This window comes from Mytilus californianus, unplaced genomic scaffold (assembly GCF_021869535.1).
Source record: "Mytilus californianus isolate M0D057914Y unplaced genomic scaffold, xbMytCali1.0.p SCAF_5, whole genome shotgun sequence".
NCBI classification, from domain to species: Eukaryota; Metazoa; Mollusca; class Bivalvia; order Mytilida; family Mytilidae; genus Mytilus; species Mytilus californianus.
Genome location: NW_026262701.1, coordinates 37,432,312 through 37,542,129, shown reverse-complemented (window position 1 = coordinate 37,542,129; position 109,818 = coordinate 37,432,312). Strand labels below are relative to the sequence as shown.

The 109,818-nt window shown below is 32.0% G+C and overlaps 2 protein-coding genes and 1 long non-coding RNA gene across 3 annotated transcripts; 2 read left to right on the top strand and 1 right to left on the bottom strand.

Annotated features, from left to right (window-relative positions):
- Window positions 1-16,837: 16,837 nt before the first annotated feature.
- LOC127701860 (uncharacterized) lies at window positions 16,838-19,554 on the top strand. Its single transcript, XR_007982232.1, has 2 exons — window positions 16,838-16,909; window positions 18,313-19,554. It is a non-coding gene; the product is annotated as an uncharacterized LOC127701860 (long non-coding RNA).
- Window positions 19,555-47,821: 28,267 nt separating this feature from the next.
- On the bottom strand, window positions 47,822-95,252 carry LOC127701832 (transcription factor 25-like). Its single transcript, XM_052205800.1, has 16 exons — window positions 95,028-95,252; window positions 88,436-88,725; window positions 87,369-87,434; window positions 86,791-86,879; window positions 86,162-86,292; window positions 82,234-82,333; window positions 77,269-77,362; window positions 67,836-67,928; window positions 65,593-65,698; window positions 64,388-64,495; window positions 63,837-63,955; window positions 63,263-63,421; window positions 61,978-62,068; window positions 59,750-59,829; window positions 58,572-58,647; window positions 47,822-50,319 (listed from the first exon to the last, which is right to left on the bottom strand). Exons 1-16 carry the CDS (start codon window positions 95,154-95,156, stop codon window positions 50,113-50,115), a joined length of 1,938 nt encoding a protein of 645 aa, XP_052061760.1. The 5' UTR covers window positions 95,157-95,252; the 3' UTR covers window positions 47,822-50,112.
- A 169-nt stretch (window positions 95,253-95,421) lies between these two features.
- LOC127701842 (uncharacterized) lies at window positions 95,422-109,584 on the top strand. Its single transcript, XM_052205815.1, has 5 exons — window positions 95,422-95,602; window positions 100,368-100,407; window positions 101,008-101,190; window positions 106,034-106,143; window positions 108,846-109,584. The coding sequence occupies exons 1-5, from the start codon at window positions 95,454-95,456 to the stop codon at window positions 109,540-109,542; spliced, it is 1,179 nt and encodes a 392-aa protein (XP_052061775.1). The 5' UTR covers window positions 95,422-95,453; the 3' UTR covers window positions 109,543-109,584.
- The last annotated feature ends 234 nt before the right edge of the window (window positions 109,585-109,818 follow it).

The window sequence follows — 109,818 nt, the reverse complement described above, 5'->3', positions numbered from 1 at the left end:
TATATATAGCTAGATGTCAGCACACAGTTTTCAACAACATAAAAATTTCGCACTGAGTCTAGAAAAAGGTTGTTAACAGAATTTATCTATGATATGTAATTAACACTAAAAGTTACAAAATGACATAACACCAATTTTCTGAACAAAATATGTACATTAATTCAATACTTACCAATACCGTATCAAAGTGCTAAAAGCTAGTTCTATTGATAAGGAAATCATACTCTTAATACTCTAATATCGACTGCTGTACGTTAAAGTAGATGTCATATAGAATATAATTAACAGTGCAGAAAAATATTGTCTGAGAATATGCCCATTGAAAAATTGATGTAGTGATTTGAAATGAACGAAGGAAATAAGTGAAATATTTAAGTTGTGCTTCAATCAGGATATAATTGAATCATCATCATCCATCCCTTCCCGTCTTTTTTCATTTGACTGGTAACAATTTTTTTTTCATATTTCCTTTTCCATATCGTAACCTTTGAAGTACATGTTTGATGGATTGTTTTAGGCTGATACATTTTCACATATATATACTGACCGACTTTAGAAACGCAACACTAGATCATTCTTTTTAAATTTTTGAATGGATGTGGCACTGTCAAAAGCAATGACTGCCTGTAACAAGCGCCAAAATGATTGTCAGAAAGATCAACCAATTCTGTTCCACATGTTTTGGGTTCTGTTTTACACCTTCTGAATATGCGTTTGTTCCACCCATTACAATGGGTTTTGGCAATTATGCGGTGGAAACTTCAGGGCTTTAAATGTTTTTCTTCAGTCGATTCTTTGGCAGTTCAGTTTATGGGAAACGTTTATGGCATGAATCTGTGCGCAATGGCATTCGGCAATTTGATAAGCAGTTGACGTTGCGGCAGTAAACATAGCAAATGACGTTGCGTAATCAAATTCTATTGACGTTGCATTGTCACTACATGTTAATCTGGTCATTGATGGTCAGTAACACATTCTGTCCTCCTGTATCGTTGTCGGAAGGACAGTAAGACGAGTTTATGAAGTCAAACTCTATGGTTGCAGCACGTTCACGTTTTCCTGTTTGCAGTATTCTTATGGGCTGATTCAGTTTTTTATTCCTCAGTCTTGGCAATATGGAGATGCAACATTTTTTAACTGATTTAAGTGTGGCCAAGGATTGAAAGAACTGTTTCACGAAGCAAATCAAACTGAAAATTTTTTTTATGGGTTCCAAATTTCGCTTTAAGAAATTCGTGCGACTTCAAAAATCCGGTATGTTCAATAACCACAGGTAAGTCAGATGTTGATTTTTTCTTAAGAGAAAGAAGTATGGTAAGCATTAATAGTAGTTGTATGAGAATCAAACATGATTTGATAACAAAAAATCAACAAAATGAGTGTTGCGTTTTTAGAAGTCAGTCAGTATATTTCGATTTCCTTGGGACAATATGATATTAACTTTGTCTCGTTTCAGCAAACTCCGAAGAGTCCTTTGAGGTATGGCTTTTTGAAGTGAAACAAACCCATATTCAAGCAATAAATTTCCCTTTTTTATTTTATGGCCTTCTGCACTTTAAAACAACACATGTAACGGCTTAACTTAATTAATTATTCATTAAAATAGGAGCATCTCTAAAATCAAAATAATCATATTTATGAAATCATAACTGCTGACATCATTCTGAGATCCAATTACTACATCTATCAATCTTAACCAACAAGAAGAGTTAAAACAAAAAAAATTGATATTCGTTCGTTTTTTGAACAATATATTACCAATAAAACTAAATTAGTATCAGCTCCTTTGATATATCTATATATCTGGGATGAATGTTTTTAATATTTTTTTACGTACATGCAAACATAGTTAAGGCTTTCCAACTCGGGATATGCACGGGGTGTGTCTTTAGGCGATATTGTTTTCAACGAGAGGATATCCGTTACCTATACATTTTGGCATTAATGGTCTCATACTGGAAGGAGTTGGATTACAGTCTCCTGACTTGTGAATAGCACGTAAAGAATATAACCGGGGACCGTGGTGTAGCACCACAGCATTAGAACAAACTGTAAAAACTAGACCAAAGGTGACATATTCATCAGAATGGTGTGTGTGTATTTCGCTGCAATTTCATTTAAGGTTATAGAGTTTACATCGAAAAATCCATTTTCTGCATCCTTTTCAGTCTATCTTTATAACTATGACCCTGTCTGCGGACTCTGTGAACTTATTATGAATAGGGGTTGGCCACTCATGATTTATTTAAGTTTGATTTCATTCCCGTGTAAGTTTCTAGAGTTATAGTCCCTACGTAGTTTTAGTTACTACGACATCAGAAGTCAAAATAAATATGCATCGTCTTGTCATTATAACAGTATGTGACCATACATTTAAGTTAGGCTGAAGTTTAAATGTAAAGTATTTGATTTAGCATATATATTCAATATTATAATTTCAATATACTAATTTATTAATTAAACTTCATCCCGGGCCATTATAATCTCATTGTGGAAAGTGAACCATAGTTGTTAACATCCTCGTCCTTTGGACTCTGGTAGATATGTCTCATTGGCAATCATACCACATCTCCTCAATTTTGCTCCCACGCAACGCGGTGCGGGGTCCATAAAAATACCGGGGGTCATTCCGTGTGCCTGTCCATCTGTCCAGTGTTGTAACAAATTTATAACTAAGGTTTATATCAGCAATACTTCAGACATGTTCGAAAGCCAGCGATGATTAACTATTTTTAAAAGAATTATGCCCTTGGAAATACACATATAGAAAATTGCATTGTAAGCGCTCTAAAGCCGACAGTTCTTGAAGTATTTTTATGAAATTTATATCAAAGGTTTGTATCAGCAATGTTTCGGACGAGTGCCATAAATCAGCGCAGATCAATTTTTTCAAAGGTTATGTCTCTTGGAAATAAAAAAAAAATATGAACAGTTGCATTGTAAGCGCTCTCAATGGTACATTTTTTATCAGATATTTATCAAATTTATATCAAAGGTTTATATCAGCATTGTATTGGACAATGTCGAAAATCAGTGTGCCGATCAAATATTTTTACAGTGGATTATGTCCCTTTGAAATGTATAGTCTATGGAAAGTTGCATTGTTAACACTTTCGCGCCTTTATTTCTTGTCAGCTATATATGTAAAATTTATATCGAAGGTTTATGGTAGCAATGCCTTGGAAGAGTTCAATAAATAGTGCCGATAAACTTCTTTTACCGGAGTCACTATATCCTCTGGAAATAGAAATTATATAGTCTATAATGCATTGTAAAGCAATCTCGTACTTACATTTTTTGTAGGATATTTATGAAAAAGTTTAAAAGAACAAATTGAATACATTATTACTATACCCCACTCTTACATTACATTCATCCCATATGTGCGTCCGTCTTTTCTTCCAACAAATACTTATTTTTTCCTTATTGGCTACAGAACATAATGAAAATATATTTGGTCAGCAGCATGACAGCGATCATGCGATGAGTTCTATTTTGTGGGCACATTTTGAATTTGTCCGACACATACCTAATGTCCCCCGATATTTTTATGTTTTCAATATGTCGAAAAGACACCTACATCCTGTTTACGAAACTTCGAATTACGAGTGGGATATGCTTAGCACACCAATTTGTGGATTTTATATAAGATAAGATAATATTCATTTCAGACTCAAAAGGTTCATAATATACCTACACGAAATACAAAATATTCTGTTTATACCTTGGACAGTTAAAATATGTCCTTTGGCGATGGACATTTGAACAGTGGTCTTTTATCATATCTACATAGATAGTCTAATTGTGGATTAAAGTTATGAAAAGAAGGTGATAAATAATTCCCCAGAGAAACAAAGTCATTACAAAAGTCGATAGTCATGTGATCTGACGTTCTTTCGTTATAAAGGATACACGTCATAATCGGTGTCTATTGGTTACGTCGCTCTGTCTTTAGAAGAACGTCGGGATATGATAGATTACAAAGAAAGAGGCATTTAATTAAGTAAGTCTAATCTTATACATGATTCAAGTTCTTGTTTACCTTATATTATGTCCGTACGACAGTTAACAATTTAAAGTGGCATGAAGTTTACAGAATTTGCCATTTCAATTGAAAAATCAAACATTCAATTTCTTTTTTTTTTTTTAATATTTTAGCTCGAGAGTCAAAATTCAAAAGTTAAAGATCCCCTTGCGATTGTTAAAATTTTGATTTATTGCCTCAACGTTCAAAAAACTTAAAATGTTAAAATGATTATATGTATTTACTTTTGATATTCAAGTTAAGTAAAAATATATAAAAAGTGAAAATAGGATTAATATTCTAATATCATATATATGCAATTAAATATTTTTTTCAAAAGTAGAAAATCTAAAACTATTTTGAGCTACTTGACCACTTGTATTTCTTAATCTTAGATTATCTCAGATAAACTAGGATTTTCTCAGATAATCCCGGTTTATCTCAAATAAATTAAGATTTTCTAAGCTTAATTAAAATTTGAGAAAATCCTATTTTATCTCAGAAAATGAAAGTAAATTCATTATCTGGAGAAAATCCCGGTTTATTTCAGAAAATTAAGAAAATCTGGGTTTTTCTGTACGGATTATCTCAAACATGCATTAAGCAGAAAAAATCCCTGTTTATCTGAAAATTTTGAGAAAAACTGGGATTAGCTGAAAATTTCCGAGATAATCCCGGTCTATCTGAGCTTAATGCAATATAGTGAGATAATCCTAGTTTATCTGAGAAAATCCTATTTATTTGAGATAATCTAAGATTATCTATAAAAGTGGGTTCATGCGTGCCATAGTATGTTCGATATTATAATTTGTTTATGTGTTTAAATAATGCATTAACACTGGTAATGTACTGGTTAAATCTTTCAGTGCACTTCTTATTTGTAAATGTCTTCTTTTTTTTATGACACACAATACAGTACCGACTCTTTTTATTGGATTGTTTGATATGTTCTGTTTCTGAACATGCATGAAATATTTTCCACTATACGTTAGTCATACGACATTCATACATGTTTGTGTTTTGGACCTCAAACGGTAAAAAAATCAAAATTTGAAAACTGAACTTTTGAATGGTTGATTATTAAATTGAAATTGCTAAATCAAACCTGTTATAAATTGTTAAAAGTAACACCGACCAAATCAGTATGTCGTGCATGAGTTAACATCTTGCTTTTTCAATTCTACCAATTAATTTTTTTTTTAGATATGTTTTTTTTTCAAATATTTTTTAAAGCTTAGTATTGAAATACTATTTCGCTATTAGCAATCAATTTGGTCCAAATTTGTCATAATAATCTCAAAAACATCGTTTATGTATTGATGTCTTGCAAGTCATTAATTCAACCAGGTATTGTGTATTGGGGTTTTGTTTTGAATGGAACTTTTGAAGTTCTGAATTATGTTTGATAAGTATAAATTTATTCAAATTTGATAAATTGTATACATTCGTTCAGCAAACATTTTGGCAAGGTATACTTTTGGCCAAATATGGCCTAGAATTTCAACTTTATCATAAAATATCAGAAAGTCCATAATTTGGTCCTTCAATAGATCTTAAGTCTTGAAGCGTTTTAAATATAGACAAAAGCATTCCTAGCAAAATTGGCATGTAAAACATGATCTTAAAATGAATAAATAAACATGACCGAAATTATCAACAGACTTCTTATAAGAGTCGCTTCCCTTTATTGACGATTGTTACCAATGTTTGCGATTTTTACTAAACCTTGAAAGATTGAAAGAAACTGTACATAGCTAAAACTATAATCAAGGCAAAATCTATAAATTAGTTTACAATAGCCGAAATCAGTTGAAAAGGGTTTAATTCGTCGTTTGATTTTTGAATAAAATGGTGAAGGGTTTTAGTAATTCTGGTAGCTAAATCACTGACTTAATAATTTGCGAGTCATACATGGATTACGTTCATTGAAAACTAAATCGTCACCACAGATACGGATATAGCGAACGAGTTTGTAAATATATATACCGTAAGAAGGGGTTACATGAACATAAACGTCCAAAAACGGAAAAATATTTTGGAACGAAAAATCGTCCCTTTTGTCGTAAATTTTTTTAAGAGCTTTCCATGTGAAATGGTAATATCCAAATTTAGAAACGAATAAGCATTGCTCTTTATATTAAAACTATCTAGACATTCCCTTGGGGGAATTTCCGTAGTATAACTAGAGAATACTTGATTATTTAAAGCACAAATGTGATATCAAGGTAACAGTAAGTGTTATTTTGTTTTCTTCTATAAAATGTAATTAAGACGGCTCTTTACTGAGTTTGGCCACAACCTGTGAATCATAGCAATACATGAACAAGTCTGTTATCAAAGGGACACATTAAGTGTTCATAACGCCTCCCAATATGTCGGTAAACTTATATATAGTTTAGTTTAAACGTTTCGTACTCGCTGTTAGGGGGAAATAAACGGCTTTGATAATTTCATTAGAGTTCTAGTAGGCTTTTCTGGCAAGTTTACCTTTTCCATTACAGAAGGAGTCTTGCAGCAAATAAATTTGCAACCAGATTTTTTTAAGGACCATTTGATTAGATTAGAAAACTTCTTGTGTTTTTAAGATTTGTGGAAGAGTAGAGTAAAGAGACGAATGGCAACATATACATATACAGCATATGCAATCAATACAAGAAGCACATATCAATAAATACAAAACACATGAAATATAAAAAGCAAAGAAACATATACACATAAAACAGTTAAAATCACACAGCCAATAAAAACATAATATATCAATAAAGACAAATCACATGCAATATAAAGAGCAGTTCTACATGTTTACATAAAACAGTTAAAATCACACAGCCAATAAAAACATAATATATCAATAAAGACAAATCACATGCAATATAAAGAGCAGTTCTACATGTTTACATAAAACAGTTAAAATCACACAGCCAATAAAAACATAATATATCAATAAAGACAAATCACATGCAATATAAAGAGCAGTTCTACATGTTCACATAAAACACAAAGAAGCAACAACAAATAAGATATCAATATAAACAAAGCACATGCAAACATAAACAACTACTAGGAGCATAATCAGATGAATGTAAGCAAATAAAGCATAGTTTAGGCATAAACAAAATAATACAGATTATTAGTTATAGCTAAAGACAGCAAACTATTATATATCAAGCTTAAAAAAAAAAAAAAAGATAAACTAAGCTTAACGTACAGCAGGCTTAAAAGTTTGGTTCTGGGGTAGCAAGGGATGCCACTTTTTGCATGATAAAGGAAAATCTAAAAATGCGCTTCGAACGCTTATGTGTTTATTTCATTCACCTTGGCGTTTTTTTTGCGTTTTCGGTTTATGAAATATCAAAGGCGAGAACGCAAAATGGCCGCATCCAGCGACCATAGAAACGCTCTCGTTCATATGCATAATATTCATAGGTACATGAACTTCTAATTCAGAGCATGACAGACGTTCGTCAAACAAAGAGCGATAGCCGGTGTCTAACCAAAGAAAAAGATGTTGCACCAGGAGACACTGCATTGAGAGCAAATTCAACACTTAACACTTACAAAGACCTCAGGAAGAAGACAAGACAGCTACAGGTCTCAAAGACTATTGATCGTCTTAAGAAACAATGGGGAAGACCAAACTGTCGTCTACTAACATCCAGCAAAGAAATGCGACAAGAACTAAACGTACTTAAAGAACAGTATACGACAGTGTGTGAACAAGAATCTGCCTTGCGGAGTCAGATTGCCCTCTTAACAGCCGAGATAGTCTTAGTGGACACTAATGAATACCACCGGATACCGATTAATATGCGAAAAGTCTCCGTAGATCCAATATCTATTCGTAAAATTTCTAAAATAAAACAACAAATTTCTTTTGAAAGACCAGGATTTATTACGAGACAGCTATCAAACAATCCACAAAATAATAGTCGATTTGACAAAAAGAAAAAGTTTCCACCTATTGACTCCGTTCTGAACCAAGCCGTTCCCAGGCAGCACAGGAAGGGAAAATGTCCCTCAGGAAAGAAAAGTAGATATACACTAAATGTCTGTAAAACACAGACAGGAACTACTGAACTTGTTCATGAAAATAATTCCATTATAACTGATGTCCATAGTCTTCACTACTGTCCATATTGTTCGTTTTTCTGCAATCCAGCCCATGTTCTCTATCCCGGTGTGTTGATGTCCCCGTCCAATGCTTATTTGACGGAATTCAGACTACCAAGATTCAGTGTTAAAGCAATGAAACCAAGTTTATCAAAGGCTGCTGTTGTCAAATAAATATTTATTGAAAATTTTTCTATTGAAATTTCATGTATATTTGTATTTGAAAATTGTTCTATTGGATTTCTTATACTTTTGTATTTGAAAATTGTTCTATTGAATTTCTTATATTTGAAAGTTGATCTTTTGAATTTCTTGTATTGGAAAATTGACGCATTGAATTTCTTATATTTGAATATTTTTAAGGATACTGGTATTTGGGTATTAACGTCAATGAGACAGCTAACCACAAATACACTGACACACACTCACACTATAGTTAAGAAAAGTCTGCTAGAAAGGTCAACACTCGGTAAATGGCAAAACAGAAGAAAAACTCGAATACTTATCTTTTTTAAAACATAGTTTGTGTTCTGTAAAGGACAAGCTAATAATAATAGTTCGTCTGCATTTGGAAAGGCTCAGTGATGATAACTGTTCGTCTGCTTGTTGGAAAAGCTATGATAATGGTTAGTCCGCATGTTGGAAAAGCTAATTATTATGGTTTTTCTGCATGTGGAAAAAGCTATGCTAATGGTTTGTCTTCATGAGAGAAAAGCTAATGATAATGATTTGTCTGCACATGGGAAAAAAATTAATGATAAAGGTTTGTCTGCATGTTGGAAACGCTTATGATAATGGTTCGTCTGCATATGGGAAAAGCAAACGAAAATGGTTTGCCTGAATGCAGGAAAATCTAACGACAATGGTTTGTCTGCATGTAGGAAAAGCTTATGATAATAGTTTATCTGCATGTGGGAAAAGCTTATGGTAATGGTTTGTCTGCATGTGGGAAAAGCTTATGCTAATAGTTTATCTGCATGTGGGAAAAGCTTATAATTAAGGTTTGTCTGCGTGTGGGAAAAGCTGATGATTAAGGTTTGTCTGAATATTGGAAAAGCTAATGATAAAGGTTTGTTTACATGTAAGAAAGGCTTATGACAATGGTTTGTCTGCATGTGGGAAAAGCTCATGATAATGGTTTGTCTGCATGTTTGAAAGCTAATGATAATTGTTTGTATTTGTAGGCAAAAGTTTCTGATAAAGGTCCGTCTTTATAGGGAAAAGCTCACGAGAATGGTCTGTCTTGGTGAGAAAAATGGGGGGGGGGGGGGGGGGGGTTATGGTATGCTGTCTATATGCTGGACAAACCATAATATGGGAGGTGGCTGGTGCACATTCTATCCTATCAGGTTGGTGATATTTTCTTTTGTAGTCAACTTTACAAATTCAACTACCAGAACTTATTGTTACCCTAATAAAGAAAAGATCATAGATGAATACCTTTCAATAAAGAACGAATTAAAGCTGCTACTGAACAACACAAGTTTCCCACTAACCTATATAAATTTCGTTTCGTATATAAATGTTCAACTACACATGTTTCGGTTCTTGTGACTCTTGTGACTTTTACTCTCGGTAACAACTCGTTAAACATTCCAATAAAGCTTATGTTAATTTTATATAAAAGGATAACAGGAATTACCAAAAGCATTGAACATTAAAGACAGACAACACCAACCAACAACACCCGACGCATACGTATTGTAAAAAAAGACGCGCAAGAACAAGCAAAAAAACATCGATCAACACATTGTCCAAGTAGCCTCATTTTGCACAAAATGTGGTGTACCAAACCAGATTTTGTGAGGACAAATCTCACCCTTTGCCCAGTTGTCTTAACTGTTTCTAGAGTGTGAACACCTCTTTGGGAGACTTGGATAAGCTATGCTCCAATGAAAGTGAGTTTTTTTCTCCGTTGACAGTCAGTCATAATGTCTCTACTCTGTATACTACATTTGTACACAACCATACAATTATAACGAACAGAAATTTTCTTAATTTACAAATATTCCTTCGATAAATCTGAGTGCATATTGTTAGAAATAAGCGATTTCGCGCTTCATACAAATTGTGCTTCGGTCAACGGTTTTACACACAATAAAATCATTAAAAGAAGCATTCAGTTCTTAGATAAATTACAACAGCTATGACATCACGTGCTATCCGTGAGCATGTTAAAATAATGTATTGAGAAACAAACCAAGAGTTTGATATAACTATTTATATCATGGTTGAAGCTAAATATGTAATTATAAGAATTGAATGTTTCCTATTATAATTTTAAAGGGTTGTAAAAGGTTGATCGTGTGTAAATTTTAATATGAAGCGCTTCTGCGCTTTATACAAAAAGTGCTTCTGACAACGCTTTTACACCCCAATAAAATTTTAAAAGAAGCATTCAATTCTTTAATGAGTTTTGTGTATGCTAAATTCCAAATGTATTACGTTGCGTCATAGATAACAAATAGCCACATGTCATATGTTATCAGAAAACTAAAACCTTGCATAAACAAAAAAACATGTATTGACACGCGATTCTAGCACTTTCGTTTCGTCTATTTGTCAGTGTTTTGAAGTATCAAATGTCAGAATCAATTTAATGAAATTAACAATATTAGGCCACGTCTTTTGTTGTTTTTTTTAATTGAAGAAGACAGTAAAGTGAAATATAACGTTAATGTAAAAGCTGCACTATTAAAAGAAATCAAACCAATTTCAAGAAGTAAAAACATTTTTTGGGGGATTTCGAGTATATCTGAAAAATATTATTGAAAAAACATATGTCGCTCTTTTACGTTTATATTACAGACAATCTGAAATGTAAACGAAATCGATATTTTGTTTTTTACTACATGTAATGCATATCCTTATTGTTTCATCAACATAAATTACAAACGACGAAAGTAGGAGACAGAAGGGACTATTTTTTTTTTTTTTCAAAATTGATCCAACTGCCAATGAACATGTTAACCATTTCTATGTTTGCTGTCCTGTTTTGTTGTACTGCACTCACTACTGGTACCCTAGCCAAGGACTGCATTGGTGACCAATGTCCGGATATTATATCTGTTGGTCTAATGAATGGAGTGAAAGCCACGTTGAAAGCTGACCTAGATGTTTCAAAACTTAATAACGTTTTGTTTAAGTATATACAAAAAGAAGTGAAAAAAGCTGTCAAGTCGGAAGTTAACAAATTACAAGGTAACATGTAATCATTTATAATTTTCTAAATGTCTTTATACCTTCACTAAACATTCTCGTAGACTCTCAATGATCAAATGAATTTCTAAGATAGTTCAGAGGTCTGAGACCTTTTCTCAAAAATAACTCTACTACTTCTCTATTTTATAAATGAAAAGTTAAGACGTCAAGGGGTTATTTCCCGTTAACCAGAAAAATCTTAGCTGAAAAAAATTAAATCTTCTATCGCCCATCTAAAATTGCATTTTAGTATGTTTCAGTATGTCTGTTTTATGGCAAGTCGTTTTTATATTTATTCCATTTTCGAGATATCTTATGAAGTTAAGTAAGATATCTTATACCTTTGATAAGATACCTTTTAAAACAGTTTAGTACGTCTAATATATCTTATAAAGTTAAGTAATACGATAAGATATATTATATCTTTTATCTTATTTAGTTTATTTTATATATTATATCTATTTATATAAAAATAAGAAGATGTGGTATGATTGCCAATGAGAAATTCTCCACCTGAGACCAAATGACGTAGAAGTTAACAACTATATGTTACCATACGGCTTGAAACAATGAACAAAAACCGTACCGCATAGTAAGCTAAAAAGGCACCGAAATGACAAAGGAAAAACAATTCAAACGAGAAAACTGATGGCCTGAAATATGTTCAAAATAAAAAAAACTAGAATCAAATATAATATATAGCTACAAACGAATACCACTGAATTACAGGCTCCGGAGTTGGGACGGGAACATACAGAATGTGGTGGGGTTAAACATGTTTGCTGGCGCCAAACACTACCCCTAACCTGGGACAGTGGTGTGGCTTTAGTTTATTAGAAATCTTATATCTAATATCTTTTTTTGGGTTTATTAGATATCTAATTTGGTTTAAAATGTATCTTGTTTATTTTATTAAGACCTTAACTTTGTTGTGTTTGTTGAATGTATCAACGATTTGTTTAGACTCGGTTCGAATTAGCATTTTTCATATGACCCTATGGTATGCATGCTTGTCCATGATAGAAGTCATCATGTTATTTTCTGTTAGATTACATTTATGGATATGTTCTGTTGTTGCTGTTGGGTTATGTGTAGCATTATTGTATTCCCGGCATCTCTTATTCATATACAAAATGTTTAGATTTCTACGAGCAACACTCATACATATATTATTATTTAGATAGATTTAGATACATTAATGTGGTTGTGTGTATCAAAAGAGATAATCGTATTTTATCTCTCCCTTTTTATTTGTTCTGATTTGACCTAAGTTTTCAACATTTTAATTTTTATTTTCATTTTACTTTTTGGCTTTTAAGAAAGGTCAATATACCAAAATTTGGATGAATATTCGAAGAGTAGCCGTGTGTCTACTGTTAAAAACTGCATCGTGACCTTTAAATGGCTTCAGTGACCTTTAAATGGCTACAGTGATATTTTAAATCAAAGTACTGAAGTACTGAACATCGGATGACCACAAGTTCTTGAGGATGGTCAAAAGCACTTGTCTCAGAAAAAAAACAACATATCTCTTTACCTGAAACTGAGGTTAATGTACATAGATATATTTTTTCTGAGACAAGTTCGTGCGTGGATGATGAATAAATGACAGGAAATTCAACTTCACCGTATTACTATTATATTGTAGTGATACAAATCAGTATATGGCAAGCCGTTTTTATATTTATTCAATTTCAAGATATCTTATAAAGAAAATAAGATATCTTATAAAGTATATAAGATATCTTCTAATGTTTATAAGATATCTTTTTTAATTTGAATCTAATAAGATATCTTATTTATTTTATAAGATATCTTATTAACTTTTAAAGATATCTTGTATTGTTTATAAGATATCTTATATCTTTTTAAAGATATCTTTTAAACAAATACTTTATGAGATATCTTGTATAGCTTATAAGATATCTTTAAAAGTATATAAGATATCTTATTTACTTTATAAGATATCTTATTAACTATATAAGATATCTTATTAGTTATACAAGATATCTTATATGATTGATTTATCAGATATCTTATTTAGTTAATAAGATATCTTATTTAGTTTATTAGATATCTTATTAAGATATCTTATTTAAAATAGCATTATTAAATAAATTCAACAATGAACGCTCCCTCTTGAACTACGAGGCAGTAAATAGATCATGTGATTGCACTTTCAAAATGGCAGTTGAGAAGAGTCGGTCATTAATAAATATTCGAGATGTTAATATCCAGAAAGCATATGGGTGTAATAATACTATTAGAAATGACAAACTGCGACCTGAATTAATTCTTGGCCTTGAGATTAATCGCGTTACAGACACGTTAGCTGTTTCAAAAAGTGTATATTAACTTTTGCAATCAGAATAAAAACGACTTGTTGGCGTCCTAAAGTATGGTTCTTGAGCTCTCTTGTATAGTTTATGTTTGATGTGTTTGAGCTTTTGATGTTGCCATTTGATTAGGGACTTTCCAATTCGAATTTTCCTCGGAATTCGGTATTTTTGTGATTTGGTTTTTTTTCAAGCTATTTGAAATATGTCATATTATCTAAAAAAAAAAACCCAGTTACTGTATATAAAATCTGTTGACTTTGATGCAAGTGATAATCAAGGAAAGATCGTGATGAAAAACACCATCAAAATATAATAACCGTAGGCTTACAAAACGTTTTTTGTCATATTTGGACAGAATAAAAGAAAGGTATGGTTAAAAGTATATAAAGTATGTTCATAAAAAATGTAGATCAAATATGACCATGCCAGCACAAGTGACTTCTTTAAAGAATTTGAAACATCCCCTAGTTTTTGTATCATGTCAGTTTGTGAACTAAGTCTCATTCCTGTTACTATTTCTGGCTGCCGAATTCTGAAAGGAAGAACATTTTGAATTTATCAAAGAAACCCCCCCCCCCCAAAAAATAAACAACTGGAATTTCATAAAATATTTTAATTCTTGATAATAATTTCGTAAATTCTTATTTCTAGATAAACAGAAAACAGATTGAAATGAGATTGGCAATACATTTTAAGTGAGACTTATATAGATATATTTCATTTTAAATAAAATATCTTTTACAGTAATTAAGATATCTTATATATTAAATAAGATATCTCATTCATTAAATAAGATATCTTTATTATTAAATAAGATATCTCATTTATTAGATAAGATATCTTAATTATTAAATAAGATATCTTATATATTAAATAAGATAGCTTATATATTAAATAAGATATCTTATATATTAAATAAGATATCTCATTTATTAAATAAGATATCTCAATTATTAAATAAGATATCTTAATTATTAAATAAGATATCTAATATATTAAATAAGATATCTTATATATATAATAAGATATCTCATTTATTAAATAAGATATCTCAATTATTAAATAAGATATCTCAATTATTAAATAAGATATCTTAATTATTAAATAAGATATCTTAATTATTAAATAAGATATCTTATATATTAAATAAGATATCTTATATATTAAATAAGATATCTTATATATTAAATAAGATATCTTATATATTAAATAAGATATCTTATATATTAAATAAGATATCTTATTTAACAAATAAGATATCTAATATATCAAATAAGATATCTTATATATTAAATAAGATATCTGATAAACTAAATAAAATATCTTATATATATTTCATATATCAAATAAGAATCTACAAAACAATAAACAATTATAATTAACTCTTTTTGATATTAAAATTTTCTTTACTGGTAGTAAACTGTTACTTTCATATCATTGCAATTTTTCCTGCTTGAAGCACATTAAACAAATTTCATTCATATTGATAGGGAGCAAGGAATTGCTTTTTTTTCTTTCGTTTATCGTGAAATGATCATTTACAACCTCCGTGGAAATGCACATACCCCCCCCCCCCCCCCTTTTTAGTAATTAAATGTTTGCCAATAAAATTTAAGGCTTAATTGATAACAAAAATGGAGAAAACAAGTATTGAAATAAAGCTAAAGTGCACAGTAATTATTTTGACATAATGCTGATGATCAGGTATCATCAGTTGTAATCAAATCAAATAGACCGTTGTTAACCAATTAGAAATTTTGGTTATTATATGGGTGCATGCGAATTAAAATGAAAGATAATTTTCTATTTTTATTGTGAAATTAAATATTAATTTTACATAACGGTGGCGAAACAGAAGTCATTTTTCATGATATATTATTGTCAAGTGAGTGGTGAAGGACACTTATTTTTTTATTCTACTCCATTGGAGGTGTGCCTACACTGGCAGAATCTATAATACAAATACAGATACAAATTAGCAATCTCGATCTGAATTGCTATTGATTTTATGATTGGTCAATCTTTTTTCCAACATAAAGGGATACTTTATTTCAAGTCTTAAAAAGAAAGGAAGATATCTTATATAATTAATAAGATATCTTATTTAGTTTTAAAGATATCTTATTAAGTTTATAAGATATCTTTATAAGAAACTATATAAAAGATATCTTATATAGTTTATAAGATATCTTATAAACTAAATAAGATATCTTTTAAACTAAATAAGATATCTTATTAACTATATAAGATATCTTATATGTTAAATAAGATATCTTTATAACCAGTTTAATAAGATATCTTATTTAATTATCAAGATATCTCAATTCATTTATAAGATATCTGATTTGATTATAAAGATATCTGATTTAACTTAATAAGATATCTTGAAAGTGAATAAATATAAAAACGGCTTGCCATATCAGTATACACTGATTTGTTGTTATATATTATATTAAAATAACAGTTGCATATATATATGATTTGCATCCATTTGTATATCATTCTATTCTACTATTCTAATAATAGTGCAATGCAAGTGCATGGTGGACACTTTTCTGTAAAAATTCGATTTTTCTAAGATTGGATACGAGTAGGCATTCATATTTTCCCGCAAAAACAATTAAAGAGTTACCGGTCCTTGCCGGTATTGTCGCAAAACGTTCTTTGAGATATTCTTCCGCATGCTTTAACACAATTTTTCGGTACGTGTGCATTGATATTATCAATGATTTTTTACTTATATATATATATATATCTAACTACAAAACATTTTCATATTATTAATTTATGTTGTAAAACAAAAATATATTTATCAGTATTTATTGAAGAGAAGTATTTATATTAAACGATAAGGAATGTTATTTTGCACTCGTTTATGTGCGCATATTTATCATGTTTATAGATCGGTTACAAACCCAAAACTAATTTACATAATGGAAATCTAGGCGATAGCAATACATCGAAATGACCTCAAGGTCATCGCGATGTAAAAAGTATGAAAAAAGAACCAGGATAAGAATAATTTAACAATTAATTACATGTATCTGATTATACATATAAAATAACATACAAGAGAGTAAAGACCTTTATGTATAGCTAAAAACTAGCTGCTATCCGGGCTATTATGATTTGACGTTGATAAACTTTTCGCTTTTGTTGTGTATAAAGGGCAGTACATTCACAAGATGGGGACGGAGTTCATGTGATGGTACAAAGTCGTCATTGGTTTATACAGGTACTAACATGTAGACGTATATTATTTTTTTATTTCTATTTTTTATTTTGAGAGAGAGAGAGGAGGGAGATGAAAGGAGAAAAGATGTTTGATTGGATTGAATATGGTAGGCCGACACACTGAGTCGGATTTTAACACGATAGCACACAAGTTATATCTCACAGGATGACCAACATGTGACCTTATCGGTCGTCCCTCTGTCTATATCACTCTGCTCGGCTCTTAATGAAATTGCTTATCATATACTTGTATAAAATATTACTAAAATTTTACAGTTCAATAACATTTAAAATATTAAAAGGCTATGAAAGGATTACTAGGTTTATTGATCAGATTCCTCAGCGGGCTGATAAAGGAACCTTTATTGACTGCTTCCGGAATGTTATCATATGCCTTTCCGTTAATTTCCGTGACGTTTATCACATGCAACGTCGTGCATTTCCGGAAATTTGTTCGAAAACGACAACACAGTGCGGAAAACCGCAAGTGATTTAAGACTTTTCACAAAATTGTTGAGGAGCAAATTTCAAACTAAGAACATGATAATTGTTGTGACAAGATAAATAAAATGCTTGTAATATCAATAAAAACAATTAAAGTTAAGAAATTTGTATTTGGTTGTCTGTAAATTATTATATAAAAATTCATGGAAAGAAAAAATTTTAATTAATAGTTCTTGTCTGTATTTCTTCTGTTAAAGTATATGATAAAAAGATAATTACATGTCATTTATCATATCAGACCCTTTATTGGCCCTCGTTCATGATATCAGCCCTCGAGCCTGCGGCTCTTGGGCTGATATCATGACCTAGGGCCGATAAAGGGTTGATTGGTGTAAGTGAACTGAAAATGGTTGATTGGTGTAATTAGTTGACTGGTGATTTTTAGGACCACACATCTATAGTATAATACTTTTTTCTTTTTATCGGTACGCATAGACAATACATGTACTTCTAGCGGCACATTTCGGAGTATTCTTTTCGTATATTTTTAATGCGTAACTTTGTTAATGATGTTGATTTGTTATATTTAAAATAAGAATATTTATTTTCATAATTTACGTTTTTTTTCCCCAATCAATCATGTATAATACATCAAAGTTAGAGAGAAATAAAGACAGATCCATGATCTTGATTAACAAGTACAATTATTTTTCATTTTATAAGTATGGGAAGAAATAAATAATATTAAGCTGTTTGAAAAATATATTCAAAAACACTAATTTCAAATCATGTACTTCAGATTTTAAGTTTTCTTTATATATTGAAATAAGACAAAAAGAAAACCCATTATGTGGTGTCTAGGGTAAAGCATGTCAAAAGATGACAGAATACTAAAATCCTAAAGACAATAGAAACACGAGAAGACAAAATCTAATATGTATTAATGAGAATTTATTTTAGGATTTATGGCTGGCCCTACTAGTGCCGCAAGAGGAAGTGGGTCTAATTATCTATGTTTGTCCAGTAATCCTCAAACGAAATCTTTCCCTGCAGACTGGAATCAACGTCCTGGACATCTTTATGGAATTGGTTGGGAATTAACAGAGTAGTAACATCCAGTGTTTTTAATAACTAGGTGTGTCACAATTCCTATATGTTAAAACAATCTGAATTGTAACTTCCTTGCTAATGGATTAGTATTGATTGATTGGCTGCATTACGGAGGTACGATAATTTGTCCAAAAGCAATTCAAAAGAAAATTTTAAACAACGATCTGATTTATGCTGAAAATAAAAAACGAAAAATAACGAAGCGGACTGCAACCAACAACATAATTAGATGAGGTTTAACATCTGTGTAAGCGCTCAACCCTTCCCTTACCTAGACCCTGTTTTCCCAGACAAAACTTTCCGTCAATTCACATTCTTTGGATTTAGTGTAAATACTCTTTAAAATGTCTGAGAAATACTTGGCCTTGTGCAAAGCCAAGCTATACATTTCATACAACACATGTTTTACCCGGGGATCGTCATATGATATGGAAGTATTGTTTTTCCTGATGACAATTTGTATATATCTATATGTATATTTTGGTTTCGTTGTATTGATGGGTTGCCGTCTCATTGATGTATATACCTCACAAATTTTTTTTGTATTAAATTAATCAAATATTAGAACTTTTGTTCACGTTTCAGATGCATGAAATTTATAAAGTGTTGTTTTCCTTTATTCAGGTATTGACAGAAGCAGAAGCTCAAACCACGTGGATGACAAAGATGTCCCATGTGCTGTGTGTCTGACAAAAGGTAAAACAGCATTGATGATTCCTGGTAGAACGTCCTGCTATGCAGGTTGGACCCATGAATACACAGGGTTTCTCGCAACTGTGAGAACCCAAAATGGCTTTGCATCAACAGAATATGTCTGCGCAGATGCCGATCCGGAATTTTACGGATCAACAAACTATAATCAGGGCATCATCAGTTTTGTAGAAGTAAAATGTGGAAGCATTCCGTGTTCTAAGTATGGAAACAGAACCAAACTGAGCTGTGTTGTGTGCAGTAAATAGTAATGTAATTGTATGGACAATGTTAATGTTTTTTTTTTAATGTTTCCTCTAGTATTTGCTTATCAGTATATTTGCTTCTAAATATGAAAAAAACTGTCTGTTATGTAATGAAATAAATAATTATCTAGTTGAAGGATTATTTGCTTAAATTATATTATTATCCTGATAAACAAAATAAGTGAAGTTAACATAAATAAGACGGCAACCCAAAGTCGAAGATAATCTCGGGACACCTAGAGGGTAACCCATAGTCTTCAATAAAATACCAGTTTCTACAATATTCCAAGTTCTTAATAGTCCCGAGTCTAAACAGTGCAAGCAGTTTGATAAATGATTGTTGGTTGATTAGCGTCCAGTGGCAAATATTTCATATAAAAATAAGGAGATGTGGTATGATTGCCAAATGAGACAATTATCCACCAAAGTTAAAATGAAGTGAGTGTAAGCAATTATAGGCAACCGCACGACCTTCAACAATGAGATAAAAACCCATACCGTATAGTCGGCTATAAAAGGCCCCGTCATGAAAAATATGAAACAATTCAATTGAGAAAACTAACGGCCTAATTTATAACAAAATAATTTACGATAAACAAATATAACAGACATCAACCAACGACAACCACTGAACTACAGGCTCCTGACTTGGGACAGGCACATATAGAATGTGGCGGGGTTAAACATGTTTGTGAGCGCTCAACCCTCCCCCTAACCTGGGACAGTGGTGTAACAGCACAACATAAGTACAAACTATAAAAATTAGTTGAAGAATGCTTAACTCATCAGATCTATACAAAGAAAAACATCAAACAAAAAACACAGACAGGACGTGGCAGGGTATATATCTATCCGTCATCCCTAACAACAAAAAACATACAGATCTGAGAGTACTCGCAGTTACTGACAGCTAGTTCAAAGCCAATAACGACTAATAAAAAAATCATGTATCTAAGACATTATCAATCAGTACACCTCTAACATCCAATGGATTCAGTGTAAAGATGTCATTAACATGCGGAGAAAAACATGACCTTGTGCAATGCCAAAATATAGGTATCGACAGATTGTAGTACCGTGAAAGTACATATGTGTAATATTTAGTATGGTTTTAATTTACTGATTAAAAAATCAATATTCATACCAATAAAAACAATATTCAAAGATTTAATTACAGTGTTGAATAGGTAACCTTTTAGAATAAGTTTATTTAAAGGATTGATAAGTTCACCCGGATCGTATCTAAATTTCCGGGCTCGGTTTACAACATCGCAGCAAAAAATATGATGTGCTATTCTGTTTGACATAAGTTTTCTACAGCCAAACATGCAGACCAAATATTCGTATCTATGAAAGAATGCAGTAAAAGTTTTAAGTAATTTGTGGTAACGAAATCCCTGACTTAATAATTTACTAGTAATACATAGATTACGCTCATTAAAATCCAAAACGTCACTACATACACGAGCATAGCGAACGAGTTGGGTTATATAAACACCGTAAGACGGTGCCAAAGGAACATCACCGTCCAAAAAGGGAAAATTAACAATAGAGAAAGAAAAATCATCCTTTTGTCGTAATTTTTTGTGTAGAGTTTCTGATGTAATACTGAAATATCTAAATCTAGGAAAGGAAATTATTGCTGTTAATATTTTATTTATTTAGAGTAAATTCCTTTGGGTAAATTTCAGCAGTACATTTAGAGAATTCTTGATTATTTAACGAAAAAATATCATCAAGATAACGGTAAGTGTTGTTGAATTTATCAATTAAATGGAATTTAGACGGTTCTTTACTAGTTTGGCCATAAACTGTGATTCATAACACTATAGGAATAAGTCTGCTATTAAAGGGGCACAATTTTGTGCCCATAGAAATACCTACAATCTGTCCATAAACGTAGTTGCCGAAACGTACATAAATGTAGTCAAGGAGAAAATTTAAGGCTTTAATCATCTCATCACACTTCCAGTGAGTATATCTAGCATATTTACCTTTCTCATTGGAGAGAAAGGCTTTATATGAGTTGCATGCATGTTTAGGACAATTGATAAATTAACAGACGGGGAATTTTAAAGTTAAAATCTGAATACACTCTCCCCAAATGACATTTTGAGGCAGTTTGATGGAAAGTACGCATATCATTTGATCGGAACGTCAAAAATTTATCATGCGTTCAATGGCCATTGAAAGCTTTTAGTATTGAAATCTAATAAAATGACAAGATCTGTTTCTTGATGGTCAGAGAGAAAGGACCCCAACCCACACGCGCACCATGCCTTGGTGTTCAATATGAGCTATTATAATCCATTTTCTCCTGTCATATATGATCCGTTGTCCGGAACCGTTGTAAAAGCATTCAATTTGTAAGAATCCGGCAACTTAGAAGAATTTCAAAACATGGCCGAAAAAAACTCGCCGACCTAACCATGTTATTTTGAAGATACCCTCATCCTGAGTTAGAAATGGTAGGTCTTTCGGTCTTCCGTTTCTGCTTTTGTAAAGACTTTATGTCGACCTCTAGATATATTTTTGGTTGCTTTTGTAAAGAAGACTTTATGTCGACCACTAGATGTCTTTTTGGTTGCTTTTGTAAAGAAGACTTTATGTTGACCACTAGATGTCTTTTTGGTTTCTTTTGTAAAGAAGACTTTATGTTGACCACTAGATGTCTTTTTGGTTGCTTTTGTAAAGAAGACTGTATGTTGACTTCTATATGTCTTTTTGGTTGCTTTTGTAAAGAAGATTGTAAGTTAACCACTAGATGTCTTTTTGTTTGCTTTTGTACAGAAGACTGTATGTTTACTTCTATATGTCTTTTTGGTTGCTTTTGTAAAGAAGATTGTAAGTTGACCACTAGATGTCTTTTGGTTGCTTTTGTAAAGAAGACTTTATGTTGACCACTAGATGTCTTTTTGGTTGCTTTTGTAAAGAAGACTGTATGCTGACCACTAGATGTCTTTTTGGTTGCTTTTGTAAAGAAGATTGTAAGTTGACCACTAGATGTCTTTTTGGTTTCTTTTGTACAGAAGACTGTAAGTTGACCACTAGATGTCTTTTTGGTTGCTTTTGTAAAGAAGACTTTATGTTGACCACTAGATGTCTTTTTGGGTGTTATTGTAAAGCAGCGGGACTGTATGTTGACATCTAGTTGTGTTTTTGTAGTTTGTGTTAAGAAGGGGGCTTTATGTTGACATCTAGTTGTGATTTTGTAGTTTGTGTTAAGAAGGGGGCTGTATGTTGACATCTAGTTGTGTTTTTGTAGTTTGTGTTAATAAGGGGGCTGTATGTTGACCGCTAGATGTCTCTTTGTTGTTTGTGTCTCTCGTACGATTGCTCTTTTATTGACGTATACCCTTTATCTCCTTTTTGTTCATATGAAATACATTTTAAAAATTACAATCCTATTAACGACAATAAATATAGTCCTTTCTCTCAAAAATGGATGTGGGCATTACATAAAGTAGGTCTTGCATGACATACAAATCTCTTCACAATTTAGAATCATATTTCTAATGCATGTTGTATAGTTAAATTCTACAAGTACAATCACCATCAACCCTTCACTCCCGCACCGCAAATAAAAATAAATAAATAAATATCGATGCAACCAAACTTAATCAAGAAAATCAAAATGTCAGTAGTATATTTAATGTTTATTATAAATTAACAAAACAAATAATAACAAGAACACGGCTTCAAAATACAGGTACATGTATAAATGTAGTTTTATAATATAACTGTCTTCCTTCCGTGACGTTTCTACAAGGCACTGAATATGGTTCCGAAGTCCTCGCACCACGGTACTATGGTTTACTTCTTGAAGGCACTGAATATGGTTCCGAAGGCCTCGCACCACGGTACTATGCAGCAATTTACACACGTAGAATAGATTCTTTGACAAAGTCCACAATTAATTTCAAAAATCTTCATGCAGGGTGAAATGATCCAGATATGATAGAAAGCAATGATAGCAAATTCACAGCCCCACTCAGCCGCAATGCAGACACCATAGAATATTGTCAGCAAGTTGTACGCCAGTAGCTTCCAACAATCGAAACATTTAGCAGATAGTTTCCATACACAGTCAATGCTGTGCACTCCATCGGGTTCTCCAAATACATCGTTGAAATGTAAAGTCTAAAAAGAAGAAATACATTAAGAATAGAGTAGTATAGCAGTCACTCTAAGTACCCGACTATGTTTATTTCCATATTTTTACATTAAATTCAATAACACCGTCCTAAAACTAAAATATGGATTCGTTATTTCGTCTTCGGTTGCACTTATCATATTTACTCGACAGTTAGTTGTTAAAATATTTTAAACTTTAAAAGGCACTTTAATGAGGTCGATGCCACTGCTGGTGGACGTTTCGTCCCCGAGGGTATCACCAGCCCAGTAGTCAGCACTTCGGTGATGACATGAATATCAATTATATGGTCATTTTTATAAATTTCCTGTTTTCAAAACTTTTGATTTTTTCGAAAAACTAAGGATTTTCTTATTCCGGGAATAGATTACCTTAGCCGTATTTGGCACAACTTTTTAGAATTTTGGGTCCTCAATGCTCTTCAACTTTGTACTTGTTTGGCTTTATAACTATTTTGATCTGAGCGTCACTGATGAGTCTTATGTAGACGAAACGCACGTCTGGCGTATTAAATTATAATCCTGGTACCTTTGATAACCAATTAATGACCTTTAGGAAATCTCGGAGTAAAGTTGATTAAGGATAGTAAACACTGATAGTGGTCGGGCTAATCTAACTTGAATTTATTTTACGCAAGGGCCAATTTCCCATAAATTTATTTTCCGCAAGGGTCAATTTAATTACATTGAATTTATTTAACAATAGTGCCATATAAAAAAGACTATTGAATTGTCCTCATAAGCAAAGTATAGCACTAAATTACATTTTTGTGTATCGTGAATTAAATGTAGAATATTTTAAAATCTTCTATTAATTATATAGACTATTTGATATTCAAATTTCACCATGTTTAGTGACCATTCGGAATTAGACCCCATCAGTGAAACAAATTCAAGGGAAATATGTCATACGTCCTTGTTACGGGCAACAGTGTGTGTTAATTATTTGGCATGTGTCTGTCATGATTATTTCCCATTTATAAGAGGTACGCGCATTTGCTTTTGAAGTTCATGACAGAAGTGCCAATAGTTGAGAACAAAATTTCAAAAAGATTTGAAAACTTGGTATCATTTTGGCGATGAATTGAAATTTTATTAATTTTTTTATATGAAAATAAATAAATAATTGTTTTAAATAATAAAGAAAGAAAGAAAAATGTACATACCCCTAAATGTGAATTGATACCGTTGGGATCTCTCTGAACCAAATCTATATCTAATAAATAAAATAAATATTTATTTTATTATAGTGTCACATATTGATTGACAAATATTTACATATCACAGTATTCAACAAAACAATCAATACCCAGTCATAAATTTGACTTATGAGACACTTAACACATGCTATGTACATATCAATATAGTTTCAAAGTTAAATTCATAAAATTATCATCAAAAGAATTTAAACATTTTTATGCATTTAAAAGCATATACATTTTGAGCAAAAAAAAATAAAAATCTGAAAGGAATGTTGTTTAAAAAGTTTAAAAATAAATAAAAAAGAATAAAAAAAAAAAATATATTTTAACATATATAAACAATTTGCATATTTAATATTATCCTAAAATTAATCCCAGTGACTTTAAAATCATAAAATAGACTCTTACTGATAGTGTGTTATTAGTAACAATTAAGAAAATAATTTTCGTCTCATAAAACTCTTGTGTAAACATTTGCTTAGACATTTTTGAATATCGGAACATTTCATTATTTCAACAAGCTTAACATCATCATTTAACATTGAGAATCACTACCGATTGTCTTCATCCTGTCAACTTGTGTGCCTTTTATGGTATTATTGAATTAACAGCATTTATCAAAGTTTATATACCCAGCCTTTTTAATATTTTGCTGACAAGTCAAGGCATGTCAAAAATGACCACTGGTCAATTAATTAGATGGTTTTGGTTTGTATTTATTTTCACTTGTTATTTCATGTCGTTAATTAAGGGGTCCTTTATCGTTAACTTTGTTCTTTTTCAGAAACCAAGACAACGTTTAATGCTAATTACATTTTTATAATTACAAAGTATGATAGTGTCATAACTGTATGAAAATATATCATGATGTCCATAGTGTCAACTTCCCCCTTTTTGAAAATACATTTTTCTTGAAAAAAATCTCTTTGGCTTATCTTGGTCCAATTTCCACTAAATATCCGAAACGTTATGGTGACAAAAAAGATCCAATATTCGCGATAACAAATAACAAGTCCAGGAGTAGGATTAAAAATATGATTATCATTTTTTTTCAGAGAATAAAGCTAAACTTATCTCGGAGAAGTCAAGTCTTCGCGTTTGTCGGTTTAATAGTGTTATCATAGGAAGCGTATTAGGGACAAGGTAAAAGTAAAATTACCATTAACTTTTTTTTCAAAGTTAAAATTATGAAATTTAAAATCTGAAAACTTCGACTTTTAAAATCTTGAAATTGTGCCTTTTTTAACTAGAAATTTCCAGATTGTAAATTTGAAAATTCCGAGTTAAAGTAAATATATCGAGATATGATAAGTTTAAATTTAAATTCAATTAACTGTTTTTTTACAGTCTATAAAAAGGCAAAATAGTTGTTTTTCTTCGATAAAAATGGTGTACTTTGTTATCAAGGGCATCCGATACAGTTTCACGTTATAATGTCATTTTCATAATAATTATAATATGCGACTTGCAAAAAAATGACACCCAATAAAACATAGGTCACCGTGTTAGTTTTCGAGAAAATTGGGGATTTTTGCACTTTTGGAAAAAAGTTAACCTAAGTTATAATTCTTTTTTTGAAGCCGTGATAAGTGAAAATAAGGACAAAACGAATAAACATTTGAATAATTAGTTTATTATTCAAGCCAAGCTTGAAATCACGAATAAGATGCTCAAAGTACGAAACACTTTGAAAGACAAAATCGTGGGGTTCTTAAAATGTAATTTTTCTACATAAACTGCATTTTTTTTTCATGCTTGCTCAAAATAGCAAATAATATATATGTCACCGAGCTTTTCGGCGTACTACAATCTACATTTCTGATCTGTTCTAGAATTAGTATTGAGATTTTTTAAAGAGCAACACGAGAAGTAAATGTGTTTATACGTTAACCAGTAGCTATACAAATGAACAAAGATCATTCAAACAAGATTTATAAATTATTTTCATACATTCTGATACCGTTTTATTATTATTTTCTTCTTCACAATAATAAATGCATTATACTTATATTTATATTAAGGGGAGGAAATGAAATCCCAATTTCTTTGAACTGTACATTATCATTCTTTTTAGAAGGCCTTAAGAATATTTCACAGCTTTATTATAGGCTTGAGGTAGATCTAAGAAAACTAGTCGAACCTCGCCATAGTTTCATGTTACAAGTAAGAATTGTATCAGGTATAGTTATTGCGGCGTTTTGTATTTGCGCCAATCTGCACTTCATTTGCGCCAATTTAATTTTTCATTCGCGCCAATTTGTTTTTTCATTTGCGCCAGTTTATTTTTTACGAAAGCCTATTAGGATCACAAAAAAAATATTTTTATCTCGTATTAACGAGAAAACTATCGCGTAATTACGCGATCATTATCGCGTAATTACGAGATAATCATTGTTTGATCTCGTAATTACGAGATAATTATCGCGTAATTACGAGATAAGATTTTTATATCGTAATTACGAGATGATCATAGTTTTATCTCGTAATAACGAGATAATTATCTCGTTATTACGAGATAATTATCGCGTAATTACGAGAAAACTATCGCGTAATTACGAGATAAGAAGTGTTTTATCTCGTAATTACGCGATAATTATCTCGTTAGTACGAGATAAAAAATGATTATCTCGTAATTACGCGATAGTTTTCTCGTAATTACGAGATATTTATCTCGTAATTACGAGATAAGTAAATTTTTTTTTGTGACCCTAATAGGCTTTCGTAATTTTTTCATTTACGCCGATAAACAGGTAAACACAAATAATGAGACATATATAAGTTGTACTGAATGTATATAATAACAAAAATCAGTACCGCTCCCGTCTGCCATCAGCCACCTGCTCACCACGGGGGGTAGGAGTGAGATTTCGAGCAGGATAAGTTTATGGTAAACGTTTCTAAAACTATATACATTACACGTAAAATAGCACTTTTTAAATAAGATATTATTATATAAGTAACAGTTTGACGTCAAAATATAAAAGTAAGAAGATGGGGTATGATTGCCAATGAGACACTCTCCACCAGAGACCAAATGACATAGAAATTAACAACTATAGGTCACTGAACGGCCTTCAACAATGAGCAAATCCCATACCGCATAGTCAGCTATAAAAGGCCCCGAAATGGCAAATGTAAAACAATTCAAAACTAACGGCCTGATTTATGTACAAAGTATAATGAATGAAAAACAAATATGATATATAGCAACAAACGACAACCACTGAATTACAGGCTCCGATACTTGGGATAGGTACATACAGAATGTGGCGGGGTTAAGCACATTTACATATTCACAATTCTGAATATTTGTATGCAACACTTCTGATGAACTGCGACATTGTAATATCTTCTGTACAATACATCCGATCCGTTTCACTAAAAAGTTATTTTTTTTCTTTTTCAAGTTTTCTTACGGCTGCTGACATGTCGATTGCTCTGAATTTTACATCCATAAAAATGTAAATGTTCGTGTGATGTGAGTTAAACTGTGCATTTTAGTGCGAGTGAATCGATTAAGGGCCGTTGTTTGTTCTTTTACAGTCTCAAATGTATCAGATCTTACCTGCTCGAATTGAATTGGCGCAAATGAAAACTTTGTTTTGGCGCAAATGAAAAAAATTATATTTTCAAAATTAGCGCAAATGTCATACGCCCAGTAATTGCGGACTCTTCAACTTGTTTATGGCTTAATTCAAAAATTCGCTGCAATTTAGACCTAGACATGCCGGTGCTGTGTACACATTCGTGTATTGTTTAAGCCCATATGTTGACCTTTAGATGTTTTTTAATTGTTTTGGTTGGTGGGCTACTGTTTCATTGACATTCCCCCAAAACTTCCTTTTATTCATATTTAATCTTCTTCGAGAATTTCACATATATTCATAAAACCAAACTGTTATTCGGTTTAATATTTACAGATGAATACAACTTTACAATGATTTTTATTTTTCATAATTTTTGATTTAGCAAATATGATTGAATTGATATCTGAATGACGGGACGTTTTTTTCCGAATCGAGTTTTTACTACCAAAAAATTGTCTTTGTCGTATTTTCTGAAGATCTCACCAATTTTGTTTACCTTTTTATCAATAACGTGTTTCACGCGATTGCCTTAACATTTTTGGTTAAGAATAATATCAAGTTCAACGAATGACAAATGGCTGTTTAAAATAGCTTCGACAGCCTCGTCTTGATTGGCAAAATCATCCAAAACTTTAAATAGAGAGACATCAGGTACGAAAAAGTCATCAAATGTTCTCATTTTTGCTTTAAAATCTGCAAAATCTGTAATAGTGCAATATTACAACTGCATGATATCATATAATTGAAGAAGTTCATCTTCAATTTCAATAAAACCTCTTTCGATGCATATTTGGAATTTTCAGATGGAATGTACAAACATTCCAACAATAACTCTTTATCATCTTGTAATCCTGTCTATTGTTGAAAATTGTATATTTTGTCCTTTCGGTGTCGTTTGGTTGTTTTTGATCGGCAGATTGTATATTTTGTCATTTTGGTGACTTTTGGCTGTTTTTGTTCGGCAAATTGTATATTTTGTCCTTTAGATGTCTTGTGATTGCTTTTTTTGGGGGGGAAGATTGCATATTTTTTCCTTTAAATGTCTTTTGGTTGTTTTTATCGGGAAGATTGTAAATTATTCCTTTAATTGTCTGTTGGTTGTATTTGCAGGGAATCTTGTATACTTGTATATTTTTCATTTAGATGTCTGTTGGTTGTTTTTGCCGGGAAGATTGTATATTTGTCCTTTATGTGTCTTTTGGTTGTTTTTGTCAGGAAGAATTTTTTTCGGGGAAGATGTGTATTTTGTCCTCTAGATGTCTTTTGGTTGTTTTTGTCAGGAAGATTGTATATTTGTTTTTTAGGTGTCTTTTGGTTGCTTTTGTCAGAAATATTGTATATTTTGTCCTTAAGATGTCTTTTAGTTGTTTTTTTTTCCTCAGAAAGACTGTATTGTCTCTACGTGTCTTTTTGTTGTTGGTGTCTTTCCATTCCTGTCTCATTGACGTATACCCTACATCTCCTTTTTATTCATATGAAATATATTTTTGAAATGCACAATCCTATAAGAGAACATACACGTCATTTCTCTCTAAAATGGATGTGAGCAGAACATGAAATAGGTACTGACTGCATGACATACATGTCTCTTCGCAAGTTAAAACTTATTTCTAAGACACCTTGTAAAGCTAAAAACTACAAGTACAATAACCATCAACCCTTTACTCTCGCACCCCCAGATAAAAAGAAAGAAATAAAAATCGATGCTACCAAATTAAATCAAGAAATCAAAATTCCTGCAGTATCTTTAATGTTTATTATAAATTAACAAAACAAAAAATAACAAGAACATGGTTTACAAATACAGGTACATGTAAATGTAGTTTTAAAAGATAAATGTCCTCTTTCTGTGACGTTTTTCAAATGTGTATATCTACACATGTATTGTAGTTGTTATGGGGAAACTTTATGTGCATAAGTACAATTTAATAAACTGTTTTCGATAAATAAAGTTTTCTCTTGAAGTAATAGAAAATTCTGCATGAAGCTACTCACACCACAAAGAAAGACAAATCGCAAAGTTTTGCAGGATTACTTCTTGGAGGCACTGAATATGGTTCCGAAGGCCTCGCACCACGGTACTATGGTTTACTTCTTGAAGGCACTGAATATGGTTCCGAAGGCCTCGCACCACGGTACTATGGTTTACTTCTTGAAGGCACTGAATATGGTTCCGAAGGCCTCGCACCACGGTACTATGCAGCAATTTACACATGTAGAATAGATTCTTTGACAAAGTCCACAATTAATTTCAAAAATCTTCATGCAGGGTGAAATGATCCAGATATGATAGAAAGCAATGATAGCAAACTCACAGCCCCACTCAGCCGCAATGCAGACACCATAGAATATTGTCAGCAAGTTGTACGCCAGAAGCTTCCAACAATCAAAACATTTAGCAGATAGTTTCCATACACAGTCAATGCTGTGCACTCCATCGGGTTCTCCAAATACATCGTTGAAATGTAAAGTCTAAAAAAAGAAGAAATATATTAAGAATAGCGTATTATAGCAGTCAGTCTGAGTATCCGACAATGTTCATTTCCATATTTTACATTCACTGTGCACTGTGAACGGCATATTAGCTCAAAGTGGTGGTCAAAACATCTCGAACTCTTAATGGCACTTAAATGAAGGAAATCTCGAAGAAAAGTCTGTGGTTAAAGTGTTTTTTAGACATCAATAACTTAATCAAAACTTCATGGAATTTTATAAAATTTGTACAAAAGGTTGTTTATGACCAAAAGACAGTATCAAGAGCAAAATTTTGAAAATATTTATTTTCATTTTTCCGTATTTTACTGATAAATGGACTTAGTTTTTTTTTACAATTAATAATTAACAAGGGGATACAGTCTGGGATTAGAGTTTGTTAAACATCAATTACTTTGTCAAACCTTCATAGAATTTTATGAAACTTTGGCAGAAGCTTTTTAATGATTAATAGTATGTCTGAAGCAAACTTTTGGAAATATTTTTTTTTCATTTTCAGCATTTCTCTGATAGATGGACTTAGTTTTTTACAGTTAACATGTACAGATAGTCTGGGGTTAAATTTGTTCGACATCATAAATTTGTAAACCTTCATGGATTGTTATGAAACTTAGACAGAAGCTAATCTACAAGACCAAGAAATAGCATCTAAAGAAACCTTTGAATATCAGTTATTTTAATTTGAAAATAATTAAATGAGTGTTTAAAATAATAAAGAAAGAAAGTTAGAAAGAATAAACATACATACCCCTAAATGTGAATTGATTCCGTTTGGATCTCGTTCAACCAAATCTATTTCACTACCGATTGTCTTCATCCTGTAAACTTGTGTGCCTTTTCTGGTGTTATTGGATTAACAGCATTTATTAAAGTTTATATACCCAGCCTTTTTAATATTTTGCTGACAAGTCAAAACAAGCCAAAGTTGACCAATGGTCAATAAATTAGATGTTTTGGTTTGTAGTTATTTTCACTTGTTACATCATGTCGTTAATTAAGGTTTCCATAATGAGGTCCTTTATCGAGTGTTTTTTTTTCAGAAACCAAGACAACTTTTAAAGCTAATTGAATTTGTGTTATTACAAAGTATGATAGTATTATAAGTGTATGAAAATATATCCTGGTGTCAATGTCCCCCTTTTTGTTAATACATTTTTCTTGAAAAAAACTCTTTGGCTTATCTTGGTCCAAATTTTATGAAATTTCCACTAAATTCCCGAAATTTTATAGCATCAAAAAATATTCACAATTCGATAACAAGATAAAAAAATAACAAGTCCAGGAGAATTATAAGAAATACCATTTTTGGGAGAATAAAGGTAAACTTATCTCGGAGAAGTCTCCGCGTTTGTCTGTTTAATAGTGTTATTTACAAAGCGTATTAAATAAAATTACCAAATGCATTTTTTTTTTCAAAATCAGAATTTTGAAATTTTTTGATTTTTTTTATCTCGGCATTTCGACTTTTTAAATCTTGAAATATCCAGATGGTAAAATTCAAAATTTCGGTTAAGAGTATAAATTTCGAGATATTAAAAGTTTGAATTTCGAGTTAAAGTCGAAATTTTTAAATTTTAAATATGAAAAAAGGGTCATTGATGATTTATTAATTACCATGGCCCTATAGCATGCTTCTGTTTAATAGCTGTGTATCATATATTTAAATTGATTATTTTCGCAAGAGTAGATTTTGGAGAGAAAACCCGAACGAGTGTTGATTCTATCAGCAATTAATTAAAACCATTTATTCTAGCGGTAGTGAGTCGGGTCTGAATCAGATATGGATACTAAAAATGCATCTGTAAGTTTAGTACATGCTTTTCCTGGTACAGTAGTATAAAACATTTATGTTTCATAAAAAGAACGGACGATGAATACATACATTTGTACAAATTTCTTATTTTAGAAAGGGAAACATCATACTTTGTAGATAAAAAAAAAATTCTGATACTAACAAAAGCATCTCTGAAACCTAGAGAGAGGATTAATAGTAATTTTTTGTCCCAATTGAAATTTACTTCATTCTTTGAAATTGACAACATACATGTATTTGGTGTGTTTGGTGGATATTTTTCAACAGACATTTGACATTCGTTTAGGGACCAACTATACTCTATTCTCGCCAAGTTGTTTATCTAAAATTGAGAATGGAAATGAGGAATGTGTCAAAGAGACAACAACCCGGCCATAGAGCAGACAACAGCCGAAGGCCATATAAGACGGACTCCATTCGGGGCTAGCATTATCTTTTAACTTCACGTCCAGCTTTGACAGTCTATACGGTACATTTTCTCTTCGGAAACACCACTCCTTTTGCTTTCTATATATTAACTTTGAGTTTCCATAAATTATAATAGTTTTCAAACGCTTTCAGTGCATATTTTAGTTTTTGTTGTGATTTTGCAAAGATAACAGTATCGTATGCATATAGCAATAAAATATATACCTAGATTCTCAAACTTAAAGAACTAAGAGTGTCAAGTCCGATTTCCCAATTTTCAGACAGATATTTATCTGAATCGTTTAAAAAATAGCGAAAAGAAACTGAGGCAACTCTCTATTTGTCTTACGCTAATATTACATTTGAAAAATTCAGAGTATCTATACCCATCTTTTACTTAAATTTTAATAATGCTATAATAATGAAAAAAATAACCTTAAACATTTTCTCTTGAATATTACTTTTAATCAATTTCTGCCAAATCTCAGCCTTCCAAATGAATCAAGTGCTATATTAAAGTCTATAAATGTGCAGGATATTTATTTTTATCGATATACAATTAAACAATACGAAATGAAAATTGTATCCTGTGTAGAACATTCAGTGCGGGAACCTACTTGTGTCCCAGATATAAGACTCATTTCATCTAAAAAATATTTAATCTTGTGTTTTAGATTGGAGTAAACACTTTATTTAGGCATGTTTGTTCATATGTTGTACACTGTCCCAAGTTATTGGGAGGGTTTTGCGCCAGCAAAACATGTATAACCCCGCCACATTCTGTATGTGCCTGTCCAAAGTTAGGAGCCTATAATTCAGTGGTAGTCGTAAATTCTACGTCATTTGGTCTCTGGTGGATAGCTACAACTCATTGGTAATCATACAACATCTTCTTATTTTTATATGACAATAAAGAATGCCCGATAAATGTCGGGTCCTTCCGATCACCTTTATTTTTTGTAAATAACTTTTATAATTCCTGATTTCCAAGACTCAGGACTATCTCCACTATCAATATTTAGATTTAAAAATTATGATAGTATGGTAAAAATGTGTATAAAGTTGTTTTCATGTATTCATTTACAATAGTATTATCTATGGAAGGTGCTTTTGCATTTTTCAAATTTCATCCTTTGTTGTTTTAGAATTAAGGAGATCAATATCATTTTGAGAATAAATTCCTGAAAAATCATCTACACTCGCTTCTTCGTCATTGTTATTTAAGTCCTTGAAATATTCCTAAAGGCGATCAGGTGTAATATTATTTTTTTCAGAAGTTTGAAACTTTGAGAACGACAACTTTTATTCTCCAAAATTTTATTGCATCAGTTTAAGAAACATTTCGAAGTTGTGTCTCGAATTTCTTCAAATGTTTATTATAACAATATTCACCCCAATATTCATATTATTCACTCCAAGTTAGGGGAGAGTTGGCGACTTCAAACATGTTTAACCTAGCCACATTCTTTATGTGCCTGTCCCAAGTCAGGATCATGTAGTTCAGTGGTTGTCGTTGGTTCGTGTCTGTCATATTTGTTTTTCGTAAATTTTTTCGTTATAGATTACGCCTAAAGTTTTCTCAATTGAATTATTTCATATTTTTCATGTCGGACCTTTTATAGCCGACTATACGGTATGGGTTTTTCTCATTGTTGAAGGCTTTATAGGTGCCTATAATTGCTTACATCCTCTTCATTTGAACTTTAGTGGATAGTTGACCTTTGGCAATCATACCCCATCTCCTTATTTTTATATTATAAAACATTTTCATTTCTTTTTTCATATTCTCGACCAGATCTCGTGAGTATCTGTTTGTTTACAGACGACTTTCGAAAACTATAATTTTTACGATTGATATTAAACTGTTTTCCATTTTCCTGACAACTTTTTGTATACCACGAATTTTTCCAAATCGAGTTTTTGCTACCAAAAATCGTCTGTCGTATTTCTGTCGATGCTAGACACCCGAATTTAACAGGATAAAACGTCAATTCCAGGTAAACTATAAACGGCGAAAGGGCATTGAACTTTGTTGCATTGCAAAAACTGACCTAAGAACATTTTGGTCGACTGTAAGGCCTGCGGGTAGAACACGATGCACAGTTGAAAATGATGTGATTTTAAAACGTTTCGAAAACATTCTTGGCGAAAATCCATCCGATCTTTGTAACAAAGTATTGAACTAGATACATAATGAACATTTTGAAAATCTAGGCATTATATATCTTAGACTCTGAAATAACTGAAAATTAAATTTTGAAATCGATAACAAAATTGAAATAAGGCAAAAGTGCAGGTAATGACAAAACTATCAGCGAAATGTTTTCTGCAAGTCCAATATTTGAGAAACTATACTTTTGAAAGTGGAACTTTTTCTGGTACCTGGACAGATGGTATTGTTATTGCTGTTCCTAAGAGTGGAGATGTGATCGATCCAAATATCTATCGACCCTTCGTTTTAGTGGGTATCTTATTCAAACTGTTCGCGTCTATCCTGACGACTTGATTGCTTGTATGTTCCTAAGACGAAGATAAACTAATCGACAATTAATTTGGTTTTCGTCCCGGACATTCAACTATTGATGCTTTTTTTGTTCTTTATGGTATAATTGTACATATTCTTCAATAAAATATGAAACTATACTGCACTTTCGTTGACTTTCAAAAACCGTTCAAAAAATTAAACTGAAGGATTTTGATATATGAAATACTTCGAAATGGAGTCAGCAGTAATTTGTTGCCATTATCAAAGTATGATTTGGTTGACTTCTATCTGATGCATTGACAACGTGTTAGTAGTAAAACAAAGTGAACCTTTATCTCCGTTATTATTCAACAAGGATCAAGAGCTATCTCGTCACTCTTAAACTGTTTGAATAATATCTACATTACTACACATCAACAGTGTCTTCTTTAGGACAGTATGGTTGGATCGGTACTGAACTATTCTTCAGAACTATGGATTTTTACCGCGCCAAAGACATAAAGATTATTTATAACCGTTTTGTAGGTTTGTTTTACAAGTAGGTAGGCGTGCTCCTATTAGATTTCTTTGAAGTGAGCTTGGTTATTTACCTATGCATGTTTTAAGAAAACAGTTATATATTAAAATATTAGTTAGGTATTGTTATATATAAATCAGCTTTTGTATATAATGTATATAAAATTTGAATTGACGATGCAAATTAAGGTAAAATGAACTGGCCATCTTATGTTTGTGATTTTTTATTTAGTCTTTGAATGAACTGTATTTGGATATACCAGAATACTCGTTTGATGTTTTTAAGACACACATTAAAGACCAATATCTGCAAATATGGTTGTGAGAAATGAAGCGTATATAGAAATGTAAAGTTTTATTTTTTGTCTTGAGAATTATTTAAGCACATTAACAATGTTCACATTCTTTCAAAACTACGAAATGGTTCATTAAAACTAGTTTGTCGTTTCTCTGATATACCAAGATAACTGCGTTTATGTGTGTGGTTATAGATATTTCATATCTTTTGGATAGTTTTGCGGTGTTTCGTAAATTATACCATAGCTTTTGTTGAAACCCCCCGCAATAACCTCACGAGACGAAGTCGAGTGAGGTTGCCGAGGGGTTTCAACAAAAAACTATGGTATAATTTACGAAATGCCGCAAAACTATCCAAAAAATATGGAATATCTGTTTTAACCTATCGCATCTTTTGCTGTTTAAAATTGTATATTTCATATATTTTTTTTGGTTTACTTTAAAAAATAGTTTTGATAAAATCAGTTAAATAACCCTTTTCGGCAATACGCATAAAGGTCCGCCTACTTTTTAAAATAAGCACGGGCTTCTGAAACAGCGGAAAAATCAGTAAGACGAGCTGTTTCGACAGCGATGGATGCACATGTGCATTGGTGACGGATAACGTTACAGACGAACAAATGTTAAAGGAATTAGATGTTCTGGATATGGACGCAAGAGACCCCATATTAAAAGTTGAACTGCAAAGGGTTAGTTTTTTTTATTTTATCAAAATGTTAGAATGTTTCAATTTTTTAATATTCATTTATAATTCTGAGGAAATTAATTTCACAAGAAACTTTTTGAGAGTTTGGATGAATCATTCCACATTTTAATTTGTACTGAAGCTCAAATAGTACATTAATTAAAAGGGATTTCAAAAGTTCATGATTAAAATCACATGTTAATTGACTAGCAATAATTTACACAAAAAGTAAGCTTCATTTAGAAAAACCAGACGCTATCTAATTTTAACATTTCAACGTTATTGTTATTACTTGAGCAACCTCGTTAAAGTCTAGATGTCAGCTATGTATAACAAATCGGGTGCGGGTCCAGGATTCTGAAAGGTGGATCTAGCAAGCCAATATTTGGAGTAATACAATGAAAAAGTCTATGCATTTACCAAATATGAAGCTCCTTAAAATGGGCTTGCTCCCTGCCCTCCCCACAAAAAGCTGCCTCGGCAAATTCAAACCTATACATGTAGCTGTACAGTGAAGCCTATGGAATACAATCCAAGTATAAATCTCAATAACCAAAAATCAACTTATATTTTCCAGCATAATATATACACATTTATATACTTTTTAAACTTTATTTGTTTATTTGTTCGAGGAGCGATTTTTTTCATTTAAAAATATAGGACAACAGAGTTGGTGTACGTGGGTTCGATTCCCACCCTAGGCATTTATTTATATCGGCTGGTGCAAAGCGGGCAGTTTAGCTTAGTGGCCCCGCACTGACTCTGTTGTTCAAATGTCAAAAAATTCAGGCAGCCAGGTCTTGCTATCTCTCTTTTTCTCGAAGACCCTATACAACAAAACCATGGTATAATTGTGAAAATTATACCATAGATATGTATGGTATAATTTTCGGTTATTGAGATTTATACTCGGGTTGCATTCCCATAGGTTCCATTGCACAGCTATAACATGCAATGTGTTGAGAACAAATTCCATTTTGTATTAGTATGTCCAGCATATAGTTCAATTAGAAATATTTTTTGGTCGCGTTTTTATTGTTTTTGACGGATACATTAACATTATCTTGTTTTTTAATATAAAAAAGATGTGGTATGATTGCCAATGAGACAACTCTCCACAAGAGACCAAATGACACAGAAATAAACAACTATAGGTCACCGAAAGCCTTCAACAATGAGCAAAGCCCATACCGCACAGTCAGCTATAAAAGGCCCCGAAATGACAATGTAAAACAATTCAAACGAGAAAACTAACGGCCTAATTGATGTACAGAAAATGAACGAAAAACAAATATGTAACACATAAACAAACGACAACCACTGAATTACAGGCTCCTGACTTGGGACAGGCACATACATACAGAATGTGGCGGGGTTAAACATGTTAGCGGGTTCCCAATCCTCCCCCTAACCTGGGACAGTGGTGTAACAGTACAACATAAGAACGAACTATAAAAATCAGTTGAACGAGGCTTAACTCATCAGATGGATAAAAATACAAATACTACAAATACAAGTGGACATGGCCGGGTACTTGTACATCCAAACATCAAAAAGACACTAAGTACATATCTGAGAGCACTCGCAGTTACTGACAGCTAGTCACTAACAACTAATAAAAAAATCATGCATCTAAGACTAAATTATCAATCCGTACACATCCAACATCCAATGGATTTAGTGTAAAGACGTCATAAACAGTCAGAGAAAAACATGACCTTGTGCAACGCCAAGATACAGGTATCGACAGATTGTAGATCCATGAATGTGTATATGTATATAACAATAATATTTAGTTTGCTTTTAATTTACTGATAATAAAATCAATATTAGTACCAATAAAAACAATATTTAATGATATAATTACAGTGTTGAGATGGTAACCTTTTAGAAGTTTATTTAAAGGATTGATAAGTTTACCAGGATCGTTTCTAAATTTCCGGGCACGGTAAACAACATTGCCGTAAAAATGAGGATGTGCAATCCCGTTTGAAATAAGTTTTCTACAGGTACAACCATACGCCAAAACCAAATCTTTATATCTGTGGAAGAATTTAGTAAAGGTTTTAAGTAATTTGTGGTAACGAAATTCCTGGCTTAATAATTTACCAGTAATACATAGATTACGTTTGTTAAAATAAAAAAACGTCACAACAGACACGGGCATAGCGAACGAGTTGTGAAATATAAACACCGTAAGATGGTGCCAAAGGAACATCACCATCCAAAAAGGGGAAATTAACAATAGGGGACGAAAAATCGTTCCTTTTGTCATAAATTTTTGTGTGGAGTTTCCCGTGTAAAACCGAAATATCTAAATCTAGGAAAGGACAGTTGTTACCGTTTTAATTTGACTTATTTAAAGTAAGTTCCTTTGGGTAAATTTCGGCAGTATATTGAGAAAATTCTTGATTATTTAACGAAAAAATATCATCAAGATAACGGTAAGTGTTGTTGAATTCATCAATTAAATGCAATTTAGACGGGTCTTTACTGAGTTTGGTCATAAACTGTGATTCATAACAGTACAAAAACAAGTCTGCTATTAAAGGGGCGCAATTAGTGCCCATAGGAATACCTTCAACCTGTTGATAAACTTTGCTGCCGAAACGTACATAAATATTATCACGGAGAAAATTAACAGCTTCAATCATCTCGAGCATCACACCTCCAGTAAGTATATCTAGCATATTTACCTTTCTCTTTGGGAGAAGAAGGCTTTAAATGAGTTGCAGCACATATATTTGCATTCAGATTTACCAAACGACCATTTAATTAAATAGTCAAATTTTTGTTTGATGAGATTGTGTGGAAGTGTAGTGTAAAGAGTAGAAAAGTCAAAACTGTCAACAGAATCAAAAGGACCATCAAAAGCACGTAATTTATCTAAAGAATTTTTTACACTCCAAAAATAGTTAATTCCACTATTTTCATATCTTTTATAACAATAGTTTATGATAAGCTCTTTGATAGTAGTTAAGCAACTTGTTAAAAGCACTGAAAGATTAGTTGTAGAACACTTACTAGAGGCCGAGATGAAACGATATTTTACTGTTTTTTTTGTGTAGTTAAGGTAACCAATACATAGTAAGGACCTTCAAATGTTCAAAAGAAGCCTTAAGCTGTGGTGTGGTTATGATATGTTTGTTAACTATATGACTCTCTGTGGGGCGCATGGACTTGAATGTAGATGAATTTAAAATTTCATTCTTAAGAACGTCCGTGTAGTATTTACGGCATACCACCACCACATTGTTGGCTGCTTTGTCGGCCGGTACAAACACAAACCGCTTTGAAAGTTCTTGAAGTTTATTTCTTATTCTGGAAATAGGCGTATTATGTACTCTATTATTTACTTCTAAATTATTTTCAAAATGTGATATTCTATTACCTACCACATTCATACATTTATTTAAATAAGAATCAAGAGATTTTTTATCAGATTTTTCCCGTTTACACCAATTTTTACAAAATGAGGAAAGAGCATCTTGGTGACCTGACGACACTGTTTCCAATCTATTTTAGATGGAGGACGATATTTTGGTCCTTTTTCAAAAAGGTTTTTAAACTCTCTGTCCTGGACGATATTGAGGTCCCCCGTAATAACATGGCCATATCTAAACTTCGACGATTCACAGTTTCAAGTTAAAGGAGTATTATTTTCTACATTGACGTCTGATGTTACCGGCGTATAATTAAATATTAAACTTCTGCTGGGTTTTTTGTATGTGTATGAAATAATAGGTGGTTCTGTGTTATCAAAATAGGGAGGTGTGAAGTTTTGAACGGTAGAGTCATTAAATATACTAGATAAGTTGATAAAATCAATACCTCTGCTAATATATTTAATTTTTAGAAAATGACGTTTATGATCTTCAGGTTTGTCGATACGCGGGATCGAACAGCCTATTGTGGCAAAAAGCTGTAATTATACGCGAATATTCATACAGCGGGCTGAAGAAAGAGATGGTGTCACACTCCTTGAAAATATCATGTAATTTACTAATTGGTATTTGACCCAGTTTACATAATAATTGATGTCTACCACTGACCATTGTTTTTAAATATAGATAGATTACCAAGTGTATAATTTATACGATGTTTAGTTCGTTTATTTCGATTGATACGTTTGCCATGAGACCTATTATTTCGTTGTCTTTTATCCATAATATTAAAGCTAGTTCTAGATCGCTTACAATTAAGCTCTGTAACTATTTGAAGAATGCATGGAAAGCTAGGTCTGATAATATTGGTTAGTTATATTATATCATTTTTGTATTGGTCTCCATCAGTTTTTTGTCACATTGTGTAGATATTATGTATTGCTATAGCATGTCATGTATGCTCTTGCAAATAAATATTTATCCATTCAATAACGTGTTTCACATAATGTCAAGGTCACCGAATGCCAACTGGCTGCTTAAAATAGCTTCGACAAACTCGTCTTGTTTAGCAGTATATCAAAATCATCCAAAACTTCAAATATAGAGACATTATGTATGACAAAGTCATATAATGATTTTTTTTTTTTGCATTAATATCAACTTATAGTGCTATTTTACAACTGACATCGTGTAATTGAGGAAGTTCATCTTCAATTTCAGTAAAACCTCTTTCTAATCTTTCGATGCATATTTGGATTTCAGGTGGAATGTACACACATCCCAACAATAACTCTTTATCATCTTGTTATCCTGTCTATTGTTGGAGATCGTATATTTTGTCCTTTGATTTTTATTGGTTGTTTTTGTCAGGAAGATTGTATATTTTGTCCTTTCTTTTGGTTGTTTTTTCAGAAAGACTGTATTGTCTCTACGTGTCTTTTTGTTGTTGGTGTCTTTCCATTCCTGTCTCATTGACGTATACCTTACATCTCCTTTTAATTCACATGAAATATATTTTTGAAATGTACAATCCTATAAGAGAACATACACGTCATTTCTCTCTAAAATGGATGTGAGCAGAACATGAAATAGGTACTGCATGACATGCATGTCTCTTCGCAAGTTAAAACCTATTTCTAAGACACCTTGTAAAGCTAAAAACTACAAGACTTAGTACAATAACCATCAACCCTTTACTCTCGCACCCTAGATAAACCGAAAAAATAAAAATCGATCCTACATCCTACCAAATTAAATCAAGAAATCAAAATTCCTGTAGTATCTTTAATGTTTATTATAAATTAACAAAACAAAAAATAACAAGAACATGGTTTACAAATACAGGTACATGTAAATGTAGTTTTAAAAGATAAATGTCCTCTTTCTGTGACGGTTTTTAAATGTGTATATCTACACATGTATTGTAGTTCTTATGGGGAAACTTTATGTGCAAAAGTACAATTTAATAAACTGTTTTCGATAAATAAAGTTTTCTCTTGAAGTTATAGAAAATTCTGCATGGAACTACTCACACCACAAAGAAAAACAAATCGCAAAGTTTTGCAGGTTTACTTCTTGAAGGCACTGAATATGGTTCCAAAGGCCTCGCACCATGGTACTATGCAGCAATTAACACAGGTAGAATATATTCTTTGACAAAGTCCACAATTAATTTCAAAAATCTTCATGCAGGGTGAAATGATCCAGATATGATAGAAAGCAATGATAGCAAATTCACAGCCCCACTCAGCCGCAATGCAGACACCATAGAATATTGTCAGCAAGTTGTACGCCAGAAGCTTCCAACAATCGAAACATTTAGCAGATAGTTTCCACACACAGTCAAGACTGTGCACTCCATCGGGTTCTCCAAATACATCGTCGAAATGTAAAGTCTAAAAAAGAAGAAATATATTAAAAATAGAGTATTAAAGCATTCAGTCTACTTATCCGACTATGTCTATTTCCATATTTTCGCTCTCAACCCAATAACACCGTCCTAAAATAATCGATTCGTTATTTCGTCCACTTTTTCACTATGACCTAGCTATTTTATCAACAGTGAGTTGTGTAAATATCTCAAACTTTAAATGGCACTTTAATGAATTATAATGAATTCTGGAAAAAGCTAAATAAAGATATTCAACACTGGTGGTCGGCCTAGAATTTATTTTACACAAGGGACAATTTCCTTTGAATTTGTTTTACACTATATGGTCATTTAAAAAAAACCTGTCGAATTGCCAACATCTGCAAAGTATAACACTAAATAACATTTTTTCTTTATGAATTGAATTTAGAATATTATAAAATCTTCTAGTAAGTTATATAAACTATTTGATATTCAAATCTGCCAGATTTCGTCAACTTTCCGACTTTTACCCCATCAGTGAAACAAATTCAAAGGTAATTGGTCATACCTGTTTTGTGACGGACAACCTTCTGTGTTAATTGTTTTGCTTGTGTCTTTTTTGTCATGATTATTTCCCATGTATAAGAGGTACGCGCTTTTGCTTTTGAAATGCACGATAAAACATTTCAACGCTAACACATGTTTAATCTCCGTAAGGTTCGAAAAGTTGGGAAAAGTTTTTAAAGTTTTTAATATATGGTATAATTTTCAAGTTTTGCGATAAATTATAAGAAAAAAATAAAAAAAACCATACATACCCCTAAATGTGAGTTGATTCCATTTGGATCTCTTTCAACCAAATCTATTTCACTACCGATAGTTTTCATCCTGTAAACTTGTGTGCCTTTTCTGGTGTTGTTGGATTAACAGCATTTATTAAAGTTTATATACCCAGCCTTTTTAATTTCTTGCTGACAAGTCAAGGCATGTCAAAGTTGACCACTGGTCAATTAATATGATGTTTTGATATGTATTTATTTTCACTTATTATTTTATGCCGTTAATTAGAGTTTCCTTAATGAGGTCTTTTATCGTGTGTTTTTTTAAACCAAGACAACATTTAAAATAACCAAGACAATTTTAATTAAATTTGTATGATTACACAGTATGATAATGTCATAACTGTATGAAAATGTGTCATGAAGTCCAAAGCGACATCCTATTTAAACATTATTATTTCTTGAAAGAATTCTCTTTGGCTTCTTTTGTCAAAATTCAATGAAATTTCCGCTAAATTCCTGAAATGAACTCGTTACTAGTTGATTAAAGAGTTCATCAGAGCTCATGTTTTCTCTGTTAATGTGTACATATATGCCAACTTTAAATATAATTTACTTACTTACTTACATTATATTTTGTTGAGAGAGAATATAGAGCTGTAAACTTTGACTTCTTGTAAAGATAGATTTGTCTTGGAGAGGTCCCCGCGTCTGTCTGTTTAATTTTTAAATTCAAAATCTAAAATCTTCGACTTCAACTCGAAATTTTGACTTCTTAAACTCGAAAATTCCAGATTGTTTAAGTAAAAATTTCGGGTAAAAGTAAAAATTTCAAGATATGAAAGGTTTTTTTTTAATTTCGAGCTAGAGTCGCAATTTATACGATATCAAATGACAAAATTTTGACTGAGAATAAGAATTTAAATTATTATTTGATTTATACCAGAGACATATATAGATGTCGCTGTTTATACTTTGTTCTTAGTATGCTTTCGTTTAGATGTTCAAATTTGTTATTTTCACAAGAGATTTGTTTTTTGTTTTGTTTTTTTTTGGGGGGGGGGCCGGGGGGGGGGGGGGGACGAACGAATTTTTTATGCTACCAGCAATTACTTAAAATGTCAACGCTCATCCTGGTGCAGTTGTATAAAAAAAAAATACCTCTAAAACAAAACCTTTAGGCAACTATCCTCGTCCTCAACTTAACGGCAGACTGAAAGATCCATGGCTATATAAAAAGAACAAATACATACACATTTCATATTTTACAAAGGGATACATCATACTTTGTAAATTATAAAAACAATAAAATGCTTCGCTGAGCGCAGCTGGATACGACCGCAAAGGTCCAACCCTGAACAGTTGGGGCGAAAATGGACACAATATTCGCGCTTGATACAGGTCTGAATTTGGATAGTAATTAAATATTTGACACATAATAGGTTTCTGACACCAAGTAACTGTAGTCAAAGAACTTAGAATTGGTTATATGATTTGAATTTATATTCAATTTTTTGCTTTTGTGAAATAGTTATTGTCTAGAAGTTACAAAAATGCTTATTTTTGGCCCCTAATTCCTTAACTGTTGGTACCATAACCCCCAAAATCAATAACAACCTTCCTTTTGTGGTATATAACCTTATGGTAAAATTTCAAAGAGATCCATTCACTTAAACTAAAGTTATAGTGCGAAAACCAATGTGTCTTCGGACGACGCCAACGTCATACCAATATACGACCGCAAAAAATTTAAGAAAACAATAGATTGTTAGATATTTATTATAAGTTCCAGGCCGAACCAGAGACATATCAGTGTAAATTAAATCAATGATTTTTCTTCTTTAATTTTTGCACTGAATATTCAATTTTCTATCTTTATACCAATACTTAACACGGCTGTGCTTGTCTTACCTTTTTTTGGTTGAATTTATCAACTCTGACAAAATCCTCTATTTTACTATCAGTACTAAGAAACAAGAGATAATAAAACCCCATACGACCAAAATTAAAGCAAAACCCAGACAAAGAATCAGATCTTTACATTGCTTAATTTAAAATGGTTTCAAAAATTTATAACAGTAAATCTAAATACAACAATATCCGTATTTCCATGCCACCCACTTCCAAGTGTATAGAGAGAACCACAAAAGAGAATGTCTGATAAACTACCTAACCTGAAGATAATGCAATGCAAGGCATCATCTCGCAATCAGTTGGATATTCATTCAATAATTCTATCAATTGAAACAAGTCGGGAGGATTTCAACCAAGAAGTTTGCTCTGCAGTAGTTACTCATTTTCCCATAGTTCTACCTGATGAGCTTGACATTTGACCTTACTATATAATATAGGGTTTATCTTCCTATCATAAAGAAGCCTTACACCAACTAAGTTCAAAGTTCAATGACTATATGATGTTTAAAGCAAGCTCTATAGTTAGATATAAGAAGATGTGGTATGAGTGCCAATGAGACAACTCTCCATCCAAGTCAAAATTTATAAAAGTAAACCATTACAGGTCAAAGTACGGTCTTCAACACAGAGCCTTGGCTCACACCGAACAGTAAGCTATAAAGGGTCCCAAAAATTACAAGTGTAAAACCATTTAAACGGGAAAACCAACGGTCTAATCTATATAAAAAACGAGAGACGATAAACACTTATGAAAAACATCAACAAACGACAACTACTGAACATTAGATTCCTGACTTAGGACAGGTGCAAACAAATGCAGCGGGTTTAAACGTTTTAATGGTACCAAACCTTCACCCTTTTTCTGAAACAATAGTGTAACATCACAAAATAGAAAGACACACTATAAAATATCAACTGAAATAGCTTAACTCAATCAAAGGACATATTAACACCAGTGAACATACACTGAACAAATAAATTTGACCTATGATACAATGTAAATACAAAATAAATAAACTAAGGGAAGAATAATAAAAGTAACATGTTATATCGTTATGAAATGTTAAACAATTTAAGAAAAACAATATGCTCGAACAAAAATATCAGCCATTTGCAATACTTTAAACACAGGTAAATGAAAATAATTTTGTTGTTAGGTATACGTGTACAGTTCCAATAGAGAAAGGAAATATTTTTTCAAAATAAATAATTTTGATGTTCATAGTACAAAGTGGAAATTTATAGTAATACCATACACTTATCAAAGCTGGTGTATAGAACAGATATAACCCTCAATAACATTAAATAACAAACAAGCATTACAATTAGTATCAACAGGTCAAATAAACAAGAAAGTACGATTTGAGAGTACTCGCAGTTACTGACAGGTAGTTAAAAGCCAAAACAATTAATAATAAAAAATCATGCAACAGAGACTTAAATCAACTAAAACACATCCCAGGGATTTAGTATTTTAACGTCATGGACAGTCAAAAAAGACATGACTTGTGCAATGCCAAAAATAAATGTATCGACAGACAGTAGGATACCGGTAGTAAGAGTTTAACCTCTTTATAGATCAAAATGAACGTCGGTGTGTCTTTATACATCCCGTTTGAAAAGAATACAAATTTAGTTATGTTTTAATTTGCTGATGACAAAATCGATATTAGTGCCAATGTAAACTATATTCAAAAATCTAATTACAACATTGGTAAGATAACCTTTACTAATAAGTTTAAATGTTCGATGAGTTTACACGGATCACATAGCGTTTCCGCGCTATAGTGCCTGTAATCTTTTCAATACTACTTTTAGATGACATGGCTTTTTATTAGGTTCATCATGTGCTTGTTTAAAACCATTGCATATTGTGTGTCCATACCCAACATCATTTAATTCATATATAATGTTTGAGCTAGTCTGTTTCGAATCTAATATTTTTGCAAAATTATATGACCTTTATTAAGAGCATTCAACTCTTATTTCCTTGTACTGAGATTGTTCATATATACGGTCCAATTGGTTCATCTACTGTATCAATACTGAGGTTATGAGTTTGAATCCTGCAAGTGTCATGTGCATTCAGCACCAATCTTAATTGACTAGGATTGTCAGTTTTACTGCTTAAGGTCAGTGGTTCTCTCTGGGTACTCTTGCTTCCTCCATCAATTAAAACTGACCACCATGATATAGGCAATAGTACTGAAAGTGATATTAAACACCACCAATCAATCAATCAATCATATATTTCCCTCATCCTCATAAATTTCAAGTATTCAATTTCCTATGTAGCTCCACTTGTCATTTTCCAAACAGTAAATAAAACATACAACTCTTGTTATGTAACCTTTATTCAATGTAAATAAATACTATTCGTATCTGAGGAACATTAATCTAATGTAAATAAAACTCCCTGTAACAATTACCAACTATAGTATAACAGTAAAATGCTTAGTATGTATACTGGGTAAATAAAGTTCAGCAACATATATTTCCATTAAAAAAACTTTAAATTAAAAAAGTTTTTGTTTGAATAAAATCGCACCTTATGGTTTATTTTCTTTGATACTATCATTTATTTTATTGTTATGTTTATAAATATAATTTATTTTTTAAATATAAAATATAATAAATTGCTTCGCCGAGCACAGCTGGATATGACCGCAGAGGTCCAACCCTGAACAGTTGGGGCAAAAATGGACACAATATTCGCACTTGATACAGGTCTGAATTTGGATTGTAATTAAATATTCAGTGGCGGATCCAGAAATTTTTATAAGAGGGGGCCCACTGACTGCCTAAGATGGGGCCCGCTCCAGTCACGCTTCAGTGATTCCCTATATAATCAACCATAATTTTTCCTGCAAAAGGGGGGGCCCAGGCCCCCTGGCCCCCATCCCCCCCCTAAATCTGCCTCTGATATTTGACACATAATAGGTTTCTGACACAGAATAACTGTAGTCAAAGAACTTAGAATTGGTTATATGATTTGAATTTATATTTAATTTTTTGCTTTTGTGCAATACAACGACGTGATACCAATATACGACCACAAATTTTTTTGCAGTCGTATAAAAATTAAAAATATTTGTTGTTTAACTTTTTTTAACTCAGTACATTAGTTAATTACAGATGTAAAAGCTATCATGGCAAAACTCCTGTATGTCAAAAGTTTATTTTCAGATCTTCCTCTTTTAGTTTAAAGGTTTAAAAACTTAACATTGGTATCAATGGTATGAATAATATAGCGTTTATTATCTTAATTTGTTAATATTAATGAATCTCAAATAATCAACAGATTTTTGTTGTTCTTCTTAGAGCCATAACTTTTAGATTATCATTCAATATTTTAGAAATGATATGTTAAATTTTGAAAGTTAAATATGAAAACTCATGTTTAAATATGTGAAATAAAACTCGGAGCAAATAGTGAAAAATTTGTGGAAAAAAGGAAATATTTCAAATTAAGGTTACCCTAACCTACACTGAGGCAGTATGACATGCAGAAACAGTTTTTTTCTTGATTACTAAGCCACTAAAAGAAAAAAAAACATACCTGTACTTAAAATTTTGTTTTGATTTGTCAAAACACTTTCATTGATTAATCTTCATCAATAGATATCACCACTATTTGTGGAATATTATAATCCTCTCATGCATGCATTAATAATTTTTATGCTTTAAATATAGATAATTAGTTAAGAATTAACTTACTGGTCCCCAAAAAATGTCATTTCATTCATAAATTGAAGAAAACTCCATTAGAAAAATAAATGAGTCTTCCACTTCTTCAGAGGAAGACCTATATATCCTGCTTTCTCCAAATAATATTAGAAGAAATTGTTTGGTATGGACAACCCTAATATCACTCTGATCAAAAATAAAATAGCAGGTGTAGATATTCTGGTCAGTAGAAGAATCTGTACAAGGTTGGTTGAAATATATCAAGTCGTTTCCCAAAATTGATATTGATCTGCATTATTTTTATCAATGACATTACAATTGTGTACTGAATATATTCTAAATACTTAATGTCAAGTAGTAATTCATCAGAGAAAACCTCCATATTAAAAATCTTTATTTTAAATATGATAAAAGGGCAGAACGCTTAAATCGTAAATGTCAAACCTATCTTATTGAATATTTTTAAGATCAATGAGTTAAAACATGAAATAAATGAGAAGACTTAACTTGCTTTAATTTCCTCTTTCTCTGTTAGCTTTGATTAACCCATTAAAACATAAGAGATATAAAACAATTATTTATTTTATATTACATGGTTTCTTCTATTTTCATGATTTTAAAAATTTCATTACAAAACACACTTTTTAGTTCTTGGGGTAAAATCTAAAAAATGATTTGAGTATACTTGGTATAAATCAGATCAACAAATATTGAAGTTAGTTTAGTTGCTTACATGATACAATTTTTTTTTTACATGACACTGAACCATCATGAATCTTGTGTGTATGTCCTAAATTTGTTACAGAACAAACAGCAGTGTTAACTTTTGCGACTTTACATCTTACAAATACAAAAGTGTAAATTCTTTAATTTCAAAATAGTATCCATTGCAGTAGTTGCTGTTATATCATTATTACACAGAAGAAACAATAAGAATCTTTCAGTCCCATTCTTCATCCTGAGCATCATCCCCTTCCTCGTCATTATTTTGATTATCCCCTTCATTCTGAGGATTTTCAAATGGATGTTCTACAGGTCTGATGTTATTGAGTAAGTCTCTCATTGCACCCATTAATACCACCATACCTTGTCGGAGATTTTGTGCCCCACCCTCTGCCCCCTGAGGCTGTGGTGCTGGTGCAGGCTCCTACAAAATATCAAACATATGTTTTCAGCCAGGTTCACATGATGATTAAATACAGACAAGTTGATTCAGCTTTAGTTAAAATACAATTGAGAGTATTATATTCTGCTGAATATTGTATGCAATTGTATTTAATACACTGACACTTATTAAATCTATTCTGAAGTATAGTCATCCATATAAGAGGGTGGTAAAGGGTTATTTTCATGCAACGTAATCGCTGTTTTTTATTTCACATTCTACATGTTTTTACTTTTTTATTTGACGTTCAGTCCTGCAAGACAGGTGCCTCGTTCAAGGTGTTCTGCTTATTTAATTTTACATGCTTATTTTGCGTGCTCAGTATTTTTCAAATAAATTCAATCACTTAGCAGGGATCGTCAAGAAAAAAATGGAAATTTTGTTTTTTGATAAAGCGGAAAGGCCTTTGATGTTCTTCCCTATCGATTTTGGAGCTTTCGTGTCTGCGGGATATTTGCATTTTAAAAGTTAAGAAGATCATTATATACTTTTTTAAAAGTTGCAAACCATTTATATCATAAATGTGTATACAAAATTGGATATAATATCAAGTAAAACAGAGAGTTTATATAAACTGGAAGACAGAATCAGTCACAAAAGGTTCACATCAAAGTCTTTATTTTTTCATGCAATGTTCATGACAGAAATTATTTCACCTTCAACGTGAAATTATATCTTATTTCAGGTTTATTCTGTGCAAGCACCCTCCTTTACCATCATCATATATAGAAAGTTCTTTTCCTAAATTCATTTTTATAGTATGTTTTTTTTCATTGCATTACTCGAGATTAAAAGAGGGCAGATCAGGATATCAGAACTAGTTTAACCCCACCACATGTGTATACATGTACCTGTCTCAAGTCATGTACCAACTCAGTGGTTGGATTTAGTTATAACTGTTTTTTTTTCATCATTTTGGGAATTTGGTGTTGATGCCAGATCTATACAAAACTTGAAAAGTCACCAAGACATAAAATCCATCTGAGGCTGATTCAGGTGGGGGCGTGGCGGGCGTGCGCCCCCCTAAAATTTGCCAAGCATGGGTCCTCAGCTTAATAAAGAATATTTTGATAATTTTACCTCAAAGAAAATTTAAGTTTGCGCCCCCCCCTAACCTAAAATCCTGGATCCCCCTCTGTCCACTTAAATCATGTTGTGGTTTCCTACACGTAATGTTCTCTTCAAATCATGCTCTTAACGAGAAATAAACTGTCAAATTGACAGTAAACCTGGTTTACTGTATTTTAAAGGCACTTTCTGGCTTGTCTAACCTGCAACATTCTGTGCCTATTTTCCAATCAATCAAGGACCTTAGCTCCTGAATGGCAAAAGTGAAAATCACCAATATCCAACTTGACCTCCTTTTAGTCATCAGTAACAAGATATTAAAATTGGAAAAGATTTGGTTAAACATTTATTGCAGGGAAGCAGCATCAAGTGCCATTTCCAATCTATAAATTTTGAAAAGCATTGGTTGAACCATTCATAAGTTATTGCACGGAAACTGTTGGCAGTTTTAATCTTTCATTGATGAGGATAGATTTAAATCTTCCATTGATGAGAATACATTTTAACTTGTTGGAAAGGCTATGAAGTCTATATTCATTGCAAGTGTTGTTCCTTTAAGGGAAAATCAGATGTGAAAAATTAAGAAATAATTCATGGCAGCCGTAGATTTGTTTTCATTTAACCATGGGCATTTATATTCAATTATTTTATCCCGAGCGAAGGAGAGTGGTAAAATACGAGTAGAAATGACCATGCAACCCATGGTTAAATGAAAACAAATCTATGGCTGGCATGAATCATTTGGATTCTTTTAGGACAAATACAGTAATTTTATCAACCGTGAAATCCCTATACACCAGATACTGTTTTGGCTGTTTCGTTTTATCCCCATATAATAATATTAATAATTTTATACTATTCAATAATAAATGTAAAAACACAACTATTTCACCTACAAATGTTCTTTTTATCTAATTTTATTACATTTTGAGGCATACAAGAAGCCTAAAAACACTTGGTGTTTACATTTGAAGCAGGAAGCATACATATGATGTCACATTGTTTAGTTGCCAAAAACAATAACTTCGTTTCACAGAATTTACGTTTTATGAAATTTTACACTGAAATAGTAACTGAACTTGACTGATTTGTTTATTTTGCATTAGAATAGAGATAGCTGTATTGTATTTGAAGCTAGGCCTACTTAAAACGTGGGTTTTACTGTCGCAACTTGAGTTTACCTGGTCGTATAAATAAGGTAGGCGTAACATGAAACAGCCAATTTTGTGTATTAATGCGTTTGTGCTAAAAGTAGATATACTGTGATTATAGTGGTTGACGATATTTAGATTGTCATATAAGAATATCTTTTTTTGTCCATACAATTTGACTCTGTGTGAAAAATGTTTAGATTTCAGGCTGATTTTGATAACAAATGGTTACATCAATCAAAACATTAAATTGAAAGCATTGTAATGAAATTTTACACATTTCAAAAAATGTCAGGGAAAAAAAAAGGTGAATTATCCCTTCCTGAATATGAGTTACCAGTCTCAATCTCTTTAATTTATCATCAAATGTTTGTATATGGATAGGAAAATGGCAAAAGAAGTCATCAACTCATTATAAACCTTTTTTTTCATGAAAATAAAAACAATATTTTTGAACATTTATTTTTAACTTGGGACAATTATAAGTTATAAAAATTTAAATATGTAAAACACAATGAATTGAATTTGTAACAGGCACCTGTCTTTTTTAAGTAGCCGGTACAAGTAAACTGAATTCTGCTGATTTAGATAAGAATTATTTATCAAAAATATTTACAACAAGCATTCTGAGAGTATTGCATGGCAAAACATAGTCCCCTACCGGTTAAGAATTCCTTGTACTAGAACAAAATGCTAACTTGATCTATAACTTTGCATGGTGTAAACTATATAACAAATATCAAGTAAATATCTTCAAGCATGACGAAAAAAAAAGTGTGGAAAACTTATTATTTGAGTGAATTTTCTAAGTCCAAGCTAAGGACCATAACTCTGCACAAAATCATCAGACCAGTAACAAAATTTGAACTTAATCTGTAACTTGTCATGATAAAACTATTTACCAATTATTAAATCAATATCTTCAAGCATGACAAAAAATAGTGTGGAAAACTGATTTGCCGGACTGACAGATGGACAGACAGACAGACAGACAGACAGACAGACAGACGGAGTGCAAACCGAAAGTCCCCTTCGACTTCGTCGGTAGGGGACTAAAAAGTTTTACTTAGAAAGGAGTAGCTTAAGACCTAAGACAGCCCCTATTTCTAGCTACAATTTCAAATTAGGATTTATTGACCAATATTACAATGATTGATTGATTGATTGTTGGTGTTTTAACGCCACTTTTAAGCGCCACTTTTGGGCTATTTCGTGGCGGCCAGTTTTTATTGGTTGGAGGAAGCCGGAGTCCCCGGAGAAAACCACCGACCTTCGATAGGAAAACTGACAATCCTAGTCAATTAAGATTGGAGTCAAGTGCACCCGCACGAGCAGGGTTCGAACTCATAACCTCAGTGTTGACTGGCTAGTGATTACAGTAGTAGAACTACTTAGACCACTTGGCCACCGAGGCCCCAATATTACAATGAATCATTGCTAATACAATAAGTTAGTAGATAGGAAATATGTCCTTTTGTTGAAAATTTACGTACTTGTGTTCTTTAAATGACGTCACAAATAGCACTCATTTGATTTTCCACGAAAGTTCAATGTAAATGGGTAAATTTCGATTGATTTTTTGGACAGGCAACATAATTAAAGCACATGCGTCAACAAAGAACATCTTTTAACAAAATGTTTGTTATAACATTTTACATATTTGACTTGAGTATTTAGTTTGTTGATGCCTGCTATGTTTCCTTGGCCTTAATTTGGTTGAAATCTTTAAGATTTTGTCAAATTTCGCAAAAATCTCCATTTTGACCTACTTTGAGATGTAAAAATCAACGCTTTAAAACTAAAGCTTTAACAAAAAAATTTGTATCCAATTTTCTCACATGTCTTTTTATCACTTTAAAATATCTTTTATCTTGAAACATTAAACTTAATAATTGGGGCCAAATATGACCCTTTATACAGAACTTACTCCTTTATTCATTTGTTGATATATATCATAGACTCATACAATTTAATCCATAAATTTGACCTTTAGGCCAAACCAATTTGATTAATAGTTCTTCGGACAAAAGCTCCAAATCAAAGCACTGTAAGCGCTGTAGGCAGTTAACCAAAAACCAAGGCAAACGTAATTATGAAAACTGTGGCAGTGTTACTTCAATTTTTTTTTAAAATTTGAAAGAACAAACATTAAACATTCGTATATTGTACATTTATGTTCATTAAATGAATTGATTATTAAGGCAAATTAATTAATATTTCATCATGGTTTTCAAAAGCAACTCATATATCAATGTAAATGACCCTCATCTTCACCCCCAAGTGCATGATGTTACTCCATACCAAGTTTGGAATAAAATGACAGGCGATTATAATACAATTGGTCAAACATTCTCGGGCTTTACACTGCTTGAAAGATTTATATGTTTTCTTTAAAATGAGCCATAAATGAAAATCATTATAGGCCAAGAAATAATTTGATAAATAACTAAATTAAATTCTATTAACCTAGACTCTTTTTTTACATCAATAAAATTTAATAATAAACAAGAAATAATTGTAACAGGATGCAGTTACGAAGTCTCCCAAACAAAGCCCCCATAATTTGTCATTCCCATGGTCTCCTGACATTGGGCAAAAGTCCAGTTCATATTGGTTTGGTCTAGTAAAGTGATATGCATATGTGACACCTAGGAGATTGACCCTGTATGTCATTCAAATCTTTTTGAAATGATGAACAGGAATAAATATGGTTTAGGTGTGGGTATCTCGACCGCTTACAAGTTCTCAAACAGGAGGGGGTGGGGTGAACCCAGGGACTCCCCAAATATTTCATTTGATTTGTTATATTGTCCCATACATGAATATATATGGTTTAGGGGTGGGGATCTTGACTGTTTACAAGTTCTCAAACAAGAGGGGGTGGGGTGTCCCCATATTTCATTTGATTTGTTTTATTGTCCCATACCTGAATATATATGGTTTAGGGTGGGGATCTCGATCATTTCCAAGTTCTCAAACAGGAGGGGATGGGGTGACCCGAGGAACTCCCCATATATTTCATTTGATTTGTTATATTGTCCCATACATGAATATATATGGTTTAGGGGTGGGGATCTTGACTGTTTACAAGTTCTCAAACAGGAGGGGGTGGGGTGTCCCCAGGAACTCCCTCTATATTTCATTTGATTTGTCTTATTGTCCCATACATGAATGTATATGGTTTAGGGGTGGGGATCTCAACCATTTCCAAGTTCTCAAACAGGAGGGGTTGGGGTGACCCCAGAGACTACCCATATATTTCATTTGATTTGTTTTATTGTCCAATACCTGAATATATATGGTTTAGGGGTGGGGATCTCGACCATTTCCAAGTTCTCAAACAGGAGGGGTTGGGACGACACCGGGGACTCCCCCAAATTATTTTCATTTGATTTCTTTTATTGTCTCATACAAGTGTAATAGGTCAAATTTATTTGTTCTGTGTATGTTCAATGGTGTTAATATGTCCTTTGATTGAGTTAAGCTATTTCAGTTGATATTTTATAGTGTGTCTTTCTATGTTGTGATGTTACACTATTGTTTAAGAAAAAGGGTGAAGGTTTGGTACCATTAAAACGTTTAAACCCGCTGCATTTGTTTGCACCTGTCCTAAGTCAGGAATCTGATGTTCAGTAGTTGTCGTTTGTTGATGTGGTTCATAAGTGTTTCTCGTTTCTCGTTTTTTTATATAGATTAGACCGTTGGTTTTCCCGTTTGAATGGTTTTACACTAGTAATTTTTTGGGGCCCTTTATAGCTTACTGTTCGGTGTGAGCCAAGGCTCCGTGTTGAAGACCTTACTGTGACCTATAATGGTTTACTTTTATAAATTTTGACTTGGATGGAGAGTTGTCACATTGGCACTCATACCACATCTTCTTATATCCATACAAGTGTATATATTGTTTAGGGGTGGGGATCGCGACAGTTTACAAGATAAAAGTACATTTTCAAATTGAAGGGGGTTGGGATGACCCCCATGACTCACCCTATATTTTGGTTGATTTTTTTTATTGTCCTATGTGCAACTTCAAATGTTTTGGGTAGTTTGACGATCATTTAAGGTTTTTCTGGTCTTATTTTTTGTATTCCAGAAATAAAAGTATTAAAAAAATGTCCAATTAGTTATAAATAACATAATAGCCAGCTAGATAATAACAATGGCACCTATTTCAGCATTTATTGGGTAGAACACAAATCTAGGGTGCTCGCATAAGGCAGCTTAACTGCCTAAAAATATGGGGCGGGTGAGCAAAATTTTTTTGTTTTTATATATGTAGGACTCAAATCTATGGCGGGTTCCTAATCTATGGCTAATGTGACGTAACAAACGTCAAACAAATCAAATCTATGGCAGATTTTTGTTTTCTCCAAATCTATTGGAGATCTTTAAATTACGTCACAATAGAATACCGCAATATTACATCATCGCCGGCGCAAACTTTGGCGGAACTCATAGATTTGAACACGATTCCAGATGAAGGTATTTCCCTCGACAACAATTTGCGGATGGTTTAAAGGAAGATGACTTATTATCCGGAAGAGGGACAAAATGTGCTGTACCAGCCAAAACCCGCGATGAACATGGGCACCGCTTTTTTCAGAACCGGATATTTTAGAAAAGGAGTTATAGTAAATATTTTACTGTCTACAGCTGGCAAAGTTTATAAAGTGAAAGATAAAATTACCGGATACCAATATGATTTAAATCGTCTTCAAATAAAAATGATATTAACGATGAAGTAAATATTATTTGAAAATTCAAACTGTTCATTTTTATTTATCATTTTTGTTTTATAAAAAAAACTATCCCCTTTTTTTTTTTATAAGGGACTTACTAGTTGGTTTAATGAATGGGTTAAATAGGTAACATGCACAGATTAAAAAATGTTTATTTTTACGGTGCACATCATTTCAATCTTGAAGTCTGTATTAAGGTATATGATTTCATCATTTACGAATTTGATTGGTTGCCAACAAGATTTGGTTGACCCTTATGAAATGTTTATTTCACAAATATTTATATACATGCTCCCGTCGTACATGTCCACTTGTTTAAGATAAGTCATTGGTCGTATATGTACTGCATTGTTTTCCATTTGCACAAAATTTGCCATAGATTTGAAAACAACAAAAAAACCCGCCATAGATTAGGAATTTTAAAACTTGCCATAGATTAGGATTGTAAAACAATCTGCCATAGATTTGGGGTGGCATGACGTCACATTTACCATAGATTAGGAATCTGCCATAGTTTGGAACCCACCATAGATTTGAGTCCTACATATATTTCTTGAAAATGAGTTTTTTTGAGGCGAGTGTTTTACAAGTGACGCAAGCGATATAATTTTTTTTTAAATCGTGTGATTTAGAAGTTGTATTATTTATGTACATGTTATAACTGGGTAATTTCATAGAAAAAAGAGGAGCAACAGATGCTCTAATACATATAATTTAGAAAGATAGATAGGTCTATGTGTGTTGAAACAAGGATCGGAGGTGACGATGGTTCTAACAAATATTGATGTGTTTGTAGTCATCTAACGAAAGATTTTCAATTTTTGCATCCTAGAACAGGTCTTTAAAGGTAAAATGAGAAACGTGTTTGATAACTGTGTGCTTAATAACTACTTGTCTATGGCAATGAGCTGACACAACTGCATGTTGGCATCCCGATTTTTTACCTTTTATTTACGAAGTGATTTATCACACGTGCGTTTAAAACGATCGGAGCATTATAGGCAACAGAAAAGCGTCTATGTGAAAAAAAAAAATTCAAGGAGAAACTAATTTTGGAGCGGCTTGCTAACCAAAAATTTGCGGAAGCGGTAATTTTTTTTTTTAATTGAAAAGTCAATTTCTCCAAAACAGGAGCAGGAAAATCCAAATTGGTGTGGCCTTAAACATACTTCACTAAATATTGTAGTTAATAAAAAGGACACTATTCAATAATGTATTTTGTATTTTGTAATATAATTAATTAACAAGCAATGTGTACAGTAAACAATATACTCACATCAAGGTTAAAATTAGGCAACAGTGATCTAAAAAAGTTGGATAATGTGTTACTTTCTTGGTTTATTCTTCTCGTCCTGAAAAATAAAACAGTTCCTAAATGAACTTACATTGCAGCAGTTTATTAAATATGGATTAATGCTGAATCAAAGAAATATGGGATTCTGTTGGATTTTCCACGACATAAAAACAAAATTTAGGTGAATATGAAATATTCAAATATACAAATCTTTTTCAAGAAATAAAATGTAATACTTTACTGCCAATATATCTAACACCTATTTTTTGTATACCTTTTTCGAAGTCAAGATTTGCATAGTTGTTACCCAGCATTTTATTTGATGGAGTTTAAATACCAGGATTTCCAATCTATATTTAAATTCTTTAAGGAGCATTTTCAATATTTGATTATTTGATATAAATCGTTCAATTTGTTAAGCGTTGACTAAAAGCATTACAAGCTTTACTATATTCATTTTCTATTTCATTTTCAAAATGTATGGTGATGAAATTGTCACTGTAATATTTCTTTTGAATAAAATGTCAACTTAAAGTTTATAGCTATAATTTATGACAACTATTAATGAAGAGTAAAGTACATTTCAAAACCATTCCAATATTACTTGAACATGGCATTTCACGAAATATTAATTTATCTAGTTTCACTTTTTTTCAAGCAAAAGATGAAACACTGTAGAAACTTATTCCTCCATTTTTATGCCCCTTATGTCAATGCAGACACAAAAATGAAGAAAATATAAGTTCCAGATTTTTTTCAAGGTGCTTCTTAAAACTTTTACCAATTTTACATGTTCAGAGATCTTACCTTTGTGGTGATTGATAGCTGCTAAGGAATCTGTTGGAGGTAATAGACTATAACTTACCTTTGTGGTGACTGATAGGCAGCTACAGAATCTGTTGGAGGTAATGGACCATAGCTTACCTTTGTGGTGACAGATAGGAAGGTATAGAATCTGTTGGAGGTAATGGTTCATAGCTTACCTTTGTGGTGACTGATAGGCAGCTAAGGAATCTGTTGGAGGTAATGGATCATAGCTTACCTTTGTGGTGATTAATAGGCAGTTATGGAATCTGTTGGAGATAATGGATCATAGCTTACCTTTGTGGTGACAGATAGGCAGCTATGGAATCTGTTGGAGGTAATGGACCATAACTTACCTTTGTGGTGACTGATAGGCAGCTATGGAATCTGTTGGAGGTAATGGATCATAGCTGACCAGAGTTGTATTAGCCAAATCCTGTAATATAATTTTATCAGAACAACATTTATTTTATCATAGTTCATCTGTCCTTGACTTCATTTACTTAAATCATAGTTAATGACAAGATTATGTGATACTTGTAGCAAAACTTTTAACATAAAATCAATCATGATCAGTAAATCAGGCGAGACATTTCAGCATGTTGCACTATGTTCAATAAACTGCTTCGCTGAGCGCAGCTGGATACGCCTGCAGAGGTCCAACCCTGAACAGTTGGGGCAAAAATGGACACAATATTCAAGCTTGATACAGGTCTGAATTTGGATTGTAATTAAGTATTTGATATATTATAGGTTTCTGAATAAATGTAGTCTAAGAACTTGAAATTGGTTATATGAAAGATTTCTTGCTGTTGTGCAATACACTGTGCTGTTGCCCCATACATAGTAAATCTGTTGTCAGACTATAAACAAATAAAATCTTATAACATGAAAACGTAAAATCGAAAATTTATAAAAATCAAAAGGGAGCTTGCAAAAATAAATATAAACAATTTACCAAAGTTTCATAAAAAATGCTGAAAGCATTTTTGAGTTATTGTCTGAAAACTAAAAAAAACCCCATTTTGTAATGAATAAAATCCCATAAATCGGAAACATATAGTCTGAAATTTATAAAAATCAAAAGGGAGCTCATATCAATAGAAATAAACAATTCACCAAAGTTTCTTGCAAATTGGTGAAATTGTTTTTGAGTTATTGTCTGAAAACAGGAAAATCCCCCCTCTTTTAATGAATAAAACCCCAAAACTGGGAAACGATAAATTTGAAATTTATAAAAAACGAAAGAGAGCTCACGTTAATAGATATGAACAATTCACAAAAGTTTCATGCAAATTGGTGAAATTTTTTTTGAGTTATTGTTCGAAAACTGGAAAATCCCCCCTTTTTTAATGAATAAAACTCCAAAACTACGAAACGGTAAATCCGAAATTTATAAAAAACGAAAGGGAGCTCACATCAATAGATATGAACAATTCACAAAAGTTTCATACAAATTGGTGAAAATATTTTGAGTTATTGTTCGAAAACTGGAAAATCCTCCCTTTTTTAATGAAAAAACCCCCAAAACTCGGAAATAGTAAATCTGAAATTTATAAAAAACGAAAGCGAGCTCATGTCAATAGATATAAACAATTCACCAAAGTTTCATGCATATCGGTTAAAGCGTTTTTGAATTAATGTCCGACATGTTGACAACAGACAGCCGGACAGACGGTCAACGGTATACCATAATACGTCCCGTAAACGGGCGTATAAAAATAAAATATGTCATGATATTCAGGATCACCAATTGCACAATCATGGCAAATTTGTTAATTATATAATATGCATTTCATTTACATCATATAGTACTATCAACATCTAGAAAATAAACATCACAAAAGAAGTGTAGGTAACTAGCAAATGAAGCTTAATACCAACTATCAGGAAGCTCTGAATCATAGTTCCTGAAAAAAAATTGACAAAATTTCATACATGCCTCATATATAAGAAGTAATAAGTATTCAGTAACTGTGAAATCCCATTATACAGTAAAGCATGCTCACTTCATACGAAGCTTGATTCCAAATTTCAGGAAGATCTTCTTAACATCCTGTGGCACTCTGATTCATTTAGTTCCTGGGAAATATGTGACGGAAAGCCACCATTATGTGAAACTATTCAGTCAACAGGAAGTTGATGAGTGATGGAAATCAAAAAGCATCACACTGTATAGCATGCTCACAGGAAACTTGATACAAATTTTCACAAAGCTTTGATTCATAGTTTGAAAAAAATGTGATGAAAATTTCATACATTGTCATTGTGTGTAAGAAAATATAAGTATGCAGTAAACAGGAAGTTGATGACAGATTAATTTGAAAACAAATCACACAGTATACCATGCTCATATGAAGCTTGATATCAAAATTCCCCCCTATCAAAATTTAAGAAAGTTCTTATTTGTAGTTCCTGAGAAAAATGCAACAAAAGTTACATGCGACGGACAAGGATGGAAATAGCAAACTAATGTACATGTACCCCTCTTCTTCTTGGAGCAGGGGTATAATTAAGAAAAACTTTCAAATTTTCATGACATTTTTCATTCATTGTCCCATAAGACACAACATAACAGTCATACCTGTGGAAGAGCAGCCGTAGCATCTTTGATTTCGGATAACAATATATGACGTAAAATGTTTCTTGGTGTTCCTTGATATCGTGTTTTCCTTCTGTAACAAAATAGGAAATTTCTATTTGGAAAGCATTATCACTATAAATTGTAATTAATCTTTACACCTACTGTGGATTCATAAATTCATGGGATACCAATTTTTGTAGATTTCCTGGCTATAGGTAAACAATAAATTTAGATGTTGAACAATTATATATAGCCTTGTTTTCAGACTTTGGCCAAACCATGAATTAAAATATCCAGGAACATACATTTTTTCTCAATCCACTTAAATTGGTACCCACGAAAAATAAATGAATCACAATATTGTTTATGTACACAAATAAAATAAATTTGAGCTATACATATATATGGCTGTAGAAAATCAATTTAAAAAAAAAAAATCTATTAAAAAAGAAGAGATAGAAACTCCAAACTTATATAGAGAGACAACCAAAATTGAAAAATATGAGACAGATAAGAACAAGATATGTCATTAAAAATGAATTCCCTTGCAAGTAGAAGATAAGAAGAAAACACATATAAAGTTAATCATGAAAATCATAGAGGGTCACAAAAAACAAAAATAGAACTCAAAAATAAAGGCAATCATGGGCACCAGCCTTACCTAAAAAAATATTTGCCTCAGTCCTAATTATATTTGTATAAGACATACTGTGGCAAATATTATATCTATAGCTGTTGTCCAAATATAAATTCTGAATAGAAATATCTTAAAATGTGGCAATTATTGTAGTTTTAAAAGTTTGAGGCCTTATTAATTATGTAATAGGTTTACAAAGTATAACATGTTCTGACAGATAAATGTCTTGTAATCATATCTGGGGTGTTTGATATCAATTTGATTTGTAATATTCTGTTGTTATAAGAATCAAAGGGATAAAAAAAAACAATAACAAGTTTACAAATTAAAGCATATCTATTTTGGTAAATTTATATCCAGATGACAAGTAACCATTTTCAAACTTAAAAAATAGTTCATGCAGAAATAAAAAAAATAACTATTTTTGTCTCTATCACTTTAATCCTTATACACTGTTCATTTATTGTCAATCAGACCCTTTGAAAAGCAGAACAGTTTAATTTTACTATGTCTGAATACATTTTAAAACAGATGTTTCTTTAGACTTGGAAAAGAAAAAAAAAGTGTCTAGAAAGGAATACATGTATTTACATACACTGAATATATATATATATATATATATACACACATTATTTGGAAAATACCTACTTCTTACTGTATTCCTCCACAAGAGGATCTTTATCATTAACTCTTTGTAATACAACCTTCACATTTCTTTCTAACCACTGTAAAACCTCTGGTGGTTTCCAGCATGAATGGCAGCGTCCAACATATAAAGATATTAATTGTTTCAGAGCATCTGATTGGCTGTGGAATAAAATAATCTATGAAACATGTGACATTTTGATAAATCTATTCATAAGTAAATTAAAATCAATCTGAAAGATTTTTGTAATGATGTTCTAAAAAGGTACTTTTTTGCTTGCATAACTCGTATCAAATATGCTTTTAAATAGATGATTCATTCCTGGTAACTGTAAATTAATACTTTTATTTCACACTTTTGGTATTTCTATGTCATTTTATTTTTTTAATCTATATAATAACTTACAATTTCAATCTAAAGTAAGCTATTATCATTACATATATTGTGTTTGCATGTATATTAGTACATGGCTGTCCTACCGAAACTATAGTGGTATAATAACTTCTCCTTTTGATCTGTCATCAAAAGATAGGTATATATATGTTCAATGAAATAATATGTAAAATAGGACCTTACCTATACTGAGCTGTCGGACTAAAGAAACTGTGACTAGAGACTTCAGAATCAGGGTTAACACTACAGTTATCTAACAATGGCATCAGAAAACCAGGAAACATCATCAGTGATTTCTGGAGCTGGAATTAAAGGGAAACAATCAGAAGCCACCACTGTCTCATGATAAAAATGAAAATTGAACTTGACCTTCATTTAGTCACAGGATACAACATATCTAAACTTGAAAAAATTTCGTCAAAGCGTTTGCATGTTAATGAACAGACACTGTTTGGCAGCCGCCCACCCGCCCGCCATACATCCCCAAATCAATAACCGATTTTTCTTCCAAAATCTGGTTAAAAACAAATATAATTAAACAAACAACTTAGAGATTTTTTTTGTTTATATATGGTTCAATTGATCAAGTAACCATAGAATTATGACTTCAAAAATCAAAATTTATAATTTCTTAATGGAATAAAGTTACGACAGATTATTTGTGTGAGAGTTATTGGTGGAGTAAAATGCTTCAGTTGTAAATTAAATTGTATATTGTGTTAAGTATAAAGTACCAGATTATCTGCAGGAGTTGTATCTTCTCCATTTTTATCTGCCTGACAAAACATTGCTAATGGTAGCGAAAAAGCAAAGTTTGGCAACTGGGATAAATTTCTGTGGCCCTGAAAAAATAAAGCTATGGTACTAGAAAATTATATCATAGAAATACCATGTTTACTGGGACACAAATATTAAACTATGATGAAATATCCATATCAGCAATTAAATTTTCTTTAAATTTTTATCACAAATAAAATATAAAAAGATCAATATTCTTCACACAACAAAAATAAGCTTGTGTGAATGAAGAAAAAACAAAATATTTCAGGGTATAGAAGCAAGAACTAGCACTGTTGAAATGACAAACCAGAAATTAAAATACCTGGCCATTGAGGACTTACAAATTTTCATGTCCTCCTTTATTAATTTCTGAAATTGGACAAATTCAAAGAGTTGCATCATATCAAAATTTTTTATTTGTTAGTTTTATTCTGATATCACATATAAGGATGCTTGGGCTGTAAAATGAGATTTAGTTGAACAGGAGTTACTCTGTTTTAAAATAACAAGCTTTTTAAATGACTGTTATAAATTGATAGTATATTTATAACGAAACTAAAAAAGCAGAAAAAAATGAAGGGTCCGTGTCCTTGTTTTCTAGATATAAGCCATTGAAAAGTTGGCGGGAAATGATTCTCTCTAGATTTTTCACATATTTAACATTGGCACCTTTTTTCTTTCAAAAACTATGAAAAAATAACAAGTCTTTTATAAGATTTTCAAATATGGCTTTTTAAGCTATATGTTATAAAATTATGAAAAGAAAAATAGGGGTTAGGGGACAAAATTTTGAATGAAACTACATGGATAAAACCAGAGGATTCTGAATATCTGACAAAAAGTCAAAAACAAGAGGAGGGAACATCCTTAACTCTGATAATGGTTGTTAATACATGTACATTAACAAATTTTGAAATCTTGAAGGTAGAAATGGCACATACTTTTTGTGAATTTTGTTTTTGTGTCGTTGGGTCTCCTTTATTCATAAAGTTCTATCTAATTTGCTCATTTCATTTATAATTTAACTTCTAAAAGATGATGATTTCATTACTTGATTTATATCAAGTAGATTGTTATGTTAACATACTAATATAATAGAACCACTGATTTTCACAGAGAATTTTTTTTTCATACAACTCAATTTATTATGTTTCCTTACCTCCCATTCATTAAATAATCTGATAAGAAATGCAAATTCTTCAGATCTCAGAGCATAAAAATCTATCATTAATAATACACACATAGGGTCATTGTCTGGATCTAAACTGAAATAATATAAAACAAGAGGCTCTCAAGAGCCTGAATCGCTCACCTGTATTTCAGAGGAGAAGATTTTTAAATGTTAGCAAACTTGATGAACAAATTGTGTAAAATTGTCTTTAAAGGGCAATAACTCCTTAAGGGGTAAATTGACAATTTTGGTTATTTTAACTTTTTTGTAGATCTTACTTTGCTGAACATTATTGCTGCTTACAGTTTATATATATCTATAATAATACTGTAAATTCACAAATTATTGCGTGCAGTTATTATTGCGATTTTGTCATTTTAGCCTAAAATGCGTTTTTAATTTTTGCGATATTGAGAAAAATCCTGTTTAGTTCATATAAAAAATTTCAAAATGCGAATTTAAATTATTGCGATTATAACCCTGTCGCATTTTTCGCAATAATAAAAACATCGCAATAATTTCTGAATTTACAGTATTCAAAATAATAACAAAAAACTGCCAAATTTTGTTAAAACTACCAATTCGGTGGCAGCAACCCAACAATGGGTTGTTCAATTTGTCTGAAAATTTCAGGGCAGATAGATCTTCACCAATTAAACAATTTTACCCCATGTCACATTTGCTCTAAAAGATTTAGTTTTTGAGATATAAGCCGAAAACTGCATTTGACCCTTATGTTCTATTTTTAGCAAGGCAGCCATGTTTTTGATGGTTACAAACTTTGGATACAATTTATAAACAAGATACCCTAAGGAACATTTAGTTAAAATTTGAAGGTAATTGGCCCAGTAGTTTCAGAGAAGATTTTTAAATGTTAGCAAACTTGATGAACAAATTGTGTAAAATTGTCTTTAAAGGGCAATAACTCCTTAAGGCTTAGGGGTCAATTGACAATTATGGTCATATTAACTTTTTTGTAGATCTTACTTTGCTGAACATTATTGCTGCTACAGTTTATATATATCTATAATAATATTCAAAATAATAACAAAAAACCGCAAAATTTTGTTAAAACTACCAATTCGGTGGCAGCAACCCAACAATGGGTTGTTAGATTCGTCTGAAAATTTCAAAGCTGGTAGATTTTGACCAATTGAACAATGTTGCCCCATGTCAGATTTGCTCTAAAAGCTTTAGTTTTTGAGATATAAGCCAAAAACTGCATTTGACCCCTACGTTCTATTTTTTAGCCATGGCGGCCATGTTTGTCAATGGATCAAAACTTCAGATACAATTTATAAACTAGATACCCTAAGGAACATTTATTTAAATTTTGAAGGTATTTGGCCCAGTAGTTTCAGAGGAGAAGATTTTTGAAATAGTTTACGACGACGGACGCCAAGTGATGGCATAAGCTCACATGAGGCCCAAAGGGGCCCCGGTGAGCTAACAATATGTTTTGATCTGATCTAGTTTATATAGACAAGAGGTAACTGTATGGATCTAAACTGAAATAATATAGTATGCATTCTGGTAACACATTTATAAAATTCATAAAACACTATTTTTTCCATGTTATTACATTCATCAGAATAACTTTATAGTATGTGGGTGTTTAATTTATGCAAAGTAGCATGATTGTAGTTTCAAAGCTTGAGTATTTATCAAGCTAACTTGTTATAAGGAAATAATGTTACTAACAAAACATTCAGATTGACACCCATAACAACAAAATTGAAGCAAACATTATAGACAATAAATGGCTAAATGAAAAAACTGAGAAACCACTGTTATGAAAAATCGCATAAAACAGAGTTAAGCCATTAACAAATGAAACTAATATATGAGATTTAAGTAATTATTATTAGGAAAGCATTAACTTTTGTACTCTTCAAAAATAACTTATTGCATTTTTTTCTTTCTTAAGGCAAAGATTGTATAAACACATAACAAATATATTAATTCTTTTTAAGATTTTGCTTAAGGCACATTATTATTTTGCATTGAGGTAGAAGTTGATGTTCATTTGTTGATTGCCCCACTGTGAATCTGAGATGTAGACCAGCATTAAGAGCTCTGTTTCGTATCTTTGGGTTTTATTAAGTGCCTGTTTGACTTTTGTGTTGTATAGGTTTACTTCATACTCCTTCTTTTTCCTTACAGTAAGAAATGGTGAGATAAAAAAATCCTAGTTTGATATATATTTGCTATATAGTAGTTATAAAACTTACCTGAGCAATAATTTACAGAATTCTAACGCTGTCCTGTAACAACCTCTTTGTCCTACATAGGTTAAATGTTTAAAAAGTGTCAGGTAGAAAGGTCTGAAAAATTGAACAAGATTCTTGAGATGATAATGTTTGCTGCATACTTATAACATAAAATAAAACTGGCAAATGTATGAATATTTCCCTTCAAACAAACCAATTAACTTCATATGGTGTTACTCTGCTGCAATTTACACATAATGGAAAAAAATAAATTAATTTACCATATTATTTAAAAATATATTCTACCTAAAAACTTAAGGCCAAACAGTACACTATATAGTATATATACATTTAATTCAGAAATTATTGTGAGGTTTTTATTAATGCAAATAATGCAGCTGCTTGAGTATCGCAATCATAAGAACTCACATTTTGATATCTGATACATATATCTGTATGCAGATTTTCCTGAAATCGCAATAATTAATATCGTATTTTTTTCCCATTCTTCAAAAATCGAAATAATAAATGCACACAACAATTTCTGAATTTATAGTATTCAAAATTGACAAAAAATACCTCGTTTCATATTTCAGTAACTTTCTAAATAGATCATGAAATCATAAAACTGACAGTATTCTCACCATAAGCATGGGTAAAAATGTGGATAGTGTCCACATGTGGACACAGATGATGCCCCCGCTTGCATATCATATAGTTATAAAGGGACATAACTGAAGAACGGTAAAAGTGACACTACCCAAATTTGAATTTGATCTGAGTTTTGTGGTAATGAGCATTGTGTTTACCGTAAGTCTCATAACATTTGGTTGAGGCTAACTTAAGTAGAGAACATAAACTAAAAATTCAGCAATTTTTCTATTTGTAAACACGCATAACTCTAGAACGGTTATGTATAAGTTTTATAACATTTGGTTGAGACAAACTAAAGTTAGAGAACGAAACGAAAAATTCAGCAACTGTTATGTTTATAAAGGGACATAACTCAAGAATGGTAAAAGTGTTCTCACCAAATTTCGTACTCAATCTGTATTATGTAGTAATAAGCATTGTGTATAAGTTTCATAACATTTGGTTGAGGCAAACTAAAGTTAGAAAACGGGAACAAAAAAGGACAAGGTATGATAAGCCTCCCTATTGGCCCCCCTATTTTCTCATTTTTCAAATTTTGTTTTGGAAAGCTACTTATTATGTTGAAATATTCCCTTAGGTTTGAAGTTTGTTTGGATGAACTTCAAAACCATTAATTTCAGCAACTAGGTGAGGTGAGGGGGGTGAAAGGGCATCAAAAGCTAAAAGTAGGAAAAATTACGATTTTTGGCCTGTGTTTCTTAAAATTTAATAGCATGCGCCTACGTGACCCGGAGAAAGTTATGGCGATTTAGACAGCAAAAACAGTGATAATGACATTGTAATAGAAAAATTCCTGGGTCACGTTGGCGCAGGCACTTAAAAACTAAAAAATCGTTGTACGGAACACCTCCAAAGTGAATAATAAACACAATATCTGAATAATAACGGAAAGTTTACCCCCCTCACGTCACCTCACCCAGTTGCTGAAATTAAAGGGAAACTTCGCAAAAAAATAAAAAATTGATATTATGTCCATTCTGTATAAAAAAGCACAAATTCATAAATATTAAAGTTTTATTCTGCTAGATAAGAGATCACCATCGATTTTAAATTTAGAGTATCAATTCTCTGTGTGCGGCCATTTTGACATCTTCTCGGTTTAGAAACCCCGATATATCTATAAACCACAAAGGACCAAAACCAGCAGTAATCTAACGTAGTCGCATTTATCCGACTAACTAACTTGATACGGAAAATGTAATTATTTTTTTAAATAACTATGGTCTGTCATTTTAAAACTGTTTTTTCTTTACGAAGTTTTTGAAACAAGAAATTTATATGGGAATTAGTTAAAAAGTCAAAGTTCAAAGTCATAAATAAGTGTTCCGTGTAAAATCGTTTTCGAAAATCTAATTTGTTCATAATTCTTTTATGTAATAAACTTATTTAAATAAATTCGGACCTTCTCTTATCTGATCACCAGCATGGCTAAAGGAATTATTCCCTGAGGTATTGTGAGGTGACACGTCCAGGTATTCAAGCGATTTCCTGTCGGGTTTAAAAACTCTTATTACACAATTACATAAAGCATGTTCATGCATCGCTTCACTTCTGAGGGTATTGATCAGTGTACACGGCCGATAACTTGTAACTTTCCATTTTAAAACTATCAGGTGTAATATACATCTTTGTCTTGCGTGTCCGATAGTGATATACTAGTCATTACTAAACTCATACGCTTGTTTATAAATAACATTTCTAGTGTAAAGAATGATATTTATGAAAATCTAAATAATTCCAAAAAAAGATTTGATAAAATAAAAATCTATTTACATATTTTTCCAAGGGTAAATTGGGGAAAATGTAAGTATATACTCGTTGTCAATAATGATGGACATTTTGAAACATGAAAAACTATTGATTTAAAAAAAACGCACTTGTCGATCATTGGTTTATACGCCTAGATAGAAAGTTACAGAACTATAGATAGTCGCAATTTAAAATTGTATATTGAATATAAGAAAGAACATCTAGAACCAATTTGATTTAAATACAGGTCGATATCTAACTTGCTTTGGTTCATCGAAGTTATGGACATAGTGAAAATCACAGATTTATATTTCAATTAGATTGTTCTCGAACAGTTGACGAAATTCGTCATTATCACAATTGTTGGGTATAATGTATATTAATGTGAACATGGTTCTAATAGAACCTTATGCCAATTTTCCTGTTCCGACATGCATGTAATATATATGCCACTGGACGTACACTAATGATCCCCCAAAAGTTTATTTGAAGAAATAAAGAAACTTCACTCCGGATAGACTGATAGTAGTTGTATTAACGTCTGATCAGCTTGAGGGTTGATTAATTTATTACGTTAGCTTGTGGGGGAATAAACCATTCCCAATATTGCACTTATGCATAAAATATTAAATGAGAGTAATATAAGAGAAAACATAAATACGAAAAGTCGCATATCTGGTAAAAATAAAAGTCTCACCAACTATAGGATTTCACGTACAATTGTCATTATGATCGAAATAACGGACAGTCATTAAAATACATGCATGTACGCTTTGATAAAAAGGGGTGCCGCAGTTGCATATTATTCATCATAAATCTATTTCAAGTTTATACTTTCCTGTTATTCTTATCAGTTAACGCAGAGACATGTAACTATACATCTCTAGTTAACGACAATCAACTATATAAATATCTGAATCTGATGTGACTTGCCGTTCATCTCTAGTGGTTCATCTCTTTCTTCTTTTTTTTTTTTATTTGGGCAGGAACATAAACATTATTCGATCTCATTCCAATAAGACAAAGTTAAATTTCCTGTCAACTTTTTAATTATCTTTCTTCAAATGGCTGAAGTATTTATACGTTGTGAGATTTAAAATATTTTGATAAGGACATTAATTCCTGAATATGTAAATAAAGATCGCTTTGGACGGATCAAATTATATAATTGCAATTGGTAATTATCTATTTATCTATATATATCTTTATTCTCATCACCAAATACATAGGTACAGAGAAGACATGCATGTAATACAATACATTAAATACATAAACATAAATATACAATATATACAACAACAACAAAGACAAAAAGAAATTATTCAGGAGGACACACTCGCTTGTTTAAAATTCGTATAAACTTACATAAATTTATGAGATCTGTCCTATTTGTAGACGACATAATTTCAGTAAATAATATAATATTTGGCCTTATACTAAAATTTCGATTTATAAATTTATTTCTCTCTTCTCTAAAATGTGAACAATTAATAATGTAATGGAATTCATCTCCAATATCTAGCTTACATAAATTACACTTTCTTTTTTCCCTTTCTATATTGTACCATCTTCCAAGTTCGACTGGAAGTTTATGGTTACATATTCTAAATTTACATAATGTTAAAAAATCTTTTTCGTCTAAAATATTAAAATATTCTTCAAAACACAATAAATTCTTAAAAATACGATAATTCAAGGCTTTGGAACAGTTTTGAATAGTCTCGTTCCATGTTTGTTTGAATTGATCACACAATCTTACTTTGATATTATATTTCAACCATACATCATTTAAAAAGAGCTGTGTGTTCCAGATATAAGAAAATCCACATTCATCAAATATATTTTTAACACATATTAACCATCTAAAATCTATGTTTTTAGTACAATACAAGTGGTACAGTAGCTTATAAATAATACAAGAATACTTTGACTGCTTTCCCATAATTAATTTAGACCAGTAGGATATCATCCTTAATTTTACATCAATAGCAAGTGGAAAACGTCCTAGCTCACCGTATATCATACAGTTGGGAGTGGAAGATTTCAGATTTAGGAGCAACTTACAAAATTTTAGATGAACCTTTTCGATAATATCACAGTTACTGAATCCCCATATTTCTGATCCATATAACAGAACAGGTTTGACTACTCTATCAAAAAGATCTAACTGGCAAGAAACTGATAGGCTATGAAATTTCCCCCTTTTTAGTATCTCATACATCACTTTTGTCCCTTTTTCAACTTGTGATTTAATTGCCTTTTTATAATTTCCCATTTTTGTCAATAAAATACCCAAATAACTAAACTCTTGAACGATTTCTATTTCTTGATCATCTAAAACAAAGTGTAAATTGTCTGGTAATCTTCCATATGAAAAACATAATATTTTGGTTTTGGATACATTTACTTTTAATTTTCAGTAGTTACAGTATTCATTAAAAAAATCTAACTGTATTTGAAGGTCTTGTGGTGTTTCAGCCATCAAAACAGTATCATCTGCATATAATAATAAAATGATATTGAGAAATACATCAAGTTCATGTTCTATTTCTCCTGTAACTGTGAAAAGGCCCTTACAGTTTTTTGTTTGTAAAAAAATTTCCAAGTCATTTAAAAAAACTGCAAACAAAAAAGGGGACATATTTTCCCCTTGCCTTACCCCATTATTACACGGAAAATAATCAGACTTGCTATTATTAAAAATAATATTTGATTTAATATTTTTGTACATATTTTGAATCACATTTAACATTTTCCCATTTACATTGTTTAACAGTAGTTTATGCCAAAGCCCATCCCTCCAAATTTTGTCAAAAGCCTTTACAAAGTCTATAAATGCACAATAAAGTTTTTTCTTTCTTTTCTTCAGAAGTTCAAACAGAGAATGTAATATAAATAAATTATCCATAGTGCTATAACCTTGCCTAAAGCCACATTGTGTTTATGTAAAATCAGGAAATCGTCAGAATATTTGTTCAAACGTGCGGTTAAAACAGCCGTAAACAGTTTACCCAAACAACTGACAATGGTAATTGGCCGAAAATTTTTAGGATTATTTCGATCTCCTTTATTCTTGAATATTGGTATAATATTACCAACTAGCCAACTCTCTGGTACAAATCCGGTATCAAATATCAAATTGAATAATTTTTCATAAATATCGATAAGCTGGTTTGAAGTTGCTTTTATGTATTCATTTATAACAGCATCTTCACCACCAGACTTATCATTTTTCAAATTTTTTATACATTTCAAAATTTCTCCTTTTTCTATATACAAATTCAAATCATAATTAAGATGATTAACCTGGTCTTCATCTAGAGGTGGTAAATCAACTCCATTATCATCCGTTGGAGAAGCATTTAGATCCATAAAGAAATCAAATAATTTCTCTATTGGGATATCCGGTTGTTTTTTACGCTTTCCCTGGTTAAGTACTTTCCAATAGTCTCTAGAATTTTTGGTTCTCAATTCTTTTAATTTTTTTGAAAGATTTTGCCGGTATAATCTATGATTTTTGTCGAGAGTTTTCTTGTATATGTTTTCTGATCCAGCCAAATTGGATCTATTGACTGTAGTTCGATATTTTTTAAATTTTCGTCTAAATTTACAATAATTTTGTCTCGCAAATGTACATTCTCGGTTAAACCAGGGTTTATTCATAAACGATTTCTGACGTGTTTTCCCGTTTTTACTATGAGAAATGCCAAATGTAGCTTTTGCACTTTCTATAAGAATTTCACATAGTTTCTCAACATGTATATTAACATTTACATCTACCCTTGGTTCTTTCAAATTATACAAAAGATCTTTTATTTTACCTTGGTTTATATTTTGTTGAAATTCTATCAATTTATCACTGTCCCACTTTCTTATCCTTTCTACACTTTCTTCTATATAATCAGGTACCTCACATCCGTCTACATTTGTTGCATACACACTAATAGATAATGGGCAATGTACATCAGAAAATAATTTTGAAAAATCTACTACTTCCAAAGTACAAAATCTATTTATAAAATTCACATTACTAATGCAATAATCTGCAACACTTGCATTCCTGCAAGTCAAGTTTCCTTCCTTGTCACCATTTATCCTCCCATTAAGTATAAAACAGTTATTCCCCTTGCAAAAGTCCAATAATAAAGAACCATACCTATTTTTTCCAATATCTCTATTTTTTCTTTCCCTCGGAATATCTAAAAAGTCCAAAATGGACACACTATTTTCTATAAAATCAGAGAAATTATTTGAAGGATCATGAGAATCAAAAATAAGAAAATCTTTCTCTGTTGCTGTTCGACCATTAAAATCGCCAACCAAACTGACAAATTTATACCGTGATGACAAGTCATGAAACTCATTTTCAATCTGACTAAAGATGCATAAGACGTGTACTCAGGTGGAATATATTTCAAATATTCAAGGTTACCGATTCTAATTTAAAATAGTACAATTTTTAGTTCATACACTCGTGTTTAGAATGCCATTAATATTTATTCAATTAAATTAATTCAGTATTTCATTGTTACAAAAATATTCAGCAGTCATAATTCATTTTAAACTGAGCTTACGGAAAATATAAAAATATACCACGGCTATCCAGTTATTGTGCCACCATATTACTCCCTCAAAATAATTATATTTCTTTTTTTATTTTCTGTCTCAAACTATCACTCCCGTTTATCATTCATACGAAATGATGTTCACACCTGGAACGGTGAACCGTGACGGCTAAAATTCACTGAGTGAAGATCAAAAGATTAGAATTACAGAATGCAAACCTTTTAATACCTTGAATTTAAGGGTTTCGAAGTTCATCCAAACAAATTTCAAACCTCGGGGAATATTTTAACATGATAAGTAGCTTTCCAAAACAAAATTTGAAAAATAAGAAAATAGGGGGGCCAAAACGGGGGCTTATCGTTCCTTGTCCTTTGTACTTGATCTTAGTTGTGTATAAGTTTTATGACATTTGGTTGAGACAAACTAAAGTTAGAGAACAGAAACGAAAAATTTAGCAATTTTTATGTTTATAAAGGGACATAACTCAAGAATGGTACGCTACCCAAATTTCGTACTTAATCTGTATTATGTAGTAATAAGCATTGTGTATAAGTTTCATAACATTTGGTTGAGGCAAACTAAAGTTAGAAAACGGAAACAAAAAATTTGTATTTGATCTTAGTTTTGTGGTAATGAATATTGTGCATAGGTTTCATAATGTTTGGTTGGGGCAAACTTAAGTTACAGAATGGAAACTAAAAATTTTGCAATCTTTCGATTTATAAAGGGGCATAACTCAATAATGGTTAAAGTGACACTACCCAAATTCAACTTGATCTGTGTTTTATCAGTGGAAGTCAAAATTAAACATTGCATTGAATTAAGCATTGATTTTAGTTGATTCAACTATAATCATGGACAAAGGAAGATAACTCCAATTTTAAAATTATTGATATTTAGAAGAAAATAAAAATTTTGCAATTTTTCCATTTATAAAGGGGCATAACTCTAGAATGGTTAAAGTGATGCCACCAAAATTCAAACTTGATCTGTGTTTTGTGGTAGTAAGCATTGTGTATAAGTTTCATAACATTTTATTGAGGCAAACTTAAGTTAGAGAACGGAAACTAAAAATTTAGCAATTTTTCCATTTATAAAGGGGCATAACTCTAGAACAGTTAAAGTGACGCCACCAAGTTTCAATCTTGATCTGTGTTTTGTGGATTTAAGCATTGTGTATAAGTTTCATAACATTTGGTTGAGGCAAACTCAAGTTAGAGAATGGAAACCAATTTTGGGACGTACGTACGTACATACAGACGGACAAGGGTAAAACTTATTGCCCCCACCGCTATGGTGGGGGCATAAAAACATCCTAGAACATTCTTTCTTTTATAAATGTTAATCACATCCAATAGTGCCAAAATTTAGGCCTTTCTGGTCCTTTTTCATTTCAACATACATTGGTTGTAATTACCCCAAAATTAAGACTATTTCTTAAGAGAAACATAACAAAACAGAAATTTAAGAGGTAACTCATCACTAAATAAACTGCTTCGCCTAGCGCAGCTGGATATGACCGCAGAGGTCCAACCCTGAACAGTTGGGGCAAAAATGGACACAATATTCAAGCTTGATACAAGTCTGAATTTGGATTGTAATTAAATATTTGACACATTATATGTTTTTGACACGGAATAAATGTAGTCAAAGAACTTGAAATTGGTTGTATGATTTGAATTTATATTCAATTGAAGATTTCTTGCTGTTGTGCAATACACTGTGCTGTTGCGCAATACTAAGTAAATCTGTTTTCAGCCTATATACAAAGAATTAGCAAAATAAATTGTGACCCCCAATTTTTTTCTTTGGAAAATTAACAATTTCTTAAATTTTGAGGGAAAAAAAGTGTCCCCCCCAAAAAAAAACCCTTCCTTTTGTGGTATTGAACCTTTTGGTTAAATTTCATAGAGATCCATACACTTAAACTAAAGTTATTGTCCGGACACCAAATGTCTTCGGACAACGCTAACACCGATGATGTGATACCAATATACGACCGCTAAATTTTTTTGCAGTCGTATAAAAAGTCTATTAAAGTTCACAACTAATACTCTTCTTAGTATGTGTAGAAATAACAAAGAGATTTTAGAAAAGGTAAAAAAGGTGACCTAACCACAAACAACATGTAAACTATGCAAAATTTAATGTACAATGACTGAGGGGGGTAGGGCTTAATAATTATTGAAAGAATGAAGAGATGTGTCAATGCTAATAAAGGCATGTCTATGTTTCATCTGCCATGAAGTTGGGAAAGAGAGAATTGGTGGCAGACGAAACATCTGCCAGAGGCATGCAACTTTGTGGCAGACAACCACAACCTATATTGCTCTGTGCAGGTAAAGCTTCAAAATCCTAAATTATTATAATGTACTTTAACACAGATTATCCATATCCTTCACAACATGTTCCTTATAAGCAAAATATGATCATGTATTAAAATCATCAATATATAAAGCTGTTAATGAGATAACCATCTCTTTACCTATTTTCTGCTATTTTAAATTCTAATCTACAGTTTCCTGTTGTTAAACTAAACAGTGGATGGAAGGAGGTTTCAAATGAATGTAAAGCTCTCTCTGTAAAACAAAATATATAAAATTAAATCTTTAAGGTTGATCAGAAATATATTCTTCCTCAATGTGATATTTTGTGCACACAATCAAAATTTTATTTTACCAAAAGTATAAATAAACAAGCATTCTGAGTATACAATGGCAATATATATTCCCCTACTGGTTAAATACTCATTGTACTGGAACAAAATGACAAAAAAGTGTGGAAAACTGATAACTTGTATATATTTTCTGAATCCAAGGACCATAACTCTGCCAAAAAACATCTGAATGGAACAAATTTCGATCTTGATCTATAACTGCTGTTTTCTGCTCTTTGGTCAGGTTGTTGTCTCTTTGACATATTCCCCATTTCCATTCTCAATTTTATTGTCATGGTTAAACAATATAAAATAAAAGATCAAATCAATATCTTCAAGCATGATGAAAAAAAGTGTGGAAAACTGATTTCTTCTGTGAATTTTCTGAGTCCAAGGACCATTACTATGCACAAAATCATCAGACCAGAACAAAATTCAAACTTGATCTGTAACTGGTCTTGATAAAACTATATATACCAAATATCAAATCAACATATCTTCAAGCACAAAGAAAAAAAGTGTGGAAAACTGATTGCCGATAGGGGACTTACAATGCTTTAACTTTATATTGCATCAACTATCTATTGATTTTGACATTTAATATGACTGATGGAAGAACAGATTTTTAACGGTGACAAATATTACATGTAGACCAGAACAAAATCATGTTGCTGTGATATGAAAATGAAACCTGCTTCATATTTGACTGACAAGCTGAGCTGGACTTTTATCATGCTAATTCACAAGGTAACATTCTGCAGAAAGACACACAATCACTGACACATGAACTGCGTCGGATAGAAAAGACCTTATGCAAATGAATATGAACACATCTGTTAACATATTTCGGGTTAAACAAATTCTCTATGTGAAGTCTGTAACTGTTTGAAAATTGAGTTGTTATAAGAACCCTACAAAACAGACCAAAATTTATCCTTTATTTCATATTTGAATGTTCCAAAATCAATCATAGTCTTATCCATGTACCCATTGGTGGCCTTTGGCTGTTGTCTGGTCTATGGTCGGGTTGTTGTCTCTTTGACACATTCCCCATTTCCATTCTCAATTTTAATTTTACATGTATACATGCACTTGCATAAGGTCAATTTCTATCCGACACAGCTCACATTATTCTGATTCTTGATCTGATCAGTTTTTGGTCTTACTCCTAAATGCCATGTACTTATTGGAGAAGCAGTAAATACCAATTTGCAAGTGATTGGTTTAGACTGTCTAGGGATTGAACTCACAAACATCCCCACTTGAGGCCAGCACGATACCATGAAACCACCAGGACAATTGTATATGAGTTTGGAGCTCAAGTTTGATGACATATCATCTGCATGAGGTAAAGGGGAGGTTTGTGCATATGTAAAACTGGTTTAAATCAACATTTTGTGCCTGTATCAAGTCAGGCTATCTGGACCATGTGTTGTACTTTGTGTTATTCTTTCTTTATATATGTCTTTTTTTTGAAAGGTGTTCGTGGTTGATGTGGTATGTTGCATTGTGCAATATTATTAGCAATTTCTTTTATCCCTTATTTATTAATTTCTAAAATAACAGTATTCAAATGGTAGTGTTTTAATCCTTTCAAACTGAATGTATCCTTTTGGCACCCTCCTGCGAATGCAGAAATTATCCTTTTGGCACACAGGTGTAGATGCCGTATGTATCCATAAGGATACATAAGTTTCTATTTTTAGACGGTCACAATGCAAACAGAAATAAAATGCTTCGCTGGGCGCAGCTTGATACGACCACAGAGGTCGAACCCTGAACAGTTGGGGCAAGTATGGACACAACATTCAAGCTTGATACAGTTCTGAATTTGGATTGTGATTAAATATTTGACACAGCATAGGTTTCTGACACAGAAAGAATGTGGTCTAAGAACTTCAATTTTTTTAATTAACCTATTATGGTCCAATGTCCAAAATCAAAATACATGGTTAGATTCAGCATATCAAAGAACCCCATATATTCAAGTTTTGTTGAAATCAAACAAAGTTTAATTTTGGACCCCAACTTGGACAAACTTGAAAACTGGTCCCATAATCAAAAATCTAAACAGATGTTTAGATTCAGCATATCAAAGTACCCCAAGAATTCAATTTTTGTTAAAATCAAACTAAGTTTAATTTTGGACCCTTTGGACCTTAATGTAGACCAATTTAAAAATGGGACCCTAAATTAAAAATCTAAAAACACGGTTAGATTTGGCATATCAAAGAACCCCAATTTTTCATTTTTTGATGAAATCAAACAAAGTTTAATTTTGGACCCTTTTGACCTCAATATGAACCAATTTGATAGCAGGCCCACAAATAAAAAATCTAAATACATGGTAAGATTCAGCATATCAAAGAACCCCATATATTCAATTTTTGTTGAAATCAAACAAAGTTTAATTTTGGACCCCAATTTGGACCAACTTGAAAACTGGGCCAAAAATCTAAAATCTAAATACATGTTTAGATTCAGCATATCAAAGAACTCCATATATTCAATTTATGTTGAAATCAAACAAAGTTTAATTTTGGACCCCAACTTGGACCAACTTGAAAACTGGGCCCATTATCAAAAATCTAAACACATGTTAAGATTCTACATATCAAAGAACCCCAAGAATTCAATTTTTGTTAAAATCAAACTAAGTTTAATTTTGGACTATTTTGACCTCAATGTGGACAAAGTTGATAACAGGGCCCAAAAATCAAAAATCTAAATACATGGTTAGATTCAGCATATCAAAGAACCCCATATTTTCAATTTTTGTTGAAATCAAACAAAGTTTAATTTTGGACCCTTTTGACCTCAATATGAACCAATTTGATAGCGGGGTCCACAAATAAAAAATCTAAATACATGGTTAGATTCAGCATATCAAAGAACCCCATATATTCAATTTTTGTTGAAATCAAACAAAGTTTAATTTTGGACCCAAATTTGGACCAACTTGAAAACTGGGCCAAAAATCAAAACTCTAAATACATGTTTAGATTCAGCATATCAAAGAACCCCATATATTCAATTTTTGTTAAAACCAAACAAAGTTTAATTTTGGACCCTTTGGACCTTAATGTAGACCAATTTGAAAACTGGACCCAAAATTAAAAATCTAAATACACGGTTAGATTCGGCATAACAAATAAATAAATGTGGTCAAAGATTTTACAAATCTAATGCGCCATACTGTCCAATTAAAGATTACTTCTTGAAATTTTTCAATATTTGAAATTTGAAAAAAAAATAATATTTGAAGAATAATTCTTTTTAATTTCTGAAATCTGAAATGAGAAAAAATTGACCCCCACAATTTCTTTAAACCCCCCCCCCCCCCCTTTTTTCCCCCAAAAAATTCTTTTCCTCAAGATATGGTCATAATCTCAATTCAAATTTCCAATGGAGTTTGCAACCATAATTACCCATTTAAATTTACCATAGTGCTAACTTAATCTATTTTATAATAGAATTTAAAATATAGTGTCAAATCTTTCATATGGATTTTGTTGTAAAAAAAAAAGATGCAACATTTGCAGATATTTTTACTGGTCTTCCTTTATAAATATGCATTTCTTTAAACATAATTTAAAAGCAGTGTAAGGGAAGTAACCAAAACGTTGTATTTGGATTACCTCCCTTACACTGTTTTAAATTATCTTAATTGTTCTTTAACCATTACTTTATACATAATTTAAAAGCAGTGTAAGGGAGATAATTTCAATGATGTATTTGATTTATCTCCCTTACACTGCTTTAAATTATGTTTTGTACTAAAGTATTTGTCCATTAACCAGGACAACCTTGTTTTTCCCCCCTTTTTTGCCCCTTATTCTTAAACGGTTTGAGCCATAACCCCCCAAAGCAAATCCTAACCATCCCTTTGTGGTATGGAAACTTGTAGTATAATTTCAGAGAGATCCATACACCGTTCCACAGTTATTGTCTGGAAACTAGAAAATGCTTATTTTTGGCCCCTTTTTGGCCCCCTTATTCCTTAACTGTTGGTACCATAACCCCCAAAATCAATCCCCACCTTCCTTTTGTGGTATTGAACCTTATGGTAAAATTTCATAGAGATCCATTCACTTAAACTAAAGTTAGAGTGCGAAAACTAATGCGTCTTCGGACGACGACGCCGGACGACGACGACGACGCCAACGTCATACCAATATACGACCACAAAAAATTTTTTGCGGTCGTATAAAAATAACACTATAATGAATTTCTTGACTCAGCTGATCTGTAAATAGTATAATAAACACTTAATACATTCCATAAATTCGTATCAGGCGTAAATACGCTGTCAAACACAATATTTTTTCAAAGAATGTTGAAAGAAAAACTCATGACGTAACAAAATGGCAGAATCGAAACAATTGCTGTCAATAAAAAATGACTGTCATGTTTTTCATTTCGAGAAAACTTAAAAATGCTGACAATTAAAATTCTGCACATTATGTACATTGTTAGAATAAATATGTTAATTTTGCAAAAAAAATATCCACTCATCTGCACAAAACTTACTTTAAACATTTTAGATTACTTAAATAACCTTATATGCATATTAAAATATCTCAACAAACTGCCTTACATTGTATATCAAAATACATGAATACTTGAGGAGCTTAAGACAAAAAGGTGTCTAAATAAGTATACCTACATCCACCTAGTGTCTTGTTTGGAGATAAAAAGGGGTATAAATAAGTACACCTACATCCACCTAGTGTGTTGTTTGGAGATAAAAAGGCATCTTATAAGTTTAGTCTATGATTTGAATTAATCTGTTACCTATTAATTCAGCTGACATCTGCATATCTTCATTCATACGAAACACATCACTCAAAGCTATTAAGGCATCTATATGGTAACCTTGTATTTGTATAATATTCTACAAAATAATTAATGATTTATGAATATCTATGACATTTTTGTAATAAATTGCTTCGCCTAACGCAGCTGGATACGACTGCAGAGGTCCAACCCTGAACAGTTGGGGCAAAAATGGACACAATATTTGTGCTTGATACAGGTCTGATTTGGATTGTAATTAAATATTTGACACATAATAGGCTTCTGACACTGTCAAAGAACTTAGAATTGGTTATATGATTTGAATTTATATTCAATTTTTTTCTTTTGTGCAATACACTTTGCTGTTGCGAATTGACCCCCCCTCCCCCCACCAAAATTTTTTTTAAAATTTACTCCCCCTTTTTTTTTGCTTTTGAGCAATACACTATGCTGTTGCGTATTGACACACACACCCCCGCCCCAATTTTTTTTTAACCTTCCCCCCTTTTCCAAAAAAAAATTCTTTCTCTCAAGATATGGTCATAATCTCAATTCAAATTTCCAATGGAGTTTGCAACCATAATAACCCATTTAAATACATCATAAAAGTCTTAAAACAGAAAATGACATACATAATCATGGCTAAAATTAATACACCTTAATCAGCATTTTTAAAATTATTAAAATAGTAACTTCTAAAAATAAATTGACAGCTAATCACCTCAAGACAATCCAACATGTCTTTATACATAATTTAAAAGCAGTGTAAGGGAGGTAATTCAAACACAACATTGTACTTAAGTAATTGTCCATTAACCAGGACACCCTTGTTTTTTCGCACTTTTTTGCCCCTACTTTCTAAACGGTATGAGCCATAACACCCCAAAGCCAATCCTAACCATCCCTTTGTGGTATGGAAACTTGTGGTATAATTTCAGAGAGATCCATACACCGTTCCACAAGTTATTGTCTGGAAACTAGAATAAAATGCTCCACTGGGCGCAGCTTGATACGACCGCAGAGGTCGAACCCTGAACAGTTGGGGCAAGTATGGACACAACATTCAAGCTTGATACAGCACTGAATTTGGATTGTGATTAAATATTTGACACAGCATAGGTTTCTGACACATAATGATTGTGGTCTAAGAACTTATTTTTTTTTAATTTACCTATTCAAACCATATCTTTATTATTTGCTTTTATATAAATCAGAAATAACCAATTTAAAATGGAAAATTTTAAAGTAAAAAAAAGGAAAAAAAGGAAACCCCCCACCCCCCCCCCCATTTTTTACCCCCTTATGATTCATCACCCACAAACTCAATCCCAGCCTTGAACACAAGTTATTGTCTGGAAACTAGAAAAAAATGCTTGTTTTTTGGCCCCTTTTTGGCCCAAAATTCCTAAACGTTTAGGGCAATTATCCCTAAACTCAAACCCAGCTTTCCCTTTGTGACATGGAACCTTGTAGTACAATTTCATAAAGTTCCATACACTTACCCACAAGTTATTGTCCTGTAACTAGAAAAATGCTTGTTTTTTGCCCCTTTTTGGCCCTTAATTCCTAAAATTTTGAGGCAATTACCCCCAAAATCAATCCCAGCCTTCCCTTTGTGGTATGGTACCTTGCAGTACAATTTCAGAGAGATCCATACACTTGAACACAAGTTATTGTCTGGAAACTAGAATAAACTGCTTCGCTGAGCGCAGCTGGATACGCCCGCAGAGGTCCAACCCTGAACAGTTGGGTCAAGTGGACACAATATTCAAGCTTGATACAGGTCTGAATTTGGATTGTAATTAAATATTTGACATATTATAGGTTTCTGAATAAATATAGTTAAAGAACTTGAAATTGGTTATATGAATTGAATTTATATTCAATTAAAGATTTCTTGCTGTTGTGCAATACACTGTGCTGTTGCGCAATACTTAGTAAATTTGTTGTCAGACTATAAACAAATAAAGTTCAATTAATTCTCAATGTCATATTAGAAATTTATGAAAATGTAAAGGGAGCTTACATCAATAGATATAAACAATTCACCAAAGTTTCATGAGAATTGCTGACAGCATTTTTGAGTTATTGTCCGAAAACTGGAAAATCCCCCCTTTTTTAATGAATAAAACCCCATAACTCAGAAATTTTAAATGTAAAATTTATAAAATTCTAAATGGAGCTTACATCAATAGATATAAACAATTCACCAAAGTTTCATAAGAACTGCTGAAAGCATTTTTGATTTTTTGTCCGAAAACTGGAAAATCCCCCTTTTTTTATGAAAAAACCCTGTAACTCGAAAACGTAAAATCTATAATATATAAAAATCGAAAGGGAATTCATGTCAATAGATATAAACAATTCACCACAATTTCTTGCAAGTTGGTGAAAGCATTCCTGAGTTATTGTCCGAAAACTGGAAAATCCCCCTTTTTTTAATGAATAAAACCCCATAACTCGGAAACGTAAAATCTAAAATTTATAAAAAACGAAAGGGAGCTCACGTCAATAGATATAAACAATTCACCAAAGTTTTATGCAAATTGGTTAAAGCATTTTTGAGTTAATGTCCGACATGTTGACGACGGACGGACAGACGGACGGACGGACGGACAGACGGACGGACGGACAGACGGACGGACGGACAGACGGACAACGGTATACCATAATTCGTCTCTTAAACGGGCGTATAAAAATGTTTATTTTTGGCCCCTTATTCCTAAATGTTTTGGGCAATTACCCCCAAACTCAATTCCAGCTTTTCCTTTGTGATATGGAACCTTATAGTAGAATTTCAAAAAGATCCATACACTTACACACAAGTTATTGTCATGAAACTAGAAAAATGCTTGTTTTTTCCCCTCTTTATTGCCCCTAATTCCTAAAATTTTGAGGCAATTATCCCCAAAATCAATCCCAGCATTCCCTTTATGATATGGAACCTTGTGGTACGATGTCAGAGAGATACATACACTAACACACAAGTTATGTCTGGAAGTTACAAAAATGCTTATTTTTGGCCCCTAATTCCTTAACTGTTGGTACAATAACCCCAAAATCAATCCCAACCTTTCTTATATGGTATTGAACCTTATGGTCAAATTTCATAGAGATCCATTCACTTAAACTAAAGTTAGAGTGCTAAAACCAATGTGTCTTCGGACGACAACAATGACGACGCCAACGTCATACCAATATAGGAAAATTTTGCAGTTGTATAAAAATGCTTATTTGGGCCCCTAATTCATAAACTGTTGGGACCATAACCCCCAAAATCAATCTCAACCTTCCGTTTCTGGTTATAAACCTTGTGTTTAAATTTCATAGATTTCTATTTACTAATACTAAAGTTATTGTCCGGAAACCAAATGTCTTCGGACGATGACGACGTGATACCAATATATGACTGCAAAATTTTTTGCTGTCGTATAATAACCCCTGGTTTTCTGGAAATCTTAAATTAGTATATTAAGCAGCGCATTAATCCTCAATATTTAATGCAAACTCATGTACAAGTAAATTTTGGCTCAAAATGGTCTAAATATATTTCTCTTTCACCACCAGTTTCTGCAAATTTGTTCATTCGTTTAAATAAACAATGACATCAAAAGCACTATTTTTTTGTCAGGGAAGGGCTACTTTACATATGTTCTAAATTGGAGAGGGTGAATTGGTGGTCTGATTTGAAAATTTCTTATTGATTCACTTGTAGCTGCTTTATAGTGACTGACACGTTTACTACATGTATTTTAAAATAGTTTGTTACTATTTTGACAAATAAATTTTAGTATAATTATCTTTATGATATAAACTTTAGAAAACATATAATCACCCTTCAAAATAAAAAAGATTACAAAGGTGATAATGACTAATTACTAATAGTTTTACAGTATAATGAATGCATCATCTTTTCTATACATACTGCAATATTCTGTGGGTTTAGAGATTCAACAGCCTCATAAAACTGGAACTGAATTTTTTGGTAGTCTTTACTGTGTTCAAATATATAATACTGAACACCATTTCTTGTTTCTTTTAAGGTCATTGATAATCCTAGAAATATAAAGTAATGTATTTTTTATGATTAAATACACACATAATTGTGAATAATTAAACCATTGCACATGTTTTTCTTGATTTGTTGTTTAGTGAAGAATATTACATTTCTCTTTTTTCTTTAATACAAAATAACTGAAAATATTTAATTTCAAACATACTTTAGCTTTTATAGAAATAAGAAGATGTGGTATGAGTGCCAATGAGTCAACTCTCCATCCAAGTCACAATGTGTAAAATGTTTCCTTTATGAATTTAACATGTTATCTCTCTTATTCTTCATGAATATTCATGAGTTGAATGTATTATATTCAAGTGTTACCAGCACCAATTTGAGAACTGACCATCATGAAATATTCAATGTGGAAAAACAAAATATTTTAAGATCTACTAAGGGCTATTCCAGAATTAAACACATGGGGGTAGCCCTAATCATAGTTGATCTGACAGCTGAAACCCTTAAAGAAACAATCTTTATTATTGTTACTTGCTTACCTATTTTACCAATTGGCGGCCAAGTATCTTTTGGAGTTGACATCCAAGTTGCCCTCTTTCTAGCTCGAGCATTTCTTGGTTGTCGTCTACTACAAAATACAAGTACTACCGTTGTAAATAATGTATTTTCAAATGTTAATAATTTTCCAAAAGGGATTTTGTTTACACACCATCATTTACATTGGTACTTTGAAATAGGCGATGAATTTACAGGAGGCAATAAGACTTGTACATGTTATTTCAGAGAGTTGATATAGTTTTATTTTTTTTGGCAAGTCATTTGAAATTTCATTGTAATTTTAAACTGTGATATTTCCTGTTATACAATTTAATTTTTCTTAATTATTTTCCACCAATGCTTTAGAATAGAACCAATTGATTATCACCAAAATTTCAAGTTAAGTAAAAAAATTGAAGTGTGCATGCAAATTTTAAAATAATAAAAAAATAATTAAACAATAGCAAAATGAACAAGTTTTCATGTCTCACATAATCCTTAATGTGATTTCTAATAATTATTGCTGAATCTCGAAGAGTGTAAAATCATTCACATGTAGATGTAAATAGACAAAATGTACCTCATTTCAGCTTGTACAACTCTTGAACCAAAAATTCTTTTCATTTCATTATCTGGGTTCAAATTCCTGTAAATGAAAACACAAATTTTAAGAATTTTAGTATCATCATGTAATATACTGTAAATCTATTAAAGAGTCATAAAATGTGAGTTGTCTCCCATTCATGTACACTTTTCATGATAAATTTCTACCAAATTGAATCTAACAGCTGGTAAATGATGCAAACTTGCTCTGGCAGTCACATTTCAACATATATAATCAACACTAAGAGCTAACAATTACTAAAAACAGTTTTTATGATTATATTTTAATACTAAGGGGTTTTATTGCCAAAAAAGTCTAAATATAGTGTGTTCTTTGATTTAACATCATTTCTGATCCAAAAATACTTGAGCAGTCAACAAGTATTCAAGATAAAAATACCTGAACATTAATTAACATTGAATACTAATCTACAATGATATGCTTAGATTTTTTGTGTTCTATATCAAATCTTTTTGGCTTTGGCATTTGCATTTTGTTTTTCATTTTTTTTCCTGAGACCTTTGGTCATGTAGGTCTGGAGCAAGTACTACATTTGCAATGGATGAAATAAAACTGGTTTCACCCAACCAAATAATCATGTTCCTTTACTAAATATGGAACTTTGTCAGTGTTTTCTTGTATCATACATGTACTACAATGTTATATGTCCTTTAATTAGCGTAAATGATTTTGATGGCAGTCTATGATAATCTCTACCAATTTTCTACTCACTATGCAATGTAGAGAGCTTCACATATAGTAACAAGACGCTCGTCTATTGTTAAAGACCTTATGTTGATCTCTGGATGTCTTTTGATTTCTTGTCTTGTTGGGATGCTGTCTCATTGACTTATAACACATATACCTATATTCATTACTTTAAATCATTTAAAACATGGAAATTTTCACGTGTGTTATTTTCTTCGAAATATTAAAGCATTAACTTTTCCTGTGGGAGCTGAATTCATGCATTGAACATTTGCCAATTGGTTTGAACATCACTTCAATTTTTTGTGTATTCAAGATAAAATAATAACTAATACTTGTGTTCTACAGTCAATAAGGCTTTCATGCTTGATGTTACAGTTGACTGCTCAGTGTCTTGTATGTGTGTACTTTTGCTTTCTCCCAGAATTCTTTCAACTTCCTGTAGTGATGCATCAATGTCATCCATGTTTTCACCATTTTTAACTTTCTCTTCTATTTTTTCTTTGTTCTTCTTTTTCTTTTTCTTCTTTTTTTTTCTAGCACCTTGTTGCTGAATGTCTTTAGGAACAACATTTTCTATATCATTTGTTTCTTCAATGTCTTCTTCTTCCTCATCATCTCCAAGCTGTAAATAAACATGATAAACAAGATAGCCCTGTGTTATTATTGTATTTCATTGTTTTAATTTTTTTTACATAAAATTATACAATTCTGTTGAATATTTTTTTTCTAGTCAATAAAAAAGTTTTTTTCTTTTGTCTGACATTTTAAAAGCTTACTTGCCTTTTACCAATACTACATATTTCAATAATTTTATGTTGACATTTCAATAAAGGTATTAGGAGAGTTGTTTGTAATAAGTTCTTTGTTTTCATAAGCAGCAGTTGTAGCTGGGGGAGGGGTGTGTGGTTGTGAGCATATTAATCTGGTTTATCCCACCACATTTTGTGCCTATACCAAGTCAGGCTATTCATACCAGGTGTTGTTCATTCATGTTTATCAATGTTTGTTTGTCAATTTTGTAGGGGAGAATTTGGTGGTTAATTTGGTCGGTTATTGTGCAGTAGTTTTTGGGTAATTCTTGTTATCCCTTTTTATGTACTGGTCTTATTATATGCATTTCTATAGGACCTGAGGCGTGAAAGCGAATAAGCTTTTTTTGTATTACAATTTCTTGCACTGTTTTTACTCATTCCAAGCTGACTAGTTTTCTTTTCAAAAAATTATGTTATTTCATAATAAAAACAATTATGCAGAACAAAGACTTCATTATAACACATTTTATTTGTATAATGTATCTTAAAATTAACATTAATGATGTATTTCATCCTGCTAAACTTAGCATAAAATAAAATGCTCCGCTGGGGCGCAGCTTGATACGACCGCAGAGGTCAAACCCTGAACAGTTGGGGCAAGTATGGACACAACATTCAAGCTTGATACAGCACTGAATTTGGATTGTAATTAAATATTTGACACAGCATAGGTTTCTGACACAGAATGAAAGTGGTCTAAGAACTTATAATTTTTTAATTTACCTATTCATACATGTGATGGACTGTGAAACTCAGATCAGGAGATTGGGAAATTTTGGTCAGGAGATTAGGACTCAGATCAGGAGGTTTTTAATCGACATAAATTTTGTCGTAAATGTAACCGTGTGCTGTAAAAATGGTCTTTTAAAGTGTGTTTTCTTCAACTTTCCATCCAATTTATTATGTTTATAGTACCCTTGTACTTATAAAGTTTCTCCATCTTTATATTTTACATGTTCAATCTAACATCTTTTTTTTTCAGTATGTTCTTTAAATTTTTTACTTCATATTCTATAAAACATTTATTGCAACCAGAACATTTGTTTAACTATCTGCAAATAGCTTTTGTTTGCATACTCAGAAAATCATTCTAACTGTAAAACAAGGGTCATAGTTATTATATAAATTTCAATTTAAGCCTTGAAAGGAAGTATAGAATCCTCAAATAATTTTCAAATTATTATTTTTTTATTTGTCCTAAGACATTTAAAATCATTTATTTACCATCCTTTTATGATTATTTGTTCAATTTATATATTATTTATATTCTATTAAAAATTTTCATTATTAAAAGGAAAGTAACTTAAAACAGGATAAATCAAGGGAAGTAACCCAATAAATACACAGTTTTTGTTACACAACGGCAGTTAGCCTGAGGTAAAAAATCATTGATTACCAGTATGTTTGACACCCAAGCTGACAAGTGAAGCCATATAATTATGCATGTTAATTGATTTACAGGTAAAATATAACTTCAGGTAATGTGAGTTACACCAGATGCCTGAGATGATATGTTGGGCAGAAATTTTTCATTCATGAAAAATTTCATACACGGGATTATAATTTTCCTCTTCAACCGGAGGTCGGGAGGAGACTCCTGAAAACAGGATTATTGTACTCCTGTCGGGAGGTTCACATGTATGCTATTCAAACCATATCATTATTATTTGCTTTTATATCAAGGTTGGGCGGTAAATACCACCCCCGGTATTTACCAGTGGTATTTACCACCCTGGTCAATACTCCTCAAGTGGTCAATACTGGCAAATACTGGACAATTGAAATTTTCATGGTTCTTTTGACAGATTTTACTATCAATGTTAGTTAAATCTTAGTTGATAGGGGAAATTATTTTAACTTTATTCATATGGCATGATTAAGTTTATAAAAAGGATTGATATTGGTATGTTTTATCAATTATTAGCATGAATAATGACTTATTTAGTTCTTATGGGTAATGATATAACATAGTTTAGGTATGAATATAAAATTGCTATATCAGTTATTTCAACATGTATAAAATATATATATTTTTTTCTTGAAAAGGTTTGATTTTAACAGGTAAATAGAATTACAGGTGACTAGATTATCAGGGCATTACCTATTAAATGGCAAGCAGGTGTCAAAAGTTTATTCAATATTACAACTGTCCCCTAATAAATGTTGACATAACAGGAAAAAAGTCATAAAAGTTATTTTTGAAGACTGTTTAAAACAATTATTTTATTCCTGACTATTCAACTGCATGATAAATATCTTCTAAAACTAAATCCTGTAAATACAGAAACTGGAAATTTTTGAAGGATCTATACTTTGGCTGCTGTTTTTCTTTTTCTTTAATTTTATTCTAATAATCATTGTCCATGATGTGTTCATGTATAATTTCAATTTATATAAGAAAAGATAACATTAAAAAAGTCTAATTTTGACTTGAAAACTTTCATATTTTCATGACTAACAGTTATTGAATGTAGGGCTAAATATCACAGGACTGAAAGTCACAATGCAATTTTGAAAGAACTATTTCTTTAATTAAGAAAAGACTAATTTTTAAGACATTGTTTTATTACATTTGCTGAAATTACTGTTAAGAAAACAAGCTGTCATAGTCTTTTTCTTGACTGGCTTCATGGTACCAAGAAATATCCTTTGTAGGATTAATATTTAATAAATCTTCATTTAACCATGTTCATTATCAATCTCATAAACATTACAATGAATTCATTTCAAGGATTTTCCCTTACATATTCAAACACTTGTAAACTAATTAATTGTGAGTTTTTGTCCTTTACAATGTAGTAAATAAGTGACTTTCTGTCCTGTGAATATATTTGTCCATTTACCCTGTAGTTGACCAGGTAGGGACTGTATTTAATAGTAATATCTTATCAAAATTTCAATTGACCAGTATTGACCAGTATTTGCCAGTATTTCCCGGTAAATACCGGTATTTACCGCCGGCCTGGTCAATACTAGTATTGACCACTTTTTTGCCAACCTTGTTTTATATATAAATCAGAAATAACCAATTTAAAATGGAAAATTTTAAAGAAAAAAAAGGAAAAAAAAATCCCACCCCAAATTTTTTTAACCCCCTTATGATTCATCGCCCCCAAGCTCAATCCCAGCTTTCCCTTTGTGGTATGGTACCTTGCAGTACAATTTTAGAGAGATCCATTCACTTGAACACAAGTTATTGTCTGGAAACTAGAAAAATGCTTGTTTTTTTTGTCCCTTTTTGGCCCCTAATTCCTAAACTCTTAGGGCAATTACCCCCAAACTCCAACCCAGCTTTCCCTTTGTGATATGGAACCTTGCAGTACAATTTCATAAAGATCCATACACTTACAAACAAGTTATTGTCCTGAAACTAGAAAAATGCTTGTTTTTTGCCCCTTTTTGGCCCCTAATTCCCAAAATTTGGAGGAAATTACCCCCAAAAATCAATCCCAGTATTCCCTTTGTGATATGGAACCTTGTGATACAATGTCAGAGAGATCCATACACTTACACACAAGTTATTGTCATGAAACTAGAAAAATGCTTGTTTTTTGCCCCTTTTTGGCCCCTAATTCCTAAAATTTGGAGGCAATTACCCCCAAAATTAATCCCAGCATTCCCTTTGTGATATGGAACCTTGTGGTACAATGTCAGAGAGATCCATATACTTACACACAAGTTATGTCTGGAAGTTACAAAAATGCTTATTTTTGGCCCCTTTTTGGCCCCTAATTCCTTAACTGTTAGTACCATAACCCCCAAAATCTATCCCCACCTTCCTTTTGTGATATTGAACCTTATGGTAAAATTTCATTGAGATCCATTCACTTAAACTAAAGTTAGAGTGCGAAAACTAATGTGTATTCGGACGACGACGCCGGACGACGACGACGACGCCAACGTCATACCAATATACGACCACAAAAATTTTTTTGCGGTCGTATAAAAATCTCCACACTTTAGTTTATAAAGTTTAACTTTTTATTTTTTATCGTAATGTTCGATTTATATTATCCAGTAATCTATCAAATTAAATAGAGTTTGGTATTTTATACTCTCCAAAAGTGAAGGATATTGATAAATCAGGGAAACCATTGTAAAAACGAAGTAGGTCATTGCACATCTTAAAGGAAATCGTAACTTATTCTATCATTACTTTTGGATATTTCTGGAAATATTTTGCACCAACAGGCACACTAAAGGTAAGAATTAGTATATATGCAAAAATTTCTAGCCGTCAATTAAGATTTCATGGCAAAAGTGGGTCTCCAAGTTCTACCGAAAATTTCTCTCACAAATTCTCTGGCTTCAGCATTTTGACATCATAGGAAAGCATCATAGCAAAAAAATTAAAATAGGCTTTCAAGACATCTCTTCTTTATAATTCAGCACTCCATCAACATACTGATGATAACTGATTTTACTATGCTGTGCGTTCGTGGGATCTAATTTCTATTTACAGTGAATTATATACAAAATAAAAATTTCAATGTAATTTCTTTTTCTTCTGTTTTTGTACTATACAAGACATGGTAATGATTTGGTCGTTGGAAGTGGTCACAGCAAAAAAATTAAAATAGCCTTTCAAGACGTCATAATTACGATCAACTACTTAAAGGGAGTCTCATTGGCGGGGGGGGTCTGATCCCGGATCCCACTTATTGTTTTGTCAGAATCCTAGCTGTATCCCGCTTATCGTTGCCATAATAGCGCTTGTAATTCATGTAATTTCCCGTGTCCCGCTGGACTTCGTTTCCAAATTTCACATAAAATAATTTGACTTTCATACATCACGCTTAAAAAAATCGACCAATACCGCGTCATGCTTAGACCCCAATGAGACCCACCTTAGACTAGGCCTGCCCCGAATCCGGGTCCGTTCGCGCCCAATCACGTTCGCCCCCATGCACGTTCGCCCCCTTTCACTTTCGCACCCTACACGTTCGCACCCAAAGTCCGTTCGCACCCTACACGTTCGCGCCCAATTTTTATTTGTTTTGTGTTTAATAATTTGTAAACGAGTTTTGGTAAGAGTATTGCTATAAATATATATTTTTTCATTGTTTCTAAATAAAGTGAGATTCTGACAAGGTTTTTTTTTTGTCATGGTAAATGTATTGCTATAAACATTTTTTTTTTCATTGTTTTTAAATAAAGTGAGATACTGACGACCAGTATTTTATTTTTGTGTTGTGTTGAATAATTTTTAATCATGTTAAGGTAAGTGTATTGCTGAGCAGCTCTATATATATATATAAAAAAAAATTTCATTGTTTCTAAATAAAGTGAGATTCTGACAACGTTTTTTTAGGTGTTGATAAAATCTAAATCATGTTTTGGTTAGTGTATTGCTTATGCTATAAATATTTCTTTTTTATTGTTTCAAAAGGAATTGCCATAGGGTTCTGACAACGTTTTTTTTATGTGTTGAATAATTCGTAATCACGTTTTGGATAGTGTATTGCTATAAATATGTTTTTTCATTGTTTATGAATAAAGTGAGATTCTGACACACATGAGATCAAAGGAGCCAAGCTGTTAAAAACAATTATCTTCATGTTTTTTATTTAAAATCTTCAAAGTTTTACTCATACCAAGCTAAATACATGCAGTATTTACATCAAAGCAAGTTAAAACAACCATGACAACAATCATGATTTTTAAACACTCAACAATAACACCAAATTAGGCTGTGTATAAATACCAATAAGAAGTAATCATACATAATTAACATTTAATAATTAAAACAATATTTCATTTAAAAATTCCCGAATTTTTACTTATGAAAATAAAAATATTTTGTTATAAACATCTACAAAACATCTAAAAATTTATCAGGTTTATGAATTAAAAAAAAAAGGGTGCGAACGTGTAGGGCGCGAACGGACCTAGGGGGCGAACGTGTGGGGTGCGAACGTGTAGGGTGCGAACGTGTATTGGGCGCGAACGGACCCGATACCGCCTGCCCCAAAGAGATGAAAAATAAATTTATTTGAATTCTGTAAAGATAAATCTGCATTTAAAACTTGTTAGAGTGTACGATCCCCGGAGTGTTTTCTGTCGGTTGATTTGTGACATTTTCCATATGTTTAATGTTTATGTTTTGCTTTACCAGTGCAAAAGGGTTTACAACAGCAGTCTGGGTTTTCTCGGTACATTCTTCCTCGTCTAACTCATCATCAACAGACGGAACTTCTAATTCTTGTTTACCATGAAGTTTGCGCAATGCTCTAGACGACATGGTAAAAAATATGGACAAATAACGCAGATGACAAGCGTGGAACTCTTATGTCAAGTTCCACATGGCCAATGTTTACAATTTGTTGAGAAACCGGAAGTTATACCCTGCGGAACATTCAAATGTATTAGGTTTAATATATAAAAAATAAAGACACCAGTTAATAAAATAAATTCATTAGATTGTTTTAATTGATCAAATCATTCATTTGATGTAAGTTTGGATTTTTAGATTTTAGTTCTTCTATATTAAGTGCGGATCTACAAGATGGATGCGCCCATGTAAACTTATAGCATAAAAATGTCAACTCTTATTTCTCAGCAAGCTCTTAAATTACTGGCCTTTTCTAGAATTCTATGGCAGAGAAATTATATGAAATCATGTGCATGTTTCCAGCAAGCTGTCAAGATTGAAGGCGCTTTAGCTAAGATGCTGAAGAAGTCTCAAAAGTAGGCATTCTGAATGACAACTCGCCCCTGACCAAACTCGCTCCATTGCTAAATCGTCCCAGGCTTACTCGTCCCATTTTTTACTCACCTGGCCTAAAAAGCCAAAGGCCAGGTGAGCTTTTCTCATCACTTGGCATCCGTCGTCCGTCAACGTCTTTAACTTTTACAAAAATCTTCTCCTCTGAAACTACTAGGCCAAATTTATCCAAACTTGGCCACAATCATCATTAGGATATCTAGTTTAAATAATTTGTCCGATGACCCTGCCTGCCAACCAACATGGCTAAAAATTGAAACATAGGGGTAAAATGCAGTTTTTGGCTTATATCTCTGAAACTAAAGCATGTACCGGTAGAGCAAATCTGACTGAGTAAAAATGTTCATCAGGTTTACATTTATCTGCCCTGAAATTTTCAGACGAAATCAGATAACCCGTTGCTGCCCCTGAATTGGTAATTTTAAGGAAATTTTGCAGGTTTTGGTTATTATCTTAAATAATATTATAGATAGAGATAAACTGTAAACAGCAATAATGTTCAGCAAAGTACGATCTATAAATAAGTCAATATGACCAAAATTGTCAATTGACCCCTTAAGGAGTTATTGCCCTTTATAGTCAATTTTTCGTAAATTTTTGTAATCTTTTACAAAAATCTTCTTCACTTAATCTACTGTGCCAAATAGAATTAAACTTAGCCACAATTTTCAATAGGGTATCTTGATTGAAAAATGTATCCGATGACCCTGTCATCAAACCAACATGGCCGCCATGGCTAAAAATAGAACATAGTGGGTTTACTATACATGCTATAGAAGTCTAAAGGAAAATTGTAAAAAAACCAATTTCAAATGGTCACAACTTGAAAACTAATTTTAATAATGATAAGGGGTCTTCAGTAACTATTGTAAGACTAAAATAGGATGACCTGCTTTTGATTTAACTACTGGGCCAAATTAAACCAAACTTGACCTCAATCATTATAAGGGTATCTAATACTATTTATTATGACTTTAACCTTATTTTACATGATTTCCAAAAACACAGTGATACAGGTGAGCGACACAGGCTCTTGAAAGCCTCTAGTCTACGAACTCACCTCACTTGTTAACAATCTAGCCCCACAAATTAAAAGGAGTTTTATCCCACTGATTTTAAGCTAGCCAACTCGCCCTACCAGCAGTCAGGGGTAATATTTATACAATTGTATTTTATTTACTGGAACAGGTAAATTATTTTAATGGTATACATTTGTAGTTAATAGTTTTATCACTTAGACAATCCGATTTTCTTTATTTATACAAGTAAAAAAGTTTTTTTTTTTTCTTTTCTTTAATTTCTCTTGACTACTTTGCTCTAATAGAGTGCTTGATTGTCTGTCCTTTGCAGATGTCTTTTCTAATCATATATTAAGTATAATTTCATGGACAATGAAAATCTCATTTGTCTGTTATCATCAAAATACTGCTCATTTACAAGACTCCAGGGGGCAATATTTGAAGGCCTTGCAGTGGCAGTTACATGTACTTAACATCTTTGCACAATTGATTTCTTTATTGAAATAGTGAGACTAAAGGTTGAACTCTAATTAAAAATTATTAATAAACCAGAGAAAAATTGTTTCAGGCATGTTTTTACCTCCCAAAACTTGAGAATTTTAGGGGTTGTAAATTAAAATTACTTATACAAGTAAATTTTTGGAGAAGATTAAGGGGAGATTATTCAAACCTTGAAAAGAAAAAATAAATCTTACAAATTTACTTATACAAGTATATAATTACTTACATCCTAAAGTAAATAAAAATGACTTATATAAGTGTTACCCCTTACAGACCAGATAGATCAATGATATTTTGTATGAAGTTGCATTACTATCAGTACATATCAGTTTGACATCTTTTTTGAGGCCCTGCCCCCTAGGCCATTGTGCAGTGACTTTTGAATTAATTAGTAATTTTAAATGTTAAGTTTTCTGCTTAAGTTAGATTGATAGGAACTACTGGTGATAGATCAATGGTATTTTGTGTGAAGTTGCATTGCTATCAGTACATATCAGTTTGACGACTATTTTGAGGCCCTGCCCCTATGGCCATGGTTCAGTGACTTTCAATTAATTAGCAATTTTCAATGATAAGTTTTCTACTTAAATTAGTTTGATATTAACTACTTGTGATAGATCAATGATATTTTCTATAAAGTTGCATTACCATCTGTACATATCAGTTTGACGACTATTTCAAGGCCCTGCGCCCTAGGTCATGGTCCAGTAAATTTCAATCAATTAACAATTTTCAATGTTAAGTTTTCTGAGTAAGTTAGTTTGATAGGAACTACTTACAATAGACAATATTTTCTATAAAGTTACATTGCTGTCTGTACATCTCAGTTGGTCAACCATTTCGAGGCCCTACCCACTAGTTGGTCCAGCAACTTTGAATAAATAAGGCAATGTTGCTGTCCATCAGATTGTCTTTTTCTGAATTTTATGTCGACAGTAGAGACATATCTCTGTGTCAACAGTTTATTTACATGATTTATGTAAAGTCCTCACAGAGTTTGAATGAAATTGGAAAATTTGAGTTTGAAAAAAGGAACTAACACATTTAAAATACCTCAAATAACACTTACAAGATTTTTTATTACAATATCTTTTATAAATTTTCTGTATGGACGACAGATACTTTTTGTAAGTTCTATTCAGAGAAAAACATGAAAAACTTACAGAATTTAGGGAAATACTTTTTATAATTAATCATTTACAGCTGTGATGTCAACTTTGCCATTTCACTGTGAGAAATCGAAATATTTTACGCTTGATCTACTTGGAAGGCCTGCTACAAATTATTCAGACAACAGAAATAACCATGTCATACATGACTTTTAAAATAATTTAATGTAGATTTACAAAAAATGAAAACAACACGTTATAAATTTCATGCGTCCGAAGCGCTTCTCTGGATTTACCTTCATGAGGAACGCTCAAAGCCGAATATTTGAAAACAGAGGATGTATAAAAACCTAAAAAGTTGAAGAGCTATTACAACATAATAATAATGTTTTAGTGGGATAGACAACTGCAGAATCGAAATATTATATAGAAAGTTTCCGACTGAGTGTCATTTTCCCAAAGATGAGAATTGGGTACCTTGTGTTATATTAAGGTATATAGGTAAATTTTTTTCAGAGACTTGTGGGATTTTAGTAGACGTTCTAGGATAAAGGGGTGAGGTGTTTCTGGTGCCCAACCTTTGCATTAATATCAATAAAAAAATTTCCACCAGGAGAATTTTTATACTATAGCTACATGTATAATGAGATCACTGACACTGAGACAACTATTGTTTACCCAGGTGGCTGATCTTGCTTTTTTTAGCTGTTCATTGAAAATTTTTACTTAAATCAATTTTGAAAGAAGTACTTTAGATGTACATTATATCAAGTCTTAAGTAGAAAACAGAGGCTCTGAAAGTCTTGTGGTCTGGCCTTTTTTCTACTTTCTAGTTCAGTGCATATGCATTTTATTTATAGAAGCAGAATTTCATCAGTTCAAGGGAACCAGCAATTCCCTTTTAGGGATTAAGAGGCTATACTCTGTCGCTGAAATAAATCCCCTCTTAACATGCTTAAGTAACCAGTTTCAGCATGTTCAGTGTCTGTATTTTTTTTCTAAACGCTACAGTACAAACCGGGACATTCTTCTGATAAATGTTCACCAACTCTGCATCGGCTTTTAATTTTTTGTGTTTGTGCGTTCCTGATGTAGGTAAACTCAGAGACAGCACATTTATACAGTGGTATTTTAGAATTTGGTTTAAAAATGATTGATTTAGCACTTTTCAAAATATGTTAATGAAAAAAAACAAGTAACTGTGAACTACTATAACAAGTATAAACTGTGAACAACTATAACAATTCATGATTGAACGATTGATGTTGGTGTTAAACCCCACTTTCAGCACACTTGACTAAAATCATGGTGGCCAGTTTTCATTGACGAAGGAAACCAGAATACCAAAAGAGAACTGTCTACCTTTTATGTATCTTCTTCCCAGGCCAAGTTATCCTTTTATTTATCTTCTTCCCAGGCCAAGTTATCCTTTTATGTATCTTCTTCCCAGGCCAAGTTATCCTTTTATGTATCTTCTTCCCCCTCAGAGAATACCATAAGGCAGGTAACACAAATTGTGTATTGGCTGATAAGATGACTGTCAGATAATTTATAATTATATAAAATTTTAATTATGACAAATAAATAGTCTGTTGGGAGGATGACAGAGAATATCATCTACATTCCAGAACTACATATCTAGTGCATTTGCTGCATGTTGATCAAGCTGTTAGATTTCTTTGCTGTTATATCTGTGTTCTACAATGCACAGATGCAAGTAGCTCGTTCGACCTGTAGCAAAGAATACTACTCAAACTGTTGCCAAGGGCCATATTAAACTTGCAGTAAGGTGTGAGCTTTTACTCCTTGTTGACAACCTCACAATGACTTTGAGTTAAAAAACATTCATAAAATCTTTGCTTTTGGGTATGTAAAGTTTTGATAAAATTTCATTTTGTACATTGATAATCTTTTTTGAATTTAAAGTGAAATTTTATTTTAAAAACCTCAGGATGATCATTTTTGTATGTAAATTTAACTAATAAAGCATGATTGAGCTATTTAAGCTCCAACTATAGATTCACTGAGCCCTGCTTATATTAGTCAACAAGTGACATTTTTTATGCATTAATTATGATTATCATATTTTTTCTTTTCAGAAGGAATAAAAACTCATCAGGATGGAACGTTTCACCCAAGGTTAGCATTTGTCAGTTTATGTTTTTAGATTGCAGAAAGGTCAATTAAAAAAAATATTTGAATGATCATTGAAGGGAAATTATGTTCACGAAAATGATAGCAATTAATTTGTTAACTCTAGAATATGCTTCAGTATAAGTGTATTTTTAGAACAATAGTTGAGGTAACTATACAAGTGTTTCATTTTTCCTGTGTTAAAAATGTCATTATTTAATTTTTCTGATTTGGTCCATTTTAGAATTATCACATGATAGATCTTTGATAATTGGTGTACAATTCATTTTAAAATTTCATTTTGTATAATCAGTTAATGCAGCCAGCTTTATCCAATGTATTATTTAAGGAGAGTGCCACACTCTCTGCATGTTGAAAATGTTGAGGCGTCTCCTTTGAAACTGCAGGAGCAGTGGATTACACAAAATTGGTACCATTCATTGGGAATGTTGACTTGAATTTTTTATGTAATTTAGAGTTTCTAATCAGGTGTGATAACGATAACTACTTACACTAGATTTGTAATATTTGGAATCAATGTTTTAACAATATTTATAACGAATATGTAATTAAAAAAAGCAATTTTTGTATTTCTTAAAAATATAGCAGATAATACTAGACTTAGAAACTACAAGAACACGACCTGGCAGTAAATATAGAGCGCCGAGTGACAGAGTACAGAGACGAGCCCATGATATCAGTATTGTATTGTATAATTATATAAGGGAGATAATCAACAGTGGAGAACTCAGCCAACAGATTGCTGATTCGATGATAGAAATAACACAGGTATTAACTCAATTTATACTAATCTGTGTTCTTGGTTTTTTTTTTTACCTAGTCACCAAACCAAGACTTGGGTGAACTGCTTCCCAGTTGCGTCAGCATCAGCAATAGGTAAAGTTTATGAAAGAAAGGCTGATACTAAATGGATTGTTTGGGTTTAGTGGTAGTACTTCGCTTTTGTGAATTATAGAAAGACGTGTGTATATTTCAAACTCTGTTTACTAAACTGACTAGAGACGTTATGAATACATTTGTACAAAGCGTAATAATCATATGACATTACAACACGTTACGTTAACAATAAAGGTTACATAAGTTAGTGTCTCTGTATTGCGGCTAATTTGTAATACTCCGGCCACAGGAAAGTGGAAAGGAAAAAACTTAATAAATAAAATCGAAAATTTCATGCAAACACTCACAATGAATAAGAATCACTTTAAAGTCCATGTATGCAAACGGATAACTTCTTTAAAGTTCATATATAAAGAAATTTAATTTACCCAACAGTCTCTATGTAAATCACAAACATGAGATCGACGAAATTTGGTAGCATTTCGATTTGCAAATGTTTATTAGAAACTTCAAGTCAAAGAGTATATTTGATCAATCGGACGATTATTAAATCTGTTTTTTCCTTGATCGGCTACTATATAATTTCTGTATTTCTGGTTCCCTGTTCAGTCTACTGATAATTCTCGATGTTCCGTTCTTGGTTACGTTATAGTTCCTTGGTAGCTCAGGCAGATTCTCTTTACATGGTAATTTTGTTATATAGTGATTGTCGCGATGTGATAGAGTTGACTCGTATGTCTAGTAGTAGTGTTTGTCCTTTTTTGTAGATTCATCTGGCTTTACTCCCGTAGATTCCAATTTCCAAAATTGATCCAGATCTACCTCTTCCTTCTTGTGTTGTACTAATACATTCAACGTAGCAGCTGGTACTGTTGATCCTTCTATTGTTGGCATTGGTCCAGAAATAAATATCCCAATTTTGACTTAACTGCAGTGGGACCCATTCCTCGTAGTTCCTCGTTTTCGACGATGTCCCAGTAGTAATCTGCTCCAATCAACATAGATATTTCAAAATGTTTCTCCTCACTTACAGGATGGGCTAATTGTATACCTTGTAAATATGGCAACTTTAACGCTTCGTAATGGGTACGATTTGATAGCGGTGCGGCGATTGTTGGTACTATGAGTACTTCCATTGATAATTTACCTCCATGTATAGTCTACAAATGAACAATGGCTTTTTCTAGGTTACTTACATGACGATCAGTTTCTCCAAAGGCAGCAAGACTGAGTGTACTCATTCCACAGGGTTTTAATTGTAACTGTTTTGCTAGATCCTCCGTGATAAAAGATTGTTGTGAACCTTCGTCTAAAAGAATATTTGTTACAATGGAATTATTACCTACTGAAACTGGTGATAAGGCTGTTTTCAAGAGTATGTCGGTTCTCTGTTTCACGGGATTTTCATACGAGGTGTAAACTGTAGCTGTGTGTGTTTCTATTTCATCATTCATAGTATTTACAGCTGCGCTTGTTCGTCTTGTTGTTTGGTTCTCTGTGTGTTGTTTGTTTTGACACAAGCTAGTGTGATGCTTTCTGTTGCATTTACAACATGTATATTTAGATGTACACTCTGAAATTTTGTGACTTCCAAAGCAGTTAAAACATAGTTTTTTCTGTTTGATAAACGCATAGCCCTTTTCATTCGTTGCTACTTTTGTGCAGTCTGATGCAAAATGTGGTTCTTGGCAAAACACGCATAATTTTACCTTATTTATTTTGTTCTTATTTCCTCCGTTCTGTTGTATACTAGTGTTGTACCTTGGTGTTGCTGCAATATGGAATGATGCGGTAGGTGTCAAAGTGTCCGACATTTTGAAATTTCCTGCTTCCTGTACATATGCTTCTTTGCCAATGGCTTCTCTCAATGATCTAATATCCCAGCTATTATTACAATGTTCCCGAGTTAGACTTTTACGCATTTCAGTGGGAAGTTTACCAAATATAATCGGTACAAGTAGTGACCCAAAGGTATCTTGAGATTGTCCCATTGACTCTAATCCCTGTATACTGGTTTCCATTTTATCGTAAAAGTATCTAATGTTTGTTGGTGAGAGTGACGGGCTGGGCAGTTCCAATAAGTTTTGCATGTATGCGTTGATAATGTGTTGTTCTTGTTCAAAACGCTCCTTTAATAGATGAATTGCTAGTTCATAGTTGGCGCTAGTGAGAGCTAGTCCTGAAATGCATTGCTCAGCTTCCAGAACGATTTGGGATTTTAAGTAGCTGAATTTCTGTACATTCGTGAGAGACGGATTTGTGTGTACTGTTGTTTGGAAAGAATCCCAGAAGGTTTGCCATGCTAAGAAACCCGGAAAATGTCGGTAGTTCAAGTTTAGGTAGCCTGTGATAAAAGTTTGACGGGATTACGGGAATATGTTGTGACGGGTTTGTTTCTAAATCTTCATGAGTTTGATTACAATTCTGTTTGAGTATAGTATTAGTAGTGTGATGCGATTAAGAATGTGCATTATCACTCACCATTTGTTGTGGTACACTTGTCTTTGAGTCTGACAGTATATCCTTAAATTTGCGAATGGTGATTTCCATCTGAAAAGTGTAGTCATCCGTATCTAATATTTCTTGTTCCATTTCTCCTACTTCCGTAATGTCAATAATCTTGTTGTCCAAATCCTGTAAAACGTCCCTTTTCTTCTCGAGTGTTTCAACTGTTGCACATAGTTCCTGGTTAGAAATGTCATTTTCGGCAATTTTTCATCTGTTCTATTTATAAGTCTGGTGACGGCACTTCTGTGTCCGACACGTATAGCTTTTATCTTCTCCATAAGTCACGGCACCAATGTTTGGGTTTAGTGGTAGTACTATCTTGTGTAAATTATAGAAAGACGTGTGTATATTTCAAACTCTGTTTACTAAACTGACTAGAGACGTTATGAATACATTTGTACAAAGCGTAATAATCATATGACGTTACAACACGTTACGTTAACAATAAAGGTTACATAAGTTAGTGTCTCTGTATTGCGGCTAATTCGTAATAGGGATGTTCAAACTAATGCCATGACAAAAAACAAAAATAGACCAAAGGCAAACAAGTTACAAAAACACAACATAGAAAACTTGATACTAACAACAACACGAACCCCACTAAAAAAACCAGGGTGATCTCTAGCATACACAGATTTACATATGCTTGTGTTAATAGTTATATGCCATTGGGTTTCTGACATATACCTAACATTTCCTGTTATTCAAAGCAGGAGTCAAAGTAAAAACTGTTTCCATTTCTCTTTGAAATTGTGTAAGGTCTTAATAATCATCATTAAACTATGTAAAGTGTGAATGTCTTTATTTTTAGTTCTGATTTATTGCAAAGAACAATTTTACCAAAAACTAAAATGTTGCCAGATTTGGTAGAAATTTAAGCCATATTGCAACATTTATTGTTTTTTATTCATGTTAAGTACAACACATACATCGATCCATATCAGTGTATGAATTTTGTATTGTAATGCTAAATTATATAAATCTGATAATGTTAGGAGAAAAATTGTAGCCTGATTTTATTGTATGTACATTTTTTAAAATAAAGAGTAGTAAGGTAAAGATAATGAAAATTCCTTGAACAGAACAAATCATGGATCAATACATCTATACAAATGGTCTTGATAAGCAAAGAGGGGGATTTGTGTGCATGTAAAACTGGTTTAACCTATCACAAAAACAAGCATTTTTCTAGTTTCCAGACAATAACTTGTGTTTAAGTGAATGGATCTCTCTGAAATTGTACTACAAGGTTCCATACTACAAAGGACAGGCTGGGATTGAGTTTGGAGGTAATTGCTCCAAGGAGGGATTCAAAAATGGTGGGGGGTTCCAATTTTTTTAAGGGCTTCATATTTTGTTTTCAAAATTTTTACAAATTTCAAATTTTTGAAAAGTTTCAAGAAGAAAAAAGAAACCTTAAATTGCACAGTATTGCGCAATAGATTTGTAAGATCTTTGACCACATTTATTTTGTGTCAGAAACCTATATTGTGTCAAAAATTTGATCACAATCCAAATTCAGACAGAATCAAGCTTGAATATTGTGTCCAAATTTGCTCCCAAATGTTCAGGGTTCAACCTCTGCGGTCGTATCAGGCTGCACTCAGCGAAGCTTTTTATTATTAATGTGAATAATGCGACTGGAACAGTATAGCAATGATATGAACCCACATCTTTATATCTGATACATATATCTGTATGCAGATTTTCCTTGAATCGCAATAATTAATCTCACATTTTTCCATGCTTCACAAATCACACAATTGTTTCTGTATTTATAGTATTTTGTTTTTGCGAGCAGTCAGCTGTTGGTTGTTGGTATGGTCTGATCTTTTGTCCAATATTTATATATACTGTTATATTTACTTAAGATCACATCCCATAGAGTACTATGAAATAAACAGTATTTGTTTCAACCACAGGGTCAAATATGAAAGTTGTTAAAAAGTGGTTAAATTTAGTATTAAAGAGTCTACTAAAAACATTGAAAACATTTAAAAACTAGCTACAAATTTCCTTGAAAGTAAAGTTATCAATTTCTAGGTATTGCTTTTCAACACAAATTTGATACAATGTTGCAAATCTTACATGTTTTTGTAAAACCATCTCATCAAAGGTCATCTACAACATGAATGCATTTTATCTGAAAGTCAATAGTTTTACTAACAATAGAAATTTTGTTTTGATTAAGAGTGTCCTTCTTAGCTTTTTTTTTTTGTTTACTTGAGCATTTCATTATTGTTAATAATTTATCTTGTTTGTTAAGGTTAAAATGCTGCCTGATTTCTCTGCCATCCATGTGCTATGGCTACCCTTTGGTACTGAGGTAGATGAAGAACTAGATACTCTACTACAAAGTAAAGAAAATAAACTAAGGTAAACTATATGTATTTGTTAATTTGTAGACAATAGATATAAGACAATGTAAGAAGATGTGGTATGAGTGCCAATGAGACAACTCTCCATCCAATAGATATAAGAAGATGTGGTATGAGTGCCAATGAGACAACTCTCCATCCAATAGATATAAGAAGATGTGGTATGAGTGCCAATGAGACAACTCTCCATCCAATAGATATAAGAAGATGTGGTATGAGTGCCAATGAGACAACTCTCCATCCAATAGATATAAGAAGATGTGGTATGAGTGCCAATGAGACAACTCTCCATCCAATAGATATAAGAAGATGTGGTATGAGTGCCAATGAGACAACTCTCCATCCAATAGATATAAGAAGATGTGGTATGAGTGCCAATGAGACAACTCTCCATCCAATAGATATAAGAAGATGTGGTATGAGTGCCAATGAGACAACTCTCCATCCAATAGATATAAGAAGATGTGGTATGAGTGCCAATGAGACAACTCTCCATCCATAGATATAAGAAGATGTGGTATGAGTGCCAATGAGACAACTCTCCATCCAATAGATATAAGAAGATGTGGTATGAGTGCCAATGAGACAACTCTCCATCCAATAGATATAAGAAGATGTGGTATGAGTGCCAATGAGACAACTCTCCATCCAATAGATATAAGAAGATGTGGTATGAGTGCCAATGAGACAACTCTCCATCCAATAGATATAAGAAGATGTGGTATGAGTGCCAATGAGACAACTCTCCATCCAATAGATATAAGAAGATGTGGTATGAGTGCCAATGAGACAACTCTCCATCCAATAGATATAAGAAGATGTGGTATGAGTGCCAATGAGACAACTCTCCATCCAATAGATATAAGAAGATGTGGTATGAGTGCCAATGAGACAACTCTCCATCCAAGTCACAGTAGATATAAGAAGATGTGGTATGAGTGCCAATGAGACAACTCTCCATCCAAGTCACAATAGATATAAGAAGATGTGGTATGAGTGCCAATGAGACAACTCTCCATCCAATAGATATAAGAAGATGTGGTATGAGTGCCAATGAGACAACTCTCCATCCAATAGATATAAGAAGATGTGGTATGAGTGCCAATGAGACAACTCTCCATCCATAGATATAAGAAGATGTGGTATGAGTGCCAATGAGACAACTCTCCATCCAAGTCAAAATTTATAAAAGTAAACCATTAGTTACCTTTCTAATACTTTGGAAAAGGGCTGATGCAAACTATTACCATCTTTTAGCTGTCATCAACATCAGTGCTGTTTTCATTATGACATTCGATAAAGATTTCTTTGAAATCAGTATGTCTGTTTAAACAAAAGTGGGTTACAGCCATTTTTGTTGAGTCTACTTTAAAAATTATATTGAATGATTTCATTGTCAGACTAGGAAAAGGACTTAAATAAGAATATTAAGTCAGAGAAATTCGACAGATGAAGTGTGGAAGCGCTTCATACTAAAAATATGTGTCTTTTCAAACGCTTTAACTACCCTGTAAAATTACAGAAAGAAGATCGAAGCATTCAATTTTAATTATTACATTTATATGCAATGAAATTACCAGTTATATCAAGCTTTACATTTTTTTACTATGAATTGCAGTGACATTGTCATGGGAAGCACATGGAATCATGAATCTTTTTATTTTTTTTATCTAGAAATACAATTTGATTTTAGAATGTCTCACAATTGTTGTCAGCCAAATAGTATGGATTCCTATGAAACATACATGTAATTATTATATTGTAAGATCATGAAATTTGGAATACTAGTTAGCAATTAGAGTTGTTGATGTGCAAGGCTTAACAATTTTCGTATTTTCACTGGAACCTATAATAATAATTACAGTTAACTCTCGTTGTCTCTAACTTGGTTGACTCAAAATTTCGGATGAGTCGAAATTTTCCTGTGGTCCCAAACTTTGTTCCATACAAATATATGTATTTCGACTACCTAATGAGTCGAAATTGGATGAGTGAGAGTCAGTGAACAACTCAAAACTACTCAATCGGCTTCTTTAATCTTTTGTATACTCTTGTGGGAAAAGATCAAAATAAAAGGAAATGAAAAAAAATTTAAATTTTCTAAAATCTGAGAAATTATTTCTTGTGTTATATAAGATTTGTGTTGTTTTCTTTCAATATGCCTTTGAATCAAATGTCAAAAATGATTCTCTCGGCCAAAAACTACTGGAAATATTGTTACTGTATAAAGAAATAACAAAGAGACAAAAACAACATAATTTTATTAAAATTATAAAAGACAATAACATACAGATACATCGATCTCCGATCAGAATATCGATCCAGACCCATATTTATGGATTTATTTTAGCCTTACCAGCTAAACAAGAGTTGTGTCCCTTTTTCAAACTTCCAGTATTTGTTTGAGTCGAAATATGGGTATCTCGAAATATTTCTCTGGTCCGACTGACTTCGAGATAACAAGAGTCGACTGTATGGTATAAATATGAAAACTCTTAACATATGCATTATAATGTAGTTTATTACAGGGTATATTCATTGTGATGTCTGTCTTCATTTTTTTTTATTACAGGTAGTTTCATCAGTTAAGAAAGATGTACCGATATATCCATGTAAACAATAAAATTTCAACACAAACAATCATGACAATTTAGGTGGCCTATCACATTTTCACTGAATTGTTTTCTTTATTTGTTGCAGAGCAATTCTAACATCTTACAGACCGATCGCTAATATACCACCAATTGTTTTTCTGAAAGATGAAGCTCGAACAGAGGAAATTAAAATGAACAAAATGTTTGAAGAAGCAGATTTTGGTCTCCATTCTGAATTGCCTGAGCCAGAAATCACTGATACAGAATCTAAAAATTTAATACAAAGTAATAATCATAGAACAGACAAACTACAAGAAATCAGAGAGAGATTTGATGTTGGAGATACCCCAGTTGTACATATGGAATCTAATAATACACAGAAAATTGAAGCAGAGATTGCAAAATTTCAAAATGAGGCTAAATCTAATTATAGAACTGATTTAGATTACAACATATTTAATCAGTACAGAGATGATTTATATGGATTAAACCATGCACTTCTAATGAAAAAAATAGAAGTTTCAAAACACAAATTGAAACATAGACAACCAGCAAATGACCATGACTTTAAATCTTTTGTAAGTGCTAGATTTCAAACAATGGACGGATCAGAATCTTCATCGGAAGATGGAAAGGAAAAGTCAACAAAAGGAAACATTTTGAAAAAATGGAAAAAAAGATCTAATAAAAAATATTCTGACTTTTTTGAAGAAAGTGATTCTAGATATGACAAGGATAACAATGAATCTTACCAGGATTATGATGTTGACTATGAAGATTATAATTTCAGAAATAATAGATGATAAAAATGAGATTGGTTAAAATAAAAAATCAAGACAACTGTTTATCTTTTAAAATCATCTATACCAGTGATACCGTATAGCAGGTTATTTTCGCGGGGTGTTTATTTTCGCTTATTTTGGCAGGTCAGGGGAAATCGCGAAAATAAATTCCGCGAAAATTTATGCATACGTTCGATACTTTCTAATAGCTAAAGCGTTTTGTAAACTATTTATTGTTTTCTATTCTACGAATCAATAACGGTTTATGTTAATTTAACCAACATCAATTCCAAATGT

Coding starts and splice junctions, on each gene's coding strand:
- LOC127701832 (XM_052205800.1), bottom strand. CDS start 95,156: ATGTCGTCTAGAGCATTGCGCAAACTTCATGGTAAACAAGAATTAGAA. Junction 88,726..95,027: donor TTGTAAACCCTTTTGCACTG/GTAAAGCAAAAC, acceptor GTTTATTTACAG/CTTGGAGATGATGAGGAAGA. Junction 86,293..86,790: donor GCCGCCAATTGGTAAAATAG/GTAAGCAAGTAA, acceptor TTATATTTCTAG/GATTATCAATGACCTTAAAA.
- LOC127701842 (XM_052205815.1), top strand. CDS start 95,454: ATGTCAACTCTTATTTCTCAGCAAGCTCTTAAATTACTGGCCTTTTCT. Junction 95,603..100,367: donor ATGCTGAAGAAGTCTCAAAA/GTAGGCATTCTG, acceptor TTTTCTTTTCAG/AAGGAATAAAAACTCATCAG. Junction 106,144..108,845: donor AGTAAAGAAAATAAACTAAG/GTAAACTATATG, acceptor TATTTGTTGCAG/AGCAATTCTAACATCTTACA.